The sequence below is a fragment of the Delphinus delphis genome, chromosome 11 (assembly GCF_949987515.2).
Source record: "Delphinus delphis chromosome 11, mDelDel1.2, whole genome shotgun sequence".
In the NCBI taxonomy this organism is placed as follows: domain Eukaryota; kingdom Metazoa; phylum Chordata; class Mammalia; order Artiodactyla; family Delphinidae; genus Delphinus; species Delphinus delphis.
In genome coordinates, this window is record NC_082693.1 from 55,106,558 (window position 1) to 55,247,563 (window position 141,006).

General features: G+C 39.3%; 2 protein-coding genes, 1 non-coding gene and 1 pseudogene across 5 annotated transcripts; 3 read left to right on the plus strand and 1 right to left on the minus strand.

Annotated features, from left to right (window-relative positions):
• Positions 1–31,185: 31,185 nt before the first annotated feature.
• LOC132434319 (cytochrome b-c1 complex subunit Rieske, mitochondrial pseudogene) lies at positions 31,186–41,893 on the minus strand (annotated as a pseudogene).
• LYZ (lysozyme) lies at positions 41,826–48,269 on the plus strand. Its single transcript, XM_060025203.1, has 4 exons — positions 41,826–42,027; positions 43,259–43,423; positions 45,960–46,038; positions 47,352–48,269. The coding sequence occupies exons 1-4, from the start codon at positions 41,892–41,894 to the stop codon at positions 47,416–47,418; spliced, it is 447 nt and encodes a 148-aa protein (XP_059881186.1). The 5' UTR covers positions 41,826–41,891; the 3' UTR covers positions 47,419–48,269.
• Positions 48,270–57,038: 8,769 nt separating this feature from the next.
• On the plus strand, positions 57,039–81,140 carry YEATS4 (YEATS domain containing 4). Of its 3 annotated transcripts, none has more exons than XM_060025205.1 (8): positions 57,039–57,333; positions 60,243–60,362; positions 63,425–63,491; positions 63,598–63,692; positions 67,814–67,906; positions 67,995–68,082; positions 77,953–78,145; positions 81,017–81,140. In XM_060025205.1, exons 1-7 carry the CDS (start codon positions 57,283–57,285, stop codon positions 78,120–78,122), a joined length of 684 nt encoding a protein of 227 aa, XP_059881188.1. In that variant the 5' UTR covers positions 57,039–57,282; the 3' UTR covers positions 78,123–78,145; positions 81,017–81,140. The 3 variants fall into 3 exon arrangements, with proteins under 3 accessions (XP_059881188.1, XP_059881191.1, XP_059881189.1); XM_060025208.1 differs by lacking the exon at positions 81,017–81,140 and adding an exon at positions 80,195–80,304; XM_060025206.1 differs by lacking the exon at positions 81,017–81,140 and having other exon boundaries at positions 77,953–78,599.
• TRNAG-CCC (transfer RNA glycine (anticodon CCC)) lies at positions 72,900–72,972 on the plus strand. The gene has a single exon. It is a non-coding gene; the product is annotated as a tRNA-Gly (tRNA).
• Positions 81,141–141,006: the final 59,866 nt, after the last annotated feature.

Consider the following 141,006-nt stretch of genomic DNA (forward strand, 5'->3'; position numbering starts at 1 on the left):
TTTTCCCAGTCTTCTAGTTTTAATTCCAGAAGTAAATGATATTAGAAATAGTTTCCAATGCTGTCTTGTCTTGTATCTTTGTTTCTCTTTTATATTTCACTAATAGTTCTTGAATTTTCATGTTATATCAATTCCAGTCAGTTGCTATTTTCAGTGTTAGATAAGGAATACATGTATATTTTTTACAAACCTTTCAAAAAACCTGTGACTTATAGGAAAACTTGAGAAAATAGTTTACTCCTTAAGTTACACCGAGTCCTGAAGAAGGAATAAGATTTAACTTGGGGAAAAGGGAAGGGGAATACCTTCTAAGCAAAGGGAGGTTTGCACAAAAGACCTTTTGGTATGAGGGAGCATATTAGGAAGAATACTGATTTGGCTGAAGTAGGGAGTGAAGAACATGGCCTGTGTGTGGGACTTAAGAAACAGACAAGGACCAAGACTCTGCAGGGCTTGTAAATCACACTAAAGATTGTCCCAGGAATGATGTGGCATCACTGAAGTGTGTGTAGTGTCAAAGCATTTCTGAAAGCTTGGCTGCACGTTAAATCAGGTAAAGAATAGATGAGGTAAACCAGTGAAACTATTGCAAGAGTCTTTGACTAGAGAGATAGTGGGAATAATAGTGGTGGAGAAAAGTTGATTTGGTGAAAGACTTGAGACAAAACTGGTAATAACTGAAAGTTTGGAAGGATGATGTTTAGAGCTTACTGGTAGGTATGTCATTGCCTGAGATGGGAAACACTGGAAAAAGATAGACACTGAATTTAATGCCTTTGAGATCCAAGAAATAGCAAGTAGTCGTGTATTCATTAGTTATGGTTTTGGAGTTTAGAAGACATGTGGATTAAAGCCATAACTTTGTAGTAACAATTAAAATAGAGAAGAAACTAAATAATGGGGAGAGTCTTCATCATTTTTCAATTTAATGGCTGTCAACCCAGCTGCAGAATAGAATCACCCATGCCCTCATTGTTTTTTGGGGGGTGGGGGGAGTGCCATCAGGATTCATTACATGTTTGAATTTTTATATTCCACATATAAATGATATCATAGGGTACTTGTCTGGCTTATTGTACTTAGCATATGCTCAAGGTCCATCCATGAGCATTTTTTAAAAATTGCTGTTGTACCTATTATCTCGATAGAGTTTCTTACCCTGTCGAATACGCAAGGTGGTTTTCTCCTTTTACAAGTGGGCCAACAGGCTCTGAGGGGTTATGGCTAGCAGAATGGTGAGTTGAAGTTAGAGTAGGTTTATGACTGCAAATCCACACAGCTTGTGTGCTGAATGGTTATCAAACTAAGCCCCCACTGCTGTTAAGTGCTAAATTAAAAAGCTTTATTGATAGCTGTAAGCATTTAGGAGTATATTACTTTAAAATGTTCATTTCTGGGACTTCCTTGGCCGGCCAGTGCTTGGGACTGTGCTGTTCCAACGCCGGGGGCGGGGCAGGGGGGGAGGAGGGGGGAGGTGCAGGGTTTAGATCCCTGGTCAGGGAGCTAAGATCCCACATGCCGTGCAGTGCGGCCAAACAAAACAAAACAAAAAATGTTCATTTCCACAAATACTGAACATACCTGTTCTGTAAAATATACTGTGCTGTATAGGACGGACCATAGCAACTCAGTTGTATCTCGTTATTTTTATTTTAAAAAATTTCATATTAATAGTTGTACAGGTTCTACTGACATAATTCCTGTAGCTGTCCTATTAGATATAAGATCAATGAGTAACATTTGTGGAAATGTTAATTTAACATTGTGGGAAAATTTGGCATTGACTCAGGAATTGGGCCGCACCGCATTGCAGTATAGAAACTCGAGTATCACTGTGTACCACTTTAGTTCTTTTTCCCCTGAAACTGGTAAGTCATTTTACATTACTCTTTCTTCAGCTTTTTCCAAGTAAGGGAGAAAATGAAAACAAAATGCTGGAAATTCCAACTAAGCATCTAACTTAGCCTAAGAACATGCTCACTTTATTAGAAAGTGATTTGCAGACTGAAGACTGGAGCTAACTGTTATTTGCTGAATTTAGTGATGACTGGCTTTTCACAGTTAATAATAGTGTATCCATTGTAAACATTTGTTGAAATCATTTTTATGCATCTCAGAAATTGTTTCAGGATGGCTGGCAGCCAACATGCTATGTATATCTACACACTGGGAAACTGCCTACCTATAAACTTCTGTGGTAATCAGTTTTATGTTGTCCTTGGCTTTCTAAATGATCTGAGTATGTAGATGAACACTAAAGGGAGGAGGGAGATAAATGGCACAACTCCTCACCCCTGGGTGAGATGACCTGAAGGTACCTTTTACCAGTTGTTTCACATGCTTACGTGAATGTTGAGGATGGAACATGCCTTCTTATTAGAAGTTGATCAGTTCAACATAAATAGGCAGATAAAATGGGGTCATAAATGAAGATTTTTAATTTAAAATTTTATTATTCCTTACATCCTTCTTAGTCTTCTGTTTCTCTTCCCTAACCTTTGGCCTGTGGGGTACTCCCAGGAGGCTTAGCCTCCCTGCATTCCTTGGTCCTCTTTTCCTGTCTCATGGCTCTAAGTATTAATATGCTGTCAGTTTCTAAATTTATATTTCCGATTCAGACCTTTTTCTCAAACTGGAGATTTAAGTGTCTACCGACATCTCTACTTGAATATCAAACAGGCATCCCAAACATAACATGCCAAGGTTGAATTCTTTCATCCTCACCCATTCCCCACCACCTGCTCAGCCCGCAGTCGTCCTTAACAGCTAACATCAACATCATTTCAAATGCTTAGGGTCAAAACCTGAAATTATTGACTCTTCTCACACCCCATATCCAGTACATCAGGAAATCTTGTCCACCACAGAAAATACCTAGAATCTGACAGCCCATTACTGCTTGCACTGCGCTCATTCTTTGCCTGTATTACTGCAGTGATTCCTAACAGCTCTCTGTGCTTTCCACTCCTGCCTCCCTGCAGTTTGTTCTTAGCACAGCTGTCAGAGCTTCTGTCGTTTCTGTTCAGAATCCTGCTATGGCTCCCCATTTGTACTAGAGTAAAACTCAAGTCCTTAAAAGGTTCCTCCATAATTTGGCTCCTATTACCTGTCTAACCAGACCTCCCAGTACCTTTCCCCATGCTCGCTGCATTCCAGCCATTCTCGCCTCCTTTTTTGGCCATGCCACGTGGCTTGTGAGATCTTAGTTCCCCCACCAGGGGTTGAACCTGGGCCCTCAGCAGTGAGAACTCAAGAGTCCTAACCACTGAACAGCCAGGGAATTCCCCTGGCCTTTTTCAAACAGTCCAGGCATATTCCTCTCTCTTAGCCTTTGTATGGGCTGTTTTCCTTGCTTGGAATGCTTTGGATATCTGCATGACAGTATCATTTTAATGAGATTTATTTTCACCTTTCTATTGAAGAATGGAACCCAATATCTCCCTTAGTTCTGCTTTATTTTTCTATGTGTTACCTAACATAATATATGTTGTTACCTAGCACAAGATGTTATCTTTGTTGTCTGTTTGACTATCAGGCACATGAAAGCGTATATCTTGTAAGTCCCAAGTGCCTACATAAGGGTATGGCACATAGGTGTTCAGTAAATAATGAATGAATGTCCTTAAGGTTTAGGTCTACCACGTTATCCTGTTAGCTTATGCTTATGGTAGTACAGTTGTAAGAGCTAATTCAGCATCTTTCAAATTGTATATAACAAAAATTGCCATTTAAACCATTTTAAATATACATTTTAGTGGCATTAAGTACATTCACAATGTGCAGCCATTACCACTATACATTTCTGAACATCCTAAACAAATTCTGTACCCACTAAACAGTAACTCCCCATTCCTGTCCCACTTCTAGCCCCTCTAGCCTGGCAACCTCTACCGTACTTTCTATGAATTTGTGTGTCCTAGGTACATTATATGAGTAAAATTACACAATATTTGGTCCTATGTGCTGGCTTATTTCGCTTAGCGTAATGTTTTCAAAATGCACATTGTAGCATGTGTTAGAATTTCATTACTTTTAAGAGTGAATATTCCATTGTATGTATATACCACATTTTGTTTATCAATTTGTCAGTGGACATTTGGGTGGTTTCCACCTTTTGGCTGTGGTGAATAATGCTGCTGTGAACATTGGTGTACAAGTATCTGTTTGAGTCTCTTCTTGAAATTCTTTTAGATATATACCTAGGAGTGGAATTGTTGGATCATATGGTAATTCTGTATTTAACTTTTTGAGGAACCCTGAAGCTTTTCCACAACAGCTATACCATTTTATATTTCCACAAGCCATGCATGAGAATTTAAGTTTCTCCACATTTTTACTAAACCTATTTTCCATTTTTCTTCTAGTAGCCATCTTGTTGGGTGTGAGGTATGACATTGTGAACTGTGATTTTTATTTAATTAATTTTTTTTCCTGGAGTTCCATCAGTTTTCGCCTCATGTAGTTTGATATTCTGTTGTTAGGCACATACACATTAAGAACTATGTCTTCGGGCTTCCCCGGTGGCGCAGTGGTTGAGAGTCCGCCTGCCGATGCAGGGGACGCGGGTTCGTGCCCCGGTCCGGGAAGATCCCACATGCCGCGGAGCGGCTGGGCCTGTGAGCCATGGCCGCTGGGCCTGCGCGTCCGGAGCCTGTGCTCCGCAACGGGAGAGGCCACAACATTGAGAGGCCCGCGTACCACAAAAAAAAAAAAAGAATTACGTCTTCTTGGAGAATGGACCTCTTTCTCATTGTGTAATGTCCCTCTTTATCAACTGATTTTTAAAGTGGCTCATCTTTAGCCAGTTTTTCCAAAGCACTTAACGTACTTTACATTGAACCAGTTGTGTTTGCACTCACATTTTATTGGTTTACATAATGTTAAGTCATGAAATCACAGGAAAAAATACTATCGATATAGTTTAGGAACACACGCACTGAATCTTGTGTAATGTAATTAGTAAGCAGAAGTTCTTGGACATGAATTTTGTGTTAATAAGTCAGTTTTATAGAGAGACTGTACAGGTAGGTTATGTGGAGGGCATTGGGTACTCAGGTTATCTCACTAGACTTTTGACTTGTATAAAGGATACAAAGGATGAAACTCCTTTTTAAAGGATGAAAATCCTTACAAGTAAATCTAAATGCACATCTTTTCCAAAAAGTTTCTTTTGGTGCTTGATTCAGTAAGTATGAACAATTGAGGTTTTTGACACATGAAGTTGCCCTCTGATTGACCTTCACCACAGCTGTATGTGAAAATGCGTATTTCTCCACATCCTTTTCAATGATGGGTGCTTTAAAAATTATCGATTTTAGAGGTGAAAATTGATATATTAAAATATTGTGATTTTTTTTTTACAGAGACTTAATTTAAAATATTAGTGTGCTGCCATCTAGTGATAACTATGTAAGAAAAAAGGGTAAGTTGTAATTTAGTAAGTTCATTTTATAATTGAGGAAACAGATAAGTGTATGCGTTCGGACCCAAAGTAATAACTAATTAAGGACAAACTCAAGAACTGAAAAATTCAAGCCAGGCTCTTATCCAAGAAAGATCTGAAGGATTCTTTTCTAATCATTGTCCCTATTAAGTCACAGCAATATAGTCAAACCAAAAGATCAAAATAATAATGATAATATTCCGATGAAGTCAGTTAATAAAACCTTTTTTATTTCCATCGTTATACTGAAAATATTTCTAAATTTGCTCAGTGCACGTAATAAGGGTCATTTGAAGGGAAGGAATTTTGTATTTATATATAGGTTATATGGAGAATATATTTAACATTTCTTTGAAAAGTATAGTATTCTAATGTCATTCTGAATAGAATTCTGTGGTAGGTATAAGAGTGTGGGCTTAATTTTACTTAGCTATATAATACTTCTTTTGTTTTTAACCTTAGGTGAAAAAGCCTATCTTTTTTTAGCGTTTGAGTGGCCACTCTGCTAAAATTGGCATTCAGGAAGGGGACATAAGCCAAGGAATATTTTTTTGCCCTTCGGGAGTCAGGAAATAAAGTAATTTATACTCAGTGAATACTCAAAATGACTGCCATGTGCAAAATACCATGAATACACAAAGAAAGAAAACGATGTGCTGTCTGGAAGAAAGCCATTGAAGAGACTAATATATGTTGGCCACTTTCCCAGGTGGTATTTTTAATGTAAGCATCAAATCAATTCCATTGGAGTTCCTCATTTTACAGGTGAGGAAACAAATTTAGGAAGATTCAATAGCAGAGCAGTAATCCACTTTAGGGTCAGAAGAGCAAATCTAGAGAATGTGACAGTGGGATTTACTGGTCATTAGTTACAGAAGATAGGAGATGGTATGAAAGATTCTACAGATAAATTATTAAAATCAAAAGGTTAGAAAGCTTTGTGGACACAACATCAATATAGAAACTAGATATAAAGTAGCTAGTTTTAAATCTAATAAAAGATGTGCAAGCCCTTTAGGAGAAAGTTTTAAACCTCTAATGGAAGGCGTTCATATAGACCCAAATCAATGGACATACCATGTTCATGAATAGGAAGATTTAATGTAAATATGGCTATTCCCTCCAAGTTAACTTAGCATCAGTGCAAATCCAATTAAAATTCCAAGAGGTTTGTCAGGTCTTACTGGATATGACAGTCTCTATCTAAACTTTATGCGGAGTTAAAAGCAAATGATAACGAAGAGAGGGAAGAGTTGCTCTTGTCACATACCAAGGCCTGTAATAAGATAGTGCAGACTTTGTACACGAATAAATAAGTAGGCCATGAAACAATATAGAGGGACCAGAAACCACATATATATGAAAGCTAGATTTTATGCTAAGATGGAAATGCTGTGGATTATACTGAAATAGAAAAATGGGATCTACCTAATGTTATACGTAAATATCAATTCTAGGTGTATTAAATGTGGATTTAATGGGAGAGGCAAAGCTAGTCTATTAAGAAGAAAATATAGGAAATAATTTTATGAACTTGGATTAGAGAAGGATTTCTTAAGATACAAGTACAAATCATAAAAGGAAAGATTGATAAGTGTGAATAAATTAAGAACTGTTCATTAAAAGACACCACAAAGTGAAAAGAGAAGCCCCAAACTGGGGAAAGACACTTGGAACACATAAAACTGACAAAGGATTAGTATCAAGAATATATAATAAGCTACAGACCTATAAGAGAATGACAGAAACCCAGTAGAAAAATGGGCAACAGACATGAACTGATATTTCACACAATATTCCATAAATATATGAAATGATACCCAACTTCATTAGTAATCTAGGAAATGCATATTGAAATCACAGGTACCATTTCACACCTACTAGATTGGCCCCCCCCCCCAAAAAAAAGTTTAATCAGTTCTAAGTATTGGCTAGGAGATGGTGCAATGAAGAATACTGCTGTAAAGGGTCTGAATTGTTAAAACCACTTTGGAAAACAGTTTAGCATTGCTTTGTAAAGTAAAGGTGCATGTATACACCAGGGAAACTTGTGTCTTTGTACTTGGAGGCATTTACAAGAATGTATATAGCAACATTATTTCCAACAGCAAAAAAACTGGAAATGGCTCAGATGCCCACCAACAATAGAGTAGATAAATAGCAGGGCACCCATAATAATGAAATACTACATAGGCTGGAAAGACAAGAACTCTAGCTACACACAACACCATAAATGAGTCTTCCAATTATATTGACTGGAAGAAGCAAGTCACAGAATTCACACCGTATTATTCTATTTATATAAAGTTCCAAGACAGGCAAAATTTTGAGTGTGTATTAGAGATGCCTATGTAAAGAAAACAATAGAAAAGTTCAAGGAAGTCACGAACAACATTTAGCATAATAGTTCCGGAGGCAGGGAGGTAGAGGAATACAGTCAAGGGAGCATGCCACAGGAGGCTCCTAAGGTGGCATAATGTATTTGTTAATCGGAATGGTTGGTACTCATGTGTTTTTACTCTTTGAACTGTAAATATACATTTTAGATATATTTAATACACAATAAAATAGCAGTGATAGAAATAGCCTTTTGTTGTGTTAAGTGCAACTGAGTTCTAGATCAAGCTATCATCATACCTAGATAATGCTACTAACGAGTATTTAAGATAATACTTAAGGTATTTTTCCAAAAACATTACAAATGCTACTCTAAAACAGTTGATTTCCTATTTATATCTGAAAATTTATTTGAGCACGAGTTGACTTGAAGTAGGAGATAGCACAATCCATTGAGGGCATGGCGATAGCCTCCTGCTCTATTCTCAACATGAAAGAAAGATGTGTAGTTTGGAAAAACTACCATTGCTTTGTTGTGTTTTATTTCAAATAACATCAATGTAAAGCATAAGGTTTATATTAGAAGTGAGCTTATGACACTACTTGCTCTCAAAACAGCCTTAAAATTAGTCTTAACACCATACTGGTTAAAGGAAGCTACGTGCCTGGTCACCAGTGTCCCAGCGTACTAGAGTGGGTGTTGGGATAAGTGCAATTGCCAACAATGGTCAGTAACAAGATAAACATTCTGAAACTTTGAGTTGCATGTCAGGCTGCACACGAGTATATTTTGTGTATTCATTGTCTTAGATGGGATGCAGTGGTCAGTACAATCATTGTACTTGGATGTAGACTGAAGAGTCGTCCTCCCTCGTCGAGCAGACTGTTCTGGAGTTCTATGCCTCCTAGAGCCACTCTGGGTGAGCCTTTGCTCTTAGTAGTATACATGTGCCAAACCATCTCTGTCCTCCTTACGGTGATGTGGTGCCTCCTTTTTTTTCAAAAACTGTTTTGAAAAACAGCTGCTTGTGCTAACGGCTCCCAAATCTTGGAATGATGACCTCAGTTGGAGTCCGCTTCTTGAAGAAATTAGCTAAGATGGAGATTACCAGAAAGAGTCTTCTTAGGACAGAATGGACCCTAGCATAGTGTTGGAAGCAACTACCACTAGGTGGCAGGCCAAGATGGGTTAGGGAAGCTATCGATATGTGGGTGGCAGTGAAGTGTCTTCCAATATTTGAAAGGCCTTAATTACCAATGGGTTCTGTGTATTCATTCTTTCAGGAATTACTGAGTTGCTTACTAGATGCCAGGCACTGTTCTAAGGGCCAGATTGGAAAAAAAAATTCCTTCATCTCAAGATTAGTGAAGAAATGAAAAGGTAATTTTTCTCTGAAGCAGTGGATATATTTTCATCAATTTGGGGGGCTCCCAATCTTCTATGACTGAGTTATTTTTGGATATTATGGAGCTAACTTGGCTGAAGAACATATAGCTCATGAACTTCACTTTTTGAGTGCTTTTATGTGCATGCTTTTAAGGGTTAGCCCCAAAAGAGGTGGTGCTGCAGTATTCAGGATGTCTTGGAAGAGGGGTTTATGTGAAGTCATATATGGTGTTCAAACCAGGACATTGTATAGTTAGCATCTCTCTCCAGGTAGGAGAGATTCATTCATTTAACAAATGTGCTGACCACAGATCTAGGAGCTAGAAATGCAGCACTGAGTGGAACAGACAACATCCCTCTTCTCTTGGAGCTTATTTTTAATGAGGAAAGATAGACAATGGTCAAATATACCAATTGGTGTTAAAGTTATTAAGTGAAATAAGGCAGGATATTTTTATACAGGTTCATCAGGGAAGGCCCTTTTTTATAAGGTGCAGTTTGAACAGAGATCCAAAGATAGTGAAGGAGTCAGCTATGTAGATATCAAGGAGAAGACCATTCTAGCAGAGGGAATGGTAAGTGGAGATGCCCTAAAGGGTAAGTGAAGCAGCAAAGGATGGTAGGATGAGGGAAGAGGAGAATGGTCAGAAATGAGTTTAGGGAAGTGTTTGGGGGCATGATTGTGTAGGGCTTTATAAGGAATGGTAAAGATTTTCGCTTTTACTCATGGTGTGACAGGAAACTTGGAAAGATATGAGTAGAGGAGTGATATAATCCTAAGTTTTATCACAGGTTGCTATCTGAAGAAGAGGCTGTTAGGGAGCAGTTGTGGTAGCAGGTAGACCAACTGGAATGATTTTGCATTAGTGTAGGTTTGAAATTAAAGTGTTGTTTTTTTTTTAAGATTTTTCTTTTTTTTGATGTGGACCATTTTTTTAAAGTCTTTATTGAATTTGTTACAATATTGCTTCTGTTTTATGTTTTGGTTTTTTGGCTGCAAGGCATGTGGGAATCTTAGCTCCCCGACCAGGGATCAGACCTGCACCCCCTGCAATGGAAGGCGAAGTCTTAACCACTGGACCACCCGGGGAGTCCCTAAAGTGGTTTTGATTAAGGTAATAGCAGTGGAGAAGCAGTGAGACTGAGTATATTTTAAAGCCAGCTACATTTGTTGATGGACAAAAGGTGAATGTGAGAGAAAGAAATCAAGGCTATCTCTATAGTTTTTGACCTAAGAAATAAAAAAATGAGATAAAGAAGACTGGAGGGTGGGGTAGAAACATTTTCTGGTGGGAGCAGGAATAAAAAGTTTCATGTTGGGTATGTTGAGTTTGAGAGAACGATTAGACTACCAAGTGGAGATATCAAGTAGTCATTTGGTTGTACATATCTGGAATTCAGAGACAATTTCATGGCTAAAGATATGACTGTGCAAGGTATCAGTGTCTAAATACTATTTAAAGCAGTGGGACCAGATGAGGTCACTGAGAGAATGATAGATAACGAAAAAAATGTCAGCAGCCTGAACCATAGAGGACTCCTATGCCTAGAAATAGGGAAAATAGAATGATGCAACCAAAAAGACAGAGGCAGCAGCCTGTAAGAGAACCGGGGAAGAGAGAGAGGAGAGAAAGAAGCGGGGGGGGGAAGAAAGGAGGGAGGGAGAGAAAATGAGGGGGGTTTCAGAAGACAAGTTTCACAAAAGAGGGAGTGAGGTGTGTCATGTGCTGAGGGTTTCGATAAAATGAAGACTGAATTGACCTTTTGGTTTGGTATCTGGAATTCATTGGTGACTTTGAGTGGAATGATTTTAATGGAGTGGTGAGGATAAAAGGAGTGAATTCAGGAGGGAATGGGAGTAGAGAAAGGAGATAGTTTTTAAAAGTATTGTATTGTTGTAAAGAGCAAAGAAATGGGAAAGTAGCTGGAAGGAGATGTTATTATTAATCAGTGGATGTCTGGGGTCTGACACAAACCGAGTGTCATGATGAATATTCAGGAATGGCCAAGTCACATTTGAAAGGCCATTCCACTTGTTGCCTTATATAAAGTTGAAGCTCCCAGGGAGCACACATTTTTACAAAATACCCACCCTCCAGTAAGCTACTAACTGGTCAGGGAAAAGTGAGAGTATATAAAAGTCTGGAACAGTGACCTCATTAAGGCCTCCACAGTCCTAACAATGGAGCTTCCCATTTTTTCTAACAATGCAAGTACTTGACAAGGACACAAACGCACAATAACTCAATAGCTTTATATATTGCAGTCACACTTATACTATGGAGAAGTTCATTTGCCTCCATGTACGAATATACTCATTATATATATATATTTATTTATCCAGGATAATTTGTGAGTTAGCATATGGAATTAGGACCCAGTCCTTTTTTGGGAAATCATGTAAGCAATTCTAGTAACAGAATTCTTTTGTAAAAGTAGAGAATAATAGTGGGCAGTGAACTTGATGACAGTTTAGATCCAAAGTTCTTCTACCTTCTAGAAACCAGCCAGAGCAACAAGGGGGCAGGGGAGACACCCTCTGTATTTGTTTCCTAGTGCTGCTGTAACAATGCACCACAAAAACCATAAATGTATTGACTCACAGTTCTGAGGCCTAGAATTTGGAAATTTAGTTGTAGACAGGGCTATGTTCCCTCTGAAAACTGTATTCAATCCTCGTCTCCTCCTAAAACTATAAAACTCCTAGATGAAAACATAGGAAAAAACTTGATGACATTGGATTGGGCAATGATTTCTTGAATATGACACCAAAAGCACAGGCAACAAAAGCAAACAGATTAGTGGGATCACATCAAACCTAAAAACGTCTACATGTTAAAGAAAATAAACAACAGAGTGAAAAGGTAACTATGGAATGGGAGAAAATTGTAAATCATATTTCTGATAAGGCTTAATATTTAGGGTATACAAAGAACTCTTAACAGCTCAACAACAAAACAACCCAATTAAAGAATGGGCAAAGGACATGAATAGACATTTCTTCAAAGAATGGCCAACAAGCATATGAAAAGATGCTCAACATCAGTAATCACTAGAGAAATTCAAATTAAGCCAACAATGAGATACCACCTCATACCCACTAAGATGGCCACTATCAAAAAAAAAAACCCAAAACAAAAAATAAGTGTTGGTGAGGATGTGGAGAAATTGGAATCCTTGTGTACCTTCAGTAGGAATATAAAATGGTGCACCCACCCACTGTGGAAATCAGCATGAAAGTTCCTTAAAAAACTGAAAATAGAACTACCATGTGATCTGGCAACCCCTCTTCTAAGTATATATCCAAAAATATTGAAAGGCAGGATTTTGAGGAAATATTCACACACCCATGTTCACTGCAGCATTATTCACAGTATCCAAGAGTGGAAGCAGCCCAAATGTCCATCAACAGATGAATGAAGTGTGTTTCATTCATACAATGGAATATTATTCAGTCTTAAAAAAAGAAGGAAATCCTGTCACATGCTACAACATGGATGAACCTTAAGAACATTATGCTGCGTTAAATAAGCCAGTCGCGAAAGGACAAATGCTGTATTATTCCACTATCATGAAACATCTAGTTTAGTCCCCAGTCAAAATTATGATTCCAAATTTCCTATTAAAATCATGGAAACAAATTTGGTGGCTGCCAGGGGCTTGGGGGAGAGAAAAGTGGAGAGTTGTTTTTTGGTGGATATAGAGTTTTACTTTTTCATGAAGAAGTTCTAGAGACTTATTACACAACAATGAATGTTGTGAATACAGTTAACTCTACTGAACTATACACTTAAAAATGGTTAAGAGGTTAGGGGCTTCCCTGGTGGCGCAGTGGTTGAGAGTCCGCCTGCCAGTGCAGGGGACACGGGTTCGTGCCCCGGTCTGGGAATATCCCACAGGAGCAGCTGAGCCCATGAGCCACGGCCACTGAGCCTGCGCCTCCGGAGCCTGTGCTCCGCGACGGGAGAGGCCACAAGAGTGAGAGGCCCACCTACCGCAAAAAAAAAAAAGGTTAAGAGGTTAAATTTTATATTATGTATTTTACCACCATTTTTTAAATTGCAAAGAAGTGATAATAAAAGATTTTACCATATAAAAATAAGTGTGAGCTTATACAGATATAAACAAATAAATTGAAGTTATGGGTGAATTGACAAGGAATGGGAAATTTGCACAGTTTCAAATATCTCCACACAAAGTACTTACTAATTATAAAGGGGAAAACATTAATTTTACAGTGGAGGTACCTTGTAGACACACCTTAATTGAAGTGATCAAAGTGATTATCATCAGTAATGGGACAAATGGAAACCATGTGCTATCTAATAGGATGCATTGAAAAGAACACAGCCTAGTATCTGCAATATTCCTGCCAAAGATACACAATCTGAATCTCGTCATGAGGAAAAATCAGACAAACCGAAATTGAGGGACATTTATACAAAGTAAATTACTATGATTTCAAAATTGTCAGGGTCATAAAAGTCAAGAAAAGAATGTAAGGAACTGTTCTAGCCTAAAAGGACCATAGAGACATGACAAAATCAATGTGTGATGGTAAACTGGATTCTTTTGCCCTAAAACACATTATTGGGATGATTATCAACACTTGAATAGGGTCTGAGTTGGTAGTAAAGTATAAGTGTCAATTCTCTGATTTTGATTGTGGTTATGTAGGAGAATGTCCTTGGTTGTAAGAATACACCTAACATAATGGGTATCAGTTCAGCAATTTATTCTCAAATGATTCAGGGAAAACAGTTCTTTATGATATTATCTCAACTTTCCTATAATCTTATGATTGTTTAAAAATTTTAATGGTTTATTTGAACTTTATCAACTTTTAGGAAAAAACATGTTGCACCTTCTTTATTGTGAGTTTTCTCTCCAAATCTTTGAAAATTTGTTTTAGAGTCCTTAGTATGTTTTTGAACCCGTATTGCAAAGTTTGAACAGCTTTATTATGGACAGATCTTCGAAGTTGGCATGTATGTTTAAAAATACTTCATCTGCCAGATGAACCTGAAAAGAACACAAATAATAGTTGCAAAATGTTGAATCCAAGTCAACACAGCCTGATAGTGAGGAAGTGACATTTTCTCCAATGAATTTAAAGAAACTAGACAGAGCACGTATTGTGTACTTGTTCACGTTTTAAAAGAATGCTTTGTTCACATCTTTCATTACAGCTTTGTTATCATACAGCTGACCAGAAATGTCATTCACAAACCAATTCAAATCATCCAAAACTTGCTTCACTTTCTTGAATAAAGTCATAGCTAGTTTACAGTTGACAAGAAAGTTAAAAATCATTCATAAGGTTTTCTGTAATAACCATATTACACAAAAATCAATAATTGGTCAGGGTTGTCATATCTGAAATAAAATCTCCAATAATGGACTATTACTTGCTGTTTGATTTATTTACCAGCTAATTTTATACATATTTTCCCATTTTAAAACTAACTTTTTTTTTTTTTGCGTTACGCGGGCCTCTCACTGTTGTGGCCTCTCCCGTTGTGAAGCACAGGCTCTGGACGCGCAGGCTCAGCGGCCAATTAATTTTTAATAAAGTGTTTTGGATAAATGTTAAATGAGCTTTTCTCATTTTAGTATTTTCCCAAATGCTCATGGATTAAAAGCAGCAATTATTTTGATGATTCCTATGAAATATTTGTTATTTAAGAATGACACTGTTCATTCTGACCTCTGAAAAGAAATTCTCTCTTTTGCTTTAAAATTTTAAGATCCACAACTATTAGCACTTCAGAGTAACACTTAACGTTCTTTCTTGTCTGCGTTTAAGACTTTGGTCTAGTGCATTTTTATTTGATTTATGTGAAAGAAGAAGAAAACATAAGACATGAAAACAAATGTAATGTGGTATCCTGTGTTGGGCCGTGGCACAGAAAAAGGACATTAGTGGAAAAACTAGAGGGATCTAAATAAAGCCTAGAATTTAGTTAATAGTAATTTACTAATGTCAGCATCTTAACGTAACTCTAGTTCATTTGTCAAATCTAAGAAATTAACATTGGGGAAACTCAGTGATGGAATTATCTGTATGACTTTTGCAACTTTTCTGTAAATATAAAAAATGTTTTAAAGGCACAAAGGCAACGTAGTGGAGAAAGGATAGCCTTTTAACAAGTGGTACTGGGACAAGTAGACATCCATATGCAAAAAAATGAACTTGAATCCATACCTCACATTACATATGGGAAATAACTCAAGGTGGATTGTAGACCTAAATGAAAAACCTATAGAACTTCTAGAAGAAAAATAAGAGAAAATCTTGTGACCTGTATGTTAGGCAAAGATTTCTTAGATACAACACCAAAAGCACAATCAAGAAAAGAACAAATAAATAAATTGAACTTCAACATAATTTATAAAACTTGTGCTTTTAAAAAGACACTGCTAAGATAATGAAAAGACTGGGAGAAAATCTTTGTAAAGCACATATTTGATGAAGGAACAAGAGGAATCTTTTGGAGGTGAAGAATATGATCATTCTCTTGACTGTGGTGATGGCCTCACGGGGACATGCATATATAAAAACTTATCAAATTGTATACTTTTAAAATGTGCAGTTTATTTTATGTTACTTATACCTCAGTAAAGTTGGTTTTTTTCTTAAAGAAAAGGAACCAAGGAGAAATTCAGATAAAAACTAATAGAATATGAAACAAAAATTATTTTTTAAATGAGCATATAAACGAATAAAAATTACCCTGACATTGAGTAGCAAATTTTTTTTTTTTTTGCGGTGCGCGGGCCTCTCACTGTTGTGGCCTCTCCCGTTGCGGAGCACAGGCTCCGGACATGCAGGCTCAGCGGCCATGGCTCACGGGCCCAGCCGCTCCGCGGCATGTGGGATCTTCCCAGACTGGGGCACGAACTCTTGTCCCCTGCATCGGCAGGCGGACTCTCAACCACTGCGCCACCGGGGAAGCCCCTGAGTAGCAAATTTTAACATATTTTCAGATCATCCAAAAGCAGTAATTCATAAGGGAAAATTTTAATAAAAGTAGTAGACTTATGGACTGTCTGATAATACAATTAAAGAAGAGGAGTGAATTATAAGAACACAATAGGAACTTCTAAAATTTCTTGCTGATTTGACACAAAATAGTGACATCTACAAAGATAACACAAAATTCATGTCACTATGACAAGGATATTGGTGAAAAACTGGTTATTGAGTATTTAAAATTAGTCATTGCACAAGAAAAGTTTGAAATGCCCTGAAATCTGACAGCTCATTTATGGAAAAAAAACTGCATAGCAGTTGTGTCAAATTTGATCACCACCCTAAACATTTACTTGAAAATATCTTTACTTTGTGATGCTGGAACTTTTTAAAATATAATAGCAAAAAATAAATTTTGATCAGCCACTCTAGAACAAAGACTGAATTCTCTTTCCACTTCCCATAGGATATATTACATAATCGCGTCATATAAAAAGGTAGTCACCTAATATACACTATGAAATTCTAAGGAAGGAAGTATTATGAAAATTTTCATAATACTAAAATTTTCATAATAAAGTGAAATGCATCAATCATGTTTGCATAAGCCTTAAGGATTTTGAGTGGCTTTCTCTCCCACTTTAACTGTGAAATACTTCACTAGTACAACATTTTTCATTGCCTCATTTATTATACAACTGTTCCTTTTAATGAGGATGCAGTATTTACCAGAAGCTGAAACAACCACCCTTATCCCCCTTTTATATAGTGAAAATAACCACTTGGTCGTATGATTCCTTCCTTCGAGGGCCAGTCAGTTAGGATAGGTCAGGTTATGCCACAGTAACAACAACAACAAAAAAATCCTGAAATCTCAGTGGCTTAAAAACAGATTTTTTTCCTTATTCATATTACATGTCCATGCTGGATCACTCATTCTCATTCAGGAACTCAAGTTGAATGAACACTCCATCTTTATCATCTACAAAAATTTACAATGGCGGCAAGTCAAAGGGAGTGTGGTGGTGTCTCACACTGGCAATTAAATGTCACTCTCATGTTTCATTAAAGTAAGTTACATGGTATATTAGTTTCCTGTTGCTGCTGTAACAAGTTACCACAAATTTACTCACCCCGGCCTAGAACAACACACTTCTATTATCTCCAGTTCTAGAGGTCAGAAGTCCAAGATGGGTCTCACTTAGCTAAAATCAAGGTGTCAATAGGGCTGCATCTCTTCTGGAAGTTCCAGGGGAGAGTTTGCTTTTGGTTTGTTGTTGTTGTTGTTTTTCCTTTTCCAGCTTCCACAGGCTCCACCTTATTCCTTGGCTCATGGTCCCTTTTTATCTTCAAAGGCAGTAATGGCCAGTTGAGTCTTTCTGACGTTGCATCACTCTGACACTGACTCTTTTGCCTCCCTCTTCCATATTTAAGGACCCTTTAGGCCCATCCAGATCATCCACAATAATCTCCTTATTTTAAGATCACCTTATTAGCAACTTTAATTCCCTGTGCAACCTTAATTCTCCCTTACCATGTATCATAACATATTTACATGTTCTGGGAATTAAGACATGGGACATCTTTGGGGACCCATCATTCTGCCTACCTATGTCTAAATTCAAGGTCCATCCCTCCACCTTCTTATTGCAATGCCAGATGTGTTGGCATAGTGAATAATAAGATAATATTTCTGGAAGTCATTTCTACACTAGGTCAACTAGCAGTAATTTTGCTGTATGTGAAAGTGACTGCCATCCACATAACCCAAACTAACAGTGTCTCTTTAGTCTACTTTTCCTTAACCATTTCCCCAAAATGTTTACAGCCAGATTCTGTCTTTTCGCTTCCCCACACATCACACAAAAGGAGAAGTAAAGGAGGGGAATTTGGAGTGGAAAGAAACAGCAAGGTCAGCTGTTGAAGTTAACACATCTCAATTTTGGAATTTTTACAAACACATATGACCACGTAAATATGTTAATAGGGCCCCTCTTGGGGCCTTATGAAGAGCCCATGCAAGTGGGGGCCCCAAAACTTAAGCTTCATTAGCTTCATGGTAAATCTGCCTAATAATATAGCACAAGGTATAAATTTAAAAAGTACAAAAAGATAATGTAAGGTGAAGTTTCCTCCAAACATGTCCTTCAGCCACCAGTTATCTTCCTTGGAGACAATAAATATATTCTGTCTCCTATGTCCTGCCTGAAATATTATGCATAGATAAGCATTTTGTGCTGAAATATTTGGTAACCTCCCTCCCTCTTTTCTGACACAGTTAGCCTGTTATATACAATGTTCTGTACCCTGCTTTTTCTCTTAGACACCTTTATTGAGATATAGTTCACATACCATACAATTCACCCATTTAAAGTGTACAATTCAATGGTTTTTAATATATTCACAGAAATGTATATCATCACCAACGTTGATTTCAGAACATTTTCATCACCTCAAAAAGAAACCAGGTACCCTTGAGCTATCACCCACCTGACCCTTAACCCCAGCATAAGGCAACCAGTAATCTACCTTCTGTCTCTATTTTCCTGGTCTGGGCATTTTATATGAATGGAATCACATAATATTTGGTCCTTTGTGACTGGCTTCTTTCACTTAGCATAATTTTTCAAAGTTTGTCCTGTATCAGTACTTGTACTAATCAGCACATGTATCAGAATTTAGTAATTTGTGTCTTCTCTCTCTTATTTGGTTAGCCTAGTAGAGGTTTATCAATTTAATCATTTTTTCAAAGAACTAGATTTTGGCTTTGTTGATTTTCTCTATTTTCCTGTTTTCAATTTCATTGATTTCTGCTCTAAGTTGTATTATTTTCCTCTGCTTTAGGCTTGAATTGCTCTTCTTTTTCTAGTTTCCTAAGGTAGAAGCTTAGGGTTTTTTATATTACATCTTCTTCTCTACCAATATATGTATTTAATGCTATAAATTCCTCTGTAAGCACTGTTTTCACTGCATCCCATACACTTTGATAAGCTCTATTTTTATTTTCATTTAGTTTAAACAATTTTTTCATTTCTCTTGAGACTTCTTCTTTGACCCAAGTATTATTTAGAAGTGTGATGCTTCAACTTCATTTTTGAAAGATATTTTTCTGTGTATAGAATACTAGGTTGACAGTTTTTGCTTTTCAGTACTTTAAAGATGTTACTCCAATGACTTCATTGTATTATTTCTGACAAGAATTCTGATGTCACCCTTTGTTTCTCCATATGTAACAAGTCTTTGTTCTTTGACTCCTTAAAAAAAAAAATAACAGCTCTATTGAGATAAAATTATTTTCATCACCCATTAATAGTCACTTCTCATTTCTTCCCAATGCTCCTAGCACTAGGCAGTCACTAGTCTGCTTTCTGTCTCTATAGGATTGCCTGTCTGGACAACTCTGTACAACATACAAATAGAAGTATATAATGTGTGGTCTTCTATGAGTGTCATTTTTCACTTAGCATAATGTTATCAAAATTCATCACGTTGTAGCATATATCAGTACTTCATTTCTTTTTATGGCCAAATAATGTTCCATTATATGCATTCTGTTAAATATATGTACCGCATTTTGTTTATCAGTTGATAGGCATTTGAGTTGTTTACATTTTTTGGCTGTTATGAATAATGCTGCTATGAACATTTGTTTACAAGTTTTACATGAACGTGTGTTTTCATTTCTTTTGAAATGAAACCTAGAAGTTGAATTTCTGGGTCATAAGGTAACTCTGTGTTTAACCTTTTAAGAAACTGCTAGACTATTTTCCAAAATGATTGCCCCATTTTACATTCCTGCCAGGAGTGTATGAGGGTTCCAGTTTCTTCACATCCTAACCAATGCTGGTTATTATCTGTCTTTTTGAATCTAGCCCTCCTAACCAGTACCACACTGTCTTGGTTACCATTGTTTTGTAGTAAGTTCTGAAATTGGGGAGAGTGAGTCCTCCTACTTCGTTCTTTTTCAAGATTGTTTTGTCTATTCTGGGTTCCTTGAATTCCATACGAATTTTAGAATCAGCTTGTCAGTTTCTACAAAGAAGTTACTGGAACTCTGATAGGTAGATCAGTTTGGAGATTTTTTTGGGGGGGGGGAGGAATGTACCACTGTTTTGTTTTTTTGTTTTTTTTAACATCTTTGTTGGAGTATAATTGCTTTACAATGGTGTGTTAGTTTCTGCTTTATAACAAAGTGAATCAGCTATACATATACATATATCTCCATATCTCCTCCCTCTTGCGTCTCCCTCCCACCCTCCCTATCCCACCCCTCTAGGTGGTCACAAAGCACCTAGCTGATCTCCCTGTGCTATGCAGCTGCTTCCCACTAGCTATCTATTTCACATCTGGTAGTATATATAAGTCCATGCCGCTCTCTCACTTCGTCCCAGTTTACCCTTCCCCTGCCCTGCGTCCCTAAGTCCATTCTCTACGTCTGTGTTTTTATTCCTGTCCTGCCCCTAGGCTCTTCAGAACCTTTTTTTTATTTTTAGGTTCCATATATATGTGTTAGCATACAGTATTTGTTTTTCTCTTTCTGACTTACTTCACTCTGTATGACAGACTCTAGGTCCATCCGCCTCACTACAGACCACTCAATTTCATCTCTTTTTGTGGCTGAGTAATATCCCATTGTATATATGTGCCACATCTTTATACATTCATCTGTCGATGGACACTTAGGTTGCTTCCATGTCCTGACTACTGTACAGTTTGGAGAATATTGCTGTCCTAACAATGGTAAGTCTTCTGGTCCACGAAAGTGTGGTGTTTTACCAGTTATTTAGATCTTCTTTAACTTCTTTCAACAATGGTTTGTTTTCAGTGTATACGTTTTGCACTTTTATTTTTTGCTGAAGTTATTCCTAAGTATCTTATTCTTTTTTATGCTTTTGTAAAAGGAATTCTTACCTTAATTTCATCTTTGGATTGTTCATTGAAAGTGTATAGAAATGAAGTTGATTTTGTATATTGATCTTGTATCCTGCAACCTTGTTGAACTTGTTTATTAGTTCTAATGGGTTTTTTTAATAAAATGGATTCCTTAGGATATTCTATTGGGTTGGCCAAAAAGTTTGTTCGGGTTTTTCAGTAAGCTATAATAGAAAAACCCGAACAAACTTTTTGGCCAACCCAATATATACAAGATCATGTCATCTGTGAATAGAGGTAGTTTTACTTCTTCCTTTCTAATCTGGATGCCTTTTATTTCTTTCTCATAAGTAATTGGCCTGGGCCTTCAGTATAGGGTTGAATAGAAGTGGTGAGAGTGATCTTTTTTGTTTTGTTCCTGATCTTAGGGGGAAAGTATCCAGTCTTTCATCATTAAGTATAATGTTATCTGTGGGGTTTTTTTTTTTTTTTTTTTTTTTGCAGTACGCGGGCCTCTCACTGCTGTGGCGTCTCCCGTTGCGGAGCACAGGCTCCAAACGCGCAGGCTCAGCGGCTATGGCTCAGGGGCCCAGCCGTTCCGCGGCATGTGGGATCCTCCCGGACCGGGGCACAAACCCGTGTCCCCTGCATCGGCAGGCGGACTCTCAACCACTGCGCCACCAGAGAAGCCCTGTGGGTTTTTTATAGATGTCCTTTATCAGATTGAATATGTTCCCTTCTATTCCTAGTTTGTTGAGTAGTTTCATCATGAAAGAGTGTGGGATTTTTTCAATGCTTTTTTTCTGTGTATTGAGATGATCATGTGATTTTTGTTTTTTTTCCTGTTGATGTGATGTGTTACACTGATTTTCAGATGTTAAACCAGCTAGTATTCCTGGGATAAAATCCATTAGGTCATGGTGTATAATTCCTTTTATGTGTTGCTGCATTCAGTTTGCTAGTACTTTGTCGAGGATTTTTATATCCATATTCATAAGAAGTATTGGTCTGTAGTTTTCTGTTCTTGTGATGTCTTTCTCTAGTTTTGGTATCAGGGTAATATTTGCCTCATAAAATGGGTCAGGTACTGTTTCTTCATCTTCTATTTTTTGGTAGAGTTTGTGAAGAATTGGTATTGATTCTCTTATCCATTCACATTTAACGTTATTATTGATATTGTTGGATTTACATCTGCCATTTTACTTTTTGTTTTTTATATCTCATGTCTTTTTTGTCCCACTATTTATCCTTTACTGCATTTTTTTTTTCTTTTTTTCCCTTGGTCTCTTTATTAGGATCTATTTTGATTTGTAGGCAGGGGAATTCACTTTCTTTTTAAAAACAATTATATATTGTATATAATTTTGCAACATCTATGTTCTTTTTACAGTCATAAAACAAAATAAAAATAAAATAAATAAAACAAAAATAAAAACAGGGCTTCCCTGGTGGTGCAGTGGTTGAGAGTCCGCCTGCCGATGTAGGGGACACAGGTTCGTGCCCCGGTCCGGGAAGATCCCACATGCCGTGGATTGGTTGGGCCCGTGAGCCATGGCCGCTGAGCCTGCGCATCCGGAGCCTGTGCTCTGCAACGGGAGAGGCCACAACAGTGAGAGGTCCACGTACCGGTAAAAAAATAATAATAATAAAAACAATGTTGAGGTTCAAGCAACCTGCAACAGATACAGGAAGAAATTTAAAGATAAAGGGTACACTTTCACGCCCGGCTTATTTTCTCTTCCTAAAATGACAGAATGTCCAGATCATTTATGGACACCCAGCAGTTACACATTTCTCACTGGCCTCTTTTGTCCATACCAGCTTCTAAGTGTCAAAATAATTCTGTTGAAAGGTTTTCAATAAAAGGTAAGAGAAGAAAGTAGGGCTTCCCTGGTGGCGCAGTGGTTGAGAGTCTGCCTGCCGATGCAGGGACACGGGTTCGTGCCCCGGTCCGGAAAGATCCCACATGCCGCGGAGCGGCTAGGCCCGTGAGCCATGGCCGCTGAGCCTGCGCGTCCGGAGCCTGTGCTCCGCAACGGGAGAGGCTACAACAGTGAGAGGCCCCCGTACGGCCAAAAAAAAAAAAAAAAGTAAGTTTTAGATTCAGTAAAGTTGAACAAATATGAAAGTCTTTTCGGTATATCTCACAAAGAAGTTTTAAAAAATTCTTTATTTTGAAATAATTATAAATTCATAGAAGTTTGCAAAGAAATGTACAGAAGAATCCTGTGCACTCTCCCTCCAGCCTCCTCCAGTGTTAACATTTTGCACAACTATAGAACAGCATCCAAGTCAGAAAACTGACATTGATACAATCTTGAGAGCTTATTTAAATTTCACCAGTTATACATGTATGTGTTTGTGAGTATGTTATATGTGGCCTTATGCTGTTTTATCACATGTAGAGCCTTAGATAATTATTGCCACAATCAAGATATTCAACTGTACTCATTACCACAAGACTCCTTTCTTTCACTACTTTATAGCCATACCCATCTCCTTCCTCCCATCCCTAACCCATGGTAACTGCTATTCTCTTCTCCATCTCTTTTATTGTTATTTCATGAATGTTAAATAAGTGGAATCTTCCAGTATGTATCCTTTCAACATTGGCTTTTTTCATTTAGTATAATTTCCTTGAGGTTCCTCCAAGATGTTGTGTGTATCAATAGTTTGTTCCTTTTTTTTTTTTTTATCACTGAGTAGTATTCCATGGTGTGGACACAACAGCTTGTTCACCCATTCACCCATTCAAGGGAATTTGGATAGTTTACAGTTTTTGACTATTAAGAATAAAGTTGCTTTGAACATTCATATTCAAGTTCTTATATGGAAAGAAGACATTTCTCTGGAATACATACCCAAGAGTGGGTTGCTGGTTTGTATAATAAGTCCATTTTTAATTTTGACAGGGATTGCCAAGCTATTTTCTAGAGGGGCTGTAATATTTTACATTGCCACGAGCAGTGTATGAGTGATCCAGTTTCTCTGCATCCTTGCCAGCTTTTGGTGCTCTTGCTATTTTTAATTTTTTCATTCTCATGTGTATAATGATATCTTATTGTAGTTTTAATTTGCATTTCTCTAATGGATAATAGTGTTAAAAATATTTTCATTTGTTTACTTGCCACCTGTGTATCCTTTTTGGAGAAATGTCTGTGAATGTCTTTTCTGTGTCAATGCCCAGTTTTCTAATTAGATTATTATTTTTTTAATGTTGAAATTTGAAGGTCCTTTATGTATTCTAGATAAAGGGGTTTTGTCTGATAAGTGATTTGCAAGGTTTTCCCTGATCTCTAATTTGTCTTTTCAGCCTTTGAATAGGGTCTTTTGCAGAGCAAAAGTTTATTTTGATGAGGTCCAATTTATCTATTTTTCCTCTTATGAATTATGCTTTTGGTGTCAAGTCTAAGAATTCTTTACCTTGTTCTAGGTCTCAAGATTTTCTCCTATGTTCTTTTGTGTAAGTTTTATAATTTTACATTTAAGTTCAAAATTTGTTTTGAGCATAATTTTGCATAAAGTGTGAGGTTTAGGTCAAGGTTCTTTTTTTTCTTTTTGCCAATGGATATTCAATTATTCCAGCACCATTTATTGAAAAGACTATCCCTCCTCCATTAAGTTGCTTTTGCTCTTTTGTCAAAAATTAACTGGGCATATTTGTATAAGTCTATTTCTGGGCTTTCTATTCTGTTCCATTGACCTATGTGTCTATCTTTCCTTCCACATCATACTTTCTTGATTACTATGATCAGTTTTTAATAGCTGTCTTTCCAGGTGGTATCTTTTTATTGTTTATTTTTCCTCAGAAATTTCTAAAATTAACTAACAAATAGATGCCATGAAGGTAATATATTTTCTCTGTTTTCTCTCATTCTTATTCTTATTCAACTATGCTCTTATATTGTATCAGCTATGATGAAATCTCATTTTATTCTTATCTCTCTGGATTTGTGGTTTATTCAGACAGTCAGAAGAGTATTATATGTAAATGCTATGGCATGTGTTGTATTAAAATAATAAGTTGTTTTTATTGCTTAGAGAGAAAGAACTGAGAGGGGAAGAAGAGGAGCTGTCATTTCTTGACTGTTTAAAATTTGCCATAACCTTCATGGTATGATTTCAACTAAGCTACAGAGTAAACATTAGTACTCTCATTTTATAGAGGAAGAAATTGAGCTTCATAGAGTATGAATAATGAGTATGAGCATATACTTCATAGAGTATGACTTCATGAGGATGATCCTGGTTAGGATCATAGAGATGAGTGCAGCTTTTTAATCTTTTTTTTTTTTTTTTTTGAAGAGAGAGCAGTTCCTTGGGCAAATATGTATGAGGCACCTGAAGCCAAGTTTATATCACTTACAGGAAATGTAGATTCTGTTGGTGCTAATTCAGCCATGGATAACCTCTTCATGGTAGGATGGTTGGAAAGAAAGGGTATTTATCTAGTACCTGAGTTGCATAATTCTATATCCTGCAAGGTGCCCTGCCTTAGTGTCCTACTTCACCATTCAGAGATGTTTTCCCAATTAAGATCCCACTTGGCCACATTAACAGAAAAGTGTGTTCTATCTTCTTTAAACACCTCTTCCTCTGAAGTTCAAAGAATCCAAGGATACTTACTCAGTCCAGAGTATCTATCCTATTTACTCTCACTTCATCCTGAAACTGGACAGCCCAGACAACTCAAGAAAATGACCTGTTCATCATAGCTGTTACTACTATTGCTAAGCCTCAGTCCTTCTCAGGGAGAGGCCAATATACTGTACCTTTCACCAGCCTGGAGACAGTTGTTGCTGAAGCATGTGGGAAGCCCTGTCAGGGAGAATAGATTTTATTCTCTGTTGCAGGATGCTGACTGCTTGGTGACCCATTATTGATCTCTCATTGGGTTTTATACTGGGACTCCCTCTCTTCCAGCCCCAGAATATGGATGTCGGTCTTCCAATGAAGAAAGCTCCTTCCAAAGTACTCTTATTCCCTAGTCTTGCCCACCCCTGACCTCCAGCAGTCTAGAAGGTCTTCCTCTTAGTGGAGCTCCCAGCCTTATCCAGGCAGGCTGCATTAGAATGTGGCTATGATAGAGAGAAGGCAAGGCCTGGATCACCCAGAAAGAAAAAACAACTGAATCATCTTTCAGAAGCTGCTGAGGTGAGAATGGGGTTGACAAAGACAAGAGGGACTACGAAAGAAACACTCATAAAGCCTGTATTAATATGCCAAAAATAATATGTATTATTCTGTTTTATCATATTAATCATGTTTTTATTCTTTGTATTTTATGACAGTTAGCATCTTGGGGACCTTGTTGGCTGGGGAGAGACTGCCCCTCCCAGGACTAGCTAATTCCTAGAGATAGTAAATAATTTGCGTGAACATACCTTTCATATGCAAACCGACCAGTTGAGAGCCCATACTTCTGACTACCTCTTTTATCTAACTCTCACACATTGAGCCAATATTTCTCCTGCCCTAAATCACCCCAGGTCCAGGGACCAAACAACTAGAGACCACTCCTATAGCCCAGAGCCCACTGAAATTATTCAAACTAACATAGGCAAAACATTTTCAGACATAAATCATACCAGTGTTTTCTTAGGTCAGTCTCCCAAGGCAATAGAAATAAAAGCAAAAATAAACAAATGGGGCCTAATCAAACTTACAAGCTTTAGCACAGCAAAGGAAACCATAAACAAAACGAAATGACAACCTACGGACTGGGAGAAAATATTTGCAAATGATGGAACCAACAAGGGCTTAATTTCCAAAATATACAAACAGCTTAGTTACAATTCAGTAACAAAAAAAACAAACAACCCAGTCGAAAAATGGACAGAAGACCTAAACAGACATTTCTCCAAAGAAGACATACAGATGGCCGATGGGCACATGAAAAAGTGCTCATCACCACTAACTATTAGAGAAATGCAAGTCAGAACTACAGCGAAATACCACCTCACACCAGTCAGAATGGCCATCATTAAAAATTCTACAAATAATAAATGCTGGAGAGGGCGTGGAGAAAAGGGAACCGTCCTGCACTCTTGGTGGGAATGTAAATTGGTGCAGCCACTATGGAAAACAGGTTGGAGGTTCCTCAAAAAACTAAAAATAGAGTTGCCATATGATCCAGCAATCCCACTCCTGGGGATATACCAAGACAAAATTCAAAAAGATACATGCACCCCTATGTAAATAGCAGCACTATTTAAAATAGCCAAGACATGGAAAGAACCTAAATGTCCATTGACAGATGAATGGATAAAGAACATGTGATAAATATATATCACACACACACACACAATGGAATATTAGCCATTAAAAAGAATGAAATAATGCCATTTGCAGCAACATGGATGGACCTAGAGATTATCATACTAAACCAAGTAAGTCAGAGAAACACAAATATATGATTCACTTATATGTGGAATCTAAAAAATGATACAAATGAACTTATCTAGGAAACAGAAACGGACTCACAGACACAGGAAACAAACTTATGGTTACCAAAGGGAAAAGGTGGGGGGGGAGGAATATATTAGGAGGTTGGGATTAACATGTACACACTACTATATATAAAACAGATAATCAACAAGGATCTACTATATAGCACAGGAAACTCAATATTCTGTAATAAACTAAATGGGAAAAAAATAGATATATGTATAACTGAATCAATTTGCTGTTCACCTGAAACTAACACATTATAAATCAACCATACTCCAATATAAAATTTAAAATAATAAAATTTTTTTAAAAAAGAAGGAAAAACAGCAGCAACAACAACAGCAACGAATAAATGGACACCTGAATTCCATGATTTAAAGAGAAGAGAAATTGGTAAGGAGAAACAAAGATGAGTGGAACATAATTTCAAGAAATGAGGCAATGGAAACTTCATTCACCAAGAATTTCTTTTTTTTTTGGCTGCACCATGCATCTTGCAGGATCGTAGTTCCCCGACCAGGGATCAAACCTGGCCCCCCGGCAGTGGAAGTGCAGAGTCCTAACCACTGGTCCGCCAGAGAATTCCCCCACCAAGAATTTCTAATCATAAAAAGATACTCTTGCTGTATCTCAGGAATTCTTAATTGCTGACTTCCCCCCTCCCTATATTTATTTCTAGATATATAATGGAATTCTTTTTAAAAATTGGAACTCCTACTTATTGTTGTAAATGCTAAAGTCACACTATGATATGAATGCTTCACTTTTCTAAGTTAAGAATTTACAGCTCCAGGGCTTCCCTGGTGGCGCAGTGGTTAAGAATCTTCCTGCCAGTGCAGGGCACATGGGTTCGAGCCCTGGTCCAGGAAGATCCCACTTGCCGTGGAGGAACTAAGCCCGTGTGCCACAGCTACAGAAGCCTGCACGCCACAACTACTGAAGCCCGCTCGTCTCGAGTCCGTGCTCCACAATGAAGAGTAGCCCCCTTTCGCCACCACTAGAGAAAGCCCACACGCAGCAATGAAGACCCAACGCAGCCAAAAATAAAATAAATAAATTTATTTAAAAAAAAAAATTACAGCTCCAGCCCAGACCCTTTTTTCTAAAGCTGAAAGATCACAGGACCCAGCTGCCTACCAGACACATCGACTTGGGATTTCAAACACAACATATTAAAAATTGGACTTATCTCCTATCCACCCTATCCTCCTCTAAGTTTATTCACTGTCCTGTATTCCCCATAATTGGCCTGCCAGAAACCAAAAAATCCAGGTAGCTTTCCCCCTCTACCTTGCATCTCCCCATCCAAGCAATCCAAAACTTCCCCTGGTTCTGATCCTTTGAATATCTGTCTTATCTGTCTGCTGTTCTCTGTACCTCCTGACTGCTTCTATCTTGGTCTTTCATTATTTCTCTTGTAGATTGTAACAGCAATTTCTCAAAGAATTATTTGCAGTCCACGTTCCTCCTAAGAGACCATGAATTGAAAAAAAAAAATTAAAACTTTTTCCCCCATTTTTATGGGCTAATGATGCATAACTCCATATATTTTCATTTGTATATACAACAAAGGATTAATTGTGAATAACCACCTACCTGAGTTACTAAGGATTACTGAAATTTTGTATTAATAAGCTAAAATTAGCACACGAATAGGATTTACCGATTAAACTATACCCTATAAAGAAGTCTGGCAGAATGCAATGTTATTGTACATCAATAGTTGGAATTACCCTAATTTTCAGAAAGGATGCCTCATCATTGTCATGGTTTTCAGTTCCTGCTTTTTAACTATAATTTCCCATAAATGTAGATTTATATCATAGTGCTTTAGGTTTATAGCTACCCTTAAAGACATATATTCATTTTGATTCAAATATTAATCATTCACAACCCTAATGATAAAGTAGATGTATATATAATCCCATCAAACTTTGGTTTAAAAAAAATGATACTTCATCCTAAAGACTCAGTACTTGTTTCTCAGGAAAGTGGCAACAGTAGGGTAAAGGATCTTATGGGATCATTTCTTTCCCCTGCAAAGTAGACCACAGTCAAAAGAGTTTGAAGATCATGGTCTTTATTACTATCTTGGCTTTTAACTCCTGCCTTCCTCCTCCAAACACACACACATTATCACTTTAGTCTGTACTACCAAGAAGGGATCTCTTTTGCACACAAAGTATAATTATTTTGGACTTCCCTGGTCCAGTGGTTAAGACTCCATGTTCCCAATGCAGGAGGCATGGGTTTGAATCCTGGTCAGGGAACTAAGATCCCACATGCCACATGGCACTGCCAAAACAAACAAGCAAGCAAATAAAAAAACAAAATATAATTGTTTCATATCTCTTGCTCAGAATATTTCAGTTTCAACATTACCTTCAGCAATGATTATTAACACATTTAGGTGTTTTTTCCCTTTAAGAATAGGTAAATAATAATTAAAGCTTTTGACATTCTTCTGAGAAAAACGTACATATACACATACACACAATAAAATCTTATACAACTTCAGAGGTTTTGCAACACCCCTGAAGCCCAACCACAGATCTAGGAATTCCTCACCCAGCCTATACAATTTACAAATTGAATCTCCTTTGAATAGCATAAAAGGTCTTTTGCTTACCTAGCCAAACTCTTTACTTCCACTCCCCACTTCAAAAGGAATTTCCAGAACATACTATGTTCTCTCTTATACCTTTTTTTAAAATAATCTTTTAACTTTAGAATAGTTTGAGATTTACATAAAAATTGCTAAGATAGTACATATAGTTTCTGTATTGCCCAAACCCAATTTCCCCTATTTTTAACATCTTACCTCAGCGTAGTACATTTGTTACAATTAATGAACCAATATCTAAAAGTTATTAGTAAATAAAGTTCATACTTTATTCAGATTTCCTTAGTTTTTACCAAATGTCCTTTTTCTGTTCTAGGATCCTATCTAGAGTACCACATTACATTTAGTTGCTAGGTCCTTTTGGCTCCTTTTAGCTCTAATAATTTCTCAGACTCTGCTTGTTTTTGATGACCTTGACAGTTTTGAGGGGCACTGATGGGGTATTTTGTAGAATGACGCTTAACTGGGATTTGTCTGATGTTTTTCTCATGACTAGGCAAGGATTATGTGTTTTGGGGAGGGAGACCACAGATACCAGTTTCATCACATGGTATCTAGGATACATACTATCAACATAACTTATTACTGTTGATATTAACCTTGATCCACTGGCTGAAGTAGCATTTGTCAGGTTTCTCTGCAGTAAAATTACTCTTTTTGCTCCTTTCCATGCTATATTCTTGGGAAGAAAGTCACTATGCACAGCCCACACTTAAGGAGTGGTTAGTTACACTCCACTTTCTTGAGGGCAGAGTATCTACATAAAGTTTTTGGAATACTTTGGCATGGGAGATTTGTCTATTCTCCCTTTCCTTTGTTTTTTTCTTTTTTTTCTCTCCATACACCAGTCTGTAATTTTTTATTAGAATTAACTATCAAAGACACTGTACCTTTGAAGTCTTTGAGCATAACAGTGTTTAACAGTGGCTTTATTAGGTGAATGCTTGAAAGTATTCAACATGAAATTCAATTTACTTCACATGTTTGCAAACACATTATTAGCAATTCTTAAATATTTCAAATCAACTAATTTGAAGTGCAGAAGGCTTGTTCTCAAATAACTCTTCTGAGGTGACACAAAGACTGAAAGAAGCCTATGACTTGAGTCCAGGTCTCTAATCAACAATCACTATATCATCACTGGTGAACTCATATGAGGGAACTTCAAGGTTGAGAGGTGCAGACCCCTTCCTGATCCTGCCAGATGCATCATAGTGTGACCCACGGCAAGGGCAATAATAACCACCAAAATCTCCTGCATTTGCAATGGGTACACAACCAAGATGAGTGCAAACACCTATCAAGACAAACCATTCAGGTTTCTTTACTCGTTCTAAATCATGCTGTGAGTCCCTCAACTGAAGTCCTTCAACTGCAGCTTTCTGGTCAGTTTCCTTCTTGGTTCTGTGGCGCACAAACAGGGGTTGGCCTCTCCATTTGAAAGCCATGTTCTTGCCCTCTGGAATATCGGGTAACTTGATTCCGGTTTTGGACATGGCCAACACATCAGCAGAAACACTCATGCTGGAAACGAACTGAGAAACGACATTCTTGGCAGCATACGCGACACCCACGGTAGTTGTTGCAGTTACCAAATAGGAGAAACCTTTTGTAGCCTCACTGCTCTCTTTTGAAGACTTTGTACTATCTAACACTTGAGCACGACGATAGTCAGAGAAGTCAGGCACTTTGACGTTCGTATGGGAATAACGAACAGAAGCAGGGACATTGAGGCCCACGGAGGCGACAAAAAGCTGGCCTGCGTGGCCTGACCACTCGGCGACTCCCAGCACAGGAAGGACTGCTTCACGTCCAGCACTGGCGACTCCGAGGTGGCGGGCACCGTGGCCTGCACTAGTGGCCGACAGGACAGGCGCAAAAGGGCCCTGAGCGGGTGGCGACCAACAACATGGTGACAGCAGCTCCCTCCCTTTCCTTTGTTTTTAAAATTGTTTTACCTCCATCTGAAATGATGAAATAACAAAACACTCCCAGAATTTCCATGGCTAAACACACGATTTACTTCTTATTCATGCCACAATCATCTATCATAGTTCAGCAAGTGGTTCTGTTCCACACAGTCACTCAGGCACCTGGGCTGACAGAGGTTTTACCAACAGGTAGCTAAACCTTCTGGCACATACAACTTCACCAGGTGCCAAGGCAGATAGAAAAGTACTGGAGTGTTTTGCACTAGCACTTAAATGTTACAGTTTAGAAGTGACTCATTATTTCTACCCATAGCTCATTGGCCAGAATTAGTTACATAGCTCTTCCTAAATTCAAGGGAGTAGGGGAGTATAATCCTCCCCTCTGCCTGGAAGGAAGAGAACCAGACATGGGAAGTTCCTATCACAAGTCTCCTACCCCAAATTGCCCACCAAACAAAATCCTATTCTCCCTCCAACTCTCATCCAGCTGAAATGCTGTGAAGCCTTCACTGTCTCTTCCCCACTGACTTCAGGTCCCCTCTGTGCTCCATCAGCCCTCTGTGCAGACCAACAATAAAGCAACTATATATTGGATTGTAATTGTTGGTTTGCATGTCCTGTAGAGGAAAACAGTCATGCTTTTTCACCTTGGTATCCTCAGCATTAACATGGTGCCTCTAACATAGAAAGTATTCAATCAATCAACTTTTATTATTTATTGAATTAGTTAATAGACAAATTCCTAAACTTACAACCAAATGTACACAGAACCTTCTTCCATAATACAATTATTCATGTATAATTTCTTGACAATTGAAGTAGAAATTTTTTTCCCTTACTATAGTGAAGCGTTGAATAATACCTTCAAAAATTTTTACATATATTGGCATGAGGAATCCTGTGTCTCAAACATATTGTCTTATTTCTAATTTATTCCAGAGGCCTGAGTTAACTCTTTATAAAAAAATGATTCTTTCTTTAAAATTCTAGGTTACCTTTTTGTAATTGTTTTCTCATGTTGGAGAAGCACATCCTTATGTAGTTTGTAGTTGTTTTTTATTTGTAAGTTTGTATTATTTCCTTGCATCATTTGTAATGTCAAAACACTGTGGGTTTTTTTTTGTTTTTTTGTGGTTTTTTTTTTTTTTAAACACTGTTTTAACACAGGTAGTCAAGAGAGAAGAATAACACCTTAATTGAAGGTGGAATGCATTTTTTATACAGGGAATTTACCAGTTTTGTTGAATGTCTACACATGAGTGTGCTTCTTTCTGAGATGGCAGAGGAGAAATCTTAAAGGAGCATAAGTCCTCAAAGAGCTCATCATGATGAATATGAGGACAATATGACAGCAAACCACAGAATAGACAATAAAGCCATAGATTACATGTGATTGACATATGTGTGTTATAAACTCTGAGTCCTCTGAGTTCAGGGTTGGCATGCTCTGGATGCAAAGTAGGTTGGAGGGGAGAAAAACTGGACATAAGGGGACTACTTAGAAAGCCATGTCAGTAGTCCTGTCACAAAATTCAGATCTAAACTAGATTTCACATACCAGAGTACATTGAGCATATTTGACTTGCAGTGAATTGAATTTCTTACATGAGGAAGATATTTTAAGTGTAGTTTTTCTGTATTTAGGTTTATTTTATTCCCATTATTTTTCACAAAAATTAGTAGTCATGTGTGTATGTATATCTATAAACTTTTCCATTTTAGAAGATAGTATTCTTATGAGGAAACTGAAAATTATCTTAAGTTCCTAGATGTTAAAACATCCATTCATTTTTTTTTTAGCAGGTTAGAGTTTACCATTCTATATTTGTATAGTATTTCTAATTTACTAAGTTACTCTTTAATTGAAAATCATTATGAATCGGCAGTCAAAGAAACTATTTTCCAAAATAAATGTGTAAGGCACTGATAACTAGCCCTCATCATCTTTGGGTCAGGTCATTGTGAGACCTGTGTGTAAATGGTGCTATGTTTGTGAGTTCAGTTCCTTTCTGACTGAGTTGGAAATAGACCACTCCTATGCCAGCAAACCAGCCACTTCACAGAGGTATGATATTGACCTGAGAGATGGGGGATTGAGATGGGGGATTGGGGTGAGAAAATGTGTGGCTGCATCTTAAACAACTTAGAGTGATGTCAAAGGAAGAACAGCACCATCTTCAATTAAATGTGTACATATAAATTGTTGTTAATAAGAAGTTAAGCATATTATCTTATTTACTTGCTAAGGGTAGCAATAAAATGTTTGTTTGTCGAGAGGGGGGAAAATACAACCCAAATACATGACCTTATTCCCCTATTTACAACAATTTCTTCTCTCCTCCCCCAACATTTTGTGATGTTACCAGAGCTAATGTACGGATTGAAATCATTGTTTTCTAGTTCAATGAAAGAAGTTTAATGATTATGCAGTTGCACTGGCACAAATAAAAAGATCAAACAAACCTGAAACCCAAAAGTCATACTTAATAGAGAAATGAAATCAGAATACTCTTCTGGAAAGAGGAAACTAAAGTGGGAGCATTTTCATCTCTTTGTAAACAAGACTGTTTTAACACATGTTTGAAAAGTCAGTTACCTATTTCATTATAATTTCTCAATGATGAATGCCCAATTGTTGTGTAAACTGAGAAAGGATTTTGTAACCTGACCGATTGTGGGAAGGGAAATATTTGTTCATAATGTGAAAAGGGGCAGGGAAAAAAAAAAGGAGGAAGTGAAGTGAGATCCAGCCTAAATTCTGATTGCATAATGATAACAGAAGTAATAGTACAAAGGAAGTATTCACAAAGAAATCAAAAGCTTGCCACAATTATCAGTTGTTCACATATCAAGAATATTGATTTTTAAATAGTCTCTTAACTGTTCCATGGCATTGCCTGGTGTTAGATCAACCTCTTAGAGAAAAATCACACTTTTAAAATAAATACATAAAATGGGTTTGCACAACTATATCGGGAGCTGAAATCAGACAAGAAGTAGACAAAGGAGTTATAGTGTGTCAAAGGGTGAGAATTGGGTCGCGGTAGAATTTCTTCCCATTCACTTCAACTTTTACAAGGTAATGTGGTAAACTGAAAAGGTCATGGAACTGACCTGAATCCAAATCCCAGCTCTTCCACTCACTAGCTATATGTCTTCGGGCAAGAGACTTTTCTTCTCTGGGACATATATTTTTTCATCTGTAAAATAGATATAATACCTATCTTTAAGACCCCTGTAAGAATTATAAGTAATGTTTATTAAGTGGTTAACACTTCATAAGCATTTGATAAACAAAAGCTAGTATTATTTACCTTTCCTTTTCCCCTGTATCTCGAACTCGTCTGGATAATCTCTAATCCTGATTATTCAAACCTCCTAAATATCTCTGAAACACTCCCAGTTCTCTGTTACCCACCCCCACCTTTGTCTGCCATCTGGACTCCTTGCCAGTTTTCTAGCAGCAATCCCTGAATCCAATCTAGAGTGTTTTGTTTCATTAAGATTTTGATCCAGTTACTCTCCAGTTTAATACTCATGAATAGTTTCCCATTGTCTTTGGGATTAAGCGCTAAATCTCACAGTTTTGGGGATTAAGCTTCCAGGTCTGGTCCTGCTCACCCCTCCAACTTTCTCTTTGCCACCAGATATCCTAACATTTCTTTCGTTGTCTACATAGTACACTGAGGAAACAGCAGGAATGAAGACAGAGAAGAGAGTGAGTACGTGGCAAGTATCAGGAATGGTAAAATCTCCTCTATGACTAGCAGTAAAGTACATGGCAGATTACTAGGCTAGTAGTATTTTTTAGGCTTAATGATCAATTGATGGGTCAGTAACTTGTGGCTCTGTGCTAGAGCACAGTAACTAGAGACTCTTACAGCACAGTATTGCTACCATAGTAGAAATAATTTCTCTTGTGTATGTTAAATAGTATTATTTTTTCTTGGTATGAACCAATTACCTGACTCAAAACACAAAAACAGCAAGACCATAGAGAAAAGTAAGTACAAAAGTTAGATGATTTCTGGAGTTTGGATGGTGTCAGGGAACACAGGAAATTATCTTGTTTGATCTATTTTGCAAAGAGTGGGAACTTAAATTACAGGGATATCGAGAGCTAAAAGAAGAGAAAATGGTCATGATCCTTGAGGAAAAAAATACAGTGGTCTGGATTAGGCAAACCCAAACCATTTACCATTTTTCAATGACCCATATACCTGAGGGGCCAACAAAATGCCACCTTTGGATTGGGGTCAAGCACTGCTCCTAAGTCAGGGAGTGTCCCCACAGGGAGCCACTCTGACCTGTGGCCAGGCTGCTGGACTTGCTGGGAGCAGCTGTGTGCTGGTCCTGTTTCACAAGGCTGTTACATGCCACATTAGTTGAAGAAGAATTTACTCCACCTTAACCTTTCAACATGTGGGCTCCCCCAGAGAGCCCTGCGGTGTTCCCCGCCACAGCCCTCCCAACTGCCCCACCCCTCCAAATTCTCCTAGCAGCCATGCTGCCACAGCAGAGATGAGACTAGGTCCTCTGCACCCCTGAGCCAAACTACACAAGGACGGCATCAGCTGGAGAATGCAGTGAGTGCAGCTGCCCTGACCGTGGTCTTCCAGGGTCCATAATGGCTTCAAGAAAATGACACTGCTTCACTAACAAGTGATTATTTATACCTTTTGACAAAACTCATGCCAATGCCTCTTTTCATTAATACAGACAATTTTGATTTATCAGTGTCAGTACAAACACTGCACAAACACTCACAGATGAGTATAATTTGATGGTATAATTTGGTTGTATTTCTATTCTTAAGTTTTTTGGTTTCCTTGGAGTTAATAATTGCCTTACTTTTCTGTTTGCTTAGTTTTCCATGTATTTATTCATGTATTAATTCATTACCCAAAGTCTCAGCCAGAGTTGTCAAACTCCCTTCAATAGGTTCAGACATTCCAGGCCATCTCTTCTGGTTTTCCCTAGGGAGTCCACAGGGACACTTCTCCCTTCATCTCTATAATTTCCCTTCTCCTCTTTCCTGTATTAGAACCCTGTTTCCTAGAACCCACATCTTCTATCTTATTTGCTCCTTTTACTTTTTATTTATTTTTTGGCAGCACTGCACAGCTTGTGGGATCTTAGTTCCCCAACCAGGGATTGAACCCGGGCCCCGACAATGAATGCACCAAGTCCTAAGCACTGGATTGCCAGGGAATTCCCAAGAATACATCATTTTGCAATTTCTAGAGACATATGCCTTTTTATAGTACAATTTTTTTAAAGTGGCAAAAAGAACATGTTATTAACAGACCCAAATATCTTTAGTTTCTCTGTAATAAGAAGTCAAAAGCAGATAACCTTAACCTATGTTTGGCAATTAATGTTTCAGTATTTTCTCTTATTTGGAAATTATCTAGATATTCAATGAATATCCATCATATACAGTTAGGGTTACGAATAGATTTTGGAAACGATTTTTAAGCAGACATATTTTATAGAACATAATGATTGTTGCAAAATTCATTTACAAACTTTTCTCCCACTTACATCCATTTAATTCATGTGTTCTTAACAATTATTCTTGAGTTGCCGTGAAAATTTCATGAGATATGAAAAGTTAACCATCATTTTAAGTTATTTTTGTTGTTGACAAACTAGGCAAGTAGCAAAAATCACAGAAGCAAAGACCCCAAACATTTAAACATGGCTTTTTTTCCCCTACCACGTTGACATACATGAAGAAAATCGTTTTTGTTGTAACTTTATTTCCTTAGGCTAAATTTATGATTTTATAATCTCAGGCATCTAGTAGAGATAACATAAACTTATTTGACTAGTCTTAATTTATATAAGTGCCTGTATTTTCTTTAAGCCAATTAAATAGAGCTCTTTCACAAGTTTTTAGGAATACTATCCAGAGGGAAAAAAATCTCACATATACATAACATACATATATAGATATACATAGACACATAGACAGATGCAAACAGAGATCTTATAGATTTCATTTAAAAATTTTAGCCACATATCAGGTACAGTAGTACAAAACTCACTAGCTTATAAAAGAATAGTTGGGGGCTTCCCTGGTGGCACAGTGGTTGAGAGTCCGCCTGCCGATGCAGGGGACACGGGCTCGTGCCCCGGTCCGGGAAGATCCCACATGCCACGGAGCAGCTGGGCCCATGAACCACGGCCGCTGAGCCCGCGCGTCCGGAGCCTGTGCTCCGCAACAGTGAGAGGCCCGCATACCGCAAAAGAAAAGAATAGTTGGATCTAAATGGTGTTTCTGGCAGATTGAACAAGTTAAGTTTACCTGCTCAGATGGCTGAAGCTTTTACCAATATTTGTGGAAAAGACTTTTAAGAATTTTACTTTTCTTTAATACATGATCTTATGGAGGCTGTGGACAAAATTTGGGGCAAGGGAGCTTATGGAAATATAAAATAGCAGTTTCTTTTAAAAACTCTCTCTCTCTTTTTTTTTCCAGTCCCATGGTTGCTTTAGCCAACAATTATCTTTATTTTTTTATTTTTAATAAATGCATTTATTTTTTTATTTTTGGCTGCATTGGGTCTTTGTTGCTGTGCACGGGCTTTCTCTAGTTGCAGCTAGCAGGGGCTACTCTTCGTTGAGGTGTGCGGGCTTCTCATTGTGGTGGCTTCTCTTGTTGCGGAGCATGGCCTCTAGGCTTTTGTAGTTGTGGCACGTGGGCTCAGTAGTTGTGGCTCACGGGCTCTAGACCGCAGGCTCAGTAGTTGTGACGCACAGCCTTAGTTGCTCGTGGCATGTGGGATCTTCCCAGACCAGGGCTCAAACCTTTGTCCCTTGCATTGGCAGGTGGATTCTTAACCATTGTCCCACCAGGGAAGTTCCAACAATTATCTCTTTGGATGCTTACATTTCAAAGATATAGTAAGATCAATATTTCCAACGGACTGAGAAAGGATTGTAGGTTTTATCTAAGAAGGAACTCGGGCATATTTGCCTACTATCAGAAATCTAGGATAATTACTGTAATGTTTCTCTTTTGTTTAACAATAAGATAGGATAGTTCAGTGATTTTTTTTTTTTTTTTTTGTAGTGCCGGCCCAAGATACGGGGAAGGTCTGGACCTGGTGGGGTCTGCTTACAGAGTAAGGGACAATAAATCAACTCTTCCTGTGTATTTTCTGAACCTTCAAAGCTATTTCCTGGCTATCAATATTTACGTAAGTTGTACACCTGCTTGAGTGCCACCTGCACTTCTTGACATTTGTTCTCTGATCTTCCCCTCCTAATCTTGTTAAGGAAGTGTTTTGTTTTTTCTCACACTAGCCAACGTATTCCTCTGTATCTCTCTTCTTCCTTCCTTCCTTCCTTCCTTCCTTTCTTTCTTTCTTTCTTCCTTCCTTCCTTCCTTCCTTCCTTCCTTCCTTCCTTCCTTCCTTCCTTCCCTCCTTCCTTCCTTTCTTCAATCTGATCTTCCCATAGGTACCAGTAGGACATCTGTTTAAGATGAGGGCTCTCTTAAAAATCCTTTCAGATGTAAAAGTCCAAATCTTTAATATACCTATTTCAACTGTGACTCCAAACTGGTAAATCTTTTTTTTTTTTTTTTTTTTTTTTGCGGTACGCGGGCCTCTCACTGTTGTGGCCTCTCCCGTTGTGGAGCACAGGCTCCGGACGTGTAGGCTCAGCGGCCATGGCTCACGGGCCCAGCCGCTCCGTGGCATGTGGGATCCTCCCGGACCAGGGCACGAACCCGTGTCCCCTGCATCGGCAGGAGGACTCTCAACCACTGCGCCACCAGGGAAGCCCTCTTTTATGTCTTAAAACCAATTTCAAGGCTTAACCATGGACACAAAATGTGTCCCCTAAGAAATGTAACCCTCTCAAGATGCAGAGCCACTCCAGAGGTAGCCTAAGAAAGCAAAGACCTTCATTGTCACAGGTGTCAGAGAAACATCTATCTCCCACAAAGTGAGACACCTGAAATCACTGACCTACTTATCTGTGTTACCAGAAAGGGGATACTGGGATGAGAATTTTTCCCTCACAAACAAGGCAATGAAGGTAGAGGCGATAAAGGCCCCTTATGGACTGAGACCCTTTATTAAGACAAACTCCCCTGAGAGCCAGCATGGTTCGACAAAGAGAATGTTGCCTGTCACTTCATGTCTTAGGCTCTTAGCTGGCTGACTAGCTGCTGATGCAAGCCTGACAGACAGTCTGCACCCCCAAAGTGGCAGAAACCAGAGGGAATATTCTCACCGGTTACAAAGCCAAGTTCTCAGTACATAAAATGAGACAAAAGGAGATTCTCATCTTACGGTTTTTCATCCTTATGACAAATGACACAAAAGACAGAGACACAGGAAAACATGACTCTTTCTGGGGGGCTAAGAATCAATACCCATATGTGTTGATTACCAACAACAAAATCACAAAAGTCACGGTTCAAGATCTATCTTCACAAATGTTTTTCTCATGCCACTGTGCATTTGGAAAGGAAGGGACAAGGAGAAATGTTTATCCTCCTCTCTTGACTGTCCACTACAGACAGAGATCTGGGAGACTGACATGGTAAGAATTCTTACCTTCTGCTGGTCTGTTGTCAGTTATCCCATATCTAAACTACAGTCTCTAGGGAGAGTAGAGTGTTCCAACCTTTTACTGTCCCATCACCAGAAACTGTACAGGAGGAAAAATTTGTTTCCTTTTACCCTTTTAGGTTTTTGGCTGGGGCTGTGGAACAAAAGACAGATTAACAAGAGAACAAGTTTATTAATATATATATCTCATATATACTTATAAGAAATGCAGGGATGAGTAACTCAAAGAGGTGGCTAGAACTTGGACTTACATATCCTCTTAACCAAAGAACAATATATTTTTAGAGGAGCAACAAGCACTAGGCTTCCAAGGGTGGCAAATTGTGGGACGATCAATATATAAGAAACCAATGGAAGATAATAGCTAGTCAGTAAATGTTGTTTTGTAGAGTCCTCTGGTGCTGTCTTGGGGCTAAGTGTCTAGGGTTGTAGGTGATTAATTTCTGCACAAATTTATGTTCTGCTTTCAAGAAAAGAGGGGGAGGACAGAGAACTTTTCTTGGATCTGCTTCTTTTCAATTGCCTTCAGCTCAAAATCATTCTCATACCAAAGGGCAAGATTTTTTGGTGATATATTCTGGTATTCTTCTGTAGGTTTTGCTATAAAGTTCCCTTGCTTTGTAATGACCCTTTATGTTCTAACATGGAAATGTGAAGTAAGGCATTGTCAGAAAGGAGTTAGGAATGTTGTTGACATGAGACTTATTTATAATAGTAAACATTGGTTTATAAATTAAGAGTTTACAATAGTAACCAAAGAAGTTAGTATAGGAATCTGGCTGAGCAGCATGGTGTTGTGCTATGTAACTATCAAAACAACAGAGTGTCGTGTTCTTTTGTGGAAATTATATAAAGTAATTTTAAGTGAAAAAGATGAAGACAACATAGTGAAGGCACATAAAACAATTTAATGAAAATGAATATTAATCAAAGATTGGAGCTCATTTGCAGTTACGTAAAATGTTCAGTTTTTTTCCTTTATAGTTGCTGAAATTCATGATAAAATAGGAGGAAGTTCCTCTTTTGGCAATAGTGCTAATCCCAATTCTTCTTGAGCAATGTCATTTCATTATTTTCTTGCAGGTCATCCTTAGGACCTCAGAATATCCCTCTTCAAAAATAAGGAAGAAAACTTTTAAAGACAGTGGACCAATAAACGGTTCCTGTTTTCCACCTGTCTCAAAGGGTGGAGCTGCCAGACCACTCGGAGAAGAAGGAAGTGAAAAGACGCTAAATACCAGGGCCAGCTCACCCTGGCCAGCCTGGAGGTCTGGCTTCTCAGTCAGCATGAAGGCTGTCCTTATTCTGGGGCTTCTCCTCCTTTCTGTCGCTGTCCAGGGCAAGACCTTTGAGAGGTGTGAGCTTGCCAGAACTCTGAAAAGACTTGGATTGGATGGCTATAGGGGAGTCAGCCTGGCAAACTGTAAGTTAACTCTTCTTCATCCGTCCAAATAGTTAGCCAGGTGTGGAACAGATACTCATAGAGGATGAAGAATAAGAAAGGGACTTTGAGTGAATGGACTTTTTTATTCCTTTGATGGTTTGTACACTTAAAATGGTTAAGAACATCAACTTGTTCCTTTAGAATCAGATGTACCAGGTGAAGGATTGAGGCATGGGAGGACCAAATTCTGTACCATTTTAAGCATGCCAGGACCCGTTGTACGCTTCTAGTGCCACTAAATTTGCCCGCTGGCACATGTAAGCTGACTCAAAGATTCATTTGTGCACTGAGGATATGTCTATCAAGCCCTTGGTGTTGGACTCCAGCCATTTCCAATTTGGAACTTGGGTTCTGCAAGCCTGAGTAATGTAGTATTTTTTTCATTTTTAATCCCCCTACCATGATGTTGGGTTTTTAACAGCAAAGTTTTTAAAAAATTACATTGAATTCTTAAAACAGGGACAGTAGGAACCTATTTCCCCTCAGTCAATATCTATATAAGGATTCCTGAAATGCAGCATGAAATGACATTTTATTCTTACTCTAGTTGATTATTTTTCATTTTCTTCCACAGAATTCAAGATGTGCCCTAAGTAAAAGTTACTTTATATTTTAGTCCATATCTGCCAATGTAATCACTGAATTTTTCAGATTGAATTCAGACATTTCCCCTCCATAACTATTTTTGAATGAATGAGCAAATGGCTAGATGGGTGGATGGATGACACAGTCTTTCCTATTCTATGACTCCTGTTGTCTGGATTCTAATTTGATATCCAAATTCATCTTTAGGTATCATAAGAAATTTTCTTTCTCCCAGAAAATCCTTATTTTTCCTAATAAAAAGCATTAGCATATGCATCTGCTGCTAATTACCAAACCCACTCAACATCTCTGTTGATTTTCCTATTCTAGGCTGAATCTTACCTGAGGGATGGGAGCAGGGGAAGGGTAATAGCAATGGAAGAAACAGCTATTTTAATATTTTAAAAAATATGTTACCTTGTTTCATTAGTATTACCAAATGATTTGCTAACAAAAGAATTCTAAGGGCCCTTTAACACCAAAGTGTTAAAATATTTTACAAGTAAACTACATCTTTATAAAGTCGTTAGTAAAATAGAATTAGTTAAATAGAACTATATAATTATGCTATGAACTATAAACCATATGGTGTTGCTGTTTATTACTTAAAATACGTTTTTTTCAGGGATGTGTTTGGCCAAATGGGAAAGCAATTATAACACACAAGCTACAAACTACAATCCTGGAAGCCGAAGCACTGACTATGGGATATTTCAAATCAATAGCCGCTACTGGTGTAATGATGGCAAAACCCCAAGAGCACATAACGCCTGTGGCATACCCTGCAGTGGTAAGACAAGATAATGTTGAGTGATGGCACAGGATCCATCTGGTTATACTTACAAGAATAGAGATTCAATACAAATGAAAAGGTCTTGAAGGGTTCATCAGGGACCTAGAAAAACTCCACCTTAACTTCTAGAAACTCTTTATTATTCTCATAATTCCTTAAGGAAGAAATTAAAGAGCTGGTATCATAAAAGTTTGCTGTTTTCTAATATACAAAAGCTTCTGGAATGACATCACTTTATTATAACTGGACTTGTTGATGCTTTGTAAAGAACAATGCCAATTGGACATATGTACACTACCAAATGTAAAATAGATAGCTAGTGGGAAGCAGCCACATAGTACAGGGAGATCAACTTAGTGCTTTGTGACCACCTAGAGGGGTGGGATAGGGAGGGTGGCAGGGAGACGCAAGAGGGAGGGGATATGGGGATATATGTATACGTATAGCTGATTCACTTTGTTATACAGCAGAAACTAACACACCATTGTAAAGCAATTATACTCCAGTAAAGATGTTAAAAAAATAAATAAATAAAATAAAATTTTAAAAAAAGGAAAAAAAAAGAACAATGCCACTTACCTTGTTTGGGGAGGTTTAGGGATAATTTGGTGTGTGGTCATTTTTTTTTTTTAATCTACTCTCCTTTATTGGAAAATGAAAGGATTAGTAGTTAACCAAAGAGGAGGAATATGTGTGGTCCTTTTTAAAAAATTGTTTTTACTTTTTATTTATTATGAAATGTTTTAAATATATGGAAAATTAGAAACATTAGTATATTAGTATAATAAACATCAATATGCTCATCATGTACTTTAACAGTAAAACAGTTTGTCATATTCTTTTATGTATATATTTTATATATATATATATTTTTTTTTTTGCTGAGTGATTTTAAAGTGAATTAGAAACATTATGACATTTCATTTCTAAATTCTTTAGTTGGCATCTCCAAAAAATATAGTTCCTATATAAACATTGTTATTCTAACAAGTTAATTTATGGACTTGTTTAATTGGGGTGAAACAAATATTCTATTCAGTTCCTTTTTTTTTTTTAATTTTATTTATTTATTTATTATTTTTGGCTGTGTTGGGTCTTCGTGTCTGTGCGTGGGCTTTCTCTAGTTGCGGGGAGCGGGGGCCACTCTTCATCGCGGTACGCGGGCCTCTCACTGTCGCAGCCTCTCTTGTTGTGGAGCACAAGCTCCAGACGCACAGGCTCAGTAGCTGTGGCTCACGGGCCCAGTTGCTCCGCGGCATGCGGGATCTTCCCAGACCAGGGCTCGAACCCGGGTTCCCTGCATGGGCAGGCAGATTCTCAACCACTGCGCCACCAGGGAAGCCCTATTCAGTTCCTTTTAAAAGAGAGAGAACATGTGGAATCTTTAGTACATAAAATACTGGAGAAGTATCACAAAATTGATATTGTTAATTTTTAAATATTAAAAGAGAACATTCGTCTTAGAATATTCTTTTGTATCCAGTTAATTTATTTAAAAAAAATTCTGTATTATATAATAATCTGTGGTCATTGAAAAAACATTCTTACTACCCAGAGATGTATGACCACTGGAAACTTTTGGTATACATATATTCTTTGAGGATATGTATCACTTACATATATGAATGTAAAGCTATGTTATACACATATGTACACACATACAAACATGTAAGCAATGTGTGTTTCAACAAAAATGAAATTGTACTATATTTACTGCTTTACAATTTGCTCTTTATTACACAAAATTATTTTTGTCAACAAATACCAATCTTTTTTTTTTTTTTTTTTTTTTTTTTGTGGTACACGGGCCTCTCATTGTTGTGGCCTCTCCCGTTGCGGAGCACAGGCTCCGGATGCGCAGGCTCAGCGGCCATGGCTCACGGGCCCAGCCGCTCCGCAGCATGTGGGATCTTCCCGGACCGGGGCACGAACCCGCGTCCCCTGCATCGGCAGGCGGACTCCCAACCACTGCGCCACCAGGGAAGCCCAACAAATACCAATCTTTATTATTTTTTAAAGATGAATAGAATTCCACTTTATAAATATTCTGTAATTTATCAATCCAACTCTTAATGTTAAGCACTTAGGCTGTTTCCATTTTCCCCTATTATTAATTGCTATGAAACACCTTGTACATACATCTTTGGGTACATCTCGTATTATTTCTTTAGGGTGAATTTCCAATAGTAGAATTGCTGAGCAAAAAAGTGCTAGACCGGTTTCTACTTGTTGGTTTGTTTCTGTTTTGTTTTGTTTTTTACAGTGCCTAGTAAAAAGAGAACCTTCTATCACATTAGTGAATAATTCCAGAGCTTCCAATGACTTTGGTAAATGAGAAACAGAATGGTTTATTTCATGCCAAATGGGATGGAATGAAGAAAGAGTTTTCCCCCCACATTCACAGATACATGGACTCTTAAAAAATAATTTTAGTTGTTCTTTTCTCAGCCTAAGAGAATGAAGCTGGCTGAACCTAAACTTAAAATGAAATTTCTATGAGCATTGTTTCCATTTCTCACCACTTCTTTTTCAGTGTTGCTGAAAGATGACATCACTGATGCTGTAAGATGTGCAAAGAGGGTTGTCAGTGATCCACAAGGCATTAGAGCATGGTATGCTTTTTTTGTCCCTTCCAGTTTTATTGAGATGTAATTGACATACAGCACTGTATAAGTTTAAGGTGTACAGCATAATGATTTGACTTACATACATCATGAAATGATTATCATAATAAGTTTAGTGAACATCCATTATCTCATATGGATACAAAATTAAAGAAATAGAAGAAAAAATTTGTGTGTGTGATGCAAAGTCTCAGGATTTATTCTCTCAACAACTTTCGTATATAACATACAGCAGTGTTAATTATATATATCATGTTGTACATTATATCTTTAGTACTTATCACTGGAAGTTTGTAGTACCTTTGACTGCCTTCATCCAATCCCCTCCCCTCACACCACCCACAACCTCCACCTCTGGTAACCACAAATCCAACCTCTTTTTCTATGAGTTTGTTTGTATGTTCGTTTCTCTGTGTTTGCAGTATAATGGACCTACAACACTATGTTAGTTCCTGTTACAGAGCATGCTATGTGTTAATCATTAAAGGGGAGAGCTGTTTTACCCTACTGTTATGAGAGAAGTGAGGGAATATTTCCAAAGACCAACGTATGCTACTGAGAACTGAAAATTGCAGCTTTAGGTATATATGCTAAACAACGTATCACATAGAAACCATCTACGTTAACTGATTCAGAATCTTATACTTTTACTCCTCAAATTTTTTTTAGGGGATTTCTAGAGTTTTTTTCTTTTTTAAAAATATTTATTTATTTATTATTTTTGGCTGCATCGGGTCCTCGTGGCAGCTCACGGGCTCTTCGTTGCCGTGCGCGGACTTCTCTCTAGTTTTGGCGCACGGGCTTCAGAGCACATGGGCTCTCTAGCTGTGGTGCTCGGGCTCAGTAGTTGTGCCATGCGGGCTTAGTTGCCCCGCGGCATGCGGGATCTTACTTCCCTGACCAGAGTTCGAACCCGCATCTCTGGCATTAGAAGGCGGATTCTCAACCACTGTACCACCAGGGAAGTCCCAATTTCTAGAGTTTTTAAGATTTTCCCCACTCTTTGAACTCCTTGTCATATCTTGAAATTATTTTTGTAATTAAGTAAATGTGGAATGTACTTTGCAGTTGTGGACTACACGGGACTCAACATTCTTCTTCAGCATTCTGTGCTCTAGTGAAGGCTTGGGGAGAGACAGGAAGTACTTGGTATACATATCTCCATTTAATACTTGGATTGATCTGTAGCCTGTATTTCAGTATTGATAAACTATTTTGTTCTCCCAAAGGATTTGAAGTATGTGTATTACAATGAAGGTATGTTTTAACCTTATTACCATGTGTTTCATCTTTCTCTGCAGGGTGGCATGGAGAAGTCACTGTCAAAACCAAGATCTCAGGACATATGTTCAGGGTTGCGGAGTGTAACTGTGGAGTTTTCTTTCTTCAGCTCATTGTCTCTTTTTCACATTAAGGAAGTAATAGTTGAGCGAAAGGTCATACTACCATTCTTTCAAACAAATAATGTTTTTACAGAAGCAGGAGCATATGGTCTTTCTTCTAAGAGGCTTAATGTTTACCTCATGTGTTTATTGTTTTATATTAGGCCTACAATATTTTTTGGTTTGCTAATAGAACTAATGCTGGTGAATATTTGTCTAAAATCTTAATTATCAAATATATGTCCAGTACATTCAGTTCTTAATCAAAGAAATAACCCAGACTTAATTTTGAATGATATAAGTACTCCCCAATATGCAATAAAAATATAACCAAAGAATATGTTTAAACAAATTGATCTTAGGCAAAATCCCACTTGTGTAGGCATGTGACACCTTCATCTGTTCTGTCATCTCCCAAAACAGTAAAAGATAACCACTCTTTGTTGGGCAATATAAAATTTTAAAAAGAGCAGAGTGCCAAGTGGCTAAAAATAAAAACAGCCTGAATTAAGAATTTTGTTTCCATAAAGTGTGACCTTTGATTTGAATGTTTTCTTAGAAATGTTGCATTTACACAGCTTTAAATATAAACTCACAATTTATATATCAATCTATCTTATCCCTTTTAAAGAACTCATTTATGCGTCTTGCTGGTCATGAAGGAATATAAAGAGGGATTAGATGACCTGTTGCTTTTCCTTAATTTTATTAAGTTAGATTCATGCATTATGACAAATTCAGAGGCAGGTGAGTTTTCAAGTATTGAAATAATTGCTAATTAACCACAGGTGTGAAATTCTGCATGCTGTAAAAAATACAAACATTTTCATTAAAAGATTTGCAATTCATACCTTGTCTCTTTGTTTAGAGCCCTTTAGTATCTCTGAAGAAATACATATGTATATATTTGGAAAAAAATGATCTGACACTTAGTGTTTCCTACATCCTCACCTGTACTGAAACAGCTGGATATTGCTGGAAAAATCCAAAAACATGCTGACAGATGTCACTTTTTTTTTTTTTTTTTTTGGCCGTGCTGCGCGGCTTGTGGGATCATAGTTCCCTGACCAGGGGTTGAACCCGCACGCTCAGCAGTGAAAGTGTGGAGTCTTAACCACTGGACTGTCAGGGAATTCCCCTCACTTTTTCACTGTTGTGGCCTCTCCCGTTGCGGAGCACAGGCTCCGGACGCGCAGGCTCAGCGGCCATGGCTCACGGGCCCAGCCGCTCCGCGGCATGTGGGATCTTCCCAGACTGGGGCACGAACCCGTGTCCCCTGCCTCGGCAGGCAGACCCTCAACCACTGCGCCACTAGGGAAGCCCTCCCCTCGCTTTAAATTCATAACCACAAATCTCAAATGGGCCTTCAAGTCTGCCTGGTCATCTTAGTCACTTCTCTGCAATCCTTCTGTGTTGGTGTCCCCACTCTCCAAAATGACTATCACTATTTACTTCTCTCATTTCAAAGTCCCAGCACACACGCGCAGCCACTGGCCTTCCACACTCTCTGCTGTCAGTAGAGGACCTGGCCTCATATTACACTGAGAGAATAGACACAACCTTAGACAAAATTCTCCCCCTCCTCACCACCATTAACAGAGGTCACATCTTTCCCTGGCCCCATCGTCTCTTCCAACCCCTTTATTACTAGGATGAAGGGCCTCTGTTCCTGCCAATGGCAGTGTCTCCACATGCAATCATCATCGAAGCCCTCTCACTGCTCCAATTTAGGCGGTTTCCTGCATCCTGAGTTTCTCCCTCTTTGCTGGATCACCCCCGTCACTGTACAAACTGCCCTGGTAACCTTCCATCTTACAAAGAACTCTCTGTATTCTCTACATGACCCTCCAACTACAGCATCATTCTCTGCTTCCTTTTACAGCAGCACTTGTGGGATGAGATATATCTATATTTACCAGCTCCACGTCCTCACCTCCCTTTCTCTTTTCAACTCGTCTTCATCTGACTGCTATCCTCACTCAGCTGAAAACTGCTCCAACATGACTCCTTTTATGATGCCTTGGGGCCAGTTCTAGTGATCACTTGTTTTCTGTTCATCTTACTTGATCTCTCAGCAGCATTTGTCATACTTCTAGTTTCTTCCTCAGCTTCTTCTCATTTACATCCTGCCTCATTGATGGCTCCTTCTCAGTCCTTCTTGGCTGGCTGTTTCTCTGCTGTTTGATTTTTAACTGTGGGAGTGCCCCGGGCTCAAGCCTATAACCATTTGATAGACATGTTTTACTTCCTCATTTATTTGTCTCTTCTTGCTGAATTATAACTTTCAAAAGAATAAGAGTTTTTCCCACTTTTTAAAGACATTGACATCATCTCAATCTTTCCCAAAATTTGCAAGTACAGCCTTTTATGTTTTCTGACAGTTTGAGAATACACTGTCAACATGGTGCCCAGTGGCTCTGAATCCTTCTGTGTGTAATTCCTACATAACCTCAAAACATCAACCAAATCAGGAGGTTAACACTGACAAATTAGGACCACCTAATCATCAGATCCTATTCAATTTCATCAACTGTCCCCATAGGTCCTTCTTAATTAAAAGGTATAATTCAGAATCATGTGTTATGTTTGGTTGTTATGTTTTTCAGTTTCCTTCAATCTAGATCACTTCTTCACTTTTTTTCTTGACTTTGCTGACTTTAACCCTTTTGAAGACCACAAACCAGCTATGTTGTAAAATGACCTAAGATTTTTCTGATATTCTCTTGATTAGATTAGGTTATGCATCTTTGGCAGGGATAACACAGAAGTGATTGTGCTTTTCTCGTTGGATCCTTTCAGGTGACATGCAGTTTTTAAATATTCTGTTACTGATGGTGTTCACATTCATCATTTGAATAAGGTGATGTCTGCAAGTCACCTCCACTGTGAAGTATTTGGGAGAGGGTAAGGTACTTTGAGAAATTTTGTTCCTCATCAAAATGTCAATGTACGCATTTACTTATTATATCAGTATGGACCCCTGGCTTCCTACTTTATTCAAATTATAATGAGTCATAATCCATTACTATCATTTATTTTGATGTTCACATTGTCCCTGATTTGGCCACTAGAGCCTCTGCAAGCTAGTTTCTGTGTCATTTTGACATGTCCCCATCATTCTTTGTGCACTTTTTTGTTTTCTGGCATAAGATATTCTAAGGCTCACCTTGTTCTTTTCCTGCTTCAGCCTGGAATCAGCCATTTCTCCAAAGAGCCCTTCTTCCTCATAGTGGATAACGGTATTTAAAAAATAAGCTCTGGGCACTAGAGTGTCATTGTTCCCAGGCCCCATCAATGGCCAGGGCTAGAGGATATGTGTATTGACATAATATTTATCTAGTTAAATTGAATTTGTCTAATACCTCCAATTCCAATCCCACACCACAAGGTTAATTCTAGTTTTTTCCTTTTTCATGTTGGTAACTCCCCTCTATGACAGTGAGAAACCTGGCACCCATTGTCCTTCATATCCTGAAAACGTATCCTTAGCACATGCATATATTTGATCAATTTGCCTGTATGTAACCAATCTCCCAACACTGCCACACCATGGAATACATGCTCTCCACTCAGGCTTTGATACCCCTCATTGGGCCACCCCTACTTCCACATCTGGACACCTTCTTTACTGTGTTACATGTGTTACTCTGACACACCATGCTGGGCCACTGTCCTTACAGGAAGAAGAGCAGAAATGTTTTACTCTTGTTTACACCCATATTCCAAACACCTAGAACAGTGCCTATAACATGATACGTGCTCAATAAATATCCACTGATTGAATCTCTCCGATTATTTAGTATATTCCCCCATGCTGGGCATTCTGAGATTTTTCTTTTCTTTTTTTAAAAATTAATTTATTTTATTTTATTTATTTTTGGCTATGTTGGGTCTTCGTTGCTGCGTGCGGGCTTTCTCTAGTTGTGGCGAGCGGGGGCTACTCTTCATTGAGGAGCACGGGCTTCTCATTGCAGTGGCTTCTCTTGTTGCGGAGCACAGGCTCTAGGCGTGCGGGCTTCAGTAGTTGTGGTGCATGGGCTCAGTAGTTGTGGCTCGTGGGCTCTAGAGTGCAGGCTCAGTAGTTGTGGCACACGGGCTTGGTTGCTTCGTGGCCTGTGGGATCTTCCCAGACCAGGGCTCGAACCCGTGTCCCCTGCATTGGCAGGCGGATGCTTAACCACTGCGCCACCAGGGAAGTCCCTCTGAGATTTTTCTTACTCTCTGATCCCACATGATTCCAGTACAGCAGCTTCTGGGGTTCCAAGGGTCAGGTCTCAAATCTATGTGACCAGCCATGAGAGGACAGCAGAGGGCCCCAATACAGGTGCAGCCTCAGGCTTCAAGACTCTGGGGCCATTTTGATATGAATAAACAAAAAAGAATATGGGTTTATTCATATCAGGATTTCCAGAGGTGTATGAAGAATGAATCAAGGTAGGGGAGAGAGGCTTGAAGAGTGACAGCTCAGATGCAGAGATAGGATATATCCAAGAAGCACCAGGACAGACCCATAACAATGGCTGACTGAAGAAATAATCAGAGATTAGCAAAAGTTGGCTTAAGAGGGAAAGCAATAGTTTTTGGCGATTCTGCTTATTGATAAATCTGTCTTACTTATACCTGTTATATTAATACAATCAAGTTCCCAAACCAAATTTCAACCCTTATTCTGAGAATGAAGTAAAAAATCAATATCAAAGTTTGACCATTTTTAAAAGAAATTCAATTCCTATGTTGCTTAGTTTCACCTCAGGATATTATTTGAAATGCAGAGTGATACTCCAGATGATAACGGGGCTCTTCATGTAGCACTAATTGTAACTAAGCCCTGAGCACATTTCTTGCACTTGTATATAGCGGACTTATTTAAAAAATATTTTCTTAGAAGTTGCTAAAGGGAATTACTAAAAGTTACAATCATGAGTGACTAATGTCATAGACATAGTGTTTTTCAATTAAATGCACGTCTTTTATGCAAATTATATTTTGAATCATTTTAAATTTTAACAAGGTTATAAATTCTCAATGTTTAGAGTCAGATAGTTCTACAAGGTTTGTTTTGAAAGATGTAACTCCCCCTTCACATGCACAATTTTCTACTCTTTTAGCTTAATGTTAAGAATTTTAGGGAGTTCCAAATGGTTAGGATTTGGCACTTTCACTGCTGTGGCCCGGGTTCAATCCCTGATTGGGGAACTGAGATCCCACAAGCTGTGTGGCATGACCAAAAAAAAAAAGAATTTTATATTTACTCCCATGCTTTTAAGTATTAGGCTTGTATTGCTCCTTCTGGATTTTTCCATTTTAAGATATTGATTCCCACTATGCAAGTTAAGGATTAAGTTCTATTTTCTCCTCCATCTCTATCATACATGGCACCTTTCCCTAAAACCCATCCTTCCAGTGTAATTACATATATATTTTTAGATCAATACTCAGTATTTACATAGCCATAAATACAATTACTTTCTTCTCTTATGCAAGAGTTTATTTTCCCTAGAGCTAATACCTGCATGATTTTTAAATTGGCTTAGCTTCCTTTGTTTCTATCATTAGTTCAATTCCCAAACTCTAGGTCTTTTTTTTCTTTATTGAGGTATAGTTGATGTACAATATTATATGTTTCAGGTGTACACCATAGTGATTCACAATTTTTAAAGGTTATATTTTATTTATAGTTATTATAAAATATTAACTATGTTCCCTGTATTGTACAATATATCCTTGTAGCTTATTTATTTAGGCCACACTGCACGGCTTGCAGGACCTTAGTTCCCCTGCCAGGGATGGAACCTGTGCCCCCTGCAGTGGAAACACAGAGTCGGAACCACTGGACTGCCAGGGAATTCCCAGCTTATTTATTTTATACATAGTAGTTTGTACCTCTAAATCCCCACTGCTATCTAGGTCTTCTATTTAAATCTCCTCTCAGGTCTTCAGACACAGCTAGAGTTTCATCAGTCTCATCTTTCTCCAAGTTTTTTCATTTCTGCTATCACAGTTTTAATTTCCAACAGCTGTTTTTCGTTCTCTGAATATATATTCTTTTGTTTCCTTGTTTTGTGTCACGTTTGCTATTTCTTATTTTATCTGGATATAGTAATAATAATACTTTGGGTTTGTTTTGGTTTTAGTTGACTTCTCCATGTTTCCTCTAATCTGCCATTTTGCTTGTTTACTTTGGATTATATCTTTCATACTAGAGGCATTTCTCTGTTATTTGGTAATTCTTGGTTATCTACTTATATTTAGGATTGGGGAACTAAAAAAGTAATTTGAAGTTCCAAGGGCCTATGTGGATTTGACCATGTGTACTTCACTGAAGGATGACCAAGTTGGTTGAATCAGTTTCATTGGGGCTCCTTAGATCTCTCCTCTTAGACTGGTCACATTCCTCAGAGAAGCCTATCCCTATTCTCTACTAGGAAAAAAAAAAAAAGTCTGGCTGCCAGTATTTTAAGAGTTAAGTGCGATGAAGGTCTTAGTACCCGGCATGTGTTTGGCTAATCTACCTATTTTCTGTAGGGTATTCCTCCCTCAATTCTGTCTGGTGATCCTCAATGCAGAGACCCTGCTTTACCATTGTTCAATCCCTTGGGGATAAGTAAGGGGTAATTGCTGGGCTGTAAGGACCTGAATATTTCTTAAACAGAATCTCAACCAGTCTTTTTTTGCTAGCTCTTCTCCTCCTCCTCCCTTCCCTTATTTCCAGAGATCCCTACAACCACAAATTCTTGAGATTCGGGGGGTTTCTGCAGTGTGAACTGAATAGCTTATTGTCTCTGACTACTCAGCTCTTAGGACTGCTGTATACCACTTGCCTTTTGTATTCCAAGTTTCAAGATTTTGTTTCTGCCTTCTCTCCCATTCTCCCCACCCTTTCTAAAAGGTTTATGCCTTTTTGAAAATCTCTTTACGTATTTCAAAGGAGTTTTGAAAGGAAGCAGAAGATGTGTGTTCAATCTGCTATCTTTCCCTCAAAGTTCCCAATGTGTTTTAACGTATTAATTTCATTTTATTAAATGTTAAAATGTTATTTTGCTTTAAAAATACTTAGGGTTAGGTTTCCCTGGTGGTGCAGTGGTTAAGACTCCGCCTGCCCATCCGCCACGGGTTCGAGCCCTGGTCCAGGAAGATCCCACATGCTGTGGAGCAACTAAGCCCGTGTGCCACAACTAGTGAAACTGCGTGCCACAACTACTGAAGCCTTTACGCCTAGAGCCTATGTTCCGCAACAAGAGAAGCCACGGCAATGAGAAGCCCACGTAAGGGAGACTAGCCCCCGCTTGCCACAGCTAGAGAAAGCCTGTGCACAGCAACAAAGACCCAACACAGCTAAAAATAAACAAATAAAATGAATAAATTCATTAAAAAAAAACTTAGGGTAACACTTTGGGCAAAGAATTAAAAAATTCGTTGAGAAACAGGGGGAAAGCAGACATACGAAAGCTGGAGAAATAATTACAAAGGGCAAATTTGTGCTCCAGAGATCATGTTCTGAAAGCGGAAATGGAGGAGAGGGTACAGGTGAAACTGCACCTCACATTGGGACTTGAACCCAGCCTAAACCCAGATTAGGACTTGAACCCACGCGACTGGGACTCAAACCCGGCCAAAACCCATGGTCTTCCAACTGAGATCACACACCTGGTTCTTGAGGTCTCATGGCAGAAAGAATTTAGTGAAAGACAAAGCGATAGGTAAATAGGGGATTTATTTAGAGAGAAACACACTCCACAGACAGAGTGTGGGCCATCTCAGAAGGCAAGAGCAGCACCAGGGTTTGGGCTTGTCAGTTTTTATAGGGGTGGGTAATTTCATAGGCTAATAAGTGGCAGGAGTATTCCAGCTATTTCAGGAAGGGGCGGGGATTTCCAGAATTGGGCCACTGCCCACTTTTTGATCCTTATGGTTGGCCTTGGAACAGTCATGGTGCCTGTGGGTGTGTCATTTAGCTTGCTGATGAGTTACAGTGAGTGTATACTGAGGCTCAAGGTCTAGTGGAAGTTGACTTGTCTGCCATCTTGGATCCATTTGGTTCTAATCAGTTTATGTCATGTCATTCTTTCAAAGGTTGTGCCCTGCCCCCTGCACTCCTGTTTCACAGGGGACAAACAATCCTATACTGTGGTATGAAGGATGTTGTATGACAGCGGACTTTAACAGATCTCACTGATTTCAACCACCTTTGGAAAAAGAGCCTCAAGTCTTCTTAACTTCTCCATTTTTCATTTATTTACTAGTCAACAAACATTGATGACTAGAAATGTTTACTAGGGCCTAAGAACATTAAGGGGTATAAGATACGATTACTACCCTTGTGGAGTTCACAAATAACTCATATATAAACTTGTTAAGTGTTTCAATCCCTTAGGCACCATGGAAACAGAAAGGACAGTGTGACTATAAACCACCCGGAAATCAGCTGCCAGAGAGATAGGAGAAAAACCAAGAGAATGTATTTTATAAAAGGAGGCAGTAGATAGCAGAGTCAAATCCTGCCAAGAAGCTAAGGGCGTTAAAAGTGGATGTTGGATTTACTGATAAAGTCAGTAACTGGTCAGAGAGGTTTCTGTGAAGGTGAATGAAATTCAGGTTCAAATTTGACTTTGAAAGATAAAACAGAGTGTTTTGCAGGATTACATATGTGTTTGGTTGGTTTTTAACAGGAAAGATTAAAGTTTGTTTAACTCTTCTTAAAGGAAAAAGCCTAAGAAGAAAAGTTGGAGGTACAGGGCAGAATGGAGACGGTTGATGGGGCAAAATCCTCAATAAAGTGAAAATGAATGAGATCAAGAACACTGACTGAAGGACTGATTTTAAACTGGAAGACAGACACAGTTTTGAGGGCACGAGCCCGCTGTGTCCCTTTGCCTAGCAAAGCAATAAAGCTATTCTTTCCTACTTCACCCAAATAAATAAATAAATAAACTGGGAGCCGATTCTCTCTTGAACAGAAGAGAAGAAAGGAAGGGAGGGTGGATATTGGGCAAACCAAAGCTTGTGTTCAGGTCTGGTGGCATGGAGGTCCGTTTTCTCTGTTGAAATAAGATGCAAAGTCACCTGATCAGAATGAGAGGGTTGGTGTCAAGAGATTAGGGAAATAGAATAGCTTCCAGTTTAAAACAGAAGAAAAGGGAGAGCGAACCTCTGACTAGCACCTCATATTTCAATTAAATTGGAGGTCATTCATTTAGCACTGCACTAACCTGCAAAGTAGTTAGTACCACAGAAGGGCAAGGGAGGGGAGGTTTGCGTCACGTTATGGACCTGAGAATCCAAAATGAGTAGAAAGGAAGGAAGGAGAGGAAGAAGGGAGTAAATAAAAAAAGAAATTAGCGGTTCAAGCCTGAAAGTCTGAGGACGTCTGGATGAACACAACGAAAAGCTGTCGGTGGGCGAGATTTCATGAACTTAATTTCAGAACTGTCATGCTTTGGCGATGGCAAGGTATTACCTACAAAAGACAGTTTCTCGGTCATTACGAAGCCAGGCGGTCTGGCTTGTCGACAGGCACTGGCAACCAAGACCGGTCTTCATTCGCCTAAAGGCAGCGGCTCGGCGCGTGCGCACTGTGCGCGAGCTCGTCGCGCCTGCGCACAAAACGTCGCCGTTGCCACCTTTCCCGGCCCGCTCTCCAACCGCGCGGGGGTGAGTGGGCTTCCGCGACGCCCTCCCCTGTGAGGCGTTGGCGATCCCTCAGCACCCCGAGCTCAGCTGACTCGTCCTCCTTCGGCCGGAAACCCTCCTCCTGGGCCCGCGCGGGAGGAGCGGGGCCTCTGAGCGGAGCGGCGAGTCCGCCGGCCCCGGTCTCTTTCCCTGGCGGCGGCGGCTTCTTCCGTAGGACAATATGTTCAAGAGAATGGCCGAATTTGGGCCTGACTCCGGCGGGAGAGTGAAGGTCAGTGCCCGCCCCGCGCCTCCCCTCCGGGAGTGGCTCTCTCGCCCCGGCCCCTCGTGGCGCGGCCTGGGGAGGGCCTGCCTGTTTCTTCTCGCGCCTTTTCTCCTCGGGCGGGAGCCGCGGTTTCCAGGCGGACGGCGAGTCAAAGCCCCAGAGGGAAAATCATGATTTCATTTGGCCCCAACTTCATGTGTCACCGCCTCCCTTCCATCCCAGACAAAAAACAAACATAATTGCCTGGGGGAGAGCCGGACATTGTTGCTGAGGAAAAAGCCACTTGCGGGGCTGGGAGATCCTGGCTTGCTGCTCATCCTCTGGCAACCCAGGTCACCTGTAAAAAGGCGGTGGGGAGGGCAGTACCCACCTATTGTGAGGATAATAACAGTAGCAGATACCGTGCGAAGTAAGCACAGTGGGTGGACGCTTTACCCGATTCTCTGGTTCAGTCCCTACAAAGGCAGTATCACTCCCAGTATTTACAACTAGAAAAGTTCAGAAGACTTCCCCAAGTTCATGGTGTTCCTAAAGTCCCAAGGCTACAGCCAAGATACTAATCAAGGCATGCAAAGAACATAACACTGCCTGGCACATAGGGAACATTCAGTACACGGTAGCTTCTTAGTTTTTAATTAAAGTGATCATAGAGCCTAACGTAATGTATGACACTGTGACACATTTCCCACTCACTTTACTACATCCCCTGGCACATTAATTTTTTTATGAGACGACCAACTGGTTCCTGATATAACACCTATTTTTACCCCTTCGGATTTTTATTTACCGCAGAAAGGAAAATTTTTTATAAAAGAAATCACCCACTTTTGCACCAATCTAGTTTATCTAGGTTTTTTTTTTTTGAGTCCTTCTGTATGTCGTATTGTTTTCACATAATTTTATACTGAATATACAATTGTCATACACAGTGCTTTGAAAGTTTCAAAAGCTACTGAAATTTAATGGAAGGGGGAAACAGATGCCAGGTAAAATTCATAGTACCATAAGGTTCATAAACATACATTTTCCCTCACTTTTGGGCGAAGTTTTGGAATAATAAGAAAGTACTACTGAACAAAGGTTTAGAACACTAGCTTTTGGAGAAGAACTTACAGAACTCTCTCTACTTGTAATCATGTTAGGTTCTAAAAGTCTTTTAAGTCCAGAATCACTTGAGATTAGGCCTGTAGTCCTCAAATGCTTTTCCACCGAAAATGGGTCCGAGTTAGTCATGTAAAACTTTAAAATTAGGGACTTATTTCTTCTCCATGCTGATTGTTATGTGGTCTTGTAAGCATCTCTTCCCAATTTAGATAAATTTGATCCAGGTAGAAAGTCTTTTGGCAGATGAACCCGCTTTTCATCATTGAGGAACTCCCCAAGTTCCTAGCAACATTGTAGCAGTTCAGGATCTATTATCCCTCACCATGTCAACGCTCCTTGTACTTATTCATTCGGGCCTTGAATGTGAGGCCCCATCTTTGGGTACCACAAAAGGACACTTGCTGTGATTTTTTTTTTTTAAGTTTGTGTACAAACCACTTGCCTTCTCCTGAACTAACCTTAGGCTAATAGGTATTGGTTTTATTTGTGAATTATCTAGTCACAATGAAAAGTTTTTCCATTTGTTCACTGCTTTTCCTCATTTCTTATTAATTGTTGATTACATTGGCACAGCACTTTTCACATGTGATATATCTTGCTCTTTGACCTTCAGATACAGTCTTACTATTGAACAATTGGTCTCAAATTCATGTGCAACATTCAGTAATTTTCTTCACTTGGAATTTTTTCTATCTCCTTTTCATCGTAATCTGCCTTTACACTTAACCGGATGTGATGAGAAACATGTATGTACATCTCAGAACTGAACACAAATATAGCACACATGCCATCAGTCCAGGGATTACCGAGCTTGAGTCGTCCAAGTGCCTCTTTGCCATTATCTGAATCGAAATGTAGTGTTTAACATTTTTGTTTAAATCAATTTTTTAAAGTCCCTTCCTAAGCATTACTATTTTTGAAATTGTGGGTTTGAATTGCTAGTTATAGTTATGGTTTTTCTAATACAGATTAAACACAAGTAATGAAATGAAAATGTTTGCCCTTATTCTACCTAAAATCCCCTTCCAAACTGTCTTTAATTTTTGTACTGTGCTTTGGAGAACCCTGGTGTAAGCTGATAAGGACGTTACCATCAGGTGATGGTAAAGTTGGTGAGCGTTATTCCAGACTGCTCTTTAAAGTTTGTAAATAGAGCTTTTTCTGTTTCTTTTTAAAAAAAAGAGAGAGAGAAAGAAAAAAGGAACTCTCAAAGTACTCCACATGATTTAAATACACGTTTTCAAAGTGAGAACATTGTAATTAATGTGGTGTTTAGTTATTTGTGGTATTATGAAATGAGGCTAATTGTCTGGAAATTATTTGTTGAGGGAAATCCATGTTATAAGCAAACTCTAGGTTGTTAGACTGCCTGCCATTTCTTAAAACAAGCTTTCAGAGTTCTAATTCTGTTTATTTGGGTAATAATACAATGTGGTGTTTTTTTTTAATAAATTTATTTATTTATTTATTTTCGGCTGTGTTGGGTCTTCGTTGCTGCACACGGGCTTTCTCTAGTTGCGGCGAGCGGGGGCTACTCTTCGTCGTGGTGCGCAGGCTTCTCATTGCGGTGGCTTCTCTTGTTGAAGAGCACGGGCTCTAGGTGCATGGACTTCAGTAGTTGTGGCTCGCGGGCTCTAGAGCGCAGGCTCAGTAGTTGTGGCGCACGGGCTTAGTTGCTCCACGGCCCGTGGGATCTTCCCGGACTAGGGCTCGAACCCGTGTCCCCTGTATTGGCAGGCGGATTCTTAACCACTGAGCCACCAGGGAAGCCTAATACAGTGTTAACTGGTGTTGAAATTGTTTTCTTGTAGGGGGTTACAATCGTTAAACCAATAGTTTATGGTAATGTTGCTCGATATTTTGGAAAGAAAAGAGAAGAGGATGGGCACACCCATCAGTGGACAGTCTATGTAAAACCATATAGAAATGAGGTAGGTAATTGTTTTTCCTAAAACTTTTTTGAAGCTATAGTTTTTTTTGCTCAGAGTTAAATTGTAATATTGTATAGTAACTGATAATAAAATTGGCCCACTGTAGAAATGTTACCAAAAAAGTTGAAAGAATAAAGTAAGAGCTGTCATCTTTCTATAATTGTTAGTAGAATCAACTTTCCAAAAATGTTTTCTAATTAAAATTAAGTTACGGTAAAAAGAACTATGCTATATGCACAGTACGTCTTCCAATCACCACACCTTAAGGTAGCCTAGTATATAATCGGGTATTTCAGGAATAGTAAATTTAAGTGATAATTTGGTAATCAGACCATCAGAAAAGATGAAAGACAAACTGCTACATAATCTAGCTGCTGGTAATTTGGTTTTGCTACTGAATCTCTAATGCCTGGAATGCAGTAAGTACATAGTGGGTATTCAACAGATACTTACTGAATGAATAAACTATTCCTCTATTTAAAACCCTTCATTCTGTATTTCAAATATCATTGTTCCAATATAGTGGAAGCAAGAAGGCAGGTGAGAATTTATGTTATCATTGTAATCATTCGTCACCTTTCAGAAACATCTGAAAAAGCAGTTAGAGATGTCACCAAGAGTTGTTACTTCTGAAAAGATGAAAATGGTGCCAAATAGCCCAAGGGTAGATTCACAGCTTGATGATGATAAAGGTAGTCTGCTTCAAACACTTTGAATTATATTTTACCACCTGTAAGAGACTAGAATTTTGGACATACTTTTACTTTATCAAGGGTCACATTTTTAAAATAAATTGAATAATTATTCAAAATAACTTTATAGTGTCAATTTTAAGGGTAGAAATGCTGACTTATCATTCAAAATTACTTCCAATGCTGAATACTCTTTTCTTCCCATGTACCCCACAGTATGTTCAGTCACATTTAATAAATTAAGAGATGATAAATTTAGAGGTAAATCGAAAGAAGGGGAATATGCCACACATTAAACTGCCATGTAGGACAGTTTACAGTAACTGAACTCAGTGCAGCTGTAGCCACAATTTAAAGGTGACCACTTGAATGTAGAGGTCTTGAGCTGAAATCAAACATCTACAGGACATCAAGTAGTGATGCAACCCAAAGTTATCTTAATTTCAAGGACAAAGAATAAGGCAGTTGACTTTTGAGTTCTTTTTTTCTTCATATATTCCACCAAAAGGCTGAGTTAATACATGTTGAAACCAATTAAGCTTGATAATGTTTTTTCTTCAGCATTTATACTATTCTCTATTAAATAAAATTAAAAGACGAAGAAAAAAAACCTTCAAAGTCCACACAAAAACTTGTATATGAATGTTTGTGGTGACATTATTCATAATAGTCCAAATGTCTCTAAACTGATGAATGGATAAATAAAATGTAGTGTATCCATATAGTGGAATATTATTAAGGAATAAAATAAAGTATTGATACATGCTACTAACACATGGAATAAATTAGAAAACATGGCAAGTGAAAGAAGCCAGACACAAAAGCCACATACTGTATAATTCCATTTTTATAAAATGTCCATAATAGGCAAATCCATAGACATAGAACCTAGATTAGTGGTTGACAGCGGGTGGGAGGAAGAATGGGTATGAGGTTTCCTTTTGTGTGATAGAATGTTCTCAAATTGATTGTGGTGATAGTTGTACAACTCTGAATATATTAAAAACCATTGAATGGTGAACTTTAAATGGGTGATTTGTGTAGTATGTTAATATCTCAATAGAGCTGTTAAAAACAAAAAAACAAAACCACCTTCAGTGACTACCTATTGCCCTCATCATAAAGCTATCATGTTTAGAAGGCCTGCCATGACCTTTCCCTATCCTATCTCTGCAGCCTTGTCCCTTGTCTGTGTTTGCCTCATTTCTTTATATCCTACATTTTACCAATACTAAATTACTCTCAGTTTCCCAAAGGAACACTCTTAAACCTCTTCCTTTCTTCCCACCCACTCCATTCTTATTGTTCCCTTAGGTCTTAGTTCAAGTGTATTTTCTTTAGATCTACTTTCTTGATCTCCAAAGACTAAAATAGCTGCCTTTCCTATGGATTTGTACCTAATGTCCTCATAACACATGACCTAATATGCACACAACAGATTACAGATTACAGCATTGAAATGCTGATTTTCTTGTCTGCCCCCCACTTTACAGTGAGACCCTGAGGACAAGATTCTGTTATTTATCATTATAGCATCTAACAGTATTGGTAGTCACTCCTATTTGTAGAAAAAATGAATGAAAGTATTCCCAAAATAGTCTTCAAAGAGGCTTATGAAAATCTGCCTCAGAAAAAATGTTCACAAAATAATGTTAAGTGATGAAGGCAGATAGTAATATATTATTACAGTAGGATCCCAGTTAAAAAAATATGTAGATAATAAGCACATAAAAATTCCTGAAAGCAAATAAAAAGATTAATGAACATTACTGTTGAATGCAACTTACTCTGTTTTGCATTTTCCTGTTTTTCTATAATGAAGTATTTTTGAAAAGGCCTCCTTCGCTAGCAGGATCCCTTTTGTGTGCCGGAACTAATGAATATGCTTTTGTGCTTCAAAATATAATTAAGGAAAGGAAGAGTTTTATATCCAACAGTTTTAGGTTGCTTAGCTTAGTTGACCTTTGTATAATATAATTTTGTTTTTTGAAGTTGCTTAGTTCTTAGATTTGCTTTGGTGTATATGTTTATTTCTGTAGAAAATATTGGAAATGTACTGTTGTTTTATGGAAAAATCAAAATTGATTTTGAGTATTGTCTACAGAGATATATAAAAATAGGAATGCAAAACAATGAATTAGGGACATATATATTTCTATATATTATGAATTTTGAAAGAATTCTGCACAGCCTTCCTTTGTTTAAAATTAAAAACAAACCTCCAGGGTATAATTCATGTTTCTTAGAAAATTCGTTTCCATAAAATTTAAGGGGAAGTGTATTTTATAAAATTGGCACAGGTGCTCTGTGTATTTCCTTCCTAATTGTTATGTGTAGATGGCAGAACTAATTAATGCCTCTGTATTTTAGGATATGTCAGCATATGTGAAGAAAATCCAATTTAAATTACATGAAAGCTATGGCAATCCTTTAAGAGGTACAATAGTTTTTTAAAATTCATAATGTTATAAATTTTAAAAGAGCTAGGAAACTGTATCAGTAATTTACAATTTATAATTGTTTTATTTTTTTCTTTCTTTTAGTTGTTACTAAGCCTCCATATGAAATTACTGAAACAGGTTGGGGTGAATTCGAAATAATCATCAAAATATTTTTCATTGATCCTAATGAAAGACCTGTGAGTAATGTTAATCTCTGCAAATATAAAATGGATTTTTTAGTAATTGTGAAAATTTTACAATATTCAATAGCTTGTTATATGTTGACATTTTCATTCAGGTATACTTTATGTAAGCTTATGGCTTGGTGTATCTCGCTATGAGTTAAGGTTTTTCATTTTTAAGTGAAGTGCCTTTCAAAACTCTTTTGTTTTTCTAGTATAAAAAGAAGGGATAGAATGTGAACAGTTATTTGAAAGGAATCATGGAAATTACATGATTACTACAGCAAAAAAATTTAAAATTCATTAGTATCGTTTGGTTATTAGTAACAAACAAGTGGAGTCCATATGCTCTCTGAAATGGGAGTGTCCGGTTTTTTATAGTTAAAAGCCCTAGAAAGTCTTTGTACATTTTCAAACTGTCATCAGTACTAGCAGCTTTATCTTATACCTGGATCCTTATTTATAACCACTGACTTTTTCATTATTTGATCTCTTCAGATTGTTGCTTGATAATGTAAAAAGTCTCTCAAAGCTTTCACTTTGACCCCTCAGCAACTTTGTGAGCTTGGTGAGATCCTCATTTTAGAGATGAGCATATTAAGGCTCAGAGATGAAGTCATGTGCTCAAAAACACAGTTAACTGTGGTGGAGTTAGTTTTTGAATCCAGGTATTTGCATTCAGACCTCACACTCCTTCCTTTACTCTTGCTTTTGACTAAAACCACTAAGCCTGTTTTATTTTTAAACCTAAAGGGTCACAACTCAGGCTCTCTCATTGCACATTTGTGTGGCTGGTGTTTAACTCCAGTTTCAGGGCTTTAGTGGTCATCACCATTAATTTTCATCTTGATAGATTCAGCTCGCTCCTTTAGCACCAAACATTGACACTTTAATTATCAGATTACATTTGTAAAACGATGTGCTTTTAAAGGATTTGGATGTCACCTGGGCCAGTGATACAGAGAATTAGTTCCTAACTAGTTGCATTAGAAATGCCTGAGATGTTTTTTTATAAGTTCAGACTTCTAGGCCCCATTCCACAGAGTGTGATTCACAGGTTTGGAGAGGGGCCAGCACCCCAGGTAATTCTGATGTGCAATAATATTTAGGACCCATTGAGGTAGACCATACTTTTCCTCATAGAAGTTCCTTTAGGCAGTCCAGTATAGCAAGAAGAGAATATTGACTTCTGTTATTAAGTGAAACATCCTATTCAGGTTTGGGGTAGTTCTAGTTTTAAGAAAGCTCTACTTTATGTTAAGCTTCCTTGAACTTTTTACTGATAACTATTCATACTTTAGTTTTCTTTTCTCCTGAAGAACCATCTATAGCTCATTTAAATATCTTCCATGTGATAAGGTTTCCAGGTCTCCTACCATTCTTGTCCTTCTGGGATACTCTCACAGACATTATATTCTGTTTGACAAGAAATTATTAAATATCCATATTTGCAAGATATTGCCCAAGGGGTGGGATACAAAGATGAGACACTACACCTATCCTTAACCAAAGTAGTCTATTAGGGAGAATAGAGCACAGAATAGGCAGATGTTGAGAGAGAGGAAGAAGAAGTTGGTCATGTTACTAGAGCAGAGGTTCTTGTTAACTTTGTATGATTGCTTTGAATTCATTTTATTTTGAGAATGTGCTGCCTTACCTGTCTGCCTCCTCATCTGTCTCCCCCTTCTCTCCTCCCTACCCTGCCCTCAATTGGAAAATACATCTCTGAAAGAAATCATTATATAATGTAACGTCATTATGAGACAGCTCTCAAAGTCAACTCTTGGCAAAGTAGGGTAATATGATCTTTTGCCTTTCTGGAGTGATTCCTTTATTGAATAGGTTTCCATATAGATCTACATAGGCCTGAGTTTTATCCCCTCCAAATTACTGTAGTGTTCTTTTAGTATAATGAACCCATTATAGTTTTTGAATAGTTGGCTCTTACAGAAAATAAGTCATATGAGGTTTATTTAAAATATAAAAGAAAGATATGGGTAACTTGTGATTTACTTCTGTTATCCAGTAACCTATTACTCATCAAACCACTGTAAAAGGAATGGTTGTTTCTAAAAGCAAAATGCTAATATTGGGTTTTTATTCCTAGAAATATCTCTGGCAAGTATAGGCATTTTCATTGCTCTAAGAATCTTCAAACACCACTGAAAATTAGAGACATCTGTCCTGAAATTATTCATTGCCTATATCTGCCTGAATGCCTCTCCAGGTCTGAATAATAAATTTGGGAATGGAAGGCTTTATGATGTAGTTTTTAATACTTCTTAAATTATAAAAGACACGCATATAGTTTTTTTAAAAGATTTAAAAACTAGAAAGTACAAGTCTCCTGTATTAGTTTCCTAGGGCTGCCATAAGAAGGTACCTCAAACTGAGTGGCTAAAAACCACAGAAATTTATCCTCCCGGTTCTGGAGACTAGAAGTCCCAAATCAAGGTGTTGGCCATGCTCTCTCCATAGCCTCTAGGCGAGAATCTTTTCATGCCTCCTCTAGTTCCTGGTGGCCCCAGGCGTTCCTTGGCTTGTGGCAGCGTAACTCCAGTCTCTCCCTCCATTTTCACATGGCCTTCTCTCTCTCCCTGTTTCTGTGTCACTTCTCTTTTTATGAGGACACCAGTCATATTGGATTAGGGTCCCCCCCCAATGACTTCATCTTAACTTGATTACATCTGCAAAAGGCTCTTATTTCCAAATAACGTTACATTTACATGTTCTGAGATTTAGTACTTCAACATATCTTTTGGGGAATACAGTTCAACCCGTAACATCTTCTTTCCCCCATCTCTGACCCCTTCCTCAGGAAAACCACAGTTACTGTTTTCAGTTCCTCTAGAAATTATTCCCATTCATCTCGTGTATTTAAATCCCTAAGGTTGGATTTTTCAATTTTAGATAGTGCCTGTCAGCTCCTAGTGATGACGGCTGATCCTTTTTCTTTGTCTTTCTTGGTTTCTTTTTTCATTTTGCTGCAGGACTTTATTCAGAAAGGATGCGAGAGAAGTAAAATTTCAGAGCCAATGCTCTCTGAAAATAGCTTTGTTTTTGTTTACCTCTCACTTGATTGGGTGAAGAATTCTAGGTCCCACAGGAGGTGCACTCTCTCGTCTGTGAGTGGGGGGAGAGGAGGGAAGGTTGGCCAGCCTAGCCGCCCCACAGCCTTCTTGATTTCTGTACCTGCCAGCTTTGTGCTCGCAGTCTCTCCCCAGAGCTCCACTGGGGGCAGCAGCTCCCACCTCTGATGCAGTTTTCTTCTTTAAGATTTTAGGTTATGGATTTCCCTGTTATGGTTTATCCATCTGTGTAGTCTCATCTGCTTTCTGTCTGTTCCAGAAATTTGTCAAATTATCTGCTTTAAATATGGCATATGATCTATACTCCTTATGATGATTTTAGCTAACTTTTTGGAAAATTCTTTGAGGCCTCTGAATTGGTTTCTATACCTTCAACATGAACTCTGATGTTTTACCAGCTAGGTTTTGTTTTGCTCAAATAATCACTCATTGCGCTGCAAAGCTTTTCCTTTGATGTCTTGCTGTATCTGTTTTTAAATATTTTGAAGACATATTGCTCTTGCCGAAGTGAATTTTCACTGACTAACTTTGTGTTTGTTTATTATGCTATTTATGTATTAATCTTATTATTACACTAAAGAAATTAACTTGTCCTCACTGAGCATTTTAGTATTGACCATTCCTTTTGAAAGTATCAAATCTTTTTTCGCCATAGTAAGTTTGTAAACTTTAACTGTCACAGTTAATCAAATGTCGCCTGTGTAAGTAAAAGAATTCATCTTAGTGACTTACCAGTTTAATTTCCATAGCTGTATCTTGTGTTATTTTTATATATAGTCACTCTCTAGAGATGCTTTGTAACTAATGTTTGCTTACCCTCTTCAAAACATACATATTGAATAGATGTAGATAAATGGTAATACCTAATAGGAAAATAAAAGTACACACAGAATTTGGGTGACCTGCCACAGTAAGTTGTAGTTGAAACAAGATCCTGAATTTGATGTGTTTACTAACTCAGTCTCTAAATCAGTTACAGAAATGATGATGTCTCATAATGATGATAAAAACCATTGCACAGATGTCATGTCTGTTTTTGTTTCACAGGTAACCCTGTATCACTTATTAAAGCTATTTCAATCAGACACCAATGCAATGCTGGGAAAAAAGACAGTGGTTTCAGAGTTCTATGATGAAATGGTAAGAAGATTTTATAATGAGAGTTTTTAAAACATTTTAAATTGTAGATTTTGCAATTATTGGGCTTTTTTTCATTCTCTTCCATTAGATATTTCAAGACCCAACAGCAATGATGCAACAATTATTAACAACATCTCGTCAGCTTACCTTAGGAGCCTATAAGCATGAAACAGAATGTAAGTGCCATGAGTTCATAATTAATCCTGAGAAATAATGTATTCTGTAATGGTGAAAGGATTGTATGATTAGCAACTATTAAATTTTTTTCCTTAGTAGATACAGGTAAAATTTTTAGGAGTTATACAATATATGTATTACTAAAGAACAGGTAAGAAGGATGTTTTAAATAGTTCTCAAAGTAGGCCTACTTTCAAAAAGGTAAAAGACAGCCTCTGACACACTCTGAAATACTGTTTGTCTTTATTCACTAATTACATTTAAGCATAGCTTTTCATTAATCTTGCTTAACCTGTCACTCAATCATTTTCTGTTTACTAGTCTTTGCTAACAAAATCGGTGTGAAGAACCTTGCAGAACATAATTATACTTAAGTGTACGGTGAACTAGTTTCTCCCTCTCTCTCTTTTTAACTTGTCACCTGACATAGTTTTATATTAATGCTGGGGTGGTGAAGACCAGAATGTCTTATTGATAGTCAGTCATGCTGTCTTTTCCCTTTAGCTTACGAGGCCTCAGAATCCCCTACACATTGTTTCATGCAGCCATTGCCAACCATTTGCAGTTGTCATTCAAGATGAAATCTACTTACCAACCCTGTGTTGACATTTATGTCACCATTTATTCGGTTTTTCCTTTGATTTTTCATTTATTTGCTTACAGTATATATTGAGCAACAGTAAGATGCCAGGCATTGTTCAGAGGATAGAGCAGACAAAAGCCCTGCCCTCATGGAGCTTACATACTAGTGGAAAGAAGACAAATATTAAATAAACAGAACAATGAAATGTGAAGTAGTGATTGGATGGCATGAAGAAAACTAAAGTAGGGGAGGGAGCGTTTTTGGTGGGAGGAGATGGTTAAGAGTTTTAAATATCAGGTCAGAGAATGCTTCCTGAAATGGTGGCATTGGAGCAAATACCAAAAGGAGTGGGGAGATGAGCCATGCAGCTACATGAGAGACGAATGTTACGTGTAGAGTGGCAGCAAGGGCAGGAACCCTGAGGTAAGAGCATGCCTGGCATATCCGAGGAACAGCAAGAAGGCCAGTGTACCTGGAGTAGAGTGAACAAGGGGACAAGGAGTGGGACATGAGGCCAAAGAAGTTATTATGGGACCAGCTCATATAGGGAGTTTAAGTTATTAAACTGAAGGAGATGGGAAGTCTTTTGTGGGTTTTGAGCAGGAAGAGTGACAGTATAAGACTAATATTTTAAAAAGATCAATCACCCTGGTTGCTGTGTTGAGAGTAGACTGTAAAGCAGAAAGGGTAGAAGCAGAATAGTTAGGAGGCTATTCCAGTAATCCAGATATAGAATTGTGGGTAGTACCAAAATGATAGCAATGGAGGTGGTGAGAAGGGGTCAGGTTCTAGTTTGAAGATAGGTACAGTAGGATTTGCTGATGGTTTGATAACAATATATGAAAGAAGGAGATGAACAAAGAATGACTGTTAAGGTTTGGGGCCAGAGGAAACAAACAAACAAAAATTGTTATTACTTTTCATAGAGATGGGAAGTCTGGGAGGGGCAGCTTTGAGGAGAAAGATTAGGAGTACAGTTTTGGACATGATGGCTGTGGGATGCCTGTAAGACATCTAAGTGGAGATGTTGAGAAGGGAATTGTGCTCAAAGTCTGGTATTCAAGGAGAGGTCTAGGCTGAAGATATAAATGTGGAAGTTAATATACACATGGATTTATAAATTGTGAGACCAAATGGTATCATCACAAGAGTAAGTGAAGATAGAAAAGAGGTTCAAAGGTTGAGCCCTGGGCACTCCAACATTTAGAGACTAAGGAGATGACCAGCAAAGGAATTAGGAAAGAACAGTGAGTGTGGAGGGAGAAAAACTAGGTGCACATAATATCCTAGAGCCAGGTGAAGAAAGTGTATCAGGAAACAGTCATTAGCTGTGTTCAGTACCTCTGATAGGTCAAGTAAGATCAGAGCCAAGAAATAGGCTATAGCAAGGTGGAGGTCCTTGGTGACCTTAACAGGAGCAGTTGAAGGAGAATAGTAAGGACAGAAGATCAGTTGAAGTGGATCAAGAGAGAATGAGATGAGGGAGTTCCCTGGCGGTCCAGTGGTTAGGACTTGGCACTTTCACTGCCGTGGTCTGGGTTCAAATCCCTGGTCAGGGAACTAAGATCCTGCAAGCCGTGCAGTGCTGGCAAAAAAAGAGAGAGAGAGAGTGAGATGAGAAATTGGAGACAGGTGCTATGGACAACTTTGTCTTGGAGCTTGACTATAAAGGGAAAGTAGCCCTTGAAGCAGTAGCAGAGCAGGATTTGGAGTCAAGAGAGCAGAGTTTTCAGGGGAAACAGACCAGTATCGTTATAGGCTGGAAGAAGCGATCCAATAAAAGAAGCGGGGTGGGGGATGAGAAAGCAGGAGAGAAAGAGGTTGCTGTTTAACCATTGTTGGTTATAGTAGTGTTTTGTTTGTATTTTCATGAAACCCTGACCAAGAGTTAAAAGATCTGAATACTGATTATAATTGCTACTTGGTAGTCATTTAAAATTGAAAATCACACTCATTAAAAAATTTTATGTTTCACTTTCTACATCTGAAAAAATACTTGGGCTACTTTGTTATGAACATAAAACAGATACGTATATGATCACTTTTGAAAAGGTTAAAAAACACTAGTCACATGCTATTTTAATTTGTTACTGGTCATATTCTCTCCATTATAGATCTCCTTTCTCTCATACTATGAAATGTGCCCAATTCATAGAGGAAACTTCTCTTTTTAAATTCAAGTACCCATATTTCTGTGTTTTCAACAAAAATAATATCATTAATTCATATATGTATAATAGTAGAGACAAATGTTTCATAAAAAGACTTTTCTACAAATTAATTTTTGACGTGTTAAAGTTTATGTGTGGAGATTTATAACCTTCGGAAGTTTTTATCAGTAAATTGCATGTTTTATATTATCTTCAGGTTATTTTCTCAACAGTGTCAAATCCATAAGGAAGAAAAAGATAATTCTGTAAATGGTATTGACACAATTGATAACTTTTGAGAAGAAAACTTAATTTAGATCATTGCTTTATAGCACTTATCGAAACAAATTCCAGTTTAATTAATGATAGTTAACTTTTTTTTTAATTAATTAATTAATTTATTTTTGCTGTGTTGGGTCTTCATTTCTGTGCGAGGGCTTTCTCTAGTTGCAGCGAGCGGGGGCCACTCTTCATCGTGGTGCGCGGGCCTCTCTCGTTGCCAAGCACAGGCTCCAGACGCACAGGCTCAGTAGCTGTGGCTCACGGGCCTAGTTGCTCCGCGGCATGTGGGATCTTCGCAGACCAGGGCTCGAACCCGTGTCCCCTGCATCGGCAGGCAGATTCTCAACCACTGCGCCACCAGAGAAGCCCAGTTAACTGTTTTTTTAAAGTCAGTTAAGCTGTTTAAAAAATTAGAGAAATGACTGTCCTGGCTAGTGAAGACTTTCTAAATTTGAAGTGTTAGAAGAAATCACATTGAAAGAAAGGCAAACTTGATTCTGCAAAAAAATATTTAACTTATTCATTTCAAAAGGGCAAAAAAGAAAGATAAATTTGTAGAAAATATGACAAAGGATTAATATCTTTAAAACCCTAAAATAAATAAAATAGAATAAAATTTTAAACTTCAGTTGACAAATGGACAAAAGACATGGACAGATGAAAGAGGAGATGACTAGTAAATAAAAAGGGAAAATATTTGACCCTGCTAGTAATTTTTAAAATGCAAACCAAATAATAATGGGTGGTTATATTTGTATCAAATAAGCAAAAGGAATTTTTAATAGTTGTACCTATTAAGAATGTGGTGAACCCTGTGTTCTATGAATTGTTTGTGTGAGTAGGCCTTTTAGGAAAGCAACTTGGGAATATTAATCAAAGGTCTTAAAAAGGTAGGTATACTTTTACCAGTTTGAGAGCATTATACTCAATATTTGGTAATATCAGTTAGCTTTATTGAGTGCTTACTGTTTGTACTCTTGTAAATCTGTACATGTATAAACTCATTTACATCTACAATAACTTTATTAGGTAATCCATTTAGAAAAGGAAACTGAGGCACAGGGAGAGTAAGAAACTTGCCCAAGTTAACATGAGTTAGTGGTAGAGCCAGGACTTTATCCTAAGCAGTCCTCAGAACTTAGGCTCTAAAAACATAGTAATATTTTTAGATAGAGTAATGGCCGGGATAGAGGTTGCTCATTATAAAATTTAAAACACATTAAAAGTTTATAAAGATGTTTATACTGGTAAACCCATGGAAATTTACTTAAGTACTAGGGATCTAGCTTTTAATAGAAATTGCTTCTACAAGGAATAATTAAAATGATAGTGAATGGGCTTCCCTGATGGCGCAGTGGTTGAGAGTCCGCCTGCCGATGCAGGGGACACGGGTTTGTGCCACGGTCTGGGAAGATCCCACATGCCGCGGAGTGGCTGGGCCCTTGAGCCATGGCTGCTGGCTCGCGTCCAGAGCCTGTGCTCCGCAACGGGAGAGGCTACAACAGTGAGAGGCCCGCGTACCGCAAAAAAAAAAAATGTTTAAAAATGATAGTGAATGCTTGAAAAGAGTTTACATGTACTAGATAAGTGCTTTGCATTTCTTAATTTATTGAATACCCTTAACAACCCTAGGAGGAAGGTACTACTGTTAGCCCCATTTTCTAGGTAAGACCCTAGAGCATAGAGAGATTTGATATCTTGCCCCAAATCACTCAGCAAAGCAGGATTTAAACCGAGACAGAGTGTGTGCTCTTAACTGATGAACTGTTCTATCTCTTTGTAAAAAAGCCTTACAGGGACTTCCTTGGTGGTACAGTGGTTAGGACTCTGCACTCCCAATGCAGGGGGCCCAGGTTCGATCCCTGGTCAGGGAACTGGATCCCACATGCATGTCTCAACTAAGAGTTCGCATGCCACAGCAGAGGAGCCAGCCTGCCACAACTAAGACCCAGCACAACCAAATAAATAAATAAATAAATATTAAAAAAAAAAAAACCCTTACAGTCTATTTTTCTAACCAGTAAGTTACATTGGCTTTGCAAAAATATTAACTCTTCTTTGGATTGACTTACTCTAAATTGAAGCTTTATTTGGACATTTAAAACAGAAATTTTATCTATATCTATATCTATCTATCTATCTGTGTATGTGTGTATATATATATATATATATATATATATATACACACACACACACACACTCACAGGCACACACACATACATATATATATCTTAAATGTATGTATAAGCATTTAATATATTGGAAGCAGAAAACCAGAACAGGCTAAAAGAAGTTTTTAAATGTTTTCCCCTATCATCTCATTGGTAATTAACCCAGTTCTTTCAATATATGGTACCCTTTGCAGTCTCATGATTTGTCAAAAATAAAGTATAGTGACTAAATCAGACCACAAAAATCTGTATCTACAGTACATGCTGTCCTCTGACAAATGAGTTAAATCAGGTCTTCCTAACTAGATTTAAAACTACCTGTTACAGTCATATAGGACTCCTTGTTGTTTCCCAAATCTTTCTGTACGCTTTCCAAGGCCCACTATGTCCACTTCATCTACCTAATTCCTTTCTCATTCTTTAAAACTCAATTCAGATTTTACTACTGCCAAGAAGCCTTCTTTGATATACACACACACCCTTTCCCCTTGGTATGTCATAGCACCCTATGATTATCTCATGACACTGTAATGCATTTTTCTTTCTTGTCTGTCTCCTACTTCTGTATCCCACCATCTCACAATGTGCCTTTCACTCCATATATGTTTTATAATTAATATGGAGAGAGAGGGGGAGAGCAAGGGGATAAAAATTTCTGCATAGTAAAAAAGCATTGTCAACAAAGTCTAAAGACAGACAAGCCATTAAAAAATATTGTACTCAAATCACAAATGACTAGTTTCTTTAATGTATAAAGAGCTCCTGCACATCATTTAAAAAGGCTGATAACCAGTAACTAAACAGCTTCTGCAGAGCAAAGGAAACCATCAACAAAATGAAAAGGCAACCTACTGAATGGGAGAAAATATTTGCAAATCATGTATCTGATAAGGGGTTAATATCCAAAATATATAAAGAACTCATACAACTCAATGGCCAAAAAACGCATACAATTTAATTAAAATTGGGCAGAAGAACTGAGTAGATATTTTTCCAAAGAAGACATGCAGATGGCCAACAGGTATACGAAAAGATGTTCAACATCACTAATCATCAGGGAAATGCAAATCAAAACCACAATGAGATATCACTTCATGTCTGTTAGAATGGCTACTATCAAAAAGATAAGAAATAACAACTGTTAGCAAGGATGTGGAGAAAAGGAAGCCCTTGTGCAATGTTGATTGGTGCAGCCACTATGGAAAATAGTATGTAGGGTCCTCAGAAAAATAAAAGTAGAGCTGCAATATGATCCAGCAATTCCACTTGGATACGTATCTGAACAAGACAAAAACACTAACTTGAAAAGATATATGCAACTCCATGTTCATTACACCATTATTTACAATAGCCAAGACAGGTAAACAACATAAGTGTCCATCAACAGGTGACTGGATAAAGAAGAGGTGTTTTATATATATATGTGCGTGTGTATGTGTGTGTGTGTATATATATATACACACACACACACACACACACCACACGCATATATACATAATGGAATATTAGCCATAAAAAAGAAGAAATCTTGGGCTTCCCTCGTGGCACAGTGGTTGAGAGTCCGCCTGCCGATGCAGGTGACGTGGGTTCGTGCCCCGGTCCGGGAAGATCCCACATGCCGTGGAGCGGCTGGGCCCGTGAGCCATGGCCGCTGAGCCTGCGCATCCGGAGCCTGTGCTCCGCAACGGGAGAGGCCACAACAGTGAGAGGCCCGCGTACCGCAAAAAAAAAAAAAAAAAAAAAAAGGAAGAAATCTTGCTGTTTGTGAGAACATGGATGGACCTTGAGGGCATTATGCTAAGTGAAATAAATCAGAGAAAGACAAATACAGTATGGTCTCACTTATATGTAGAATCTTAAAAAAAAAAAAAAAAAGCTCACATACAGAGAATAGATTGGTGGTTGCCAGAGGTGGGAGGTGAGGGGTGGGCAAAAAGGTACAAACTTCTACTTACAAAGTAAGTCCTGGGGATGTAATTTATAGCATGGTGACTGTAGTTAATAATACTGTCTTGCATATTTGAAAGTTACTAAGAGAGTAGATCTTAAAATTTATCATCACAAGAAAAATATCTGTAACTATATGTGGTGACAGATGTTAACTTCAGACTTACTGTGATGATCATTTTGCAATATATACAAGTATTGAATCATTATGTTGTACACCTGAAACTAGTATATGTCAGTTATACCTCAATTTTTTAAAAGGGTGGTGGGGAGAGCCGATAACCTAAAAGAAAAATGAGCAAAGGAAAAGCAGACAATCCATAAAAAGAAAGCGAGGAATGTCCCCTAAACATATTAAAAGATTGTCTGCCTCAGAAGTAATAGAAATGTAAAGTAAAACTATTCTGAAATACCATTTTTAATCTTTCAGAGTAACTAAGACCAAAAAGTTGATGCAGTAGGGAAATAGACGTACAATGCTAGTGAGATTATAAATTAAGAGGACTTCTAAGAGTCACTTGTCATTCTTCCAGATTTACAAGATCAAATGTCCTTCAATTACTGTTTACTGGAATTTAGCCCACAAGTATACTGGAATGATTATGCGCAGCATACACGTTATAGCATTGTTTGTAATAGAGGAAACTGGAAATACTCCAAATGTACATCAGAGGGGACAGATGAATGAATTATGTATGTCCATTCAATGAGGTCCTCTGCAGCCTTTGAAAGAATGAGACAGCCCTGTGATATGGAGTGAGCTTTCAGATGTAGTAATGTTAAGTGAAAGAGCAGGGTGCTGAGCAGTGTGGATAGTGTGACATCACTTGTGTTGGGGGTGAGGAGAAATCACACTTAGGTGTATGCTCGTCTCTGAACCAATTATTTCTGGAAAGATACCAAGGAAACCTAACTGATTATCTCTGGGAAGAGTGCTGGTTGGTGGGGGGCAGGGGTAAAAGGAGGCTTTTTTTGTTTTTGTTTTTATTGGAGTATAGTTGACTTACAATGTTGTGTTAGTTTCAGGTGTACAGCAAAGTAAATCAGTCATACACATATAAAAAGGAGACATTTTTTCCATAGTCTACACTTTTCAGCCTTTTAATTTTGTATCATGTGTATGTACTGTCTTCAAAAATAATTTAAAAAATAAAAGCAATGAAAAATTACAAAGAAAAATATGGATTGTTTTGGCAATATAAAAGTTTATCTGTGTTACAAAATATATCACAAAAAGAAAGCACCAGCAGTGAGGAAAATAAGGACATATTGCGTGTTTTGTTTTTGTTTTTTTATAAATTTATTTATTTTATTTATTTATCTTTGGCTGCACTGAGTCTTCGTTGCTAGGCGCGGGCTTTCTCTAATTGTGGCAAGCGGGGGCTACTCTTCGTTGCGGTGCTCGGGCTTCTCATTGCGGTGGCTTCTCTTGTTGCGGAGCACGGGCTCTAGGTGCGTGGGCTTCAGTAGTTGTGGCGCACGGGCTTAGTTGCTCCGCAGCATGTGGGATCTTCCTGGACCAGGGCTCAAACCCATGTTCCCTGCCTTGGCAGGAGGATTCTTAACCACTGTGCCACCAGGGAAGTCCCACATTGTGTGTTTTTAATGCGCTAGATGCTTTAGGTATATTACTTAATCCTCATAAATCCTCCGAGAAATACGAAGTTTTAACTGTATCATATAGAAAGACGAGATGAAGGGAGACTTAGAGATATCAGCATTCAGCTATTAAGGGGCCAAGGGTGTATTTGAACTCAAGTCTTTCTGATTTCAATGGTTTTGGTTTTTTTCCTTCACCAAACCACACTGCTTCCAATTAGTGATCCTTTTAGGTTAACAAACAACTGTGCCTCAACATTCGTCAGCAGCAATTACCTGAAATGTCCACAAGGTGGAAATGTTGGATGATAGTAGTCATTTTTCTCTGTAAAACTTGATGCTACACTATCCAAGTGGAATAGTTAAATCGATATAATCTATTTTGCAGTAATGATATTTTTATTTTGTAATTTGTTATGTAGCCAGCTAGAATGTTTTAAATATTCAGTAATAATAGTAGTTAATATGGCTTTTTATGTGCCAGACAGTATTCTTTTTAAATCTTTTAAAGAAATAATATTATGAGGTGTTTGCTATTATAATCTTCATTTTAGCAATGAGGAATAGAGCATAGAGATAATAAATAGCTTATTCAGAGTGGCACATCTAGTAAATGATAGAGCTGGAATTCAAACCTAGACACTTATTGATATCTTTTTGAAAAAAGATAGAGGTTTGTTTTACCAGTGTGATTATGTAAATTTTACCTGTACATAAATTTAAGAGTACTGTTTTTAGTAAACTCTTATTAGCTGGATGTTTCTTGGACTGTATACTCCCTCATTTCCAAATCAAATTAGAAAATTAGACATAATTTTAAGACATAATTTAAGATATTATGTCTTAAAATGTTAACTGTGAATTAAAATACTAGTGGTCAAAAAAATTTTTTTTAATAAAATTTAAAAAATTAGTGGTCAGAATTTCATTCTTAGTGGTAGAAAACATATTAGATCCTCTCTGGAGAGTTCAGACTTTCTTACCTACCCCCCTCTGTCTAAAGTTACATATCTTAAGTTGTCCGCATTTCATCATGAAAACATTGGCCTAAGGAAATGCCACATTTATTGCTCTATGAAATATCTTGTACATGTGAGAAAAATGAAATAAATCAGTAAAAGTGTATGTTTTCTTTAGTTGCAGAACTTGAAGTGAAAACCAGAGAAAAATTAGAAGCTGCAAAAAAAAAAACAAGCTTTGAAATTGCAGAGCTTAAAGAGAGATTAAAAGCAAGTCGTGAAACTATAAATTGTTTAAAAAATGAAATCAGGAAACTCGAAGAAGATGATCAGACAAAAGAAATATAAACAGTTCTGAAGAGAACTCGATAGTAAGTGAAACTAAAAATAAGGTGGAGTTTAAAGGAGAGATGTACTACAAATGCTGCAATGTTTCTTAGAGGAACTGCACATATAGTTGTCAGCCATAGATTTCTCAGCAATGGGGTCAAAGTATTTGTACTTTACAAGCAATCTTTAATATAAAATATATGTGTATAATGCTGTATAGGCATTTTATCAACCCATTTCGGGGTAGTTCTGTGATACTAAGCACAATTTTAAAACATTTTTATTGCATTGTATGTATAGCTTATCCTTTTGACAGACATCAAAATTTCATTATAAAGTATAACTTGTACGAATTTTGTACTTCCCTAGTAGTTAGAATTCGTGGTAAAATTAATGTGTGTATTTAATTTCTTAAGTTCTTACCTGCCCCCATCCCAACTCTTTTGTATCTGATGTACCCAGTGCCCAATAAGCACTCAATAAATGCAGTTTACAGTTGCTGTTTCTGCCTCTTGATGTATTTCTTTGCCTTGAAGCAATTCACACTCTCTCGTTACAGTTAATGTATCTCCATAGTATTGTGACCATGCATCTCTTATTTGCAGTCACTGTAGCATACAGAAGCTCTCTGACAGCCAAGATCATATCTTAAGTATTGTTCTGCCTAACTCCCACAGTGTCATTAGTTTTACATAGAACAATATTCAGTCCTTCATGCCTGTTCCAAAGATATATAGTAGGGGACCCCAACTGGGGCCACAGACCGGTATCGGTTTGTGGCTATTAAGAACAGGGCCACACAGCAGGAGGTGAGTGGCAGGCTGGTGAGTGAGCAAAGCTTCATCTGTATTTACAGCCGCTCCCCATCACTCACATTACCACCTGAGCTCCACCTCCTGTAGATCAGAGGTGGCATTAGATTCTCATAGGAGTGGGGACCCTACTGTGAACTGGGCACGCGAGGGATCTAGGTTGTGCGCTCCTTATGAGAATCTAATGCCTGATGATCTGAGGTGGAGCTGAGGCAGCCCCATCACCCCCAGATGGGACCATCTAGTTGCAGGAAAACAAGCTCAGGGCTCCCACTGATTCTGCATAATGGTGAGTTGTATAATTATTTCATTATATGTTACAATGTAATAATAATAGAAATAAAGTGCACAATAAATGTAATGCGCTTGAATCATCCCAAAACCATCCCCACCCCATCCCCAGTCCGTGGAAAAACTGTCTTCCGTGAAACCGGTCCCTGGTGCCAAAAATGTTGGGGACTGCTGACATATAGGATGCAGCTGTGCATCAATTTTACATACTTCCCCTAATTTCTCTACCTTATCCTCAGGCTGTCCTGTTCAGATCCACATGGTGAGTCCTCTATTTTTGACTCATCTAATTTGAACATTAGTGGTACTTAATTTTTAAGGCCATGTTGGCTGACCCATCTTGGCAACCTAGGAGCAACAATAAGTAGGAAAGTATTTTGGAAAACATATAATATTAACATGTTACAAAGCTGCTAAAAATGGAAACCACACATGTGCCTAATGCAGATTCTATACCTTCTACAGAGTGATAACTAGCCACTCTAGTACTTTAAGATACTTTTAATCTACCTGCCCTGGTGGATTGGTTAATTTTTACTTTGTTGCTTTATTTTCTAGGTTGTGACATTTATAAGCATTATGGAGGTTGGACAAAGCTGTGGTCTGAGATTTCTGCCAGGGGTTCTCTGGGGGGTTGGAGATGGCACTTCTAATTGTGCTAGGCATCATTCAGCTCTCCCCTACCTTTTACCCCAATGCCCACAGTATAGGGTAGGGCTTGGGGATAAATCAAAAAAGAATGGGGAGAAGTCCCATTCTACTGGGTTTGCCAAAAGGTTAATTTGGTTTTTTCCATAAGATGGCTCTAGTAGCACTTACTTGTCTTTAACTTCATTTGAAACAATTTTGTTAGATTGTATGTGACAGCTGTCATATCAGCATGCATTTAAAAGACATCAAAATTGGTGAAGTTTTGTGTAGCCATTTTAATGTTGAAGATGGAAGAAAAAGCAGCATTTTCAGCATATTATGCTCTATTATTTCAAGAAAGGTAGAAACGCGGGGACTTCCCTGGCGGTGCAGTGGTTAAGAATCCGCCTGATAATGCAGGAGACATGGGTTCGAGCCCTGGTCCAGGAAGATCCTACATGCTGCGGAGCAACTAAGCCTGTGCGCCACAACTACTGAGCCTGCGCTCCAGAGTCCACGAGCCACAACTACTGAGCCCGCGTGCCACAACTACTGAAGCCCGCGCTCCACAAGAGAAGCCACCACAATGAGAAGCCCGCGCACCGCAACGAAGAGTAGCCCCCGCTTGCTGCAACTAGAGAAAGCCTGCGTACAGCAACTAAGACCCAATGCAGCCATAAATAAATAAATTTATTTTTAAAAACCCAAATATGCAAGATATATACAAGGATGTTCACTGCACTATTGTTTACATAACAAAAAATTGGAAACAAGGTAAATGCCCATCAATAGGAGCTGCATAAATTATGCTATGATATAGTGATATGATGGACTCCTCTGTAGTTGTCAAAGTGGATAAAGCACATCTGTATGCTCTGACATGAAAAAATACCTGGATTATACTGGTTGGTGAGCAAGAAAAAGGCACTTTGCAAAATAGTGTTCATGATTCCGTTTTTTGTAAATAATATTACATTAGCGTATAGAGAGAAAGCATGACTTGGAGGAATTTTCACCCATCTTAACAATAGGAAAAGGAATTATAGGGACTGTCAGTATCTACATAATGTGTGTGAATGTTAGACTTTTTTACAGTAATAGTGCATTTCATTTGCATTAAAGAGAATTTTAAAATAGTTTAAAACTTAAAAGGAAAAACTGATGTCTTTTGATTATCAGAACATTGCCTCCGATGAACCAGATCAATATGAAGTGTCATGTGACAGTTCAGAGAAATGAAATGTGACCTGTGAATGACGTGAGAAGCTGATGGGCCAGGACTTCTTCTGGAATTTTATTGGAGGGACTTATGGGTAAGATCCTTGCTCTTCAATGCATCATCCAGTGAACTGGGATCATAATCGTGATGTAAAAATAGGTGGTGAAAGGTGTGGGGTATATCTGACTTCTGTCCCAGTCTGGACTCTCTGATCTGGATTCTTAATTACTTTTAGTTATTTTTAATTAAAACAATGTGTAATTAATTAACCAACTAGATTGCAGTAGCCTGTGTAATATGCCCCATGACATCCCCAACTCTGGGTAGCCGCCCCCACTCCAATCTGCTTACTTTCTCACTTTCACTGGCTACCCACCCTAGCTTACCTGCTCTCTGTCCGCTACCAGACTTCATTGCTCTTCAGTAATTCCTTATCTACCCTCAGTGAATTCCTCAGCAATGCTGTTTGAAAATTCCCAGTCCACTGAATCACCACTCCCCTTATTCATTAAATTAATAGAGTCGTAAAACTAAAAGGCAGCTTAGAGAATATCTAATTCAATTCCCTCATTTGATGAGGGAGTAAAGTCTTGCAGATATTAAATGACTTGCAAAGTCACACAGTCCTTTGGAGCCAGAGGTAGAATTTGAACTCAGCTTTCTCTGACTGAGCAGTCATGGTATATCATTGTACGGCTCCACCAAGGCTTAGAGAAGAGCGTGTGAATTGGCAGGTTACTTGGAAAAGCTTTCCAAGGAAAAAGGAATCTGTAAATTGCAGTGTGCTGTTATTGATACAGTCAAATCTCTATCATCAAAATTTTGGTTTATTCTCCTTCCAGTTTATCTGGTCAAATCATGATCTCAAAATTAATGAGAATTGTCACCCCTACTTGGTTTCATTATATGCATGAACTGAAACCACAAGTCTATTTACTCTTATTATGCACATCAGCAGATGACCTCAGTTCTCATGTCATTGAAATCACAGATGCCATTCAAATTGACCCCGTAAACTTCTAGCTGTACAAAGTTTCTCTTTGTTCTCACCAAATCCTGCTTTCTTTCATCTCCCTAATGTTCTTCTCATCTGTGGTTTTGGTTTCAATTTATATGATGTATTACTGCAAATTTATAATTAGGGTAAAATCACATTACTTTCCTGAGCCTCAGTTTGCTTCAGTGAATATGAGTATACTACCCACCTCATGCAATTCTGTTTAAGGTAAGTGAAATAGTACATGTAAAAGCACTTGGAATGGTGGGAATAAAGAAGATAATAATGCTAGTAGCTGCTCATAAAAATCCTCAACAAAATACTAACAAACTGAATCCAGCCACATATAGAAAGGATTAAGTCATCTCATCACCAAATGGGATTTATTCCATAAATACAAGGTAAGCTCAACATATAAAAATCTGTGTAATACAGTTATGGGCTGAATGGTGTTCACTCAAAGTTCGTATGTTGAAGTCCTAACTAACCCCCAATACTTCAGAATGTGACTGTATTTGGAGATAAGGCCTTTGAAGGGGGTAATTAAATTAAAATGAGGGCATTAGGATGGGTCCTAATCCAATATGACTGGGTTCTTATAAAAGAGATTAGGAAGACCATGTGAAGACACAGGGAGAAGATGGCCATCTGCAAACCAAAGAGAGAGGCCTCAGAAGAAACCAATCCTGCCAACACCTTGATCTCAGACTTCTAGCCTCCAGAATTATGAGAAAAATTTCTGTTGTTTAAGCCACCCAGTCCATGGTACTTTGTTACGGTAGCCCTAGCAGACTAATACGTATACCATATTAATAGAATAAAAGACAAAAGCCACATGTGATCATCTCAATAGATGCAGAAAAAGCATTTGACAAAATACAATACCTTCTTAGGATAAAAACTTTCAACAAACTGGGGATATAAGGAAACTTCCTCAACCTGATAAAGGGCATTTATGAAAAACCCATGTTAACATTATACATGATTGTGAAAGACTGGATGCTTTACCCCTAAGATCAGAAATAAAACAAGGATGTTTGCTTTCACCACATCTGTTCATTGAGTTACTAGAGATTCTAGCCAAGGCAATTAGGCAAGAAGAAGAAAAGCATCCAGATCAGAAAGGAAGAGGTAAAAGTACCTTTATTTGCAGTTGACATGATCTTGTACCTAGAAATACACACACACACACACACACACACACACACACACACACACACAAACTATTAGAGCTAATAAATGGGTTTAGCAAGGTTGCAGGATACAAGATCAATATACAAAAATCAGTTATATTTCTTTTTTTTGAATTTTATTTTATTTTATACAGCAGATTCTTATTAGTTATCTATTTTATACAAATTAGTGTATATATGTCAAACCCAGTCTCCCAGTTCATCCCAGCACACCCCTGCTTTCCCCCCCAAAAATCAGTTATATATATATATTTTTTAATTAATTAATTTATTTTTGGCTGTGTTGGGTCTTTGTTGCTGTGCGCGGGCTTTCTCTAGTTGCAGCGAGCAAGGGCTACTCTTTGTCGCAGTGCACGGGCTTCTCATTGCGGTGGCTTCTCTTGTTGTGGAGCACAAGCTCAAGGCACACAGGATTTAGTAGTTTCAGCACGCGGGCTCAGTAGTTGTGGCTCGTGGGCTGTAGAGCGCAGGCTCAGTAGTTGTGGTGTATGGGCTTAGTTGCTCTGTGGCATGTGAGATCTTCCCGGACCAGGGCTCCAACCTGTGTCCTCTGCATTGGCAGGTGGATTCTTAATCACTGCACCACCAGGGAAGCCCTATATTTCTATATACTAGCAATGAACTGGAAGTAAAATTAAGAAAACAATTCCATTTATAATAGCATCAAAAAGGATAAAATACTTAGGAATATGACACCTAAAGCTCAAGTAACTAAAGAAAAATATAGATAAATTGGACTGTATCATTAATAACTTTTATATTTCAAAGGACACTATCAAGATTGTAAAAAGACAACCCACAGAATGGGAGAAAAATACTTGCAAACTATATATCTTACAAAAGCAACCAATTAAAAATTGGGCAAAATATTTGAATAGACATTTCTCCAAAGAAGAAATATAAATGGCCAATAAGCACATGAAAAGGTGCTCAAAATCATTTGTCACTACGGAAATCAGAACCCACTAGGATCACTGTAATAAAAGACTCAGACAATAACAAGTGTTTACAAGGATGTGAGGATGTGAGGAAATTGAAACTCTCATATGTTGCTGGTGAGAATGTAAAATGGTACAGCTGCTAAAGAAAACATTTGGGAGTTCCAGAAAAGTTAAACATAGAGTTACTATATGACCTAGCAGTTCTACTCCTAGCTATATACCTAAGAGAATTGTAAACAAAGGTCCACACAAAAACTTGAACCTGAATATTTACAGCAGCATGATTCATAATAACCAAGAGTAGAAACAACACAAATGTTCATCAGCTGATGAATGGATAAATCAAATGTGGTATATCAATACAATGGGTTATTATTCAGAATAAAAATGAATGAAATGCAGAAATCTTCTACAATATGGGTGAATCTTGTAAACATTATGCTAGATGGAAGATGCCAGGTACAAAAGCCACATATTGTATTGTCCACTTATGTGAAGTGTCCGTAATAGGCAAATCCACAGAGGTAGAAAGTGATTAGGGGTTACCAGGGGATAGGGGTATGGGAGGTGGGGAGTGATGAGGAAACCATTTCTTCTGGGGGGTGATGAAAGTGTTCTGGCGTTAGATAGTGGTGATTGTTGCACAACCTTGTGAATATACTAAAACTTGTATGCCTTATGGTGTGTGAATTATATCTCAATTTAAAAAATAATAATGCTAAGTGTTACCATTTACTGAAGACTTAATGGCCCCACACTTAGCTAAAGGTAACCCAGTGAATGCATGTTATTATCCCTACTTAACAAATAAGAAAACCTAGGTTCAAGGAGATTAAATGCTTTGCCCATAGTCACATATACAAGGAAGCATTTGAGCTGAGACTCAGGTCTAACTCCAAAGCCCCAACATTTAATCACTCCCAGCACCAAGCTTCCCCGATCAAAAATTGTTAATAGTTCCCATTACATATCTGTTAATACTCAAATAAAATATTTATGTGTGTATATATAAACACTACTTCAATATATATGCTATAGTAATATATAGAAAATATGTAGTAATATAGATGGAGTATTGTATATATATGCAGTAATATGTATACTATTATATATACTATATAATATGAAATATATAAGTAGTATATAATATAGGTTATATAATAATATATGTATTACCCACAAATCAATAAAAAAGGTTAAGTCAACGCAATAGAAAAATGGGCAAAAAATATAATTAAGTAATTCAGAAAAGGAAAAATCAAATGGTGGCCAAACCTTTGAAAAGATGTGTGAAGTCAGCAGTATTCAGAGAAATGCAAATTAATACAAGACCATTTCTCATTCATTATAATGACAAAATTTAAAGATTTCTAATACACAGTGTCACAGAGAGTGAAGGGGAATTGGTACTCATACATTGCTGGTGTGCAGTAAGATTAACAGCAATTTATAAGAATTTTACGTTTATCATTTAATCAAATAATTTCACTGCTAGGAAATACTCTCATGTGTACATAAAGATATTCATTGTTTTTGATAGTGAAAACTTGGATGTAAACTAAATGCCTACAGATACGTACACAATTTTATGTAAATTTTTAGAAAGGTTATTAACAGGAGTTACTTTTGAGGAAAGCACTGAAATTGGATTGGGCGTTGGGGAAGATGGGTAAAATGTTAACAAAACCTTTCCCCTTCCTGCTTGACAATTAGACCCTTGGTTAACTTTCTAGTTCTGTTTCTCAGGCAACTTGATAAGGATAATGTGTCAACCATGCTGCTAGGCAACACTGCACATAGGATAAATGACCCCTGTTTGGTAAAATACATCTGGAGTGAGAGAACTTCTCAATCCCTAGCAGGAAGTCCTATCTTTGGATTTCCCTGAATGCTGTGACTCTAGTAATTAGAAACCTGGAAGCTATGCCTATGAAGTTGTTACAAGAGATATCAGCTCCTGTAGGGAGTGATGCCTGTAAACCAAGGCAGCTTCCATGCTTGCAGGATGGTTGCCTTGCTTCCCTGAGTCTAAGCTGCACTGCTCAGGGGTCTACCACCAGGAATCCTGGGGGTGCTCACCCACACCCTGGCAGACATCTGTGGTTCCTGCTCTGTACCCTTTGGAGTATCCAAGTGTGGTCTACACTCGAGTTGTGAGTCAATGTGTAGTTGAACCTAAGAAGACTGCCCCCACCCCAACCTGTGATGGGCATGGTTGGAAGGGCCTTTATGACAAAGTGAAAATAAATCTGTAAGTTAAAAAATTAGTCTATACACACCCTCCTTTTCAACGAGTAGAATCTGCATGCTGTTCCTTAAATGTACCCTGCACTCTCCTGTTTCACACCCTCCATCTTCCTTTGTTAAAATATTTCCTTTCTTCCAGGCTTAAATTTCCCTTTCCCACTCCCAAGTAAGTTCATCTTCCTCTGAAGTACCATGGCATCTTGCTTCCTTCTCTTTTGTGTTGTAGTTCACATACCTCAAAAGGGTAAACTGGAATTGATGAACTCCTGGTTCCCGCTTGGAAACTATACATATATATATAAATATGTGGAAACTGATGTTAACCCTATACTTGTATTACCAGCCTTCAGACTTTTCACTCTTGGTAAAGAGCAGGGAGTTAGTTTTGTTTGTCTTGATAATAGAATGTAAAGCACTTGGCATGCCTACCATACAGGAAGTGCTCAATAAATGGTCGCTGTCATTTTATTGTTCTCTGCCACTTAACTTCCAGCACCTGCACCGGGATCTATTCCACACCAAGGCACAAGCCTAGTTGCAGATCTTGGCTTTCCCTTCATCTACTCTAGCCTGTCCCAGTGCTAGGCACAGAGTCTTGCCCAGCTCTGTCTCCAGATATCACAAAGAAGCACAAATAAGTCAGGTGGAAACACTTGGATTTGGCCTAAAATGGAGGCATTTATGTGGGTCTAATTATGCTGGGGTTGTTCCTATACTTAAGATTTTCAGAGATTAGACAGATTTATAGTTTGTTTTCTACTGAGGTTTCGTGACCAGAACTAAGCTATTTTTATATCTCTAAAAGGCAACCTAAAGTCCCAGGACCACCCTCTCCACTCTTCTAGAGTAGGGGTCCACAAATGTTTTCAGAAAAGGACTAGATGGTAAATATTTTAGGCTTTGCAGGCTATACATCCTCTGTCACTGCTACTCAGCTCTGCTATTGTAGCATGAAAGTAGCCATACTGAAACAAATGAGCACTGTCTTCTAATGAAAATGTCTTTAATGACACTGAAATTTGAATGTTCCTTCATTGTTTTTCATCATTGAAAAATGATGAAAAACATCCTTAGTTCACAGGCCATACAAAAACAGGCAGAGGGCCAGATGCAGCCCCAGGGCCACAGTTTGCTGATCCTTTTAGTATTTCTAAGACTAGGAATATACAAGAGTGGCCAACCCCAAGAGGGAGCTCTAGGATTTTTTCTGCAAATTCGGAATAAAAACCTGAGATTGGGCCTTAAATATCCCCATGGCCTGTAATGTCCCCAGTTGACTAGGTTAGTCCAAGTTACTCTATACAAAGCAGATTTGCTGAAGAACTGTGATGCAAAAGCACACGGACTTATTCCTTCAATTTAATTTCACCAAGGCTTGTCACCTTGCTGTCTCATGGGTGACTACAAAAGCATTAAATCATGAGGAATTCACTTCCTAACCTCCTAAACTCATTGCAGTTTTGTGTTTTCCTTCACTTTGATGCCCCTCATCAGAGACCTTGGGGCCATATCCAACTGGGCGGTTTTCCGGGTTTATCTTATTTAGTAGAAGTCACCACTTTCTTTTCCTTGAAACTTCTCTCTTTCCTCTTTCCATGTTATTTTTTCTGTGTTGTTTCTTTTTTTATATACCAGTCCTTTGGTCAATTTTCCTTAGTTTCTTTTAGTGTTTCCTCTTCCTCTGTTTATTCTATATTTTTTAGTCTCTAGAATTGTATCTTGAACCAGCAATTTTTTTCTCATGTACCCATGGCTTCAAATACAGTTTTTATGCTGACCGTCTGAAGCCTGGATTTCTAGTCCAAATTCCCATGCTGAACTCCAGACTTTACATTCATTTACTTCCTAAACAATATATTTGGATGTTCTGTGGGCATCTCAGTTGAACATGTCCAAAACTTAAGTTATCATCTTCCATCCCTATCCTCTCCCCATCATGAATTCCCTCCTTTGATAGCATCAGAACCAATCCAGTTTTCCATGTTGTCAAGGGTAGACAGTCTTTTCCCAACCTAGGCTCCTCTGGTGAGAACTGCAGTCGCTACTCACAGAGGTGAGTCCTGTGGCCCTTCCCCCTGGCTAGAGATGATTGGATTTGGGTGGATGCTTAGCCCAGTCTGAATCAGATTATCTCCTGGGATTATCTTCAACCATCACTGATGCTTGAACTAAAACTGGTGCAGCTATGTGCATGGAGAGGAATTTCAAAGTTGTGTACAGAGAGAAATTGAAGTTGATACACAAGGAAAAGCAGAAAGAGTAGAAGAAATGGCCTTAGAGTAATCTTGATTCTGCCCTCTCAACTCTCCACCTGCCTGTGCCTTGCCTGCAGGGCTGCCTGTGTCTCTGGATCACCACCTTCTAGATATAAAATAATTAGCCTCTAAACTTTTGCGATTAATTCCTATGTTAAATTCCCTCTGTTGCATTGTCTGACATGACTTTTATGCTCCTGGCTGGACCTTAACTAATGTAAGTGTCTTTGTCATAGAGATCTACATCATTTACTTTGAGAGCTGCCTATGTTTCACTTTTTTGAATATTCCACCATATATTTAATCATTTGGCTATTGATGAACATTTAACTTGTTTCCAAGTTTTTTGCTGCTACAGTTAGTGCTATAATGAACATCTCTGCATATATATGTATTTCTATAGGACAGAGTAAAATTGCTAGAAGTAATATTGCTAGATCCAAAAAGGGTGTATGTATTTTTTTTTTTAATCACTTTAAAGCAATTTATTTTTTGGCCACACCACGCAGCATGGGGGATCTAAGTTCCCCAACCAGGGATCGAACCCATGCCCCCTGCAGTGGAAATGCGGAATCCTAACCACTGGACCCCCAGGGAATACCCTGGGTATATGTATTTTTAAATTTTAGTGATAGTGCCAAATTTCTCCCAAAAGTTTGTACCAATTTATACTTTCTACAACTGTGCATTAGAGTGTTTCCCTACTCTCTGGCCAACTCTTCATCAGTCTTAGGTGAAAAATATTTCATTGTTTTGAATTACATTTCTTTCAATTCTGAGTGAGAATGAATATCTTTTCATATACTTATTGGCCATTTGAGTTTCTTTTTTTGTGAACTGCCATGCAACTGGTCTGATTTCTTTCTTTTTTCACTTAATATTATATAGCATGAACTTTATCTAGAACAATAATAAAAAGCAACACCGTAAGTAAGGACTGCACATTATTCCATTCTATGACTGTACCATATTCTTTTACTATTGGATACTTAGATTAGATTGTTTCCAGTTTTTTTCTTAACAGTTATATATTCTTAGATGAGGAATTATCAGGACATAAAGGGGTGTGGGTGTGTGTGCGTGTGCATGTGTGTGTGTGTGTTTAAGGCTTTTGATACATGTTGTCAGGTTGCTCAAGAAAACTTCTCCCCAGTTTGCACTTGCACCAGCAGACTATGAGGGTGCCCATTTCCCCATACAAAGGAATTCAGCTGAGAGGTGACTTCTGGAGTTTGTATCAAGAATTTCACATGCAAGACAATCGACTTGCAGCCCAAGTCATCTCCAGAATTTCAGGCTGGAGGCAGCTCAGGTCTCCAGCATAGCATATTTCTTTGTCCATCACTGACATTAAAACTACAGACCAGCCCCTTTCAATATATTCTCATTCATTCCACAACTATTTATTGAGCATCTATTGTGTGCTAAGAAGCTTTTTCTTGCCCTAGAGCTCTCCCATCCCAAATGGTGAGAGCCACAGTTACACATAATTAGAAATACCATAATATTTAGAAATGACTTGGGTTTTGGAGAAAGCCCAATATGGACTGTGTGAACTGGGACAGGTGCTTAATTTCTCTGAGCCTCAGTATTCTCTTGCATAACTGAAATTATAAAACTGATTTCAGGGGAATGATTTAAAGGGCCTGACTGCCCAGCACATTTGGGTGTTACCATAAGGATTAAAAGTGCTGGCTCTGAAGTCGGACTACGAGGTTTGAATCTTTGAATCATGGCTCCATTGCTTACTGGTTTTGTGATCACAGGCAAATTATTTACTTCTCTGTGTCTTACTTTACTCATGTTTAAAGTGGGCATAGTTATACTTACCTCATAGTGTTATTGAGAAGATCAAATGAGATGATATATATAAAATACTTAGCATAGTACCTAGAACCTAATAAGTGCTCAATTGATATATTTTAAAAACAGCTTTATTGAAGTATAATTTACATATTGTTATGGGCTGAATTGTGTCCCCCACTTCACCCCTCAAATTCATAGGTTAAAGTCCTAACCCCCAGTACCTCAGAATGGAACTGTATCCACAGATAAGGTCTTTGTTTGTTTGTTTATTTTTGCGGTACGTGGGCCTCTCACTGCTGTGGCCTCTCCCGTTGCAGAGCACAGGCTCCGGACACACAGGCTCAGCGGCCATGGCTCGCGGGCCCAGCCGCTCCGTGGCATGTGGGATCTTCCCGGACCGAGGCACGAACTCGCGTCCCCTGCATTGGCAGGCGGATTCTCAACCACTGTGCCACCAGGGAAGCCCCACAGATAAGGTCTTTAAAGATGTAATTAGATTAAAATGAGGTCATTACCATAGACCCTAACCAATATGACTGGTGTCCTTATAACAAGGGGACATTTGGCGACAGATGTACAGAGGGAAGATGATGTAACGAGACTTCCCTGGTGGTGCAGTGGTTAAGAATCTGCCTGCCAACACAGGGGACATGGGTTCAAGCCCTGGTCCAGGAAGATCCCACATGCCACGGAGCAACTAAGCCGGTGAGCCACAACTACTGAGGCCACGTGCCAAGAGCCCGTGCTCTGCAGCAAGAGAAGCCCCAGCAATGAGAAGCCCACGCACTGCAACAGAGAGTAGCCCCCGCTCACTGCACTAGAGAGAGCCCGCGTGTGGCAACAAAGACCCAACGCAGCCAAAAATAATAATTAATGTTTTTAAAAAAGGGAAAAAAAAGATGACGTAAAGATAAAGGGAGAAGATGGCCATCTGCAAGTCAAGCAGAGAGGCCTGGAACAGCTCCTTCCCTTATAGCCCTCACAAGGAATCCATTCTGCTGACACCTTGATCTCAGACTTCAGCTTCCAGAATTGTCAGAAAATAAATGTCTATTGTTTAAGCCACCCAGTCTGTGGTATTTTGTCCTAGCAAACTAAGACACATGCCATAAAATTCACCCATTTTAGTGTATAATTCATTGATTTTTAGTAAATTAACAGAGTAGTACGATATAATATTATTTTCATCACTCCTCAAAGAAACATTGTCCGTACTTTCAGTCACTCCCCATTCCCACCTTTGGCCCCAGGCACCTGCTAGTTTCCTCTCTGTCTCTATAGATTTGCCTTTCTGGACATTTCATATAAATAATCTCCAATGATTAGGAAATTTTTTATATTGAGTCAGCCCATTCTATAGCTTGATAATCTGTTTATTAAATCTTCATATATTGAACCCAGATCTGTCCTGTAAACTGAATATGACATACTGAATATAATATATTCATGACATACTGACATTCATGACATACTGAATATACTGAATATAACATAATATAACATATAACATATAACATATGTTATACAGTAACATATTCCTGATATAGTTTATTTCCAATATAAGTAAGACAAAAATTATTATATATACCACAGAATAGTTGGAATAGGGCTGAAATATTCAGTCAAAATTAGCACTGTAGTCATAAATTAAGAAATTATAAGTTTGTTTTTAGCAATCAATAGGGGAAAAGTTTGACAAAAGAGACTATGAGGGAGAGTGCTTTTTTGAGCTGCAGAAGGATTGAGACAGTCCAAGGAGGATTTCAGTCGAACTGCTAGTGAGAAACTATTTTTTCTTTGGTGAGACCTGAACAGACAAGCTCGTCCCCAGAGCCGCTCAGGCACATCTGATAACTAATTGGGACATTCTATCAGGCCCACGTGTGCGGGGCCACGCCTAGGCGGCAGAGCATCCAAACTGCCAAAGACAATGTTGAGGCTGCACAGAGATGGGGCTTTGTATCACGCCCCTTCTGTTGAAAAGATCCACTTAGATGAAATCTAGCTAGGGCATTATGTCAAAACTGCAAGTGAAGAGGTCTTTGCTTTTCTCACCTGGAAGACTTGGTTTCCTGTTAACTTTACCATCCCGTAGTAACTGCAAACTAAAACTATGCACAGCTGTACATATGCATGCATATGGAACCATTTATTCAAGAATACTTATTAATTGTATGTGCCACATGGTACTGTTCTAAGCACTTGGGAATATATCAGTGAATAAACAAGGGTCCCTGTGCTTGTGGCATTAGCATTCTAAAAGAGAAAGTCAGAAAATAAACAGTAAACATAATAATAATAAATAAGTTAACTAAAGCTTCAAGTCAGGTGTTAAGTTAAAGAAAATCAGAGCAAGGTAAGGGGGTTAGGATTGCTGGGGGTGACCATAGACGAGGTTGCAATTTTATTTTTTTGCTTTTGAAAAAAAAACTGTTGAGATATAATTGACATACAAAAAGCTGTACATATTTAAATATAAAGCTTGATGAGGGACTTCCCTGGTGGTCCAGTGGTTAAGAATCCCCCTTCCAATGCAGGGGACTGGGGTTGGATCCCTGGTTGGGAACTAAGATCCCACATGCCACGAAGCAACTAAGCCTGCGTGATGCAGCTACTGAGCATGTGGGGCACAACTACAGAGCCCACATGCTCTGGAGCCCACACACCACAGCTGGAGAGAAACCCAAGCACCACAACAAAGATCTGTGTGCCACAACTAAGACCTGACGCAGCCAAAAATAAAATAAATAAATAAATAAATATTAAAAAAGAAAACAACTCGATGAGTTTGGAGATATGTATAGATCAGTGAAACCATCACCAATCTCGATACCATAAATGTATCTATCATCTCCAAAAGTTTCTTCCTGCCCTCTATGCTTTCCTTTGCTTTCCTTTTTATTTATTTATTTATTATTTTTTTGACTGTGTCAGGTCTTAGTTGTGGTACGCGGGATCTTCGTTGTGGCATACGGGATATTTTGTTGCAGCACGTGGGCTTCTCTCTGGTTGTGGCGTTCAGGTTTTCTCTCTCTAGTTGTGGTGCGTGGGCTCTGTAGTTTGTAGCACGCACTCTCTAATTGAGGCGCCAGGGCTTAGTTGCCCAGGGGCATGTGGGATCTTAGTTCCCTGACCAGGGATCGAACCTGCATCCCCTGCATTGGAAGGCAGATTCTTTACCACTGGACCACCAGGGAAGTCCCTGCTTTTCTTTTCTTTTCTCTTATCTTCTCTTTCTTCTTTTCTTTTCTTCTCTTCTCTTTTCTTTTCTTTTCTTTTCTTTCTTCTTTCTTTCTTGTGATGAGGTTACAATTTTAAATAGGTGATCTATGTAGGCCTTACTGAGAAGGTGGCCTTAGAACAAGACATGAAGGAGGGGATAGACTTAGCAATTATCTCTGGAAACAGTGGTAGAAGGAACAGCTATAGTAAACTCCCTAAAGAAAAAGCATTCCTGCTGTGTTTGAGGAGTATCACAGAGGACAGTGTGGCTAGAGCCGAGTGGGCAAGGGTAGAGGAGTGGAAGGTGAGCTTAGGTGGATAATAGGAAGCCAAGCCACGTAGGGTCTTCATGTACCTTGCAAGGACTATAGTTGTTATTCCAAGGGAGATGGGGACCATACGAGCAACATGACCTGACGTAAGTTTGGAAAAGACCCCTCTAGCTGGACTGGAGGGGAGGAAGGATAGAAGTAGGAACGTTGGTTGGGACCCTATTTCAGAATCCAGACAAGAGATGATGATGGTCGGGGTTGGGAGCTGGGGATGAGCTATGTTTGTGCAACTGGAGATTCATTTTACCCAGTGAATATTCATAGGCACTGTGCTATGTGCCAGGATGCTGTGGTGGCCAGCCTAGTGACACTGCCTCCCCTATCACTATAAACAGCTAATGGTAATGATTAACATGGACAGAGGGCTTGCTGCAAAGCCAGGTCAGCTCGAAGCACTTGACAGGTATCTTCTCAGTTAATATGGACCTATTTCGAGAGCTCAGGTACCACTATAGTCCCCATTTAAAGGTGAGGAAAGTCAAACATCGAGAGGGTTAGTGAATAGCCCAAACTTGCACAATCAGGCAAAGTCAGAATTCAGGTGCAGGGGGTTGGGCTGCAGAGTGCCTTCCTTAGAGTTGGCGGGTGTGATGAGGGTTATAATAGGATGATATGGGACGGAGGAGATGACACTGAAGCTGATTCAGTTTGTTAAGGGTGGGATGCATTGTAAAGTTCGGTAGATCAAGTTTTCCTATCAGTCTTCTTTTCCAGCTATTCCTGCACATTAGTAAACAAGTTATCTGTGCAGTTTCTTTGATACCTTATCCATAGAGAAATGACAGTGCATCCAGATGTGATCCCTGCTATGCTATCTCATTTAAACTGTAGTGCTCATCCCCCATCCAGTTCACATCTGAGCGTGTAGTCCTTTCCATGATTATCACCCAAATGGAGTCACTTCACAAGTCAAAAAAAAAAAAATCTAAACAACAATGGCATATCTGATAAAGAGTGCATTCTTGATTATCCTACAAATTGGACAAATGTTTTAGTCTTAAGTGATACTGGAATAGAAAAAAGATTCAAATTTTTTTTGGTTTTTTTTGCGGTACGCGGGCCTCTCACTGTTGTGGCCTCTCCCGTCGCGGAGCACAGGCTCTGGACGCGCAGGCTCAGCGGCCATAGCTCACGGGCCCAGCCGCTCCGCGGCATGTGGGATCTTCCCGGACCGGGGCGCGAACCCGTGTCCCCTGCATCAGCAGGCGGATTCTCAACCACTGCGCCACCAGGGAAGCCCAGATTCAAATATTTGACATCCACAAACTCGATCCACTTCTGTCCAGAACTTTCTGTTTAGTTTACTTCAAAATAAGATGGGAATTTCTTGGCATATGATGTCTAGAAGTAGGAGAATGCACTGACTTCTTAAACAGAGAATCCCCTGGACTTCCAGGGTCAGAGCCAGCTTGGCCCACTGAGAGGTGACCAGACCTTGAAGCCAACTGACTTGGGATTAACCAGGGTGATGTAGTTGATTGCTCATCAGTGGCATTGGGAATGAATTTGCACTGCCTTGCGTTTACGTGACTTTCTTTCTCAGGGACAATGTTGCCATAAATTGTTTTGTGAGATATCAACAACTTGGCAAGGAAAAAAGTCTTTGACAAAGTACTGTAGCTATTGGAAGGGCAAAACTTTGGGAAATCCCACCCAAATTCCTGCAGGATGCAGACAGGTGTCCACAAAGAGCATAAGCAGAGCAATTCACAACCCCTAGAATCATGCATGGTTCAAGCCCGTATCACGTGCACAAGGAGCAGTACTTTGCCCTCAGAGCCAGGGGCCCTGAAGGCAGTAAGAGAGGAACACGAGAACTTGTTTCCCCAGTTGGCCTTTGTACCCTTCTATTCCAGTATTTCTAACTTAAGTCATTAAGTGGACAAAAGTCCAGTGTACTCAGTGGTTCCAAGCCAACATTTAGTGTCACAAAAGTATTTAGAGCTAGTAATGGACCCAGTGACAGTGACGGTTTCAAAGCAAAATTGGGAGTGAAGTGGCCTGAATGCTTGGTGAAAGGTGGTACATCTATAAAAGCCAAGGCCATAGGTATGGGGGGACAGGTGGGGGAAAAGCATGTGTGCAGGGACATGACCACATGTGAAACGGACTGGGAGGGGAAAGATGTCTGAAAGTCAATGCAGGAAGGGAGGGGTGGGAGGAGAAGAGGGTGGGTGACTGGCTGGGGGCTCCAGGCAGGAACTGCAGCCTTTCTTTAAATGTCCTGTGGGTCACTGTCCGAAGGTGGCATCTCTCACTCTGAAGGATTCCTATGAAGATTAAGAAACCTTGAAATACATTTTTTGTGGAAGGTCAGTTCACATCTGTTTTCTATTTGTCATGTTCTGTCAGCACTTCTCTGAAAACAGAGCCATTACACCAGCCCTAGAAGCCAAAGGCAGCTGGATCCTCTAGGCCTGGCACCTTCCAGGCCCTCAGTGGAAGAACAGTGAACCCAGCTCCATGCCCTCTTACGGACACCACCACTAACCCTCACCTGTACGCTGTGCTTCAAAGAGCAAACAGGGACAAATACTTCAACCTGGCTCATGAGCTGTTCTCCTGCCTGTAAAACAACATAACAAGAAACAGTTTCAAGGCTTTTCAATCCTCTGATGTGTTTAATTTGTTATCTAGCAAGCAATAAAAAAGAAAAAGAAATTCTCCTGATTTTTATATTCACAGTCCGCTAGCTAGTGAACTGGAGTTTGCCCAAGAGGCTTATTGCAAAGTGATTGGTCGCAGGGAAAGACCCAGAACTCAGTAGTACTCACCGTGGCCTTGTGATGTTTATCAGAATGGTGAAGATTTCCAAATGGTGCTTATCAGTATGTGAAGGCACTTATCACAAGTAAGGAAAGATCTCCATTGATTTGGTTCAAAGGGCAGTCCAATACGCACAGTGGGTCATGTTCCCTGCCCACCTCCCTGCAAACCTCCCACCACCATCAGATGACCTAGGTTGGCTTCACCAAGGTCTGGGTTTGATATTACAAGGCACCTAGGACAGTCCACTTTCCTCTCAGGTCCATGTGTAGCGACTGACTTCCAATGCTTAATTTTGATGTTAAGAATACACTCGGTGGGAGATGGATGGTTAGTTCCCAGTTTGGTTAGGGCTGAATTATAAGATCTTGGCTGAATACCTTTGAGGCTTTGGAGCAGATGAGAAAGGATGACCAACTGCTAATGCATAAGGGCTACGTGGGTGGGAGGCTAAAACTCCTGTGACTAAATCCTTTGTTTTTCAAGTCTAATTATCTGTGTTCTCCACTAGGAATTCTGTGATGTTTTAGGACTAGCTTTAAAGTGGAGAAATATTTAATTTTATCAATCACTATCCATGTGCTGTGTTTCCAGGACTGTTTATTTATTGGTGTCTCTGTAAAAATAACAGCAACCACTTGTCATTGTGGAAAGAGTCCCAGTGGAAATCAGTAGCGCTTAGTTTGATGTTGGCACTTTTGTTGCATGCCTCCCCAGAAATGCTTTACTTAATATTTTTACAGTAGAAAAAAAAGTAATCAAAGCTTTTGAAGCCAGATGTCCCTTTAAAAAACTGCTGATAGGGTATCTTTTCTCAAATAGAAAGAGATTTCAGTTAAGATGATCAAATAAAATCAGTTATATTTAAGTTTCTGGCTTGTTTATCTTTGTCAAATAAAGCTGTGTATTCTAGCACAGAAATCAAAGGTCATTGTTCTGACAAGGATTCTGGTGATTGTCTTGTTTTAGGGAAGCCATTTTAGCAGTGACTTCAGCCTTGGCAGGTGATAATGCTGTTCTAGTCCTGTTCGGAGGTTGGAAGAGTTCCAAAATCTAAGTCAATTTTGGACTGCAGATACTCTGCTTGCAATTTGTATAAGGCACTTTTTACCTGTTTTCTGATCTGCACCAAATCTTTTTTTTTTTTTTTTTTTTTTTTGCGGTATGTGGGCCTCTCACTGTTGGGGCCTCTCCTGTCGCAGAGCACTGGCTCCAGATACACAGGCTCAGCAGCCGTGGCTCACGGGCCCAACCGCTCCGTGGCACGTGGGATCTTCCCGGACCGGGGCACAAACCCTTGTCCCCTGCATCGGCAGGCGGACTCTCAACCATTGTGCCACCACGGAAGCCCCTGCACCAAATCTTGATTGACAACTCTCTATCCCTCTTTTTCAAAGGTCGATAATAGGGAATTCCCTGGCGGTCCAGCCGTTAGGACTCCGAGCTCTCACTACCAAGAGCCCAGGTTCGATCCCTGGTCAGGGAACAAAGATCCTGCATGCCTCGCAGTGCAGCCAAAAAAATAAAGTAAGACGTCAATAATAAATAAATGCCGCTCTAAAACATTTACCTGTCAACAAAGTGATGTATGTGTCGGAGGGAGTAAACAACCAAGAATCAGAGTGACTTCAGTTGGTTTTTCCTCTATGTATTTCCCTTGGTAGAATCCATCCTTGTGTGATACTTAACTCTTGTTTATCTGTTTCATATCAAAGTACAACCTACATAATCTAAATATATTTGGGCTAATCCTTCAGCCTTGCTACCTCCTCATCATCAATATTGCCATTAAGTTGTAAATATGGTTGGCCTAAGTTTCACTGCAAACATTTCTCCTGCCCACCTCTCTAACCATTCTTTCCTTGGGACCCAATTCAAGTGTCACATCCTCTGAGGCCTCACTTTCCCATTCTCAATCATCCCTCCATGAATAGATCCTCCCTTACTTAGCATACACCTCTACTGTGCTCATCCTAGTTTATAGTCATGTGCTTATGTGTCATTCTCACTGGTTCGAATGAGAACCCCATCAGAGCCAGGGCTGTGCCTCGTCCACCTTTGTATGTCAGCATCTGGCTCAGTGTCTGCCATTATAGAAGGCTTGTCTAAATGCTTGTTGATCGAAAGGGTGCCATGTGCTGGGCACTCCAACGGGATGAAAGATGGAGAAGGAGTCTGTCTCTACTCCCAAGGAGCGTAGAATGTAGTGGATCACAGAAGACCTAGCCATAAATACAATATAAGAATGTGTGTGACAGGTGGCATTATCAGTGAAACATTTGAGATGGGCCTGGAAGGATGTGGGAAGAAGCTTACAAGCAATGGACCTGCATGAGCAAAGGGAGAAAACATGAGGTAACTTCACGTTGTCTGGTGAATTTCAAGTTGTCCAGGTTACATTAGGTCAGTGTCCAAAAGCAGTGGGAGATAAGGCTGGAAACCTAATTGAGCCTGGATGGCTGAAAGTCATAAGTTTTGGATTATCTTTTTCAAATAATGGAGAACTACTAAAAGTCTCTGATCTACCAAGAACAGTGTGGGGAGGATGGATTGTCATTGCTTTGAGGTTTAAATATAACTGGATTGCTGAGAAGAACATGGATAGGAACCTTGACTAACTGCATGTTTCATTCTTTCAGCTACCAAACGTCGAGCGGTAGAAGGGCATAATCACAGCAGTGTTTTAGAAGAATAATTTTCTGAGGTATAAGGAATGAGATATGAATGATGCGTAGGAGGCAGGGAGGCTAGTTGGGAGGCCAGGAGTTTTGAGGATCTGAAGAAATGCTTTGGATGTCAAAGGAAAGGGGTGAAGTGATTTGCAAACTGCGTTGCTGTGAAATCTCCATCAACAGTTAACTAGTCAGGCACCTGGATGGTAGGGGGGAGGGGGCGGAAGGCAAGATGATGAGTTGTGTTTCAGATGTATTAAATCTGAGGTGCTGGAAATACATCCAGGAGGATATTTCCAGCAGATCATTGGAGATATGTGAAAAGAACACGAGGAAGAGACATTATAGACTGAGAGATATTTGGCAGCTCTTCACATAAAGGGATGGATGGCAAAAGCCGCATGACTTGGTGAGCCCACGGAGGTGAATGGGGACAAGAAAGAAAATTCCAGGAATTTTAGGAAAAGCTTTCATTTAGGGAGCAGAAGTAAAACAGCCAGCAACATTGGCATTAAGGATCTAATAGTACCAGGAGCATAAGGTGCTAAGGAAGCCAAGCTGGTTGTGGTCTCTACAGAGGTGACAGAGAGAGGCAGAAAGTTCAAGGACAATGAGGATGGAGTGCACACCTGTGTATCTCATAACTGGAAAATCACCAGGGACTTTCAAGAGGAAACTTGCAGGTGAAAGATAGGGACAAAACCAAACACTAGCAAGGGATTGCAAACTCAGATGCTTATAAGGACCTGACAGGTGATAGAAGTGAGCAAAGAGGGTCAGAGGAGACTGTGATGACCTACTGATCACACGGCCCACCCACAGCTGCTGTACCCAGACCACTGTTGCCACATGGAAAGGGTGGCCCAGGGCAGCCAGCTGTCTGATCTTTACAGAGAATACCCAAATCCTTAATTTTTAAGTGAAATTTCCCAAATGAAAAAACTCTGTGGGAGTCAAGTGAAACTCTTACCAATTGTGTCTGGTTTTTGAGCCACCAGTTCTAGCAACCTCTGCTAGTTTTGAAGGCATTGATGACAGGACAGGAATCTTTTGTATATAAGGCAGTGCAAGAGTAACCAGTCTGATGGGTGTTTTAGAGACTGGAGTGCTAGCTGGTGTCAAAGGGAAGATGAAAGATTCTGGGGCAAGAGGTCCAAGGAGCAGGTGAGAGGCATGAGATCCTGAGGGAGAAGAGACACCTTTTCCTTTCAGATGAGAAGTATGAAGAGAGTGAAAAACAGAGAAATGTTAAATGTTGGGAATGGGCGTTGAGGTAAATGAGGGAAGTTTAAAGACTGTGAACTTAATGTCATCAATGGACTCTAAGAAGTAGAGATTACCTGCTGAGGATGAGGGACGTGAAGACTGCACTTGGGCCTTGGGAGGGTGAGGAGTGTTTGCAACAGTCCCCAGGGTCAGGATTCACCAAGTGACAAATTAAACAAATAAAGACCTGGTTGAGATTGATAGCATACATCTACAGGGATTTTCCATTTAATCAGCACTTTTTAAGTGGCTTCTGCATTCTGGGCAGTGAGCTAAGCCCTGGGATTTCTGATCAGGTTAAGCGGGTAGATGAAGAAATAAGTAATTACCACAAGGCTGTAAATGTCATAAAAGGGGTATAATCAGGGTGCTATTGAGAAAACAGGAGAAACATCCTGGAAGGCTTTCTGAGGAGGGGCATTTAAGCCTATGTTTGAAAGTTAAGTTGTAGTTGCTATGAAGACAATGGGGAAAGTCAGAAGAGGCATTATATAGAAAACGCTAGAGGTAACAACAAGCATGGTGTGCTCTGGGAATTTCAGCTAATGCCACGTGTCTGAAACACAGTGCCCTTTGCAGAGTGGGAGGGGATGAAAGTGATGAGTTAACATGAAGAAATATGAATGGTCATGGAACCTGGACTTGTCCTATAGATGAGGAAAAGCCCTGGAAGGATGTCAGGCATGACAGTGACATCATCAGCTTGTTTGTTAGAAAGAGCATGCTGGCTAGAAGCAAGAAGGTCAAGAAGGAGACCAATTTCGATGTGCAATTATGTGCAAAAAAAATTCAGCCACGAAGGATATATCTTGATTGATTGAAGTTAATAATGGCAATCTCAATCTCTTCATCCACTGATTGACCTAGGGTTGGGGCATGCAGCCCACTTTAGGTTAATAGGGTATAAAAGGATGTATACAAGGAGCCTCTGGGAAGCAGTTCTTTGAAAAGAAGGAAATGCTTGAGAAGAAAGTTTCTCTTGTCCCTTTCCTTCCTCTGCTTCCAGATGTTGCTCTTTGGAGATATACTGTTCGGAGCTGCAGCAATCATTTTGAAGTCTGTGAGATCTGTTTTCATCAAAGAAAGACAGAAGCCACCGCTTCTTTCCTTTTCCCCTTCCTCCTTGATGGACCACTCTGGGCACCATGATTCCATAGGGCTTGACCAAGCAACTCACTGTTTTCTCATGAAACCAGAGCCGATTGCCTAATGCACCACTTTACGTTTACTATTTCTCCATCCCTGACTGACTTCCTTTTTACTCACTCATGCTGCTCTGGAATTGTATTCCCTTCTTTTTTATATATAAATTAATTAATTAGTTAATTAATTAATTTTTGGCTGCGTTGGGTCTTTGTTGCTGCGCACGCACTTTCTCTAGTTGCGGCGAGTAGGTGCTACTCTTCGTTGTGGTGCACGGGCTTCTCATTATGGTGGCTTCTCTTGTTGCAGAGCACAGGCTCTAGGCATGCGGGCATCAGTAGTTGTGGCACGTGGGCTCAGTAGTTGTGGCTCCCGGGCTTAGTTGCTCGCGCATATGGGATCGTCCTGGACCAGGGCTCAAACCCATGTCTCCTGAATTGGGAGGCGGATTCTTAACCACCGTGCCACCAGGGAAGTCCCAGGAGGAGAATTTTAAGAAGACAGTGCCTCAAATATTGCTACAAGGATGAGAAGAATAAGGAAAAGCCTTTGGAATTACTTAGAAGCAGTCACTGGTGTTCTTTAAAAGAACAGTTTCAGACACTCCAGCTGCTAGCCAGAATAAAGTCATTGCAACCAGGGTTAAACTTGAACAACTAGAAAACTGGATAAAATATATGAAACAACTGTTTTCAGACTTTGGACAACAGGTAGTATGGAACTGTGATCCCTGAGAAAAGGTGGCCCTAAGATGGCCCTGGCTTTCTGCCCTGAGACACACGCCTGGCCATGGAGCAGGGAAGTGGGTCCCATGTAAACCCCAATGATTGTATTGAATTGAGGAGACAAAGATCAGAGTTCAGGACACCTGAAGCTGCTGCAAGCTGTAGGGCAGAGTTGCAGGGAGGAGGAAGCTACTTAGAAAGAGAGTTCCACAAATCTGTATGGGCTCATTTTGAGTCTTTGCTGAATACAGTGAAACTCCACAGTTTGGGTAAAGAGGTTGGGGAGCTGTGAGCTGAACAGTCCCTGAGGTTACACAGGGCAGGATTGCTCAAGTTCTGACTAGCCAGAGAGGAGTGTCCTCAATGATCACTAGGAACATTCAAATAGAGACCCGAGAAAGGCCATGCTTTAGTGGTGTTACTTAACTAGTCCTAGAATAAAGGCTACTTTATGTCTGCCCTAAAAAGGCTTAAAAACAAGCCCCCAATGGATCAAGTACCCTTTACTGTCCGTCACAACAAAACACAACAGTCTTTAAAGAAAGGCAACAAAATCTAGACACTCAACAATGTAAAATGCAAAATGTCCAGTAAAAAATTACTAAAAATGCCAAGAAGCAGAAATATGTGACCTATAACCAGAAGAAAAATTACTCAAAGGAAACAGACTCAGGAATGATAGAGATGCATAGAATTTGCAGACAAGAATGTTAAAGCAGTATTATAACTATGTTTGACTATTTAACTGAAAACATGATCAATGAGGAGATAAACGGAGGACATTAAAAAAAAAATGAAGTTTCAACAGAGCTGTGGAGAGGGATACAAGACTGAAAACAGGGAGGGGATGAGGAGGGCAAAATGAAGGTAGTGGGCAAACACCGATTACTTCAGAAGTAGGACTTCAGTAGGGACTTCTCTGGTGGCGCAGTGGATAAGACTCCATGCTACCAATGCAGGGGGCCCGGGTTTGATCCCTGATCAGGGAACTAGATCCCACATGCATGCCACAACTAAGAGTTCACATGCCACAACTAAGGAAACTGCCTGCTGCAACTAAGACCTGGCGCAACCAAATAAATAAATAAATATTTTAAAAAAGAAGAAGAAGTAGGACTACAAAGACAGAAAGGGACAGCAAGGCCTATCAAAGTCTTGGGTTGTTGGTTTATCTTTTCTTTCTTTTCCCTAGAAAGAAACTGAGAAGCTAAAAATGAAAACTAAAGAGAAGGAGGTTGTTGGGAAGGAAATGTTTAATTTGGTTAGAAAGAAGAAATTGTGTGAGGTTAATGGCTTTAGGAAGCTTTAGGAGAGAAAACTTTTATCTCTAAAGAGAAGAGGAATGATTTTTCCCTGAGGTAATGGAAAGAAGGTGAATATAAAATAGAGACAGAAAGTTCAAGGGAATTAAACAAGGCCAAGGTAATGAACGGAGTTTCAGTGAACAGTAGGCAAAATCATTCACTAAGAGGCCAACTAGAAGAGGCCAAGGGAATCCAGTGAGTGAGCAAATGAGAAGAGGGAGCCTGAACCGGTGACTGTGGGAAACAAGCCTCAGAGAAAATATAAGATGAATAAAAGGATTACAAATGTGTATCCCCAAAACAGCCACATTTCCCCAAACACTGTGAATTGATTGGACGCCAGAGTCAGTAAGAAGGGAACCCTAGAATGCATAGGAGGAGGGATTTGAGTTTAAATGTTAAAAGGAAAATGATTTCCCTTTTTCTTTTAGTATACTAAATCCTAGTGAAAACTTTCTGGGAGAATAATGATGTGGAGGAGGTTAGAACTGTGAAGAAACTGTGGACTGGGAAAGAAGAAGGAAAATGAGATGTGGGGAAAACTTTGGATGAGCTGGACAAGAGTAGAAGGGCTGTGAGCATCAGACTAATAATTTTTTTTTTTTTGCCGTATGCGGGCCTCTCAACGTTGTGGCCTCTGCCGTTGCAGAGCACAGGCTCCAGATGCGCAGGCTCAGCGGCCATGGCTCACGGGCCCAGCCGCTCCGTGGTATGTGGGATCTTCCCGGACCGGGGCACGAACCCGTGTCCCCTGCATCGGCAGGTGGACTCTCAACCACTGCGCCACCAGGGAAGCCCTAAATTTTTGTTTTTGAAAGCACATTTGTAAACTTGGGTAATAACTTTGCATAAGCGATATTTGGTTGCAGTAAAAACTACAGTTACATTTCTGTATTGTGTGGCGAGGTGGAAGAGTCAGGCCAAGAGTCAGAAGGCTTAATGTTGTGTCTGGTCTCTGACACTGACCACCTCTATGGGCTAGTAGTCTCATCTCTCTGTGTCTGTTTCTGCATTTGTAAAATGGGCAGAATGCCAATTATGCCTATTCCAGATGTATTTGCACAAATCAGATTTGAGTACATGAAAACACTTTGTATGCTGTTAAATGCTATGAAACACAAGATAAGTGTAGACTATTTTGTGCTTTCTACCCAGCTCACAATGACTCATCTTTCTCTGAGGGTTGCCTTCCCATCCACTAGTATGACTCCAGGTCCCCAGCTGGATTTACTACATCACCCCACTCACCTACCCACAATTGATTGGACCAGGACTGAACACCTAATCCTAGATGGACCAATCAGGTTCCCTCTTCTGAGAATTTAGAATTGGGACCAAGACTATCCAGTTTGAACTGAGCATTTGAACAGAAATGTAAACTCTGGAGCAATGGATTGGCCATCTGCTGCCTGCTGAGGGCATGGAGATGCAGAGAAAGCCGGTCTAGAGAGAGAATGAAGCTGATAGACAGGAAGAGTTTGAGATGAGAGGAAGAGAGAGAGGTTATTACTTCTGATAGCTGCACAGTTCTGGGTTCTTCCTCCCGAGGCCTGACTACTTTACTGTTTCCATAAAACACTCCTATGTCCTATAAATAAAATCCTTTGTTGTTTTCTTTCTTTGTTTGTTGTTGTTGTTTTGCATAATATGGCTCAAGTGTTTTTCTGTAATTTTCAACTAAAGAAATCATATTTACCCAGAACTTCGGAATGTGACCTTATCTCCTATTTGGAGATAGGATCTTGGCAGATATAATTAATTAAGATGAGGTTATTATACTAGATTACAGTGGGTTTTAATCCCATGACTTATGTTCTTACGACAATACAAGAGGACACAAGAAATACACACAGAGAAGAAGTCCATTTGAGGATGAAGGTAGGCAGAAATTAGAGTTATGCTGCCACAGGCTAAGGAGTGCTTGAGGCCAACAGAAGTTTGAAAAGACAAGGTAGGATTCTTCCTTAGATCCTTCAGAGGGAGCATGGCCCTGCTCACACCTTGATTTCAGACTTCTGGTCTCCAGAATAGTGAGAGAATAAACGTATGTTGTTTTAAGCCACTCAGTTTGTCGTGGTTCATTATAGCAGCCCTAGAAAACCATACAAGTATTATAGGACAGCTTACCTCAGAATTACTGTTTTCAAGCTCTGTTATAGAAAGGGTCAGACTCTACACTAAGGAGAAACCCTTGAAGCTCTACAGCCCCCTTCTGAGAAACAGGCCCCTTGTGGTCTGTTCTGCATAAAGCTGTTCTATTTCTTGCCATGTGAAACCAACCCTACTACTCCAGCTACACTTGGTTGGAGCCAGAGTCCCATGGGAATGGGCTAGTCAGAAGGAGGCCAAAAAAAGCTTGGTGTCAGACTGCCTAATAAGGACGCTGTGTATTGGACAGTGACAAATGGAGTCAACAAGGAAATGTAAATACTAAATAAAAGAGTAGGCAATAATCCAATCCATGCTGAGCCTTTGTTTCATTTCTCCATGAGCCTATAGATCATCCCTGTCTAGGAAGCTCTGTGACCAAGAATGGCTGCCCAGGTAACAGAGGGCACCTCATGCTGCTCCATAAATCCCAGCACTAAACCCCCGCTATAGAGTTCATCTGGGCATGCTTTCTGCTTCAACCTGTCTTAGTCTGCTCAGGCTGCTGCAACGAAATACTATAGACTATGTGACTTAAACATCAAAAATTTATTTCTCACAATTCTGGAGGCTGGGAAATCCAAGACCAAGGTGTGGGACAATTAAGTGCCTAATGAGAGCTCTTGTCCTGGCTTGCAGATGACCGCTTTCTTGCTGTGTCCGCACAAGGACTTTGGGTGCACGAAGAGAGACATTTCTCTCCCTCTTCTTTCTTTCTTTCTTTCTTTTTAATTAATTTATTTTTGGCTGCGTTGGGTCTTCATTGCTGTGCGGGCTTTCTCTAGTTGTGGCGAGCAGGGGCTACTCTTTGTTGTTGCGGTGGCTTCTCTTGTTGTGGAGCATGGGCACTAGGCGCGCGGGATCCAGTAGTTGCGGCATGCGGGCTCAGTAGTTATGGCTCGTGGGCTCTAGAGCACAGGCTCAGTAGTTGTGGCACACGGGCCGAGTTGCTCCGTGGCATGTGGGATCTTCCCAGGCCAGGGCTCGAACCCATGTCCCCTGCATTGACAGGAGGATTCTTAACCACTGCACCACCAGGGAAGCCCTCTCCCTCTTCTTATTAGACCACAATCCTATCAGATTAGGACCCCAACCTGTGACCTCATTTAACCTTAATTACCTCCCAAAAGCCCTGTCTCCAAGTGTAATCACACTGGGGGCTTAGGGCTTCAACATATGGGTGGGGGTGGGACACAATTTATTCAATAGCGAACTTTAAAGGATCTAACTAATATAGGCTAAGCTTACAGTACTCAAGTATGAATATGATGATCACAAAGATTTAATATGCATTTTGGGGGATGAGGAGGAAACAAATGAAAAACTTATCCCAAACTTTGCCACTAGTTCCCCTCCTTCACATCCTGGTGATGTCACACAAAATCCCTAGTCCTCTGAGGTCTCCCTTCCAGGATGTCTTCTGGAGAGCTTATTTCACGGGATTGGCCCAGCCCTGCTGGAAGGCAAAAAGCATTCTGGTATACACAGGGTCAAATTGATTTTTCTCCTTACCATTTTGTTAGAATCTTTTCACCAAACAGCTGGTTCATTCTCATTCCAATGCAGGGGTCACACTGAAAGACAATCTTGGATAATTTCTGTCACCTTGCCAAGTCACAAAGGGCTTCTAGGTTACAAAAATGAGGATATACACACACATATATGTATATGTACATATACATATATACACATATATGAATATATATTTATACTACATATCTATCTATATATCTATATTTATATCTATATATATTCATACTTCCTGTGTGCCTGGTATTGTACTAAGTGATCTATATATATATCAATTCATTTTATCCTTTCAACACTTTCATGAGGCAGGTAGTGTTAGTATGCTCATTTAACATTGCAGAAAATCAAGACACAAAGAGTTTGAATAACTTGCCCAGGCTCATACATCTAACGTTAATGCGAGGACTTGACCCACACAATCTGGCTTCAGAGTTCATGCCCTTAACTACTATACTTTGCTGCCAAATTAATAAACCATAGTCCCAGCTATGAGAAACTGCTAGTGTAGTGGATGAGCAAAACATATAGGTAAGAAGATTGGAATCAGAAAATTATTATAGGAAACATGCTATTTTGAATGAACCATCTCTCAGCCTACTAATTCCTATAGACTTTGATGGCCATGTAGTAACTGCCAGTTCCAGAAGTAAACACAGCTTGCCTTGGAATAAGGTTATATCAGTGAAGGGCTCTGTGTGTTAACATTATCTGTCTCTGGACAGTGGGCAAACCATCTGGAATATGTGGAAAGAGATGTAAAGTCTTTCGCATCAGAGTCCGTGTGTCCTGAGCAAAGAGTTGGTTGTCTGAAGTCTTGTCCCCGAGACAGAAAGGAAAGAAGATTGTACTCCTTCCCATAGCTCATACTAATCAAGTGCCCCTGTGTGCTCCAACAAGAGGTTCTTCTTAGTTGGATGAATGGATGTGTAGAGAGGCAAGAAGCCAGGACTTATGGGCTCAAGAATGTGTAAGATTTATTGGAGCTGCTGGTTAGAACACGGCTGCTTTCGTGAACTGGACCAAAATGCTCTCACACCAAGCTTTCACCAATAAAATAAATAGCCTCAGGTGTCTATCGACCTAAGAGGACCTGCTTGTAGTTGATATAATTGCCAAACCACTCACTGGGAACTTGACAGATGAGTCCTTTAGATTCCAATCCAAGATGAGGATTTGCAAGAAAAAACTAAGACTAATGCTTTTTAAAGAGAAATAGAAATACCCATTTTCTAAATCATTCATTCATTCAGCAAATATTTATTGAGTGCCTACTGTGTGATAGGCCCTGTTCTTGGAGATTGAAATACATCAGTGAGAAAAACAGACATTCATGCCCACATGGGACTTGTACTCTAGTGTGGGGATATAGATGATTAGCAATGGACATAATAAATAAGTAAATTATATGGTGTATATGAGGAGGTTTTCAGTGTTATGGGAAAAAAAAAGAAGTAGAGCAGAATAAGAGGGATTGAAAGTGTTTGGAGATCATTGCAATTTCAAGTAGAATAGTTAGGGTAGATGTTATTGAGAAGGTAACATTTGAGCAAAGACTTGAAGGAATTGAAAGGATCAGCCAAGTGGACATCTGGGGAAAGGGCACACCAGGCAAAGGAAACAGCAAGGCGGGAGTGTGCCTGGTATGTTTGAGGAATAGTAGAAAGCTAGGGTGGCTAGAGCAGTGGGTGAAGGATGGCGGGGGCGGGGGACCATGGAAGATCAGGAGAGGTAGCAAGGACCTGATCATGTGCTGGCTCATAGGCCACTGTCGGGGCTTCTACTTTTACACTGTAGGACTTTTACTCTGAATGAGATGGGATTCCATTAGAAGAGCTTTGAGCAAAGGAGTGACAAGTTCTCTCTTATGTTATAACCAGATCACTTTGACTGCTGTGTTGCAAATTGATTGCAAGAGTGGAAATGAGAAAACCAGAGAGAATGCAATTTCAGTTATCAAGAAGAGAGAGGATGCTAGCACAGACCAGATTGTAACGGTGGAGGTGGTGAGAAGTACTCAGATTTTGGGTAGAATTTGAGGGTAGGGCCAGTTGGAGTTACTGTGGATTGGATGTGGTGTGTAAGAAAGAAAGAAAGAAAAAGATGAGTCAGATGACTATAACCATCAAGATGGAGAAGACTGCATGTGGGGCAAGTTGCTGGATATACAAGTCTGGAGGTCGGAGGAAAAGTCTGGTCTGGAGATAAATGGAGGTAAATGTGGAGTTGTTGGCATACAGATGATATTTAAAGCCAAAGGCTCGTTGTGACCACGAAGGAAGTGAGTATGTATAGAGAAGAGGTCCAGGTAGTATGACTTCAATCTTAATACCCCAACATTAAGGGATTGTGAGAAAAAGAGGATTCGAAAAAGGAGACCAAGATGGAATAACCAGAGGTGGGAGGGCCACCTAAATGCTAAATTCTGGAAACCAAGTGAAGAAAGTATGTCCTGGAGGAGGTGGGTATCAACAATGTCAAATGCTGTTGAAAAGTCAAGTAAGATGAGGACCGAGAATGATCATTGGATTTACCAACATGGAGATCATTGGTGATTTTGTTAACAAACATTTTACTGGAGTGGTGGGGAAAATCCAGATTGGAATATATATATATATATATATATATATATATATGTATATATATGTATATGAATGAATGGGTGCATTTTATTATGTATAAATTATACCTCAATAAAGTTAACTTAAAAGCACAAGAAGAGAGGAAGTATGAAATAGGATAACCAAAACTTAGAAGTTCCACAAATACCCATCAATATTCAAATGGGTAGATAAATTATAGCATATTCATTCAAGGGAATACTATAGACTAAGCAGGGGTCAGCAAGCTACAGCCTGAGAGTCAAATCCAGCACAGGGCCTATTTTCAACAAGTTGCACTGGGACATAGACACAACCATTTGTTTACGTAATATCCGTGGCTGCTTTAGTGGGCTACAGCAGCAGAGTTGAGTAGTTGTGCTAACGTCCTATGGCCACAAGCCTCAAATATTTATCATCTGGTCCTTTATAGAAAAAGTTTGCCCATCTCTGGACTAGAGCAATCAGAATGAGTGGATTATTGCTATTCATAACAATATGGACTAATTTCCAAAATACAGTGTTCAGGGAAAGAAGCCAGATACAAAGCAGTATACACTGCATGATTCTATTTGTCTGAAGTTCAAGAACAGGAAAACTAATCAACGGTGCTAGAAGTAAGTAGGCTGGTTACCTTGGGGTTACTGACTGGGAGGGGTCAGGTGGTGAGTTTCAAGTGTGTTGATGATCTTCTAATTCTTGATCTGGGTGTTGGTTACCAGGATTGTTCACTTGGCGAAAATTAACTGAGCACTTAGGATTTTCTGCACACTTCTGAATGTCTAAAGTAAAGTTTCCTAAAAATTAAAAATGGTAAGAGAGGAACTGGAAACAAGGGTCATAGCAACTCCTTCATGAAGTTTTGCTGCAAAGGGGAGGAAAGATATGAGGGGTAGTTCACAGAGGAAGGAGGGTTAAAGAAGGGATTTTTTAAGCTGAGAGAAATAATAGCATGTTTGTATGTTGATGGGAGGAGAAAACTGAACATTTTAGAAGGGAAAGGGGAAAATGCTAGATTGATGTCCTTGACTAGGTGAGAGGGGATGCAGTCTGGTGTGTACAAGTAGAGGGATTGCCTTTGGACAAGCGCAGAGGGAGTTCATCTATGCTAACAGCACATTTTGGATAATTGAAGGCACCTACAATCTGGTGCCTATCTTTATACATAGTGAATAATAAGTCCTGGTTACCAAGGAATTCCTTTATGATTTTCCCAAAGCAGTTCCCAGTTGGCCACTTGGTAAATAATAACATCACTAACAGTCAATACTTCACAGGTGCTTTCACACAAATCTCATTCAACACTCATCTTCTAATGAACACAGCCTATTTTCTGTCTTTCTGATGAGGTGGCACAGCCCAGCCCAGAGTAGCTGAAGTAATAGCCTAGTTGCTGTGACTAAGCCAGGAACGTAACCAAGGTCTGGGTATTCATTTGCTAGAGCAGCCATGATAAAGTACCACAAACTGAGTGGCTTAACAAAACTCTATTGTCTTATAGTTCTGGAAGCTAGAAGAGTGAGATTAAGATGTTGGCAGGGAGACAGAATCTGTTCCATGCTTCTCTCCTAGCACCTGGTGGCAATCTTTGGCTTTCCCTGACTTGTAGATGCATCACCCTGATCTCTGCCTCCATGTTCACATAGTGTTTTCTCTGTGTGCTCTGTCTGTTTGGGTCTAAATTTCCCCTTTTTATAAAGACACCAGTCATATAGTGTTGGAGGCCCACCCTACTCCAGTACGACCTCCTCTTAACCAATCACATCTGTAAAGACCTTGTTTTTAAATAAGTTCATATGAATATTTTGAGATACTGGGGGGTTAGGGCTTCAACATATAAATTTAGGGTTGAGGGGGGCACAATTCAATCCATGACAGTCTTGAAATGTCACATTTAGTGTCAACCTTAATGGTAGTAGGGTAGGCAATTGCAGATGAGGTAGGACTGAGAATCAGTGGGATTAAAAAGGCCTTCTTTATGCATCTAATGCCTGCCAATCCCATCATTTGAACCTGTTGTCTTTCATATGATTCTGATGTGACTGTTTTGACCTGTTCTAGAGGGCAGAACCTTGAAAAATAAGAGGTAGTGACTAGAAGGTGAAGGGAGTTGCAGGGGAGGTGTTCCTCTAAGGCAGCGACCATTTGTATTGAATACATATTTGTCTTTTATAAAATAAAAGCAGCTTCCCCAGGCTTTACCCCTAAGATCCTGATTCTGCAGGCATGGAGCCCATGAATCTGCATTTTTAGCATGCTTTAAGGTGATTGGGATGCCACAGTCTGACAAAGATTTTCTTAAAGAGCCAGTGGTTCATGGTGTGGGGAAATTGCAGCAAAAAGACACTGGGCCTTGGCATCTAGAGAGAGTGGACAGAACCATAGAACCCCTGAGGTCAGAGCTCCAAATACCAGACGACATCCTTCAAGTTCACCTCCTTATTTTCCAGATGAGAAAATAGAGCCCAGAGATGGTGAAGCCAGGAAATTTTGAGCATTTAAGAAAAGAGAGAGACACAAAAACAGGACTTAAATATAATAAGAGGATTACAATGGATAAAATGAAAAGAGAGAAGAGAAATGTGAGGCGCTGTCCCTTAAGCCGGTGTCTAGACTAGATAATGTCTCCTTTCTCTTTGTCAGGTCACAGGAGTTGTCATGCTTCAGAGTGGGCCACCTCCATGCTTTTGAGGCAGGCCTGGGTTCCTAAAGCAGGTATTTGCCCACAGGATAAAGGATGGGTCGATTTTGAGTATTTATTTGTTGGGATTCACTGCTTCTCATGGCATGGCATTATCCTTAGCATGCAAAGATAAAATAAGAACCCAAGAAAAACACTTTGAGTGTGGGATTAAATTAATCAATAATCTTCAATTAGCTATGATTAGACTTTGGCAGATAGACTTGCTGCCCAAATTCTGAGTATAATAATCTGTATCTGCAGAGTTTCTTTACTGGTCTTTCACCTTCTTGTCCTTATCTTAATGCTCACAGTAACCCTGTGGTAGGTACTACCCTCACTGGACAGATACTTTAAAGATGAAAACCTGATCATACCCTTTCCCTGCTTATAATCCTTCAGTGATTCCTCACTGTCCCCCCATTGGCTCATTAATCCTTCCTTGGGGAAACGTGTTATAAGTTAATAACCTAAAAAGAAGAAAAGGACAACTTGTACAAGGATGTATGTAGTAGCTTTATTCACAATATTAAAAAACTGGAAACAAACCAAAACCCAACAATAAAGGGCAGGGCTAAGCAAGACCTGCTCTATCAATACACTGGAATACTCAGTACCTACTTTAAATGACAAGAATCTGGTCTGTGTTGAGGCATGAGCATGTGTCTAAAGGTGGGAAATGTGAAATAAACTTAACAAACAGGATAATGAACACCCTGCTTTCACCTCTGTAAATATACACATGTACATACTGACAAAGACTAGATAGTAATAAAAAGTAATAAAATGTTTGGTATTGTATGTGAATCAGATTTTCTGTTTAAGTGTGACATAAAAATTTAAACAGGGCAAATAATGCCCTTGGAATTTTCTGCTGGGGGCACTCACATGGGATTTTATACAATGAAGAGAAAACTAGAAGCAGAACTTAAAAACTTAAGACCCCAGTACAACAGGTTGGGCTAAGGACACGGTGACAGATTTTTTTATGTTGGGATGTCAGTGTTTGCATCAATTCAAGTCAGGATGGGGATGGGGCAGGCAGCCCACAGCCTATGGCTGTACTTAGTGTGCTCGTAGATGCATATACACCCTTGGCCCGTGGTCACATCAGGGACTGCTGAGCAGTAGCTCAAAACCACTGAGAAGTCACAGAGCAGGAAAAGAACTGCCCTATTAACTGAGAGAAACTGGTCAGACTTGATCAAGCAGAACATTAGTGTGTGATGTCAAACTGACGTTATGTACAAAGAGGGTCCAGGAACATTTCACCGAGTTCTCTTCTCTTTATTGGTATTTGTCACCGTCAAAGGCATAAAAGCATGGTGCTGAAGCCCCCTATTAGTGCACCCACGTGGCTGAAGTACCCAAAGTTTAGTATCTGTTCAAATGTGTTCATTAGGTCTCTTCCTAGTTCTCTTTCAGGACTCTTCCCCTGACCCTCAATCTTACAGTATGTGCTGTTTGTGTCTTTCATTAAACAATATTATCACTAATTGAATCTTCTTTAGGTTTATCGTTTCACTGTGTACAGGTGAGGAGTGGGTTGATGGTCAAGATGTTGCCCTTCTAGATTCTCTGGGTTTTCTGTCTTTGTAAATCTGGATCCTCAATCTTGGCTTACCTTGGATTGGTCAGGACCTAAGAAAAACTGACTCATGCATCCCAAATTCAGGTGAATCTGATTTGTATCAGAAAATCAGTTTAATCATTTACAATGAGAAATGTAGAGGCCAAGTGGGGTGATATTTATGTTGGCCCGTTTGTGAGTTCTCTTCCCACAAAGGAAACCAAACAAAGACTAGAAGCCTGTTGCTGTGTAAATTATTGGTACGAGGAAGGGGGTCTCAGAGAGATTTGTTTATAAATTGACCTGCCTAGAATTCCCTGATTCCCTTTAACAATGTCTATTCCTCTAAGGGTCCAGTTCACACCTTACCTGTTCTGTGAAACTTCTTCTACCCCTGGGCCCTTGGGAAAAATTAATCACTCACCCAGCCAGCTTAGCATAACTTTTATACCTATTATAGCACCAATCACTCGTATTCTAGTACTTCTTGATATACCTGTCTCCCCTGCTGTTTAGATAGTTGGGACAGGGACAGGGTCCCTGTCCACTTTTGTTTCCTCAATGCCTAGCACATAAGTGCTCAGTGCAGAGTTGCTAAGTGAATGAAGGAATGAGTGAATGAATGAAGTTCTTTCTCCCTCTACCCTAATGACCTTCTATATCAGGTTTTATTAAATGGATGTAGATAGATATTAAGAGCAATTGTATATATGTGTGTGTGTGTGTGTGTGTGTGTGTGTGTGTGTGTGTGTGTGTGTGTGTGTGTGAGAGAGAGAGAGAGAGAGAGAGAGAGAGAGAAGAATGAATCCCATTCCCTAACGGGGAGAGACCTATCAAACATTATACCACGGGGAACCCAGAAAAGCCAGTGTTACGCAATACTTGATGCTTTACGTTTTCTCACAGACTGATCTACTCATTTGATCCTTCTGTTATTCTCTGGCCTCATCTTAGGCCCTGGCTTCTGTGTGCTTTAGCCTGCTTCCTTGTTTTATTGAACAATTTGACCCCCTACACAAGCATATTGATTTGGACTCTCCTGACTCACCTTTTACCCATACTGCTATCAGAAAATCAGTATCTCTGCTGATCCTTTAGATCCCTACTTCTCAAAGGACTAACAGCATTAACATCACCTGTGAACCTGTTCGAACTATAGACCCTCAGGTGCCAGAACTACTGAATCAGAATCGGAATTCTAACAAGACTCTCAAGTGATTTGTGTACTCATTAGAGTTGGAGAAGCTCTGCTTTACATCCTTATGATGACCGCTGCTCGTGGCTCACAGTTTTCCTTTCTATCTTGTCTCCTGTTATCCTTAAGCTATCAATACCCGTTGTATTAGTTATCTATGACTGCATATAAAATCATCCCAACTTACTGGCTTAAAATAACAGACATTCACTATCTCACAGTTTCTGTGCATCAGGAATCTGGTTAAGACTTATCTGGATCTTGTAGCTCAGGGTCTCTCATAAGGCTGCAATCGAGGTGTCAGCTGGCGCTGTAGTCATCTAAGGCTGGGCTGGGGAGGAGCCGCTCCAAGCTCACTCGTGTGACTTATGGTGGGCCTCGTGTCTTCATGGGCTGTTACTTGCCTGGTTGGTCTCTCCATTGGGCAGCTCACAATATGGCTTCATAGAGCGAACAAGTGAAAAAGTAAGAAAGGGGAGGCAAGATGGAAGCCAGAGTCTTTCTGTAATCTCAGGAATGACAGTCCATTATTTTTGCCTTATTTTATTTGTTAGACGTAAGTCACTAAATCCAATCTACGCTCAAGGGGAGGGATTACACAAGGGTGCAAGTAGCAGGAGGATGTTTGGGGGCGATCTTAGAGGCTGCCAACTACATCCAAGTGCATTTTCCTCTAATAACTTGGCTGACTAGTTTTCTTTTTTTTAAAATATTTATTTATTTATTTTGGCTGTGTTGGGTGTTAGTTGCAGCACGTGGGATCTTTCTGTTGTGGCGCGCAGGCTCTTTGTTGCAGCACGCAGGCTTCTCTCTAGTTGTGGTGCGTGGGCTCCAGAGCAGGTGAGCTCAGTAGTTGTGGTGTGCAGTTGCCCCGTGGCACATGGGATCTTAGTTCCCTGACCAGGGATCAAACCAGCGTCCTCTGCATTGCAAGACGGATTCTTTTTTTTTTTTTTTTTTTTTTTTTTAAATTTTATTTATTTATTTATTTATGGCTGTGTTGGCTCTTCGTTTCTGTGCGAGGCTTTCTCCAGTTGCAGCAAGGGGGGGCCACTCCTCATCGCGGTGCGCGGGCCTCTCACTATCGCGGCCTCTCTTGTTGCGGAGCACAGGCTCCAGACGCGCAGGCTCAGTAATTATGGCTCACGGGGCTAGTTGCTCCACGGTATGTGAGATCTTCCCAGACCAGGGCTCAAACCCGTGTCCCCTGCATTGGCAGGCAGATTCTCAACCACTGCGCCACCAGGGAAGCCCGCAAGACGGATTCTTAATCACTGGACCACAGGGAAGTCCCTTGGCTGACTAGTTTCTACTTCAGTCATGAATTGGTATGGCCATACCTGGGACCTCAACACCACTTGGAATTTTGTTCTTCGAACGTTCACCCTCTCTGCTCTCTGTCATGACTACTACTTGTCATTCCCTCTACTTGTCCCACAACTTCACTCACAGCAGACATGACTTCCTAGCCTCTTCATCCCTTCTTGTGCTAGTCTATTAATATCCTTCCTGTCTTTGTGGGGACTCAAAGCCCCACACAGGGTGTTTCCTATGAGCGGCTAGTTATGTACAGGCTTATTAAAAACCTAGGAACACCTACACTCACCTATTTGATTTGTGGGATTGTCACCTACCCTTCTTCCACTTCAGGAAAGATCTAGCATTCTCTGGTTTTTCTTCCATTTCCAGGTGGATGAGCATGCCTGAAGGAAATTATAAAATCATGCAGACTGGGTGTACTATAAATAGATGCTATCTAACATCATCTGGGTAACACCTCTCTTCAGAAGTGCATCCCTACAGAAGTTACCCAGCAGCATTTCCAGAACTTTCTCATTCTCCTCAAGTTCCCAAATCTACCTTCACTATTCTTAGTCTGCCTTTAGCTTTCCTCCAGTGGAAGGCCATTCCCCACTTTGGCTATCTCCGCTTGAGAAAGTTCTCATCTCTTCACTCATTATTTTTTTCTCCCTCTTGTCTCCGAGGAATAGGTGTTGATCTTCCTTTCTGGGTCTAAACTCTTCACGTGTCCTTATATTCCATCCTATCCCATTTCTTCTTTGGCTTTGCTCCATCTGTTCCTCTCTCTCTCTCTGTATTTCCTCCTTCCCTTTAGCTTGCAAACATGTCCACAGTAAAAGCAACCTGGACTCAGTTATTGCCTCAAGCTACTACTTCATCACTTTCTTTTTACCACTAAGTTTATTTTAATTTTCAAGCATACAGAAAAGTAGAATACCATAATAGATACCTATATTCTTGCACCCAGATTTAACAATTGACCATATTTTCTTCATCTTTCCTCTCCTGAAATATTAAATCAAATGATAGACATCTTGACATTTTACCCCTAAAAACTTTAGAATGCATCTCTTAAAAATATCATCATAGGTTAGGGTATGGTAACGGGTTAGGGTTAGGGTACGGGTTAGGAGTAGGGTATGGTTTAGGGTACGGGATAGTGTTAGGGTGAGGGTTACAGTACGGGTTAGGTTTAGCGTACAGAAAAAAAAATATCGTTATCACAATTAGCAAAACTAATAATAAAGCCTTCATTTTATATAACACATCATATTTAAATTTTCCCAGTGATCTCAAAAAATGTGTTTTACAGCTGTCTTTTTCAAGTAAAATTCAATTAAAGACGATGCATTGCTTAGGATGGCTTAGTTCTCTTTTGATTTCAACAGTGCTTCCCACCCTCTTTTTATGTCATTGAGTTGTTGAAGAGACTGGGCCCATTGTCCCTATTTAATGTCCCACTTTCTGGATTTGTCTGATTGTTTGGTGTCATTAGAGGTTCATCTACCCCTGTATTTTCTATAAAATGGACATGAGATATAAAGGCTGATTTCAAGTTAAATATTTTTGTTGGGAATATTCATAGTTAGTGCTGTGTGCTTTATATTGCATCACATTTTATGCACATCACTTCTAACTGTCTCACTTTTAGTGATGCTAACGTTAATTACTGATTTAAGGAGGCAACAGCCAGATCTTCCCACTGTTAAGTTATGATACACTTTTTTTCCAATCAGTAAATAACCAATGCCTGGAGTGATACTTTGGCCCCATGTAATGCCAAGAAGTTTTTAAGACTCTCATATTGCTGCCTTTTACCCTATTCCCTAATTCTTCTTCCCCCCGCCACCGAACGAAACTCTTCTGTAGAAGGTCACTAGTGACTTCCTTACCACGAAAACCAAGAGCCTTTGGCTTTTCAGGAAGATGGTGCCGAAAGCAAAGACGGAAGTCCCTGCTCTTTACCTTCCTAAAGCCAAAGGCTTTGAAGGCGTGGAAGGCAGTGATGAAAGACATCCACAGCCACAATAAAAGAGAAGAAAGGAATGTCATCCAACTTCCAACAGCCTAAGACACTGCAGCTCAAAAAGCAGCCCAAATACCCTCAGATGAGCACACCCAGGAGAAACAAGCTTGACCATTACGCCATCATCAAGGTCACCCTGACCACTGAGTCAGCCATAAAGAAGATAGAAGATAACACACACTTGTGTTCATTGTGGATGTCAAGGTCAACAAGCACCAGATCAAACAGGCTGTGAAGAAGCTCTGTGACACTGATGTGGCCAAGGTCAACACTCTCATCAGGCCTAAAGGAAAGAAGAAGGCATATGTTCCACTGGCTCCTGACTATGGTGCCTTGAATATTGCCAACAAAATTGGGATCATCTAAACTGAGTCCAGATGGCTAATTCTAAATATATCTTTTCACCCATATTTAAAAAATAAAGAATAGGGCTTCCCTGGTGGCGCAGTGGTTGAGAGTCCGCCTGCCGATGCAGGGGATACGGGTTCCGTGCCCCCGTCCGGGAAGATCCCACATGCCGCGGAGCGGCTGGGCCCGTGAGCCATGGCCGCTGAGCCTGCGCGTCCAGAGCTTGTGCTCCGCAACGGGAGAGGCCCCAACAGTGAGAGGACCGCGTACCGCAAAAAATAATAATAATAAAAATAAAGAATAAAAAACAAAATCAAGAGACTTTGTTCATCTTCCTTGAGCTTTCTGAAATATTTTATATTATTACACCTTTTTCAAGAATGTCTTTTCCCCTTTCTTCCATAAAGTTTCTTATTTCAAGTACCTCTCCCTCTAACTGCTTATTTACATCTTTATTGAATGCTTTCATTGGACTGTAAAGAGGGTCATAGGTCTGCTCTTTGTCTTCAACTTGGTCTCTACACTGTCCACTTTAGTAATCTTACCCACATTCACAGCTCAAGCAGATTGCTAAAAAAATGTGTACCTCTAGCTTGACATCCTATAGCTTTTTGACATTTCCACCTGGAGTCCCATCAGGTATAACTTAAACTCAACCAGCATAAAAGAGAAGTCATCTTTCTCTGTACTTCCATCCTCCCAATATAGGAGTTTTGATTATTTCAATGTTCATGTTTACATTGTTATGTTCATGTAAATATTGTTCACTGCTGAGACACAGTGTATTTTAATTACACTTACTTTTATATAATAATAACTATAATAAAAATTATCTTGTTTTTTAAAATTTTATTTATTTATTTTTGGCTGCGTTGGGTCTTCGTTGCTGCACGCGGGCTTTCTCTAGTTGCTGCGAGTGGGGGCTACTCTTCGTTGAGGTGCTCAGGCTTCTCACTGCAGTGACTTCTCTTGTTGCGGAGTAGGAGCTCTAGGTGCATGGGCTTCAGTAGTTGTGGCACGTGGGCTCAGTTGTTGCGGTTCGCGGGCTCTAGATCACTGGCTCAGTAGTTGTGGCGCACAGGCTTAGTTGCTCCGCAGCATGTGGGATCTTCCTGGACCAGGGGTCGAACCCATGTCCCCTTCATTGGCAGGAGGATTCTTAACCAATGGACCACCAGGGAATTCCCATGAAGTAATTAACATAATCTCTTTTTCTTAATAAACATATTTGCTTTCAGACAGGCTTTTCCAAGCTAATCTGCATTATTACTGCCAGTTTATTTCTCCATAACATTTTTGACCAAATTATTCCCATGTCAAAACCTGTTATTGAAGTTAAAACTCCTTAGCATCCCTTTCAAATTCTTCGATATACAGTTTCAACCTTCCTTTTTACCCTTCTCTCCCTATTCTTCCCTACATTTGTGCTGTCTTTCAATCCACCCCTGTTGGATGCCCTTTTCTGAACCTCCCTTATGTTCTCTACCATCATGAGTTATTATTATTCATGAGCTTTTCCCCATGTGTGCCCACAGGAACCTTAGCCATTTTCTAAAATATATCTGAAATTCGACTCTCTCCTCGAAATCTCCCTGTCTACCTCAGTCAGAAGCAATCTCTTTCTGGCCTAAGTTCCCAGGATACTTAGTATACTACCTTATGATAACATTTTTTTAATGAGCAAATGAATGTGGCACTTCAGCATCAGTATTACCTTTAAAACTAGATTCTAGGGGGAATTCCCTGGCGGTCCAGTGGTTAGAACTCTGTGCTCTCACTTCGGAGGGCCTGGGATCTATACCTGCGCAGGGAACTAGGATCCCACAAGCTGCTCTGTCGCTGCCCCCCACAAAATAAAACCTAGATTCTAAACTCCCAGAGGACAGAGTTCACATCTTATACTTCCTTCTAGTCTCTATAGCACCCAATGTACTATCTGATAAATGAAGGAGTGACCGTTGGAGTGGGTGAATAGAGGAGGTAAAGAGTGGACAGGGAAATATATTGTAGAATGACAAAGTGGATAAATGAAAAATAACTCCAGGAACTTATTCTGGATTGTCTGGAAATGGGCTGACTGGACCACACACCCATCTGTCTCACCAAAAAGAGGAGCTGCACTCAAACCCAACTTCCCATGTGTGCCTGTCAGTTTCCTGTTTGCTCTCAGAACCATCTCCCATCCTTTCCCCGCTCTGTGCTGTATCACAGGGAACTACGTTGTCCAGGATGTCACACTTTGGCTTTTTGGTTGTTTCAGGTAGTTTTCATATTGTTGTTTGGCTATAGTTCACTCACTTTCATTGTTGTACAATATTCCACTGTGTGCACGTACCAAATTTATGTATTTATTCAACTATTAATGGGCATTTAAATTTCTCATTTGGGGCTATTATTAATAATGCTAACATGAACATTCTGTTACATGTCTCTTGTAAAAATATATGTTAGCACTTATTTCTTGGGTTTATATCCAGGACTGGAATTGCTGGGTGAAGGGCATGTGTATATCTAGTATTTACTAGATATTTCAAATATCCAAAGTTGTTCCAGCAGTGCATGAGAGTTCCTGATGCTCTAGTCCTTACCAAGGCTTGGTATTGTTAGATTTTAAAACTTTTTGCAAATCTGATGGTTATGAAAGGAGAGCTCATTCTGCTTAATTCACTGATTACTAGGGAGGTTGAGTCCCTTTTCTTAGGTTTATTGATTATGTATTTCTTCTTTGAAGTCATTATTTATATCCTTGGCTAGTTTTTCAGTTGGTTTTATGTTTCCTTTGAGGTGTAGTAGTACTTTACAGATTCTGGATATTACACTTCGTTAGTTATACTGATTCTCTCAACACATATTTATTGGGCATTTACTATGCTCAAAGGATACAGCAGTGAACAATACAGACCAAAAAACCACTCTTAGTTTATGAAGCTTACATTCTAGTATAGGGAGAGAAACAATAAACACAATAAATAAGTAAAGCGAAGGTATATTAAATTTTACATACTCTATGATAAAAGCTATAGAGAGAAATAAAGCAGGGAAGGGGCTTAGGGAATTCTGGGGAAGGGTTGCAGTTTGAAATAAAGTGGTCAAGGGAATTCCCTGGCAGTCCAGAGGATGGGACTCTGTGCTTCCACTGCAGGGGAACTAATATCCCGCAAGCGGCGTGGTGCAGCAAATAAATAAGTTAATTAATTAATTTAATTTAATTAAATAGTGGTCAAGGAAGGCGACTTTTGAGTATAACCCTGAAGGAGGTCAGGAAACAGTCCATAGAGTAGTTTGGGGGAAGAGCATCTTAGATAGAATAGTAAACGCAAAGGCCCTGCAGGTAGAACATAAATGGTATGTTCAAGGAACAGCAAGGAGGCCAGTGTGGCCAAAGCTGAATAGGGAAAATGAGTCATAAGACATGAGATTTGATTTTTTGCTTTGGGTTTTTGTTTTTTTTTTTTGGTAAGAACACATTTAAAAAAATTTTTTTTATTGGAGTATAGTTGATTTACAATGTTGTATTAGTTTCAGGTGTACAGCAAAGTGAATCAGTTATACATCTACATATATCCACTCTTTTTTTTGTTTTAGATTCTTTTCCCATATAGACCATTACAGAGTATTGAGTAGAGTTCCCTGTGCTATACAGCAGGTTCTTATTAGTTATCTATTTTATGTAGAGTACTGTTTATATGTCAATCCCAATCTCCCAATTTATCCCTCCCTGCCCCCCTTATCCCCTGGTAACCATAAGTTTGTTTTCTACATCTGTGGCTCTACTTCTGTTTTGTAAATAAGTTCATTTGTACCCTTAGTTTAGATTCCACATATAAGCAATATCATATGATATTTGTCTTTCTGTGTCTGACTTACTTCACTCAGTATGACAATCTCTAGACCCGTCCATGTTGCTGCAAATGGCATTATTTTGTTCTTTCTTATGGCTGAGTAATATTCCATTGTATATATATACCACATCTTCTTTATCCATTCCTCTGTTGATGGACATTTAGGTTGCTTCCATGTCCTGGCTATTGTAAATAGTGCTGCAATGAACATAGGAGTGCATGTATCTTTTCGAATTATGGTTTTCTCCAGGAATATGCCCAGGAGTGAGATTGCTGGGTCATATGGTAGTTCTATTTTTAGTTTTTTAAGGAACCTCCATACTGTTCTCCAAGACATGAGATTTGAACAGCAAGGTGGAGAATGTATGTGTGCGGAATGTAAAGGATGTTTGTAGACCATTATAAGGACTTGACTTTTACTCTTGGTGAGGTGGGAAGCCTTTTGAGAAAAGGAAAGATTTGAGCAAAGGAGTGACACAATCTGACTTACTGCTTTAAAAGGCCCATTCTGGGGACAAGGGGAGGAGTAAACTGAGTGGCTTTCAGAATGATCCAGGTGGGGCTTCCCTGGTGGCGCAGTGGTTAAGAATCCACCTGCCAATGCAGGAGACGTGGATTTGAGTCCTGGTCCGGGAAGATCTCACATGCCGCGGAGCAACTAAGCCCCTGCTCCACAACTACTGAGCCTGTGCTCCAGACCCCGCGAGCCACTACTGAAGCCCGCGTACTACAACTACTGAAGCCGCGCGCCTAGAGCCCCCGCTCCGCAACAAGAGAAGCCACCGCAATGAGAAGCCTACCACTGCAGCGAAGAGTAGCCCCCGCTCACTGCAACTAGAGAAAGCCCACGCACAGCAACGAAGAGCCAACGCAGCCAAATATTAAAATTAAATTAAAAAAAAAAAGAATAATTCAGGTGAAAGATAATGGTGGCTTGCGCTAAGGTGATACTGAGGTGGTAAAAAGTGATTAGAGAAAACTAAAAGATAATCCATGAGTAACTATGACCATGTTGAGGTTGGGTAGCATTTGTTGGGTAGTTATTGGTTAATTTTTGTTTTCTTACGCTAGAAGAAATTTCTCTACTAATGTTTAGGAGCTGGGACTCTGGATGGAGAAAACAAAAATGACCAAGACATTGGTGGTGATTGGTATGACTATAACAGTAAATACACAAAAATGGTAATGGCTTGGGCTAAGGTGGTCCCAGTGAAGTTTGCAGAATCTGGATTTATTTTGAGAGTGTAACTAACAAGATTTGTTGATAAATTGGGCATGGAATGTAAGCAAAAGTGAGAAATCAGGAGTTACTTTAGGGTTTTTTTGTTTCTAAAAGGTTAGAGTTTCCATAAGTTGATAGTGAAAAAGCTTCAAGAAGACCAGATTTGGTAGAGAAGATCAGGAGCTCATTTATGGACTATTGAGTTTGAGCTGCCTTTTCGATATTCAGGAGGAGATGCCCAGCTGGCAACTGGATATATGAGTTTGGCATTCAGGAGAATTTAAAGGGAGTTTTATTAGTCACCATTTTTGATGTAATAAACAACTCTGAAATCTCAGTGGATTACAGCAACAAACATTTATTTCTTGCTCTTGTCACATGTGGGTGACAGGTTGATTACAGTTCTGCTCTAGGCTGTGGGCCAGCTATGTGTCTCATTAGAGTGTATTCTAATTTGGGGCCTAAACTGAATAAACAGCCACTGTCCAGCACATGCCATACTCACGGCAAAGGGCAGAATCAACAGGGGCTAAACTAAGCAATGCAATTCAATTTAAAGCTTCTCTTTGCATGTGGCTATATCACTTGCTTCCATTCCATTCCATTAGCTAAAGAAAGTCACATAGCCCAGCCCTGCATTGGGACAAGGATGTATATTGTGCACAGAAAAGGCAATTCAAATGGTATGTATGTACAATTCTCATAGAAGGGAGGGAGCAAATAGTTGTAAACCATAATTCAATCTCCCACTATGTGAGTACATTGAAGAGAAGAAATCCAAAAACAGGTATTCCAATGTTCAGAGGTCAGAAAGACAAGGAAAAACCCACAAAGGAGACTGAGAAGGAGCAAATAGTAAGGTAGGGGGAAAACCAGATTGGAAGTCAAGTAAAGAAAGTGTCTCAAGAAGGTAGGAGGGATTAACTATGTCACATGTTGCTAATAGGTCAAGCAAGGTGAGGACAGATATTGACCATTAGATTTAGTCATGTGGAAATCTTTGGTCATCTTGACAAGAGAATTAATGACATGGTGGGACCAAAACCTGATCAATGCAGATTCAAGAAGGAGTGGGAGGAGAGAAGTTAGAGATAGTGGATACAGGCAAACTACTCTTTCAAGGACTTTTGCTAAAAGGGGAAGGAAGGAAACGGATGAGTAATTGGAGGGAAAAGTGAGGTCAACAGTAGTCTTTTTTTTTAAGATGGGAGAAATAAAACCATGGTTTCATGATGATAAGAGAGATCCAGTAAAGAGGGGGAAAACTGATGATGCCAGAGAGAAAGTAGAGAATTACTGTACTGAACAGGCTAGAGGGGATGGGCTCTAGTGCTCCATGGAGGACTGGTCTTCATCAGGAGCATAGACAGTCTATTCAGAGTAACAGGTGAGAAGGCACACCATATTGTCACAAGTACAGGTAGGTGGGTAGATATGATTATGGAAGCATAGGAAAATTCTCTTTCGATTGTTTCTAGTTTTCAGCTAAGTAAGATGCAAGTCATCAACTGAGAGTGAAGATAGGGAGAAGTTGTGAGAGGTTTGAAACTTAGAGAAAAGTATGAGTAGTTTAGAGGAATGGGAGATTGAATGCACTAGGGAACAATATTGATTGGTAGTAGAATTAAGGGCCTATGTGAGGTTAGTGATGATTGTGTGGGTTTTTTTCTCCCACCACAGTCAGCTGCAGAGGTGTGGGTGCAGAGTGAAATGGAGAATTAGGTGTGTCCAGGTGACAAACAGGCAGAAATTTAGATTTAATCAGAATCTGTCAAGTTAAAAAAAAAAAAGCAAGAGAGACACGTGTATGCAAGGGAAGTTTCATCACAATGGTTGGTCATGTAAGTCAGATAATAATGGAAGTAGAACATGGCACAGATTAGGGATAATAAAATGATGGAAGAATCATGGATTATAGGTCTAGGTATATTTGACAAATTTTTGGAGACAGGAATAAGCTTAAAAAGTAGAAAGTCTTGGTCAGAGTGTGATGCTTAATACTGACACTATGGAGGAATTGCATTTATGGGTAAATGACAAGATCTAGAGCAGCACTATTTAATAGGACTTCTTCTGATGATGGGGATGTTCTATATCCACTGTCTAATATGCCACTCGTGGCTACCAGTCACTGGAAATGGGCTGACTAAGGAAATAAAATTTAAATTTTATTTAAGTTTAATAAATTTAAAATTAAGAGCAACATGAAGCTAGAAGCTACCATATTAGACAGTGCAATTCTAGAGATTATGACCATGTTAGTGAGTAGCTAAAATGGAAGACAATGTTATTGGAGAAGAGGAGGCCAAAAACTTAGCAGCTAAGTTATTGGAAAGACCACATCAGTAAGTGGATATCTAAATCTGTAAGAATTATGACAAGAATAGTACTGAAGTGACAGTGAACCACCAGCTTAAATCTTCAAGGAAAGATAAGTGTCTCAGGATGGGAGGACAGGTATAACAAAGAGTAAAGTGAGTGCTATAGTCAGATACCATGTTAATCAAAACTGAGGGTTGGGCTTTCCTGGTGACACAATGGTTAAGAATCCGCCTGCCAATGCAGAGGACACGGATTTCAGCCGTGGTGCGGGAAGGTCCCACATGCCGTGGAGCAACTAAGCCCGTGTGCCACAACTACTGAGCTACTGAGCCTGTGCTCTACAGCCCACAAGCCACAACTACTGAGCCCCTGTGCCACAACTACTGAAGCCCATGGCAAAGAGTAGCCCCTGCTCACCACAACCAGAGGAAAGCCCGCACGTAGCAACGAAGACCCAACACAGCCAAAAGTAAAATAAATAAAATAAAATAAATTAACTAAAAAAAAAAACTGAGGGTTTTATGGAGGAAAGAAGCAGAAAAGTTTAGAACCAGCAATGCAAGGCAGACACCTACCCCTTGTCTAGGTTCAATGGCATAATATATGCTTTGAAAATATCTTTGTCCATCGCAGAAGAGAAGTTTGTGGATTGTCTTATCACATTTATTTATTTATTTATTTAAATTAATCAATTTATTTATATTTTATTTTTGGCCGTGTTGGATCTTCATTGCTGCGCGCAACCTTTCTCTACTTGCGGCAAGCGGGGGTTATCACTTATTTATGATGGCTTTTATTGAATAAAAGTTTTCCTTTTTTTTTTTTTTTTTGCGGTATGCGGGCCTCTCACTGCTGTGGCCTCTCCCGTTGCGGAGCACAGGCTCCAGACGCGCAGGCTCAGCGGCCATGGTTCACGGGCCTAGCCGTTCCGCGGCATGTGGGATCTTCCCGGACCGGGTCACGAACCCGCGAGAGAGTCTGGCAGGCAGACTCTCAACCACTGCGCCACCAGGGAAGCCCTCTGATAGTTTTATTATTTTATTTTATTTTATTTTTTTTGCGGTACGCGGACCTCTCACCGCTGTGGCCTCTCCCGCTGCGGAGCACAGGCTCTGGACGCACAGGCTCAGCGGCCATGGCTCACGGGCAGAGCCACTCCGCGGCCTGTGGGATCCTCCTGGACCAGGGCACGAACCCGTGTCCCCTGCATCGGCAGGCGGACTCTCAACCACTGCGCCACCAGGGAAGCCCCTATAATTTTATTTTTTTAACATTTAAATCTTTAATTGATCTGGGGTTTATTTTGACATAGTTTTTGAAGTAAGGATCTCCTTTCCTCCAAATAACCATTTATCCCTACATCATTTATCAAATTATGTATTGAATTGCTAATTTCTGCCACTGCTACCTTTTAAATAGCCTTCAAATCTGTCTTACTCTTTATCTTCCCATTGGTACTGCCCTAGTTTAGGTCACTATCATCCTTCCAACTTTCACCTAGATTGCTTCCATAGCCTCCTGACTCGTTCTTGGTCTTCAATCCCTTATACATACTGCAGTCAAAATGACCTTTGTGTAACACAAAACTGCTCATGTTACTCCCTGCAGAAAGCCTTCCAGTGACCATGCCATTCCTTTAAGATGAAGTACAAACCATTATATCAGCTTATTTCTATAGCTTCATCTCTCACCATCCATCCTCCTCACCCTCATCTCTACTCTCCACCCTAAGGCCCCTGAATGTACCATGCTCTGCTTCATTTCCAGGCACATGTTGTTCTTTGCCTCTGCTCTACCCCACTACATCTTTGATGACTAACCTCGTCTATCTTGCAGGTTTCACTATGGTGTCACGTCTTTCCATAAGCCTTTTGTGATCTTCCTTGAGCCCAGATTAGGGGCTTCTCCTATATGATATTTTCCCAATTATACTTTTCTCATTATAGTACTAATCATGCAGAATGCAATTTCTTATTTACCTTCCTATTTATTACTCTTCTAGATTATAAGCCAGTTGAGGGAATTTCGTGTTCTTCTGAATCCCTAGCACCTAACATATGGTAAATTTCTACAGATATTTTTCGAATTCATCAACTACATGGTAGATAGCAGGCACTGTGCTAGGCTATGGAAATACAAGAGAACACAAGAAAGACAAGATTACTCCCCTCACGTAACTTACACTCTAGTGAGAGAGATAGACAGTGAACCAAACAAATAAACAAAATAATTGCTGCTTGTGTTAGGAAGACAGTAAACAGTTGCTTTAGTAAGGAAGAATAGAGGACCCTACTTGAATAGGTTGGCCAAGGAATTCTGCTTTGAGGAATTGACATTTAAGCTCAGAAGTAAAGAATGAGAAGGAGCCAATCATGTGAAAGCCAGAAGAAGGACATTATAAGCAGAAAGAAGAGCAGATGCAAAAATCCCGAAACAGAAAAAATCTTGGTGTATTCTAGGAACTTTGGCTGCAGAGGACACTTTGATTGCAGAGTTGTAACTGGTGGGATAAGGTACATGGTATAAATTTGGAGGCCTGAGGCAGGTGGCCAGTCATGCAGGGTCTTTTTGGCCATAGCCAGGGACTTGGATTTGTTCCAACAGGCTGGAAAATCACAGAAGAGTTTTAAAGAGGAGAATTGGCATGCTCCAATTACATTTTCAGAGTTCACTCTGGCTGTGTTGATAATGGAATGCAAGGAGGTTACCATGGAAGTGCAGGGACCAGTTAGAAAGCTACTGCAGTAATCCAGGAGAGGGAGAATGGTGGCTTACACTAGCATAGTCACAAGTGGAGATGGGTAAAAGTGAATGACTTCGGGCTTCCCTGGTGGCGCAGTGGTTGAGAGTCCGCCTGCCGATGCAGGGGACACGGGTTCGTGCCCCGGTCCGGGAAGATCCCACATGCCGCGGAGCGGCTGGGCCCGTGAGCCATGGCCGCTGAGCCTGCGCGTCCGGAGCCTGTGCTCCACAATGGAAGAGGCCACAACAGTGAGAGGCCCGCGTACCGCAAAAAAAAAAAAAAAAAAAAGTGAATGACTTCAAGATGTATTTTGGGGGTAGAACAATTTAGACTTGCTGATGGATTGACTATGAAGGATAAGGGAAAGGGAGGAGACTAGAACAATTCCCAGTTTTCTGACTCCAGACTCCAGTGGCTGAGTGAATGAAGTCACTATTTATAGAAATAGGGACAATGGGGAGGAATGGCTTAGGGAGGACACAAGGAAATCAAACATTCTATTTTGACTATGTTAAGATTGAAATGTTTGTGAGATAACAAAGTAGAGATGTCAAATTAGTAGTTTGAATATATTAATCTGGGGCTTAGATGAAAGGTCTAGCTTTGACATACTAATGTAGGCTTCCTCAGCATGAAGCCTTAGGAAATGGATGAGCTCCCCAAAGGACAAAGTTTAGGTGGCGAAGAAGGTGGTATTTAGAAACCAAGAGCTAGAATTCCCTGGAGGTCCAGTGGTTAGGACTCAGTGCTCTCACTGCTAGGGCCGGGTTTGGTCTCTGGTCGGGACACTAAATTCCCGCAAGCCTCATGGCCAAAAAAAAAGAAACCAAGCACTAGATCAGTTACTAGGGGTGTCCCTTCTAGGTGGTCTTACTAGACTGAGCCAGGAATATACATATATTCACACATACATTTACATCTGTGTTTGTTTCTGTATCTACCTATATTGAAAATGGTGAGTTCACTCTGAGTTCATGTTCCATTTCAGTCCATTACCACAGAGCTCATTCTAGCTTTCCTCCTTCCATATTTATACCTCTCTTCTCTCACAGTGAAAAGCTTGACTGTCATTATCCTCAGTATTCTGCTAGTTTGCTTGATCACCCTGTGTGTGGCCAATCTCCTGACACCTTTAGGCTGCCACCTTGACAGAATGCTCTCTTTGTGCAGGCCTGGCCTTTGGGCAGTTCTTCTGGTCAGGAAGGAAGGAAAGTTCATTTCCTTTATTGAGGTTCTGCACATGTTTTATTATATATATTCTTTGGTATTTTATTTGTTTGGTTGCTATTTTTAAAACGCACTTTTAAAAAAATTACATTTTCTGTTTATTGCTTATATTTGAAAAGGCTACAATATATAGTTTCATTTTTTATATTTGCCAATCTGAGGTTAGAAAGTTTTTATTTCATAGCTTTTATTGGTTACTAGTAACACTGAACAGTTTTCAAATGTTTATTAGCCATATTAATTTATGTTTCTGTGAATTGTATGCATCATTTGTTTCTTCTCTGAGAATCTTTGTGGTTTTTTAAAAATCAACTTTCTTGAGTTCTTTATAAATTCAGGAGAATAATTTCCTGTTTGTTTCAAATATTTTCCAACTTAATTGGTTGGAATCTTTTAAATTTTTTTTTTTAATTTACAGAATTGAAAATTTTTATATGGCCTAATTTTTTTTTTTTTTTTTTTTGGTCTGCGTTGGGTCTTCATTGCTGTGCACGGGCTTTCTCTAGTTGTGGTGAGTGGGGGCTACTCTTTATTGCGCTGAGCGGGCTCCTCACTGCAGTGACTTCTCTTGTTGTGGAGCACGGGCTCTAGGCACACAGGCTTCAGTAGTCGTGGCACATGGGCTCAGTAGTTGTGGCTTGTGGGCTCTAGAGCGCAGGCTCAGTAGTTGTGGCACACGGGCTTAGTTGCTCAGAGGCATGTGGGATCTTCCCAGACCAGGACTTGAACCCATGTCCCCTGCCTCCGCAGGCAGACTCTTAACCACTGTGCCACCAGGGAAGCCCTGGCCTAATGCTTTGATTTTTCCCTAGTTACCTTTTTTTTTTTTTTGCGGTATGCGGCCTCTCACTGCTGTGGCGTCTCCCGTCGTGGAGCACAGGCTCCGGACGCGCAGGTCCAGCAGCCACGGCTCACGGGCCCAGCCGCTCCGCGGCATGTGGGATCCTCCTGGACCGGGGCACAAACCCGCGTCCCCCGGATCGGCAGGCGGACTCTCAACCACTGTGCCACCAGGGAAGCCCCCTAGTTATCTTTAAGATTCGAATTTCCTTCCCTCTCCAGAGGTCAGATATTCACCTATACTTTATTTTTGTTAAAGATTTTAAGAAACTTACATTTTAAGAAATGTTAAATATTTTTCTTAAACATTTTTATTTTTGTTAAATATTTTTAGAAATTTTGTTAAACATTTCTCTACCCATCTGGAACTTACTTTGTTATATTTTTAGCTAGTCTGTAGAAAATTCTAATATTAACAGTATTAATCCTTTACCCATCAGAGTTGTCACCAATATTTTCCCTGGATTTTTATTTGCCATTTAAATCTTATTTTGATTTTTGACACGTAGAATTGTTCATTTTTTGTAGTTAGATTTACTAATCTTTACCCTAGTGACTTCTTCTCTTTCTTCTAAGCTTAGAAAGAGACCTCCCCTATGCAGAGATTTAATAAATGTACACTTATATTTTCTTTTTTCTCTTCCTTGCCTTCCTTCTCCCTCTCTCTCTCCTCCTCTTTTTCTTCTCCTTCTTTTTTAGGGTTTGCCTCAAGTCCAGCTTTAAGTGAAATGAGTCACTAAGAAAGCCCCAATGACTTTGGTCTCTTGGGGGTCTTATAGACCAAAAAAACCACAACAAAACCTATGGGATTGGGATGGATTTCTCTGCAACACAACTCCCTCCCTTCCCCTCTTACATAAAAAACAGCTCAGTGTCAAGCTCCCCAATAAGTGTATGTACATCTGACAATCCATAAACTGCTGAAGTGAAAGGTGGCCTTTAAATATTCTGTATATAAATTTAGCCATTTATACAGAGAGAATGAAAAAAAAATGGCCCGATTCTGCTCAGATGCTGCTTGTTTCTCTTTACACCATGGGGTTCTGTTCTATGTCTTTTCCTTTGAAGTCAGAGGGAGCTCTGTGCAGGACGGCAACTCGAACACCGGCCTCTATACATGAAGGTGAGAACTGCCATTACGATAAACTACTCGGCGATGTGGTGGAGGGAACATTGGTCTAACACACTTGGTGGCTGCCCTGCAGATCCCACTGTCTGTAAGAGCTTTGTTCAACTGGAGCAAACAAGAACGTTTTGAATCTTGACATACAAGGGCTCATTCAGCAGAGCATCCCCCGTTATGAGAGGAAGTGCTGGGCAGACATTGCAGTTTTTAGCCAGCACACTGAGGGCATTTCTCTCACATTCTCTCCATCTGTAAAGAGACTGTTTTCAAGACCCCGAAATGGTTTTCTATAGATTGGAGAGATGTATAAGCATTTTTACTTGTTTGTACTCACATATAATGGGGGGCAGACCACAGTCATATCAAAGTAGCCCAGTCTTTTCAATACAGAAAGCAAGAATTCTTCGCAGATTTTAGCTGAGGGTGTTATTTGGTGAAAAGCACAACTTGGAGTAGAAACAATGAGAGAAACTTTGACATGGAGAAGGTATTGGAAATGAAGAATCAGGTACATTTGCTTTCTATCTCAGGAGAATTATTTTGTTAATTAGCCCACAGAGACTTTCCTACCCCTTTCACAATGAGTTATGTACCATTTTTTAGGACTCCAAATCAAATGATGGTTTCATGTTGTTATTCTGTAAACATTGGAATGAATAGAGGTCAAAGAGCAAATTGCCTCAATTTATGGATAATTTTTCCACCCATCCCATGCCCTGACTCTGAGAAGTGATGCCCCCTTACTGATTCCTTCATCATATCCTTTTGCTTGTGTCTGCAGACCCTTGCTTAAGCTGTAGCATACAGCTTCAAGGCCCCTGACTTCCAAGGACCCCTCTCAGAGCAGAACACCAGCATTTTGTATTTATAATTTCTCCTGTTGGATAGCATTGGAGTGGAACAGGCATTTTTTACTTACAGTTTTGAATTCTTTTTCATAAAACTTGTATCCACTTCTGCATATAGAATACCCTTTCTTTCCACAGGCCATCAGGTGGTTAGCATGTAGGCAATATTTAAATCCTTGAGACTGGATAAGATCATTAAGGGAAGAAATGTAAATGGAGGGAAAAGGACTGAGTTCTGGAGCACTCCAAGTTTAAGAAACTGGGAGAAGAGAAAATATATCTGGGAGATCACACTGAAATAATACACAGGGAGCAGCATCATTCTTTGAAATAATTGTTATGTTGTAATATAATAGTCATAAACTATTCTAGTTTGTGAATATGCCTAATTTGTATATGCAGTCCTCTACCAAAAGCTTCTTAACAGTTACACCTGCTCTCAGTTTATCCTTTCTCCAATCCATTCAACATACTGCTTAGGTTAACTTTGGATTTATTTTAGTTATTTGCGCCTGGATGAAACATAAAAAATTGGGTAAGTACCACATATTACATTTATATGATGAAATACAGTGCAGTTACAATTTTAATAAGAAAATATTTGCAAAATAATGTTGAGTGAATTAAGCATAATCTCAACTTACACACACACACACACACACACACACATGCAGATATATAACCAGAAAAAATGCTATAAGTTTATCCATCAAAAGCATAGCATATTTCTGAATGGTGGGTTTCCAGGTGACTTTTATTTTATTTTTCTGCTTTTCTGTGTTTTGCAAATTTCCTTCATGAAAAAAAATTAATCGTGTTCTTTAATTTTGTTGCTTCACAGTCAGGAAAACAGCTTTGATTTTTTTTTAATTGAATAAATTTGATGTGTAAGTTTAAGGTGTACAGCATGTTACTTTGATACATTTATATATTGTAATATGATTGCCAATGTAGTGATATTTATCACATTACTTAATTACAGTGCAATATCTTTGTCTATATTCTTATCCTACCCCCAGCCCCCGGTACACAATGTTTTACTCTGTTTTTTACAGGTTTAACTTTTTTTTTTTTGGCTGTGCTGTGCAGCTTGTGGGATTTTAGTTCCCTGACAAGGGATTGAACCCAGGCCCACAGCAGTGAAAATGCTGAGTCCTAACCACTGGACCACCATGGAATTCCGAGGTTGAACTTATTTAGATTCCATTTATAAGTGATATCGTCCAGTACTTGTCTTTCTCTGACTTATCTTGCTTAGCATAAAGTGTGCAAGGTTTGTCCATGTTGTTGCCAATGGGAGGATATCTTCCTTTCTCATGGCTGAATAATATTCCATTGTGTATCTATACCACATCTTTCTTTTCATCCATTCATTCATTAATGGACATTTGGGTTGTTTTCATGTCTTGGCTATTGTGAATAATGCTGTGATAAACATGGGAGTGCATACCTTGTTGAAATCCTGTTTTCATTTCCTTTGGGTATATACCCAGAAATGGAATTACAGCTTTGATTCTTTACTGCCTAAGAAGATAATATTCAAGTATCTTAATTTAGTAGTCAGACCCTTCAGACGAGAGGCCCAACCTACTTACCCAAACTCTTTTTTTCAGTTAAAAGGTCAAGGTCTTCTGGATGTGCTCTGTACTTTCCTACCTCTATACTTTTTTGAGAGCTGAGATCGTTTTTATTTCCCTCCTTTTCCTATAATTTCTACAAGTCCTTTAAGATACTATTTAAGTTCTGCCTCTTACTTGGTCCCACGACCATTAACGATGGAAGAGGTTTCAAAGATTAGTGGCTCTGTTATTTAGCATTTACCACAGGATGCTTGGCATTATATGGTTCTATGAGTCCATAACTTAGCTCCCCAACTGGCATTTTGATTCTTAGAGGACAGGTTCTGTGACTTAGAGTTCTTGGTATCCCTTGACACCCCTGTGTCTTGTTCACAGTAAATGTGTAATAAGCATTTGCAATAGTTTAGATCCAAGGTTATTTCAAATATATACATATGTATATATACACATATATTAATATGTATACAAATATATACATTTAAATTTTGAAATAACTGGATATCTCTCTTTGCATATATGTTTGTATCCTCAGAATGCATTGAGCTTATTCAACAGTTAATTTACTATAAGGGGAACATTTTAAATACTTGTAGTTTTAAACTATTGCTTAAGCATTCTTTCTTCCCTCACAGAAGGTCATTGGTCTTCTCTTCAGGGAATGTTCCCTTCTTACTGTCTACTAAAATACAATGTAGCTTTACTTTTCTTCTTTATTCCCTGGTCCCAAATATAATCTCCACATGTCCTCTATCTTTTTTTTTTTTTTTTTTTTTTTTTTTGCGGTACACGGGCCTCTCACCGTTGCGGCCTCTCCCCTTGCAGAGCACAGGCTCCAGACGCGCAGGCTCAGCGGCCATGGCTCAGGGGCCCAGCCTCTCCGCGGTCGCGGCATGTGGGATCCTCCCAGACCTGGACAACGAACCCGCGTCCTCTGCATCGGCAGGCGGACTCCCAACCACTGAGCCACCAGGGAAGACCTGTGCTCTATCTTTGTAGGTGAAATACATCCTGTCTCAGTGAAATCCAGCCCCGAATGAATTTCCGTTGGTTTAGAGAGCAACTTGAGGATTCTACATTTTGGCACCATTCAATTTCCTTGGCATCTCTCCATAGTCACCATTTAGAAAACTCCTGGTCGGCAGGATTTCAATCCATCATATGCTCTGTGGAGATTAAAAAAGGATTGAATTACATTGGCTTGAAAATATGATGGAAGATGAAATTTGCTTTACAAAGAAAGGAAGGTTTTTGAAACTCAAATTGTTCCAATAGGACCCTTATACAGAGATCGTTCTTGAAGTAAAATGGCATGTATGTTGAAAGTTCCTTTTTATTTAGGTTGCCACTATGTAAATATCACAATATTTAAAATCACACAAATAGAGAAAGTTGCAAAACAATATGATTATATTTATGGTCTTAAAAATATGGGCGTATAGGGCTTCCCTGGTGGCGCAGTGGTTGAGAGTCCGTCTGCCGATGGAGGGGACGCGGGTTCGTGCCCCGGTCCAGGAAGATCCCACATGCCGCGGAGCGGCTAGGCCCGTGAGCCATGGCCGCTGAGCCTGTGCGTCCGGAGCCTGTAGCAAGCTTGGATTAAGATATTAAGAAAAGCCCTAAGCACTGCAGAGCTTATGATGCATATGAAATAGTATCCTATTATTTACTTTAAGATTAAAACCATCTTAAAATGAAATAAATGTAAAGGAAGTCCCAACAAGTTCTGATTTTTTATATCAATGCATTTGTAAAGACATGAAATTCTTTACAAAATTTTTTTTTTGGGTTCTGGTTTGCTGGTGCCTTAAGTACATACTTCATCTGCCTCTTGGGTAATTCTGTTTATATAAATGTAAATGCACAAAAATAGGTCTGGAAAGGAGCATGCCAAATCATTAACAGTGGTTAATGGAGAGGATAATGGAGTGGTTAATGTTAACAGTGGTTAACAGGAGAGGAGTGGGCTGGGGAATAGGGAGCATTGTATTTTTTTATTTTACTCTATTTTTTCCCCCTAATCATCTATAGTCATTTACTTCATGCACAGTCATTAAAAACAAACAAATTAACACACTGGGAGAGTAAAACGCCTCACCTTTTTTTTTCTATCAAAATTTCATATTAATATGCTTATATTTGATAAATGTGCATGTAATCTAGAGGCAGCTGAAATCGTCCTCCAAGTTGAGTGTATTGATTTTTCTTTCTCTTTCATCCAATAACATGGTTAGACAGCTGCTCACTATTAGTTGTTTGTTTTTTGGGTTTTTTTTCCAGATAATGCAGCTAGTCATCATCACCACTGACATCCACTGAGCTCTTTCAGTCTGCCAAGCACTGGTACAGAGCGCTCCATGTATTAATTTGTTGAACTGTCACAATAATCCTGTGAGGTAGGTATTATTATTAATGTCATTTTACCGTTGAAGAAATAGAGGCTGGTGAGGTTTAACTATCTTGTGCAAGCTGGGTCACACAGCTAGCAAGTGATGGAACTGAGCTATGTCTCTGGCCATCTGACTTCAGATTCTGCATAGGAAAGAGGAAGGGAGTGGAACTAGTTCGTGGTTTAAGGTTTTTACTTTATTTCATAGTTGGCATATACACTTTTGTCTAATTGGAAGGTGACTAAAGGCATCTGGGTCTGGTTGATGTGTTGGTTGAAAATTACTATTATTATGAGGATGATTATTATAGTATTTAGTAATTATGCAGTGCTTTATACTTCAAAGAGCTGTTCTTTATAATCATTTATTAGCTATGTCTCACAACGTCTCTACAATATAAAGATGCACTTATCATGCATTTTTGCAGATGGAGAAACTGAGGCAGATTAAGATAGGCTATATCTTCATAAGAAAGTGTGAAGGTAGTATGCAACTCAAATTCCTGAGACTCCATTCATGGTTCTTTCTCAACTGACTCAAGGATAACTGTGGAATCTTAGCTTAGGTTCTCTAGGAATCAGACCCTGAAACAAGGATGTGAATGAAAATGGTCTGTTTGGGAACTGCAGCTAACATCCTTAAGGAAATGGGATAGTTGTAAAGGAAGTAACGTCTGTCAGTAAAGAGTATGCTGTTGATTTACAATGTTGTGTTAGTTTTGGGTGTACAGCAAAGTGAATCGGTTATACATATACATATATCCATTCTTTTCCAGATTCTTTTCCCATATAGGTTATTACAGAATATTGTAAATCTATCTTATTTCAATAAAAATTTTAAAAAAAATTCCTGAGACTTGCTAAACAGCTCATTTTGGACAACAACAGAAGTTTAATTCTTTAAAACTCTTAAGGAAAATGTAAGTTCCAAAATTTTTTCCCAGTTTTAATTAAATGTAAAATATGCTGATGACATATTTGAATGTTGATGGAATGTTGATTGACATTCCTCTATTTTTGAGCTTTTACTGCATTTGTGTCAATGTGACATTTTTGCTCAAATTCAGCCTTGCTATCTCCCATTTCTCCACACAAGCATAATTTGACTACAGATATTGGTTTCCACTGTCAATATTATATTGCTTCAAAGTGCTTCCATTGTCTTTAAAAGATGCCTTTTGTTCACCAAATGCATAAGACTCTTCATGATAATTTGCAATAAAAACAAACTCTGTGAAAGAATTATATTGGAATTAAAGGAAGTCTTAGACATCTGGCACTTTGTACACTTCAAAACTGAAGATTATAAACATGTCAGTATGACTTGGGTTGGGAGGGGGAGAGAGATGAGAAGGATCTGTGTGGGTTTAATATAGCAGCCTATAAAAGGCTTGGAAGAGATACATGCACTCTTCTATAAATCTGGTAGTCTCTTTGAGTTGGGAGGCAGTCACGGCCATAGCACATGGGAGAGGCTCAATAAATATTAATTTAGTGGTTAAGACCATGTTTCCGGAGACAGACTGCCTGGGTTCTAATCCTGGCTCCATTACTTGCTTGCTACCTGAACTAGCTGTGCTTGTGTTTCTCCATACAGGAAAAAAAAAAAATCACAATCCATAAAGTTAGTTTATCATGAAGCTTATTCAAATATTTGTTATTATTTGTCGTTTCTGTTTCCAAGGCAGTTGACAAATAACATTAGCTACAACGCCTGTAGAATGTTGGTGGTAATCATATTTATAATGTGATGTCTGCACTTGCTTGGCTTGTTTAGAAATGGCACAAGATGGTACCCCATGATTTTCTACCTCAGAAAAACAATTTAAAATTACCTCAGAATACACTGAACTAAATCATTAAGAACACATGTAAAATCTACAAGGCAAAATTCTATACTTGTTTCTCTAAAACATCCATATGATCCCACACACCAGTGGCTCCAAACTCAGCACTTGACATGAAGATTTCACACATGAGTGGAGCCAACTCATTATACGACCTGAATGGAGAGTTGCACCTGAGCTAAAGATGCCAGCACCTTGTGGGATGCATGCCCAGTTTGCTGGTGTCCAAATTTTCAAGAGATGCCAGAAATTGGGATTTTTATTTTATGTGACATTTCTCATTTTAAAATTTTTGGCTCAGTTTATTTCTTGATACAGAACTCTGTGGGTCAAACAGCACATTTGAGGCCATTTGTCAAATCTCTGCCAACTATACTAGTACATATCTATGAGTACACCGTGCTGTTATTCAAATTAGCAAGTGTTTTTTAAGCACTTGTGCCAAGACATGAATAAAAGGTAAAGAAGACAAAATATGACAAAGCCTTCATGAAACTCACAAGTCTAGCGGGGAGATGGGCAATAATGTCACAGAAGAGAGTGAAAAATAGTAGAGTGTGGAACCCAGGACTTAAGCCTGGTGATTTAAGTATTTGATCAGTCCTACGTTAAAACAAACAAAAAACACAAAGAACCCCATTATTTGAAAGGTTGGCAAACTGGTGGACACCCAAGTAGATGGTTCTTTTGTTTAACAAAACACCTTAATGGATTTTTGGGGCGGGAGCTATGCATAGACAGGGCTACAGCCTTGCACAGTTCCAGGGGGACCATTCCTATTGTCGCCTGTGCAATTGGCACCCCCTCGAGCACCATTCAGGTTGTATTCTTTGTGAATGGTACCCCCTGGAATTGTGCAACTTGGCGACTCTGTCAACAAAGATAGGCCTGGAGTCTGGTCTGAGAGGAGGATTGAGAGCTAAATCCTTCTACATAATAAAGTGGGAGGAATTTTAAGTCTTTGCCTAGTGGGTGGAGGCAGGAGGGTGGAGGGGTGCTTGTTATGGGGAGAAGAAAGGGTTTGGAGAAAAGATCTCTAGGATGTGGATGGGCCAACAGTTTGGCAACAACCTGGAGCCTATGAACCTGTTGAGAGATTTCTTGTAATTTTTAAGAGAAACACATATAATCCTCTGTCATCCTCTTTAACCTCCAGTAGATACTGACAAATTAAGTCAAAAGGCTTTTTCTTTGGCATCAGCTATAGTTTTTGAACCTCTTATGTATGAATCAGGAGATAACCAGGAAAGATTCAATGCTCAGGCTCACATAGTAACACTTGGCTAAACATATTAATATTATAATAACTTGTCTTTTTACTGTTTTTCTTAAAAAACTCAGAGCACTTACACTTTTATTTCTTCATTTGTTCTAATGTTCCAGTGTGGGAGGGGCAGATTTATGATAACATTATTTATAGATGGAGAAATTGACATAGAGATTAAATTGCTTACTGAATGTTGCATAGTTGTGGTGGTGAAGCCCACAGTGGAATTTGGTTCTCCAAGCTCCTGCTATGAGGTGGAGCGATCATGAGTTTTGGAATTAGAGGGATCTTTGTTTGAACAACCCTGATTTCTGCCCCTTAATAAGAATGTGGCCTTAAGTCAATTACTTCACCTAAGCCTCAGTTTTTCTCTTCTGTACAATTAAGGCCATGAAACCTCATGGTAGTGCAGTGAAGATCAATTTAGAAAATGCA

Coding starts and splice junctions, on each gene's coding strand:
- LYZ (XM_060025203.1), top strand. CDS start 41,892: ATGAAGGCTGTCCTTATTCTGGGGCTTCTCCTCCTTTCTGTCGCTGTC. Junction 42,028..43,258: donor GGGAGTCAGCCTGGCAAACT/GTAAGTTAACTC, acceptor CGTTTTTTTCAG/GGATGTGTTTGGCCAAATGG. Junction 43,424..45,959: donor CTGTGGCATACCCTGCAGTG/GTAAGACAAGAT, acceptor CTTCTTTTTCAG/TGTTGCTGAAAGATGACATC.
- YEATS4 (XM_060025205.1), top strand. CDS start 57,283: ATGTTCAAGAGAATGGCCGAATTTGGGCCTGACTCCGGCGGGAGAGTG. Junction 60,363..63,424: donor TAAAACCATATAGAAATGAG/GTAGGTAATTGT, acceptor TCTGTATTTTAG/GATATGTCAGCATATGTGAA. Junction 63,693..67,813: donor TTGATCCTAATGAAAGACCT/GTGAGTAATGTT, acceptor TTTGTTTCACAG/GTAACCCTGTATCACTTATT.